Source organism: Podarcis filfolensis, assembly GCF_964270895.1.
Source record: "Podarcis filfolensis genome assembly, chromosome: 14".
In the NCBI taxonomy this organism is placed as follows: domain Eukaryota; kingdom Metazoa; phylum Chordata; class Lepidosauria; order Squamata; family Lacertidae; genus Podarcis; species Podarcis filfolensis.
In genome coordinates this window covers 11,057,559-11,201,737 of record NC_139616.1, presented here as the reverse complement: position 1 = coordinate 11,201,737, position 144,179 = coordinate 11,057,559, and the positions used below count along the sequence as shown (strand labels likewise).

Sequence of the window (144,179 nt, the reverse complement as noted above, 5' to 3'; positions counted from 1 at the left end):
GCAACACTACTGAGAAGGCCCTCTGCCTGGTTCCCTGTAACCTCACTTCTCGCAATGAGGGAACCGCCAGAAGGCCCTCAGAGCTGGACCTCAGTGTCTGGGCTGAACGGTGGGGGTGGAGACGCTCCTTCGGGTATACAGGACCGAGGCCATTTAGGGCTTTAAAGGTCAGCACCAACACTTTGAATTGTACTTGGAAACGTACTGGGAGCCAATGCAGATCTCTCAGGACCGGTGTTATGTGGTCCTGGCGGCCACTCCCAGGTTAGTTCCCCACCCAAACCTGCTATAAGACCCATGAAGGAAGCTTCCTTTGGGGCTAATCATTCACTCCCATAGGAGGCAGTGATTAGGGTTCCCACTTTTGTTCTGGCAAAATACAGGACAGGGCGGGGTGGGGCATATTGTTGCTGAAGTGATTTCAATCCATTACAATCTATTGCAGCCTAACAGGATGGCCCCTCTGGAATTTGTCACACGTGCCCAAACATACACATGGATTTGTAAACCTGTCTGTGCTTGGCTACCCAGAACTTAAATACATGACCTTTCACGCACGCTTTCAAACACATGCATCTGGAGAGAATCATCATCATCATAATTTTATTATTTATACCCCACCCACCTGGCTGCATTTCCCTAGCCACTCCAGCAAACTATAAAAACATAATAAAATGTCAAACATGAAAAACTACCTGGTACATCTGCCTTCAGATGTCTTCTAAAAGTTGTGGAGTTCTTTATCTCCTTGACATCCGAAGGGAGGGCATTCCACAGGGAGGGTGCCCCCACCGAGAAGGCCCTGTGCCTGGTTCACTTCTCTCAGTGAGGGAACTGCCAGATCCTTAACTTGGCAGAGATAGAGGGAGGGAGAGAGAGAGAAAAGACCTGAAATACGGGACAGAACTGTATCAATACAGGATGTAGTATTTTACACCGAAATACGGGACAATCCTGTATTATACAGGACAGGTGGCAACTCAAGCAGTGATGGCCACCAACACAGATGGCTTTCAAAGAAGATTAGACAAATTCAAGGTGTACAAGACTATCAGTGGCTACCAGCCATGATATCTACGTTCTACCTTCTCTGTAGAAGGCAGCATGCCTCAGAATACCTACTTGATGGGAATCACAGGTGAGCAGAGTGCTGACACACTCACGTGCTGGACTAGATGAGTCACTGGCCTCCCCCTGTAGGGCTCTCCTTAGGTTCTGAAGCAGGTCAGCTTGTCCTAGACTGCCATTAACTTTGGGTGGCCACTGATGTGGGCGGGATCCCCTTACATTCTGGCTGTTTTGGATATAAGCTTGTTTCCACTGAAAACACAGCCCTGGCACCAGGCAACGGGAGCCCCACATCACAACTCCCTCAAGCCGAGTGCTTTGTTTTGCAGCCCACGTCAGCTTAACGTGGGCTGCCAAGCTTTCGCAGAGAACACATATCCCCTCAGAGGCCAGGTGCCGACCTTGGTTTCCAATGGCAACCCATATTTTATTTTAACACATGCACACAATGGTGCGGATTGCGTCAAGCAACAGGTGGCTGGTGCTGGCAGTCAGGTGTTCAGATAATTCCAAACACCTGAACACCCCAGTGGTACCATGGAGGCATCCTGCACAGCAAGGCCTTTTTTTGACATGGGTTGCAGTGATTGTACACCTTCTGCTAGCCATGGAGAGAAGGTAGGCAAGTATCTACTTGGTGATATTCATCGGATCTGGAAGGATCTCTGATTCCAGCCACACAGGTGGGATGGGGCCTCCACATCTTACTGGAGCAAGAGCAGGGGTGCCAAAATTTCGAATCAAAGGGTCAGCCCCCCAAAGTTCTGTGACAGCCATGCATGCATGCCATGGGGCATCTGCACATCACATCCAGACACGTGTCAGGGGCTGGCCTGAGGAGGAACGGTGGGAGCCACTACCCCTTCTGCTGAACCTTCCCAAGGGCAAGAAGACAGTATTGATTTAGAACAGTGGTTTGCAGAGGGGCATAGTCTAGAGGGGGAAAGCTGGGAAATACTGGGTGAGGAACAGCTAGAAGAGGGAACAGAGAGCTGGCAGATTCACTGTCCTTGGACAGCATTCCTGACCCCTCTTCGCCTCGGACTAGACGGGCTCTGAGAGTGATAGAACAGAAAGCGTAGAGGCAACAAACTCAGATTACCCAATGTAGGAGTGACGTAGATTAATGGGGACGGAGGGGGTGAACCTTTACTGGGAGCAACGCCATTTCTACAAAGATATGCATTTCTTTGTCTCTCGCTGTGATTATTAAAGAACTAACTGGTAGGACTTCCGGTTTCCGTCACGAACAGACAGGGAGCGCGGAAAATCTCCGGAGGAGTTTTCCGAGTAATACAGGGGCTTGGGGGTGTCGCAAAGGCACTGCGCCCCCCCCAAAAATCTCAAGGGGGAGACCCTTGGGGGAGAGATACCCAGCCATGTGGAAGCGGTTCGCTGCTTTTTCGGGGGTTTTTTTCGGAAGATCTTGAGGCGGCGAAACTGCAAGCACAAAGGGAAAGCAACGACCCTGTATTACGATGCCTCTGGCTCCCACTGAAGAAGGCAACGAACCTCCAAAACTGTAAGAACGGAACCCTTAGTGTGAGTAGATCTATTTAATGTGAAAAAATCTGAAAATACACTAAGAGAACGTCGGATGTTAGAAGATTTAACTCAGGAATTCACCTCGGTAGAGGATTAAAATGGCGCAGGCTACAAAGTCGCAAGGTGGAGGAAGGAAGTATCCCTTTGCCTGACTGAGTGATTACAAAGTAAATGTCTTGGGCTTTATTGTGGGGAATTAAAGAATTTGAAACACTCCACTGTAATGAAACATTGTTCACTCCTTTTGGGGGAGGCAGACAAAAAAGAGTCATTTAAAATGGAGCTTCTTAGAACTGTTTAAAAGGACAGCTGGAAACACGATTTAAAGAAATTAAAGAAGTATTCGGAAAAAGAACTTTTCCTAACTTCCATAACTTTGGGACCTAACCGATGCTTCTGAGATCCATTTAACGCATGTTTATCTGGAACTTTAATCCGAAGAACCACAGGACCCTTTGAACCCTAGAACTTTCTGCAAAGGCTGTATTTATGCCTTCCCCATAAACCCTTGGTTCTTTTTTCTCTTTTCACTCTCTCTCTTCCCCTCCATGTTCCCTTATGGTATTCAGGATATTTACATCCCTGCTTTAAATTAGGAAATTATCTGGTCATTTTGCCCTATTTTTTTTCTCTTCTTTCGTTTCTATTTATCTGGGGTTTTTTCTGCCTTCTCTCCCCCCTTTTCTATTGCTTTCCACTATAATAACATAACTAACAACCTATCCCTCTTACCCTCAGTTCTGAGGAAAATCTAACCTGATCCCACCAACCTGAGCAGGACCAGCATTTAATCCAAGACGTCTTTCTATATTTCGAGATAAATAATCCAAATGAACTTAAACAATTGAAAGAAGTAAATGACAAGTTGAATAACTTCAGGTTCTGAAAAGTTGGATACTATTTGATTTAACCATTGAGAACTTTCTGAAATATCCATATCTTTCTTAGGACTACAAAGTGAACTAGTAAAAATTAGAACCTGAGGTAATAGAAAACAATGAAAGTCTGACATATTTCCCATGAAATGGATTAGGCCGACAAGTGGCTGAAAAATACAGAGATTGAACAATATTTTTTGGACGGTAAAAAGGAAATATTATTTTTGACTTTTGCATTTTGTTCTGTTTTTCTCTTCTTTTTGTGCTGAAACAATTATACTAACATATTAACATAACTTAAATCTATGATAACAAAAGGTTATTGGTAAAGCTAGTGGGATTGGATAATTTTGAATAAGTTATTGAAAAACCTCTCTTTCCTTTTGGGGGATATAAAGTGTTGTAAGAAAATGATATAAGAACATACAAATAAAGGTGTTGAAATTACAGAGAGGGTAGAAGAAAGATTGTGCGCCCCCTAGGGGGAGAGAGCAGTAAGTAAAGTCAACTATTGAGAATTAAACCATAAAATGTCAGGGAAAAACGGGAAAAAAGTAGGAGGGACACCAGGAGAGAGAAAGGTATCCCGAAAAGAGGAAATCAGAGATTTAGACATTCTATGGTTAAAGATTAAAGAGGAATTTAAGCAAAATGAATTACATATGGAAAGCAAATTAGGAGAAATACAGGAACAGATAGATAAGAAAATAGAAAGTGCTGTAGGAGAACTCTCCAGAAAGGTACAAGATTTGACAACCAAGTCAAAAATAATTGAAGAAAACAATAAAAGAACCCAAAAAGATCTGAGAGACCAAAAGAAAGAAACAGAAAAATTAAAGGAAGAAGTAAAAGATCTAAATAAAATGCAATATCAATTATGGGACAATTTAGCCATGACAGAAATGCGTCAGAAACAACTCAATTTAAAATTCTGAGGAGTTGTGGAAGAGGTAAATGAGGATATAAGAGGGAAAATGGTTAAAGAACTTGCAAAATGGTTGGAAATAAAAGAAGAACAAGTAGCATATACGATAGAAAGTGCGTTCAGAATAAGAGGGAAATCGCAACAAATCAAAAAAAATCCCTGGTGACTGTTTAGTAGTATTCAACTCATTGGAAATGAAGAACACTATACTGAGAACAAGCTACAAAAGAAAGTTAATGATTGGAGGCTGTCCAGTTATTATTTTTAAAGAAATTCCAATCAGGATTCTGCGCAAAAGGGAAGGATACAGACAACTTACAAGTGTCCTGAAGAGAAATACAATACAGTACAAATGGGAATTCCCAGAAGGGATTTCCTTTTTTTATAAGAATAAAAAGTTCAAATTGATACATACACAAGAAGCGGGAAAGTTTTTGAGAAGATATGAAAAGGACCTGGGTAAAGAAGAAGAAAACCTGGAGGAGGAGAAAAAAGTATAGGGGAGAGGAGGGGGAGAGGAGGGAAAGAGGCCGAGGGAGCAGAGGGGAGGGAGGAAGGAGCAGAGGAGGAAGCGGAGGGATCGGGGGAAGAAGAGGAGGGGGAAGAGGTGGAGACTATTGGAAACAGAAGCACTAGAATTTAAATCAGAAATTAGGATAAAGTGTAGTTTGTTGAAATGACCCTTAAGCTTTTGTCGTGGAATGTGAACAGTTTTAATGAAAAGTCCAAGAGAAATAAATTTGAGAAAATCATAAAGAAAAAAAATATTGATGTGATTTGTTGCCAAGAAACACATGTTGCCAAAAAACACAAACATATTTTAATAAATAAAAAGAATAGAATTTATTAATTCAGACTCAAAGAAAAAAAGAGGGGTAGTAATCTATGTGAAAGAGAAATTAGAACCTAAATTAATATGTAAGGACGAGGAAGGAAGAATCCTAGGAGTACAAATCAACTACCAGGGAGAAAAACTTAACGTGGTAACGGTCTACGCGCCAAATACAAATAAGATGGAGTTTTTTTAAAAAATTGGAACAAGTTTTATTAGATCTAGAGAATAACAAATTGATCCTACTTGGAGATTTAAATGGAGTGCCGAAACCAGAAATAGATAGAAGCCCGAAAAGGAAGAATTTAAATCAAGGGAAACTTCCGAGATCGTTTAATGACCTTGAGGAAAACTTAGATTTAATAGATATATGGAGATATAAAAACCCTATGATAAAACAATTCACACACTTCTCAGAGCCGCATCAGAGTTGGAGTAGGCTGGATCAGATATGGATATCAAGAGAATTAACAATAAGAGCGTCGAAATGTGAGATACTACCTAGAACACTATCTGATCACAATCCAATAATATTACATTTAAATTGGAAGACCCAGGGTATGTACAGATGGAGAATGAACGATTATTTATTTGAAAAAGAAGAAGTGATTGAAAAGGCTAAAACCACCTTAAAAGACTATTTTGATTTAAATATTAACAAGGAAACAAACATGGATATAGTTTGGGATGCCAGTAAGGCAGTACTAAGAGGTTTTCTGATACAACAAAATAGTCAAAGAAGAAAGGTGAGAGAACAAAAAAAAGGAAGAGTTAATCACTCAATTGAGAGAATGTGAAAAGAATTTGATAGAAAAACCAAGTGACGAAGGGAACAAGCAATTGTATAAGATGATACAAGCACAATATTCAACATTAATAAACCAAGAGGTAGAATGGGGAATTAAGTTAATGAAACAAAAAATTTTCGAATTGGCAAATAAAACTAGAAAGTTTCTGGTGTGTCAACTGAGAAAAAGAAGAAAACAAAATCTTATTAATAAAATAAAAGAAGAAGAACAAATCTTGGAAGACCCTAATGAAATAAAAAAGAGCTTTCTTAAATTCTATGAAAACCTATATAAAAGAGAAGAAGAAGATGAAATAGAAATAGGAAAATATCTAGAAGAAAACAGAATTAGCAGCATATCGGAAGAGGAAAGAAGTTTATTAAATAAACCCATAAAGGCAGAGGAAATTCAAGAGGCGATAAAGAGGATGAAACTGGGGAAAGCCCCAGGTCCAGATGGTTTGTCGGCCAAGTATTATAAAGTCCTAGAAGAACTTATAACACCAGTGCTATGTGAAGTAATGAATGAGATTTTAAGAGGAGGAAGAACAGAACCCTTTGAAATTTCGAAGGGTACAAGGCAGGGGTGCCCTCTGTCACCTCTTCTGTTTATTATGATGTTAGAGATAATTACAAATAAGATAAGGAAAACTTCAGAGATACGCGGAATAAAAATTGGAGCGAAAGAATATAAATTGAAAGCTTATGCTGACGATCTTATGTTGTCAGTGGCAATCCAAACTATTTGATTATCTAGAATTGGCAAAAATGACACAGAAAATAAGAAATCAAAAAGACATAAAGTTTAATAAAGATTGGAATAAATTTATGGCATACATGGAAACAGAGGTAAAAAATCCAAAAATTACAGTAGGTGCGATATAACACTTGTGATGTAAAGAGCTTTTTGAGGAAAAGAAACTGCAGATAGAAAAATCTTACAACACATTCCGAAACCGAGATGAAGGGAAGTCAGTCAGTGTTGTATGTTATGTAGTTAATGTAGTTTTCTTTTGTCCTTTTTATTATTATTTCTCTCTCTTACTTTTTTATATATTCTTTTTTGTGTGAATGTGTTATGTATGTCTCTTTTGTTTGTTTTAATGTACGATGTTATAAAATGAATTAAAATTAAAAAAAAACTAACTGGTAAGAATGGTCCTTTCATTTGGTTCTGCTTATTTACTGCCAGCCACCAGGGGAAGGATCCGATTCCTCGAAGCCTGACAACACCCCATGGCATGTGCACTGATGTTACGCATACACACCGTGGGTCATGCGTGCACAGCGCACTGACATCACACAGCGCCAATGTCAGCATCGCCCTTGAGCCAGTGCCACTAACTGGACTCATCCACTTCAACCCCGACTGGGCTAGGCGAGCTGGGCAGCACTTCCAGAGACCACCTTCTGCACAGGAACAGGTCAAAGTGCTGTGGACTCACAGCTTAGTGTTGTGAGCACCGGATTCTACAACTATAATATACAACTATATACAGAGCTAAATGAGGTCTAAACGAAAAAACTGAACTGCACTGAGTGTCTGCAGCTGCTCTTAGCAGCAACCTTATCTATACACACGATCTCTCTCTAACACTCAGTCTCTCTCTCTCCGACACACTGACTGACTGACTGATGTTAGGCTGGAGCGGAATAAGTAGAGAGCAGAACACCGCCCCTCCTCTCTGGAAAATCACCAGACTCATCAGCAGATTCTTGGATATGGGAGGGGTGAAATCTCCTCAGCCAGGCCCCCTCAATCATGGGGGCAAGGCGGCATGCATGAGAAGGAGTGTTGGAAGGGAGTTAAGCTATGTGGAGATTCACCCTAAAAACAGCAATGGCCGCCAACTTGGATGGCTTTAAAAGAGGATTAAGCAAATGCACAGGGGCTAAAAGGTCTCCATGGCTACTAGCTGTGATGGCCAGAGCTGGCCAACCCATGGGGCAAGGTGAGGTGACTGCCTCAGGCAGCAGGATCCACAGGGGCAGCAGATCTGGCCTCCAAGGGATGTATTGCCCACTGCGACTGCCATGGTAGCAGTGATGGCTGCGGTGCGCTCCTCAGAGACAGAAAATGTCCCCTCCTTGGCAACCCCCGCCTCCCCGTGCCACTGCTACAGCAGCCTCTCTATGACTAGGAGGCACTGCTGGTCTCTTCCCCACGTGCCCCACTTTCCCCACCTGCCCCCAAACTAGATCTTTCTTCCTCCCCTTGTTCCTGGCATAGATATTCACTCACCCCTTGCATGGAATCATTGTACGTTTTTTGCCATTGGTGCCCACCACAAGCCTCTGGGATGTGGCAGGCCACGAATCCATGTAAATATATTCCCATAGAAACTTTAAGCCATCTGGAAATAGGCACCACTCAACCGCCACATAAGTTCATTAAACCATTGTTTCACTCTCAGCTCTTCTCTCCTCCCCCCCCTCCCCGCTTTTTTTTTCTTTTCAGAATAAAAAGAAGTGACAAGATTTTCAGCACCAACACTCAATTTTCTCCAGGCATATTAATGTAGTCCTTGCCACGCAAGGCTTGATTTGCTTTATTTGGCGAGACCTGCATTTCTGAAGAAATATTGTCGTCGACGTAATGAATGCTGGTGTCACCTGCCTCGTGAAAATGCAAAACTTTCTCTTTGTTTCCAAGTGAGGGTGACAGATGGAATCCAAGCACTTGTCTGCACTTTGCACAGAACGAGGTGGAAGAAATTCTGGACTGCACCACTCAAGGTTGCAGGGGAGAAGCCCTTTTCCATCTGCTTCTCCACATTTAAAACATAAATGCACCTATCATTACTCTTCGTGCCAAAATAGGATACTGAAGTTTACCAACCTATGGAAATGAGTTATTTAACATTAATTTGTCAGTTGCACAACATTAAGCCTCCATGATTAAAATATGCAATATCACGAACCTATTAAACATAAAAAGGAGGCATCCATAATTAGCATATGCAATAAAATGATCCCATTGAAAGCAACCCAGCAATCAGAAGAGGAGGTGCTGGTTGAGAGATCAAGGAAATGTTTGTGCAAACAGGTGCTGATGGAATTTCAATACAGATGCAAACTCTCATATTTCAGCGGAGAGCACATTCCGTAACAGATCACAGGAGTGGGGAGAGCAAGAAGCAAGTGTGCTGACTCTTCCACCCCCCCATGTTACATTACCCTCCATGAATTGGAGGACAACCGTCTGCAGCAGGCAGCCTCCTGACACATGGGGGTTAGCGGGTGGCAATGTGGTCTAAACCACAGAGCCTAGGACTTGCCGATCAGAAGGTCAGCGGTTCGAATCCCTGCGACGGGGTGAGCTCCCATTGTTCGGTCCCAGCTCCTGCCCACCTAGCAGTTCAAAAGCATGTCAAGTGAAAGTAGATAAATAGGTACCGCTACAGCAGGAAAGTAAACGGCGTTTCCGTGAGCTGCTCTGGTTCGACAGAAAGCGGTTTAGTCATACTGGCCACATGACCCGGAAGCTGTCTGTAGAGCAAGATGAGCGTGCAACGCTGCTTCCAACAGTGAGGGTAAGGTAAAGGGTAAAGGGACCCCTGACCATTAGGTCCAGTCGTGACCGACTCTGGGGTTGCGGCGCTCATCTCGCTTTATTGGCTGAGGGAGCCGGCGTACAGCTTGTGGGTCATGTGGCCAGCATGACTAAGCCACTTCTGGCGAACCAGAGCAGCGCACGGAAACGCCGTTTACCTTCCCGTCGGAGCGGTGCCTATTTATCTACTTTCACACTGACGTGCTTTCGAACTGCTAGGTTGGCAGGAGCAGGGACCGAGCAACGGGAGCTCACCCCGTCGCGGGGATTTGAACCGCTGACCTTCTGATTGGCAAGTCCTAGGCTCTGTGGTTTAACCCACAGCACCACCCATGAGGGTAGAACATAGCTATTGAGTGTCAGGGACTGGGCAGAGGAGCAATGGTGGAGACTGCCTCCCCAGCCTGACCCTTCCAGAGAAGAAGACAGTTCCGAATTACAACAAGGGTTTGAGGGAGGTCATGGCTCAGAGGAAGATGAGGGGGGAAGTTGGGAAACAATGGGCAGCTGGCTGACACGTTGTCACTAGAAAGCATTCCAGACCCACCACATCCCAGAACCCGGCGAGCCTTAAAAGTAGGAGAGCAAAGAGCTCAGAGGCAGAGGGCCCTAAGCGGCAACCATAGAGGAGGTGGTGCTGTTGACGAATGAGGAAGTGGGAGAGAAGGGGCGTGGAGATTTACTCGGGACAACGCCACTATTCCAAGGCTGCATTCTCAAGCCTCTCTCTGTAAATATTGAAGAAAAAGCAGACGGTAAGGACTTTTCCCTGTCTTATCCGTTCCTGGCAACCTGCCGTGGGGGTTATTTGCTCTCCCACCTGACATTGAGGCTAGTAGGAAGGGCAAGAGAAAATGCCTCCATATAAGAAGACGAGGGTCTGTTGTTGGCGCAATGGGCCATCTGTAGCCCGGAGATGAAAGCAATATTGCTGCCCTCAAAATAGACTGTTCATTCTACAGTTGTTTCTGTAAGTCATCCAGAATCATAGAGGCTCTCTTATTACTCTTATACTGCACATCAATCCTCTCCATTGTGGCCCAATGACATCTCTTAAAGCCAAATCCCAGGCGTGAGCCTTCAAATCAACTTGATACCCCATTTGAGTTTTCTGCTTGTTTTGGTTTATGATTCTTGTCAAAGATCTTGAATGTTGGGTCCAGTTTAGACACACTTTGACTTTTGATTTATTAAAGGCTTCCAGCTACGCTGCGTCTCATTTATACTGAGTCACTGTTTTTCAAAGTTTACCCTGTCCTTTTTAGGCTTCGGGTTAAGGACACAGACACACACGACGTCTTATCAAACAGGGCATTCTCCCAGATGCGTCGTTCAGAGACAGGCCTCTGGGCAACTCTTGCTCCTGTTTTGGACAGGGAGCAGTGATGAAATCAAAGACAGAAAACCACTTTTTGTGATAATAATGATTGTGTTGAATATAAAATTGCAAAACTTAATAAAAAAAAAATTTTAAAAGACAGAAAACCGAAAAGGTGGAAAGATACGTGTGTGTGTGTGTGTGTGTGTGTGTGTGTGTAAAGTTGTTAGTTATAAAGAAATAAAGTGATACAAAGAAAAATAAAATAAAAATAAAGGCACAAAAATGTGTAGAGAAAAAAACAATCTATGACTATATACAAAAAATACCTTCACCCATACATTCTTTTATAAATTTGATATTACAGTGGTACCTCAGGTTAAGAACTTAATTTGTTCCGGAGGTCTGTTCTTAACCTGAAATTGTTCTTAACCTGAAGCACCACTTTAGCTAATGGGGCCTCCAGCTGCTGCCGCGCCGCCAGAGCACGATTTCTGTTCTCATCCTGAAGCATCCTGAGGTACTATTTCTGGGTTAGCGGAGTCTGTAACCTGAAGTGTCTGTAACATGAAGCGTATGTAACCCAGGGTACCACTGTATTATCCTAATACAGCTGTAAATATTAATAACCTGCTACATTTTGTATAAACTCATTCCAAACATTGTCATATTTATCCAAGCAAAGTCTAGGCGTGTAAGCAGTCCATTCATAAGTTGCATGTGCTATTATATTGTCGATCCATTTATTAAAGAGGACCATATCTTTATTATTCCAGTTCAGCAAGTAACATAAAGGGAAGCAATGCGCCAAGATCACATGCTGTGTTTCAAAGGGAGCGGATGTGGTACTCTGCATATTGTTGGACTTCCATCAACTCCCATCAGTCCCAGCCAGTGATCAAGTATGTATTGTCTACACTGACTGGCAACAGCTCTCCAGGGTTTCAGATAGGCTTCTCTACAAGCCCTACTTGGAGATGTCGGACTGAACCTGGGATCTTCTGCATGCAAAACAGACACTCTACCACTCAGCTACAATCCTTGTCTAAAAAAATTGGGGGGTGAGACATGCGCTGGGGAGAGGTGTGGCTTGCAGAGAGTCCCATGGGCCAGATAGAGAGGCTTGGAGGGCCACATTCAGCCCCTGGCCCTGAGGTATCCTTTCCAGTTTCAGGCTACAACTCCCTTCAGCGCTGGCTGGGCCTCATGGTGATTGTAGTCCAAAATATCAGAAAGGCTGCTATAAAGCACCACATCAGTGAGAGCCGCAAAGTACATGAAATATACTTGAAGTCGAGAGTGGATTTCATGATCTTTATTCAGCTCATAGTGGTGAGGAGGAATGGAAGTTCCCCCACAATATATACAGTGATATCTCAGGTTACATACACTTCAGGTTACATACACTTCAGGTTACATACGCTTCAGGTTACACACTCCGCTAACCCAGAAATAGTGCTTCAGGTTAAGAACTTTGCTTCAGGATGAGAACAGAAATCAATCAGCAGCGGTGCAGCAGCAACAGGAGGCCCTATTAGCTAAAGTGGTGCTTCAGGTTAAGAACAGTTTCAGGTTAAGAACGGACCTCCGGAGCAAATTAAGTACGTAACCCGAGGTACCACTGTACATTATTTACAAAATGGCCCCCACATGATTGGCTAATTCGGGGATTCTCCTGTAGGCCAATCAGGTTGTGGATTCACTTCCACCTGGAGCTGGATTGGGTGGCTCCTGCGGACCAATCATACTGCTGCATTGTTCTAGGACCAATCAGACTGCTGCATTTTGGATCCTATTCAACTCAGTACATAACAGTCCAGGTCTTTCTCTGTCATTGTGAGAATGCAATGGGTTTATATGCATGAAATGCCTTCAACTTGACCCCAGCTAAGCCCTGTCTCACCACCCATCAACCTTAAAGGCACCCAGCTGTATAGTCATAAACAACTGCCAAGGAGCAAGTCTGCAATTTGTCCGTCTCCACCACAATGGGTAAAAAAAAAAAGATAATCGCATTACAAAGACTTGGCCAGCTGCGGATCTAAAATACGATGGCAAGTGATGCTGAATGATAAATATTCACAGAACTCAAGCTGAGCCAAAGAACTTAGCAAGACACTATGCAGACACTTCAAGAGGCCTTTTCTTCAAGGGGCCTCAAGTTCCCAAGCGTTTCCTCTCAACCTGTTGCGGCAGAGCAGTCTCGGTAGCCCAAAACAGGCATGGAGAATCTGTGGTGTTAAGTTGTGGGTGAACATATCAGACGACACAGCGATTTTTCAAACAGCTCTTGTTTATTCACAGGCCAGAACAGAACTGAATTGAAGGGTTCAGTCAGCCTGCTTATATAGAGCTCCAGTACAACGTTACTGTAACAACTTTCTAAAACTATCCAATCACTGAATGTCACTTTCGATCCCTTATTTGCATAACTATCTACAGTATCCCCCTGCTGGCCCAGGGTGAGAACTTCAGTACATAACATGTGGCCCTCCTGATGTTGTTGGACTCCAACTCCCATCAGCCCCAGCCAGCATCACCACAGCAAAGGATGATGGGAGCTGTAGTCCAGCAACATGCCTACGGCCACAGGTTTCCCACCATTGTCATAATAAGGCATTGTCATTCATGGCTCTATGGTTTCCAACAATGCCCACTCCATTTTCAGAAGGATAATATAATGGAGACAGCTTTGAGCAATGTTTCTGCTAATGCACTGGGGATGAAACCGGAGGTGTCTGTCCCGGTTTCTTAGTTGGGGACCATCACCACCTCTTGTTAGAGTTCAAGAGACATTCCTTATCTACCATGAAAACTACCATGAAAACCCTTAATGCAATGACATCCTCCCAAGTGTTATAAGAATTCTAAGGTCTCAAATATAAATCAAATGTTCGTAAATGTACAAGGCAAACTCATACATAAGTAACCACGTGTCTGAAATAGTTGTTGTTGTTGTTTAGTCGTTTAGTCGTGACCGACTCTTCGTGACCCCATGGACCAGAGCACGCCAGGCACCTCTGTCCTCCACTGCCTCCCGCAGTTTGGTCAAACTAATGCTGGTAACCTCGAAAACACTATCCAACCATCTCGTCCTCTGTCGCCCCCTTCTCCTTGTGCCCTCCATCTTTCCCAACATCAGGATCTTCTCCAGGGAGTCTTCTCTTCTCATGAGGTGGCCAAAGTACTGGAGCCTCAGCTTCACGATCTGTCCTTCCAGTGAGCACTCAGGGCTGATTTCCTTAAGAATGTATAGGTTTGATCTTCTTGCAGTCCATGGGACTCTCAAGAGTCTCCTCCAGCACCATAATTCAAAAGCATCAATTCTTGGGCGATCAGCCTTCTTTATGGTCCAGCTCTCACTTCCATACATCACTACTGGGAAAACCATAGCTTTAACTATACGGACCTTTGTTGGCAAGGTGACGTCTCTACTTCTCAAGATGCTGTCTAGGCCTGTCATTGCCCTTCTCCCAAGAAGCAGGCGTCTTTTAATTTCGTGGCTGCTGTCACCATCTACAGTGATCATGGAGCCCAAGAAAGTAAAATCTCTCATTGTCTCCATTTCTTCCCCTTCTATTTGCCAGGAGGTGATGGGACCAGTGGCCATGATCTTCGTTTTTTTGATGTTGAGCTTCAGACCATATTTTGCACACTCCTCTTTCACCCTCATTAAAAGGTTCTTTAATTCCTCCTCACTTTCTGCCATCAAGGTTGTGTCATTTGCATATCTGAGGTTGTTGATATTTCTTCCGGCGATCTTAATTCCAGCTTGGGATTCATCCAGCCCAGCCTTTCGCATGATATAGTCTGAAATAGTAAAGGAGAGCAATCCTGAAGCCATTTTTATTCTCCCAAATTGACCTCAAATATTTCTCTGCAAGGAGGAAGGAAATGGGAAAGCCTCCCCGTTGTCTTTTTGCTTACAAATCCTGTCTTAAGGGTGAATGAATTTTATTATTTCGGTCACAGACCAGTTCCAGCCCACATACAATACCAAGGAAGTCATAAAACATGATAGGGATACATTTGAATTTGCAATTAGGTATATGCAGATATAGCAACAGTTAAAAAATATATAAATTGAAACTTAGTCACTAACATATAACCTAAAATTATCATTTAAGGCCTTAATCATTAGGATAGCACAGCTTGTTCCCTAAGTTTTATGGCAATCGCACAGAATTTGGCTACCCTTAACGTGATCTCAGGATCCTTGTCCTCTACCAGGGATTTTAGACATTGAAGTTCGGATTCATTTGGAGATGTATTGAGGGTGTATTTGTGTATGAATAGGGTGAGCTGTGACCTGGATTCAGGAGCTAAACTATTATCCATCACAAAAGAATGGCCATGCTGCCCAGGTAATGCAATCAATGACCATTATCAGGTATCCTGGCAGACAGGATTTCTGCTGTAGACCACCTCCTTCTGTGATGTATGTATGATGTTTCAGGGGGGCGGTCTTGGGCTACAGGGTGGGCAATTTCAAAAGTCTGTATAAGGCCTTGCACACCATTGTTCTAGGTGCCTCGCCTCCTTCCCTGCGTGGGGTGAGTGGGGGACCCTGTTGCAACAGTTTAATAAAGATCAGGCTTACTAGCTGCTTTGCTTCTCAATATTCTCTGGTTGGCCTCTGTTATTTTCTCCTACCAATAGGGAATCCACTTAAGTACACTATACGGGCTCTTGGATACCCCGTAAGGGAAAAGGAGCAGGTTTTTTTATTATAACACAAGTGAGAAATGAAATTGCCCTTTTGGCCACTCGGAAGATTTCCGTTGTTCCAAAAACAGAGCACAGGGTGCAGATTATTGCGCTGAAATCCTCATGAGTAACCAGTCTCCCTTTTGCAATGAATCACAGGACCTCTCAGATGACGAAAAGCCACTGTATTAGATAGCTCTTCAGAATCCCATTAGATCTAATCCTACCGGGGAAATAAAAGCTAGGCAAGACCTTTTCTATAAATCTATCTCCTTTTTATTAGCTCTGTTATTGTCCCAAACAGAACTGGGGGGACGGGGGACACACAAAAATGCCTCACCCATAAAAACGAGTTGCAGCTCCTAGAGTTACCTTGCATTTGAAGCCTGCTTAATATTAAGAAAGTAAGAGCAGAAATCAGAAATGATTCTATTGTGGATTTCTCTCTCTTTGGGGGAGGGCGGGGGGGCGGGGAGAAACAGAAGGGTTGCTGGATTTAGACACCAGCTGCATCTCTCAAATATGTAAACAGCCTGACCAGAAATAATTATACTGGGTTGCTGACCCATCTTTCTGCCAGATGAGTGAAGAAAAGTTACTTTGGGGGTTTATAAAGGTATTCTAATTGGTTTTGTTTAGGATGCAATCTTAACCTCCTTTGATCTGGGCTGGGTTGGATTGGGTGCCCCAATCCTGCTCACCTTCACCCAGGAAGTAATGCCAGCTTCAGAGTCTGTGACCAGAAGGAGGAATATCAGGAAGAATGGAATAAATTTAATGATTATTTAGTTAAATTTGTTAAGTTAAACTAACCGGAAATAGCTTGCAGATACTTACTGGGTTTAGGATTTTATTTATGTTAAGTGATTAATTAATATGTTTAATTATATAAGGTGAAGATTTAAGGATGTTAATGTTTAAGTTAAATTTCATAAAAATTGGGATTTGGAAAACCGTTAAAAGGACATGCAATGAAATTCAACCAAGGGGAAGCGAGGAAGTCACTTAACAAAGTTAATAACTGTAATTTTCAATAAGGCTATGATTTATGTTTGCTATGTTTGTTTGTCTTGTGTGTTTGTTTGTTTGTTTGTTTGTTTGTTTGTTTGTTTGTTTATAATATTGTGAAAACCAATAAAAAAATGGGGGGGAAGAAGTAATGCCAGCTTCACTCTGCTAGAGCAAAAGTCCCAATTCTGCCAGCTGACTAGGGAGGCAGGAGTGCCACTGTTGGGATTCCTAGTGGTGGAAGCCCAACGAAAACCCCAAAATGGCGCCTTCTCAAGGAAAAATTGGCCCAGGATCTGCTGCCAGCCTCACTGTGGTAACATCATTGTGCCACGTCTAGAAGGACTCACCAATTTGCCAGCTGCTTGCCTTCTGCCCTGGTGGTCATGAGTGGCAGGACTTCAGATGTCCCCAGGCGTGGTGGGGTTGATGGGCTAGTTGGGGTGCGCCCTGAATTACTAGGCAAATTGGGATCTTTCAGGGAAGATTCTCACAGTTCTGAGTTGGACTATGCCATTAACAAGGCATCTCAAGGCAGGCCAGGGGTGCCCCAAATTTCCAATTTTGGAAGTCAAAAAACCACATGGTCATCTCCAGGGTTGGGGGAGAATTTGAATTCAGGACCTAATCCACACTTTCCAAAGCAATATGAAACCCAGACCATAGTCATCCTTTCAAAGGTGCACTTCTCCAAATTTTGCAATGCTGTTTTCCAGCCACTATATATATGCGCACATGCGAGGGTGAAGTGTGCATAAAAAGGAATATGTTAGTGGGAAATGGCATATAAAGGACGATTGCTCTGCAATACTGCAATGTGTATAACAACAACAACAAACTTATTATGGTCCAGAGACCCAACAAATCGTTACAAAGCAATACACAATTCAGACAGCCTACCTCCAGGTTAAACAAGCATTTTGTTCAGAATATAGGGATCATTGGTTCTTGCAACCACAGATAAAAACTTTGCCACTGCTAATGTTCTAGCCTTTGTCCGGTCTTCCAATAGGAACCTGACATAGTGAGCCTCTGATTTTCCTGGGAAAGGTACCAGCAAGGGTAGTATCAGTTCAGCCCTGGCTTGCTCATATTTTGCAGAGTGCAACAAAATATGTTTCATGGAATCGATGTCTTGAGCACACGAGCAAAGTCTGTCCTGGTAGGGAACTCCTCTCAACCTGCCATCCAACACTGCAGAAGGAAAGACGTTTAGTCTGGCTTTGGTGAAAAGCCTTCAATAGTTTGGTACTGTCAGGTTTTTAATGTAAGATGTTAGCTTAAAGACATGCCCATATTGTACTCCGACTGCCAGCGGACTACAGACTGCATGTGATCGAGATCGCAAGTCACTGTGTGCATTATCCCATAATCTTTGCTTTAACGTCTTTAGGGCGCCTTCATAACCCATGTAATACAGTTGGGGGGGTGACAGACCAATAGAAGTGGCTTTTTTAGCCATGGTTTTCTAATATACTGTGTATATTAGGCAGAATTGCAAGCAAATAGGTGCAAACTGCACTAAAATGCTGGTGGATTTTCATAAGGACTTGTTTCTTTTTTAAAAAAAAATCACAAACTGATGTGGAAATATAGAAAAGTGAACTTAAAGAGTGGGAAAATGAGAAAGCAAAACTGATAGATTCATCCATACCTACTCAAAAGTGACTTTGCTCTGACTTGATCAATGTTCTTGTCAGATCTACTTGCTGAGTATCACACCCGCAACAAACAAATCCAATCTGTGGGGGTTGCAGAGGTGATGAGATATTTCATTTCGACAGACAGGTCTAGTTTTGCATCGCAGTGCTTTACTTTCCCAGGGTCCTCCAATCACAGCAATTTAGGGGAGGAGTTAAAAACTGTGTTTGCTTTTCGTGTTCATCTGTGGCTGCTGGTGGGAAGAAGTTCATTCTCCAATGACCCTTGCTGGAAGAGTAACATTTCCCCTGCCACAGTCATTCCTAGGAATCCATGGTCTCGTCTCCCTTCCACCTCTGCCAACCTCCTGTTCCTCTAGGAATCCTATAATACCCTATATAAATAGTAACATCTGCCTTTGCTACAGAAACAGCACAACTGTCATGCTGAGATTGGGCAGGTGTCATTGCCTCAGAAGGGGCTGATCCCACAGCTGCAAATGGCATCCGATTCTGTCAGAAAATGGAAAAAATTGTAGATTTTTTCTTGGTTGAAAATTCTGGGTGCATTGGCCTACAATTTTGAATTCCCTCAGGAGGTGCTCCTTTGCCTGTAAACTTCATTCACTTTGTCCAAAAGGAGGGAAAGCTATAGTCATTTTTTAGACTCCCCATTAGAGTCACAGAGGGAAGTCACAGAGCTTGATTTTGTACAGAGTGGCTCAATCACCTCATTACAATTTGAAGCAAAGGGATTATAGAGGAACTCAGCAACAGATTGGATTTTTTAAGAATTCATTGAGACAGGGTGATTCTAAGGGAGTCATGCTTACCCCTATTATTTAATACATTTATATCCCAACTTTTGCATATGAGAAAGAAAGAAAGAAAGAACGAAAGAAAGAAAGAAAGAGAAAGAAAGAGGAAGGAAGGAGATCGATTGAACATCAATTTAACATCGAGCAGGAACCTATACTATACAGTGGTACCTCAGGTTAAGAACTTAATTCATTCTCGAGGTCCGTTCTTAACCTGAAACTGTTCTTAACCTGAAGCATCACTTTAGCTAATGGGGCCTCCTGCTGCTGCCATGCCGCCGGAGCACGATTTCTGTTCTCATCCTGAAGAAAAGTTCTTAACCCGAGGTGCTATTTCTGGGTTAGTGGAGCCTGTAACCTGAAGCGTATGTAACCCGAGGTACCACTGTAGTGTCTGTTACAGTTTTTCATAACTGGATATAAACAGGATGTTTTGCCCAATTTCAATTCCCTGTTTAGAAATGGAAGTTTAAGGGACATTAGAAATGTACTTCACACAAATTCTCACCCAGCCCTTGTCCCCTGCTGAGCAACCCTTTCTCAGCTGGTTAAATCTCTCCTCCTCTGCAATTCCCACGATGACTGACCCCATTCCGCAACTTTTTCCTTAGCTGAATAGCAGCATTGGTGGGGCGGGTGCAATTTCCATAAGATTCATGGGAGGAAAGGTTTAACATTCGTCTTCCTGCAAAACCCCTTCCTTGTGCTGCTCAGCTCATGCAGTGTGAGAAGAAGAAGAAGAAGAAGAAGAAGAAGAAGAAGAAGAAGAAGAAGAATGTTATGTACAGTGCTACCTCGGGTTAAGTACTTAATTCGTTCCGGAGGTCCGTTCTTAACCTGAAACTGTTCTTAACCTGAAGCACCACTTTAGCTAATGGGGCCTCCTGCTGCCGCTGTGCCTCCGGAGCACGATTTCTGTTCTCATCCTGAAGCAAAGTTCTTAACCCGAGGTACTATTTCTGGGTTAGCGGAGTCTGTAACCTGAAGTGTATGTAACCTGAAGCGTATGTAACCCAAGGTACCACTGTACTGAGTTGAATAGGATCCAAAATGCAGTAGTCTGATTGGTCCTAGAACAATAGGATTCAGAATGCAGCAGTCTGATTGGTCCACAGGAGCCACCCAATCCAGCTCCAGGTGGAAGTGAATCCACAACCTGATTGGCCTACAGGAGAATCCCGGAATTAGCCAATCACATGGGGCCCATTGTGTAAATAATGTATATAAAGCAGACATCCTGGGGGAACTTTCATTCCTCCTCACCACTATGAGCCGAATAAAGAGCATGAAATCCCTCTCAACTCTGAGTATATTTCAAAGAAGAAGAAGGTATATTGACCCCTGGGCAATATGCACATTCTCTGGTCACTATGCATTCTGGCATCAGTCTGTCGTGAGAGACAATGGAGTGCACTTCTGGGGGTAAAGTCAAACCTCTGTGGAGTTGCTCCAGTGTCAATGAAGTTATTCATTGTTTCTGTTTCTGTTTTCATTATGTTTTATACATCACCTTGAGATCATCATCATCAAAATACTTTAACTGTCAGAGGCCAGGGATAAAAATGTGCATCTTCAGCATAGAGTGAAAGCTGTACAATGCTGTACAATGAAGCTACTAGACACCACCGTTTAGCTACTGTTAACAGATTGATGATACTCATCAACAGTTCCATCCTTCCAAGTCCCTTATTCATACTCTAACTAGCTCATTTGGGATGCTATATCATGCAATCATGTGATTCTTGGCTCAGGAAGGTCCCTTCTGCCATCTTTGGTAAGTTGTGACCCACCACAATCTGTGCTGTTGGAACAGTTTCTAAGGCTCAGTCAGTCATCACCATGATGCATGTCAAAGGCGTTACGAGGCAAGTTCAACGTGCCACATTGAGAAGGAGGAGAGAGAAAAAGGGTTGCATATGCAGATCTCAGTTTTCTGTGTAACACCCTAACCCCTTCCTCCTTTTTGCTCCTAGAAGGGATCCAAGAATAGCTTCTTGCAAAGGCGTGTCAAAGAATGAAGCAACGGTTCTCGTGTGCGATGGTGATTCTCTGAGCACATCGCTGCCTGCTTCCTCGCTAGGGTGGCCAATGATGTATCGCCAGAAAAAGAGGACAAAAGGCGGAGGCGATTTGCATAAATGAGGGAGGAGGTTAAACAATTTGCATACGTTGCAAATTCATAAATAATACCTACAGAAAAACTGTAGACATGATTTTTCTTTAAACTGGACTCTAACTAGGAATGCAGACCCTCCAAGTTTCCCTTTTTGAAGACATCTGAAGGCAGCCCTTTTTAGGGAAGCTTTTAATGTTTGACAGGCTATTGTATTTTAATATTTTGTTGGAAGCTGCCCAGAGTGGTTGGGTGAAACCCAGCCAGATGGGCGGGGTATAAATAATAAATTATTATTATGTTATTATTACTATTTCCAGAGAAAGTCCAAGATTTACAGAAGCCCTCCTGGTTTCTTTTTCTTTTTTTTAAAAAAAAGTATTTTTAATTAAAGATTTCTTGGTTTACAAAAGTATGTGCAATGTCTCTTTTTTCAAATTACATTTTCTACAGCTCAGTTTCATTTGTTGAGACATTAGTGTTACATTAGGAAGAAACGGGGGGAAGAGGTAGAGGGGGCCACGGTGGGTGGGAGTAGGGTGGGGTGGCAATGTTTCTATTTTAGTTAATATATGCCCCTCCTGGTTTCTGATTTGATCCCAGAAGGTCCTGCTTTTCCTTTGGCTGTCCCTATTTTTATCAGAGAAATGTCAAAGGGTATGGTAGGGTGTCCCTATTTTCATTGGGGAAATGTTGGAGGATATGGAGTTATCCGACCCCCGAGCCATCTGAAGGCAACCTTTTATAGGGAAGCTTTTTAATGTTTAATGTTTAATTATGTTTTTATATATGTTAGAAGCTGCCCAGAGTGGCTGGGGCAACCCAGTCAGATGGATGGAGTATAAAAATAAAATTATTCTTATTATCGAATAGGATGGCCCTATCTTCATCAAAGAAATGTTAGCAGGTATGGGAATGAGAATAATTATTATTATTTATTCATTCATTCATTCATTCATTCATTCATACCCCACCCATCTGGCTGGGTTTCCCTAGCCACTCTGGGCAGCTTCCAACAGAATATTAAAATACAATAACCTATTAAACTTTAAAAGCTTCCCTAAACAAGGCTGCCTTCAGATGTCTTCTAAAAGTCCGGTAGTTGTTTTTCTCTTTGACATCTGGTGAGAGGGCATGCCACAGGGCAGGTGCCACTGCCGAGAAGGCCCTCTGCCTGGTTCCCTGTAACTTGGCATTCTCCTGAATATTTGGGATGGGAGAATGGTAATTCTGCTGCAATTTGGATGGTGACAAAAAAGAAAAGAAAACTCAGAAAACTAATCGGAAAACTCCCTGGGAAAATTGCAGGCTCATGTAACACCCAGCATGATACTTGCAATGGTCAAATAACCAAGGTCCTTGGTCTGGTCTAAGGAGCATCTTTAAAAACGGGGAATGTGGTGGGGACACATATCTTCAGGATGTCTCCCCTCTTTCCCATGACTTTACCTTATGCGCAACCAGCGGCACATTGTTTCATGGGGGTACAAAACCGAAGATGTCCAGAAAGTCAGTCAATCCATCTGAACAGCTTTCAAGACAAGAACAGATGAAGGGATCTGAATGGCTGCTAACTGATCCAACTGACTGGGCTTTCAGCTTAGCCAGGGATCCTTTTAAGCAACTCACCTGGCCTCCTAGGAAACCAAACATTCCCCAGGATTCCACAGCTGGTTGTGAGGTCAGAGCCTGGCCAAGGACTGGAGCCAATGGGCTCTGGGCTCCAGGAACGCTCTCTCTGCCAGGCCCATGGCACCACTGGGCAACCTCAGGCAGCTGCCAAGCGTCTAGCCCACCTTCTTTCCCTCAGAGAATCCTGGGCAGTGAAGCTTACCTCTCACAGAGTTACAATTCGCAGCAACTGAACAAGAATAAGAATAAGAATAAGAATAAGAATAAGAATAAGAATAAGAATAATTTATTTATACCCTCCCCATCTGGCTAGGTTTCCCCAGCCACTCTGGGCAGCTCCCAACAGAAGATTAAAACAGAATAAAACATCAAACATTAACAACTTAACAACTTCCCTGTTATGTACTGAGTTGAATAGGATCCAAACTGCAGCAGTCTGATTGGTCCTAGAACAATAGGATCCAAAAGGCAGCAGTCTGATTGGTCCTAGAACAATAGGATCCAAAAGGCAGCAGTCTGATTGGTCCTAGAACAATGCAGCAGTATGATTGGTTGGCAGGAACCACCCAATCATGCTCCAGATAGAAGTGAATCCACAACCTGATTGGCTTACAGTAGAATTCCGGAATTAGCCAATCATGTGCAGCCCATTGTGTAAATAATGTATATAAAGCAGATACTTTGAGGGGACTTTCATTCATTCCTCTTCACCACTATGAGCTGAATAAAGAGCATGAAATCACTTTGCAACTCTGAGTATATTTCACTGGCGATGAAGGTGGGATCCTGCTGAGCTGACTGCCACACACAGCACCGCAGCACCACCACCTGCCGCACCGCTGCCACGCAACGTGTATCCAGGCTTCAACTCCGGGACACAAGGAACTCAGAATGGCAACCGACAGCAGCTTCTCGCCGTTCAACCCAGCATCTGGAGACTGGGAAGCGTACGCCTCCCGTTTCACCTTCCTCCTAGAAGCCAAAGGGGTCACCGATGAAGAAGACGCCAAGAAGAGGGCAATATTCTTCAGCGTCTGCGGAGAGGAGACGTTTGAAATCACCCGGGCTCTCCTTGCGCCTGAAGACGTTGCTACTGTTCCATACAAAACAATAATGGAACAGCTGAAGGGGCACTTTTCGCCACAGCCCTCAGTGGTGGCTCGTCGAAATGCCTTCTACGCAAAGCGCCAAGCTCCTGGGGAAACCATAACTGGGTTTGTGACCTCTCTCCGCCAAGCTGCCCGGTTCTGCAACTTCTCAGAGCTGGAGAACATGCTTCGTGACCGCCTCGTCAGTGGCCTGAAAGATGAGAAGCTGCAACGACGCCTCTACGCTAAGGAGAACCTAACGTTCCAAGTCGCTCTGGAGGAGGCCCTGGCAACGGAAGCTGCCGAGAGGTTGAGGCAAGAGGCACGGCCAAGCCAGCCGTCCCAACCGAGGGTCCACCACGAAAACCTCACCGACGACTCAGGATCCGACAGGGAGGAGGTGCACCAAGTACAGCAGCGCACTCAAGCAGCCCACATACCACAGCTGCCTCGACGAGAAGGAGGGAACTGCGCAAGCTGTGGAGAAAGTCACGAGAGGAGGACCTGCCGTTTCCGCAACGCAGAGTGCAGGCAGTGCAGAAAATTGGGACACATTGCCCGGGTGTGTCGGGCTCGGCCCACCCGACGCCAGGCATCAGATGACCAATCCAAGAGCCCCAGGTCCCGGGGCCCAACGCACCAAGGCAACTCGACGGAGCTCACGGACTTCCAGGTATACCAGTTGCCCCACCCCAATGTAGAGAAAATTTATGTAGAGGTACAGATAGAGGGGGCCCCATGCCGCATGGAGCTTGACACGGGTTCAACTCTATCCATAATCTCGGCAAGGACCTTAAGGAAACTGTCCTACTGGGGGTCCCAAACTCAGGCCGGCCCCATTCACCTTCCGGGACTTCCAGAAACGTAAGGTCCCCACAATGGGGGTGGGGACCTTCAGGGTGCAATACCGAGGGTGGACGCGGCAACTGGACTTGCTTGTGGTCAAGGGCCCCTACATTAGCTTGCTGGGATTGGCATGGTTTGGACCACTGGGGCTAGCCGTCACTGGGGTGAACCACACGAGCTTACAAGTGGACGTGGACGCCATATGCAAGGAATTTCCGGGGTTTTTGATGGGAAATTGGGACAGTATACGGCCCCCCCATTGCTCTACAGCTTGACCCCGCAGTACGACCGGTCAGGCTCAAGGCCCGCCGGGTCCCATTCGCCCTGAAACCCCGTATAGACGAGGAATTGGACCGACTCATGGAGCAAGGAGTGCTGGAGCCGGTGCCTAATGCCCCCTGGGAAACCCCAATCGTCACACCCGTCAAGCCTAATGGTTCGGTCCGCATCTGCGCAGACTACAAATGTACCATAAACGCTTCCGGGTTAGCGCCATCGGCAATGGCGGAGTTCCTCTGACCGAGAGGAACCCACTCCACGAAAATCGGGTCTTGCCGCCGCGGCAAAGGCGGAGACCCTTCAAAAATCCCAGGCGGAGGAAGCCTGGGAACGTGGGATTCGGCTGACACCAGGAGCGCCTCCCCTACTCGCAAGGAAACCCTTTTTTGGGGATCCGAAGCGACGTGGGGTGAGCGGCGCGGTGTTTTGAATCGACCACTATTTTTACGGAGTGAAGCCGCATAGCCGTTGCCGGAGAGCGCTGACTTTTTCCTGTGGACAATTGGACTCTAAACAAGTACCCGTGAGTAGAACGGAAAATTGGATTTTGAAATACTTTAATTTGGCACCAAAGCGGGAAGGTTCTAAACAGGAAGTCCGCCTTCCGCTTTTTGTAAATAGACTGAAGCAAAGACGCTATAAGCTAAAGTCTTTGAAAGCTTTTGACAAAGGATTAAATTTCCATCAGATAAAATCATATAACCCCCCTTGGAAGCAGGAGAAGAGGGGGGAAGTCTTGGATTTAGTGTGCCTGCAGGAGAGAGTGAAAATTAAATTGCTACTGCTCTGAGCCTGGAAAAGGGCTGCCAGTTGACGTTCGGGGAATGTTTTTTGACAGAACGGATTTGACAGTTAGCACAAGAAAGATACTGTTTCCATTGCTCTCCTTTGCGTTTAAAAAAAAGGAGGAAAAAGTAACCGAAAATTGAAGCTATTGTTATTTGCCTGAGTCGTGTTCAAAAAAAATTGTTACAAGTGAAACTGTTTCCCTCTAGAGGGAGCATGTGAAACTGTTGCAGGAAAGTAACAAGGAGAACCCCAGCTGCAAGATAAAGACTCTGAGAACCAGAGACTGACCTTGGACTTTTTCAAAATGTTGATAAGAGAAGCTATTGTGACTGTTTTATATAAGATAAATTCTACGCTGGAACAGCTCCATAAAAAGACAGAGGACACGATATTTAAAATTGACACTTGGAGCAGAAAGTGACTAATTTGAGCCAAAAAGTGAGTATCAATACAGAAACAATTCAGGAGTTGGCACAGGAACATATTGTGGCAGGACAAATGGTGGAGGAAAAGGAGAAAGGTGTTGTTGTGGAACTTAAAGTTGTACAAGCGGGTCCCTTAACTTCTCAGAAGCAAGTTGTGGATTACAAATCGAGGTCATTCATGATTGAACTTAGCAAAAGCCAATTTTTGAGGTTTGGATCCCGACTTGGATTGAAGAAGGAAAGTTGGAAAGATCCCTCTATCCAGGGATTGATTGACTTTGGGGACATGGGTTTGGAGGTGCCTGAAGTTTTGGGGACATCTAGAAGTGGAGGAATTCTGAAATACGTCCTGAAATTCTTTATAGACTTTACTTTTAACTATGGAAATTTGGTTGAATTCTTCAGAAGGAATAAAAGCATTGCTAGGTTGGAGTTTTCTCGAGATTTGCTCCTAAGTATTAAAGAATATGAAGAAGATCCGCAGAAGGGGCTTGGAAAAGATCTAAGAGCCTCGGATATAAGATCTCCAGGTTGATGGACTATATGGAACTGACGGAGAGGACTGGCAGAATCCGAAGCCAGGGAGAGGAGACAGTGGAAGATTATTGGATAATTTAAAATGTCTATTTAGAAATAATGTTAAAGTAATGACTCTTAGAAAAACGATGGAATTACATTTTATGGATTTAGCAGAAATGATATAAGGAGTTAAGTACATATAGGTAATTTACCCTTAATGGGAAACAAGGTTAAAGAATATGTTATTGATAAGATGACAGAAAACAGAGAAAGATGGAAAGGATTTGCTGAAACAAATATTAGAAGTGGGATACAAAAAGGGAGGTGTGAGGAAGTCGAGGAAACAAGGCCAATGAAAGATAAGTAATGGGATGTTTGATTTGCTTTTAATTGTTTTTATTTTGTTTGTTTGTTTGTTTGTTTTATTATTTTTTATTATTTTTGTAACTTTTTGAAACTTCAATAAATATTACTTTAAAAAAAAACAAGAAATGTACCATAAACAAGGCCCTCACGGCCCAAGCATACCCAGTGCCAGTGGTCAGCCATGTCCTTGCCACCCTGGCTGGGTCGAAAATTTTTGGCAAGCTGGACTTGGCCCAAGTATATCAACAGCTGCCAGTAGATGAGGCCACAGCAGAGGCACAGACGATTGTGACGCACAGAGGAGTGTTCAGGGTAAAGCGGCTGCAATTCGGTGTCAGCGTGGCACCAGGCATATTCCAGAATCTAATGGACTCTCTCCTTAAAGGGATTCCTGGTGTCACCCCCTTCTTCGATGATGTGTTGATTGCCGGGCCCACACCAGAGGAGTTTGAGGACCGCCTCCGCACCGTTCTGCACCGTTTCCAGACGGCGGGTCTCAAGGTGAAGCGGGAAAAATGTCTACTAGGAGTGCCTCAGGTGGACTTTCTGGGATTTATGGTGGACGCAGAAGGGGTCCACCCGACTGGGGACAAGGTACGGGCCATTTGTGATGCCCCAGCGCCCAAGAACAAGACTGAACTTCAGGCCTTCTTGGGACTATTGAACTTTTACCATTCCTTCCTTCCCCACAAGGCGGCGGTAGCGGAGCCCCTACACAGACTCCTGGACAAGCGGGCCCCTTGGGTGTGGGGCCAGCGCCAAGGACTTGCCAGTCAAGGACTTGCTTGTCTCAAACTCGGTCTTGGCACACTTCGACGAGAGGCTGCCGGTGGTGCTAGCATGCAACGCCTTGCCCTATGGCATTGGCGCTGTCCTGGGACACCAACTCCCGGATGGAAGAGAGGTACTGGTGGCATACTTTCCCCAGACACTCAACGCAACCGAGCGGAACTACTCGCAAATCGACAAGGAGGGTCTAGCAATCGTGAAGGAAGTAAAAAAAATTCCATGATTTCTTGTATGGGTGGCCCTTCACCGTGGTGACTGACCACAAGCCGTTGCTTGGCTTGTTTGCCCCCGAAAAGCAGACCCCCCAAGTGCTGTCTCCTCGCGTCCTCAGGTGGTCAATTTTCCTTGCCAGCTACCAGTATGCACTGATTCACTGCCCTGGGAAGGCGATGGGCCATGCGGACGTCCTCAGCAGGCTACCACTACCGGAAACAGGCCCCGACCCAGCACCTGCACAAGAGGTTATGAGCCTGGAGCTGCTTCCTGACCGCCCCATTCAGGCACAAGAAGTTGCACACCATTCCAAGAAAGATAGGGTCATCTCCCGGGTCCTGGACTGGGTGTGGAGGGGATGGCCCAGCAGCAGCCCCGAGCCAGAATTCGCCGGCTACACAACCCGCAAACATGAACTGTCGGCCCACAAGGGGTGCCTGTTATGGGGAAGCAGGGTCGTTGTTCCCCAGCCCCTCTGCAAAAGGGTCCTCACAGCCCTACACGAGACACACCCAGGGGTAGTAAGAATGAAGGCCCTTGCCAGGAGTTATGTGTGGTGGCCGGGGATCGACGGAGAGATAGAGGCCTGGGTCAAACACTGCCAGGCCTGCCAAGAATCCCGCCCAGATCCCCCAAGGGCCCCAGTCCAGTCCTGGGAGTCCGCCCGAGCACCATGGTCACGCCTGCATGTGGACTTCGCTGGCCCCTTTCAGGGGAAAACATTCTTCATAGTGGTGGACTCCTACACCAAATGGCTGGAAGTTGCACTGGTACCGTCCACTTCTACGTCCGCAGCCATCCGGGTACTACGCAGGCTGTTTGCAACCCACGGGCTCCCTGACACTCTCGTCTCAGACAACGGGACTGCATTTACGTCAGGAGAATTCCAAACCTTCACAGCGCAGAACGCCATCCGCCACATCCGTTCCGCGCCATTCCACCCTGCCACCAATGGCCAAGCAGAACGCATGGTGCGGACCACCAAGGACACCCTTCGCCGCATGATGCAAGGGGATTGGGAGTACCGCCTTGCCACATTCCTTCTAGCACAGCACAGCACCCCCAGCTCAACGACTGGCCGGAGCCCCACTGAACTACTAATGGGTCGGCGCCTTGCAATCAGATTGGACCGCCTTCACCCCGATAGAGCTCAGGATGAGGTAGTGGTGGGGGAAGGCAGGAACCCCCGGGCCTTCAAGGCCCAGGACCCAGTGTACGCAAAGAATTTTGGGGCAGGCCCTGCATGGGTACCCGCCACAGTCACCAGGGTCACTGGCCCCGTGTCGTACGAGGTGCTAACAGATGGGGGGCAATGCTGGCGCCGCCACTGCGACCAGATACGGCGACGATTCCCGGGAGAAAACCAGGAGGAGGAGGACAGGTCAGAGGAGTCCCAAGGGAACAGTGGGGCAGTGAGGCCCATAGAGCAGCAGGGGCAAGCAGGAGAGGCAGAATCAGTAAATACAGAGAGGACCCATGAGGCCGAAAGGACACCGGAACCAGAACCACGACTGAGCGAGCCGGTTGTGCCAGACCAAACAGCCCCATCACAGCCAGCATCCTTGGAACACGAGCCAGAACCTGAACCCCGGACCAGGGAACACCCCAGGCCACAACGCACACGTAGGCCGGCGGTGTACCTTGAGGACTATGAATGCGACCTCCCGGGCAGGACTGGAACTTAGAGGGGAGGGGTGTTATGTACTGAGTTGAATAGGATCCAAACTGCAGCAGTCTGATTGGTCCTAGAACAATAGGATCCAAAAGGCAGCAGTCTGATTGGTCCTAGAACAATAGGATTCAGAATGCAGCAGTCTGATTGGTCCTAGAACAATGCAGCAGTATGATTGGTTGGTTGGCAGGAACCACCCAATCATGCTCCAGATAGAAGTGAATCCACAACCTGATTGGCTTACAGTAGAATTCCGGAATTAGCCAATCATGTGCAGCCCATTGTGTAAATAATGTATATAAAGCAGATACTTTGAGGGGACTTTCATTCATTCCTCCTCACCACTATGAGCTGAATAAAGAGCATGAAATCACTTTGCGACTCTGAGTATATTTCATTCCCTAAACAGGGCTTCCATCAGATGTCTTCTAAAAGTCAGATAGTTGCTTATTTCCTTGACATCTGATGGGAGGGCATTCCACAGGGTGGGTGCCACCACCGAGCAGGCCTTCTGCATGGTTTCCTCTAACCTCACTTCTCGCAGTCAGGGAACCATCAGAAGGCCCTTGGAGCTGGACCTCAGAGTCCGGGCTGAACGATGGAGGTGGAGACGCTCCTTCAGGTATACTGGGCCGAGGCCATTTAGGGCTTTCAAGGTCAGCACCAACACCTTGAATTGTGCTCAGAAACGTACTGGGAGCCAGTGTAGATCCTTCAAGACCGGTGTTATATGGTCCTGGCAGCTGCTCCCACTCACCGGTCTTGCAGCCACATTCTGGATTAGCTGTAGTTTCTGAGTCACCTACAAAGGTAGCCCCACGTAGAGCGCATGGCAGTAGTCCAAACGGGAGATAACCAGAGCATGCACTACTCTGGTGAGACAGTCTGCGGGCAGGTAGGGTCTCAGCTCATTTCAGGGCTGTGGGTTTGAGTCCCTCATTGGGCAAAAGATTCCTGGTTGAACTAGATGACCCTTCCAACTCTACAATTCTGCGATTCGATGATTTTATGAGCAGCCTTTCAAACAGAGGACCACCTTCAAACAGAGGACCATCCTTCATCAAGGAGGGCCCAGGGTCGCCTGCTTTTCCCCCTCTGCAATCCTGGTCAAAATGACCAACCCCTGCAAATCAAGGGTGCTCCTTCCATGCTAGCTCCCAAAGAATCTGGGTGAAAGCTGGATCTCCAGAAGAATTAAACTGAGCTTTCAAAGGGACATAGAGCTGAAAGAGGAAGTGGGAAAGAGTGCCTCTCTTCCCACTTCCTCTTTCAGCTCTATGTGTTTTTCAAGGGAGAAAACAGCAACCACCCTCTCCACCTCATGACCGAGGAGACAGGTCCCATGTTGGAGACATGTGTGCCTTTTGTGGGGATCTGTGTGCCTCCTCCCTTGTCACCTGCAGGAATTTAAATGCTAATGGCAGCACATAGATGGCAACTGGCTGGAGGCTACATTAGAACCCTGGCAGCAAACTGCAGGGTTCAAGGCACCACAGCAGTAAAATACAGAATCGCATTGGAATAAAATCAAGTATTTGCTCTGGTGAGCAAGATCTCTGCAGACCTCTTGGGTATTGTGGGATGCCGCCAGATTTATGCATTGCTCAAGGTTCTCTGACTCATTTTGGTGAGGGCAGAGTTAGGTCTCATCAACATTCCCATGGAAGGGAAATATTGAGAAGGTACAGGAAGTAAGAGGAACTTGACAGAGGGATGTTCCTTGTTCATATATGGAACAAGCTAGCATTGCCTGAAGCTCTTGCCAGCAGTGATTTTTGTCAAAGAAGCAGAAAGGTTACTGTGCTGATGGCTGTACCTGAACCATAATTAAAGAATTCCCTGCTGCACTCGTTCCTAGGCTGAATGGAAAATGCCTCTCAAAATTCTCCGCTTAATTGGTAGGTGCCATTAACAGGTAGAAGCAGAATTCTCTGACAGACTGCTCTTTGTTAAACAGAGATTCTGAGAGAATACAAATGGAGCGAGCAATCTCTGAACAAAACATAAAATAAAATTACTTCATTTTTTTAGTATAGCAAATTCTGCTTAGATAACTGTAGGTTGCATCTATGCCCATTTTTTTTATTGCCTCCAGAGAGAAAGTCTTTGTCCAGTTACCTGAAATTTTGCAAGGCTGAGCCATTGAAGGGGTAGCAGAATGCCTAAAAATGTTATATTACTGTATTTTTTGCTCTATAAGACTCACTTTTTCCCTCCTAAAAAGTAAGGGGAAATGTGTGTGCGTCTTATGGAGTGAACGCAGGCTGCGCAGCTATCCCAGAAGCCAGAACAGCAAGAGGGATTGCTGCTTTCACTGCGCAGTGATCCCTCTTGCTGTTCTGGCTTCTGAGATTCAGAATATTTTTTTTCTTGTTTTCCTCCTCCAAAAACTAGGTGTGTCTTGTGGTCTGGTGCGTCTTATAGAGCGAAAAATACAGTATAAACACAGAAATGGAGGGAGGGAACAGTATCAACAACAGAGGAATGGCAGACGAAATTGATGGAATATGCAGAAATGGCAAGTTTAACCAGCAGAATAAGAGATCCGAAAGAAAGACTGTTTAAAGAAGAGTGAAAATATTTGCAGAGTATCTGAAGAATCATCGTAAGCAAATTAAAACGCTAGCAGGATTAGAGTAAATTAATTAAGCTGGGATAAAGTGAGAAAAAAACTAATATGGAGTAATTAGAATATGTAGCAGCAGAGGATAATTAGAATGAACTGTGGAAGGTGAGGAGGGAAGTTGATGAATAAATGATTATTTTTCTTTTTGATTAATATAAATGTGAAATTTGTAAAAGTGAAAATTAGAAATAATTTTTCTTTAAAAAGAGAAAAGTCCCCCACTGAAATAAATGGGGGGGGATGAATGAACTAGTTACAATTTTAAGGGGGGAATGAAAGAAACATGAAATAAAGTTTAAGAATGAAAAAGAATAGAGAAATGAAAGAAAGGTCCTTACACATCCTTAAAGTGTGAAATGGACCTTAAATGGACCTCAGTCCCAAAGGGCAAACTGTGCCCAAATTTGCCACATCAGGGCAACCGTAATAAGTAATAGCGACCAGTGGCGTAGTGGGGGGAGGGCTGGGGGAAGTTGCCCTGGGATGCAAAAATTGTTGGGCTGCAAAATTTCAACTCCCGGTGCTGCCTCAATACAGCTACATGCTTCTGTCACTGGGCTCCTTTGAAAACAGCTTCTCTGTGTGAACCAGGAAGTGATCTCTCCAGACAATGGAGTGACTCTTCTTTTCTTATTTCTGCGGCTGCTATCTCCTGGGTGATGCGGACACCTTAGGCCATTGAATGTGCATACTTACTCTGTCCATTTCCCTCCCACCCACCCACCCACCTACTTCGCTCTGTGCCACAGTGGGAGCTGGCAACCCACGCTATGCCACTGATAGCGACGGAGTTTTTGAAATCCATCTCTTCTTCCCATTACCTTTCCAGGGATTGGGGTGTGTGCCATAGGCATAATTCAGCTGGCAAGGACCCAGACAGCAAATTTCTGTGTAATTTTATTTTCTATACTCGGAAGGTAGTAGAGGTACACATAATTTGATTCCCTTACGTTGCATGTTCCCAAGACTGCACATCAAACAGCTTTATGTCTGGCACGGGGGCACATTATTTATGAGAAAAAGACTACGTGATTTCTGTCTAGAGTGTGCATTGCAGTAAATCTGTACCTTTCTAGCCAACAATATATTTAATTCAGTTCGCAGACATTTTTGATGAATTGTGAGGCTTTTATGTATTTACTTCTTATCTTAACGCATCATGGCTATCAGGTTTTCATCATCAGTAAGTTTATTGTGCTAGCCAAAGGCCATGGCAAAAACATAAAAACACAATTTAAAATACAAAATATAGATACATTTTAAACTCAGTCTTCCTCTAAAAAGTTCAGGATAGAGTACAGTGGTACCTCGGGTTACAGGCGCTTCAGGTTACAGTAAGCAGTGAAAGCAAATGTGTGTCTACACACAAGCAAGCCCTACTGAACTCAATGGGGCTTACTCCCAGGAAAGTAGAGGTAAGTTTAGTTGAACTCAGTGGGGCTTATGCATGCACAGATTCCACTTAGACCTCTGAGTGGGGAAGCAGATGCAACTTGACTAGTAAATCACTTAAACTACTCATAAATTAGCTGAAAATATATTAAATCTAATATATGGAAGTTTATTTAATATTTTTATTAAATCTACTACTTCCTTACATTTTAAGGCTCTCCACCGCCCCAGGGAGCCTCATCAAGGCCCTCAGCTGCTGTGAGGAAGTGCAGTACACCCTCCGTCACTGTGGGGAGGTACGGCAGGACCCTCTGCCACCACAGGGAGACGTGGTAAGGGAGGGTTACCATACGTCCCCGGATCCCGGGGAGAGTCCCTAGATTTGCAAATCTGTCCCCGGGAAATGTGGCAGTGGCAGTGGCAGCCTCAGCAGCCCGGAGCCAGCCCCATGCACAACAAATCATATGGGAACTTCTGGCGAGGAAAATTGGCAGGCGCCATGGTAGCAAGCAGCTCCTGAAGCCAGCCAGAGCCAACTGCGCTACCAGGCTGGCTCCGGGCTGCCGATTGCCGCTGCTACCGCCACTGCCAAAGGGGAACCGGGGACGTCCGGTGGTACAGATCTCCTGCCCCCTTCCCCCTTTGTTTTGACTGATCAGGGGAGGCTCGGGAGTTGCAGGCAGCCGTTGCCCAGTTTTTTAAAAACTGAGCATTTATGTTTCACAGGGTGCGAAAGAAGGGCCTTGCACCTTTATACAATATGCATGTGTGCTTCAGCCCAGGGTCTTTTGCCTCACCATCCCCACTACTGACTCCCTGTTGCTACTCAGCTTCAAAAAAAAAAAAAAAGTGTCCCCAGCTGCATTGAAAAAAATCCGGTAACCATCTGGTAAGGCCCTCTGCCACTGCAGATATATATTGTGATAGGCCTGTTGTCTTTGTCCGTGGAGTTTTCTTGGCAGGGATACTGGAGTGGCTTGCCGGTTCCTGTTCCAGGTGGATCACGGTGTGCTCTGGTCCATGGGGTCACGAAGAGTCGGACACGACTAAACAACAACAAATATCATGATATATCATGATGTCGTGATATTTAGCTGGTGATATATCATGATGTTGAGAATCAGATATCAGCCAGCCCTACGTTGGAGCCCTGTCAGCTTCTTGAAGGTGCTGTGTGCTGGTGCTGAGATGAGTGAAAGAACGGAAGCAGCCCTGACTCCACGAAGCAAAGCATGAAAGCCAAGAAACTGTTCTTAAGAGAAAGTGAGGAACAGTACCTCCCCCGTCTCCTAGCAACCAGCATTCCTCTGCCTTTTGGAAAGAAGCCTTCCATCCCTCCCATAGATATCCTGATCTGAAGGCTGACCACAAGGATGACCTGTATCAAGACTCCGCACAGAAATTGGTTTCAGAGCCCAGTAAAAAATTGCTAAGTGTCAGGCAGCATCTGCTGAGGGCTTAATGGGATTTTTATTTGTACTTAGCCACAGCTATTTGGTTAACTCTTTGCAGTTCTCTAGGGTTCCCTTTATTTCATTTTATTTTAATCAAACTTTAAGAGATGAAAAAAGAGAGTGGACGAGGGAAGTAATTCTCCCTCTCATTCTTTCTCTGGAAACGCAAAACGCATCTGCTGAAACAGGTAACAAGTCACATATAAGCAGTGCCATTTTTCTAGAAAAAGAGGTGCTGGAACTCTCCATGAACGCCACTTATAATGGCAATGGCGCCCACCTGAAAGGTGCCGGAACTGAGATCTGGAGTGTTCCGGCTGAAAAAAATGCCCTGCATATTATAGACCATGGATGAGGAAAGTTTTCCAGACTGAGGTCCGCATTCCCTTCTCAGCAACCTTCCCAGGGCCACATGCCAGTGGCTGGCAGGACCAGAAGCAAAGATGGGTGGAACAACTGGTCTACATTTGACCTTTGAAGAGGACAACGGTTTCTGCACACTGTGGTCCAGCGGTTAGAGCAGGGATCAGTGTTAAGTTGTGGGTGAACATATCAGATGACACAGCGATTCTTCAACAGCTCTTGTTTATTCACAGGCCAGAACAGAACTGAACTGAAGGGTTCAGCCAGCCTGCTTATATAGAGCTCCACTACATCGCAACTGTAACAACTTTCTGTAACTATCCAATCACTGAATGTCACTTTCAATCCCTTATTTGTATATGTGGACCTGAGTGGAAACTATCTACAGTATCCCCCTGCTGGCCCAGGGTGAGAACTTCAGTACATAACAGTCAGCAAACTTTTTCAGCCGTGGCCCAGTCCACCGTCCCTCAAACCATGTGGTGGACCAGACTATATGTTGAAAAAATAATAATGAATGAATTCCTATGCCCCACAAATAACCCAGAGATGCATTTTAAATAAAAGCACACATTCTACTCATGTGAAAACACCAGGCAGGCCCCACAAATAACCCAGAGATGCATTTGAAATAAAAGGACACATTCTACTCATGTAAAAACACGCTGATTCCCAGACCATCCGCGGGCCGGATTTAGAAGGCGATTGGGCCAGATCCAGCCCCCGGGCCTTAGTTTGCCTACCCATGGGTTAGAGTGTTGGACTCCGACCTGGGAGACCAGGGTTATAATCCGCAGTTGAGCAGGAAACTCACTGGGTGACCTTAGGGCAGTCACTGCCTCTCAGCCTAAGCTACCTCTGACTTTTACATCACTTACATGTAACTTACTGTACAGAGGTAAGAACTGCCCACATTTATATCTGGCCCTGCTTAGAGGTTGTTTAATGTTTGGAGCATTCATGACTGTGAGGACTGGGAAGTATATTTGTCAGAATGTCAAATATAAGCACTAAAACACAATATATAAATATTAGGTAAAGTTTAAAGACCCCTGGATGGTTAAGTCCTGTCAAATTCAATTATAGGGTGTGGCGCTCATCCCGTTTTCAAGCTGATTCCCGCTTTTCAACCCTGCTTAACAAAAAATCAGACAACAGACTGAGAAGTAAGTTTAAAAATTGGTTTACTTACACATAGTCTTGTGTTAGTTCTCAGCAACAGTAGCAGTAAAAGCTATGCAGGTAAAGTACTTATATTTACAATATAAAGTAAAGGTAAAAGATAAATAATTTCTGGACAGTTAAGTCTGGTCAAAGGCAATTATGGGGTGCGGCGTTCATCTTGCTTCAGATAGAGGGAGTCAGCATTTGTGCACAGAAAGCTTTCTGGGTCATGTGGCCAGCATGACTAAACAGCTTCTGGTGCAATAGGACACCATGAATGAAACCAGACCGCATGGAAATGCCATTTACCTTCCCGCCGCAGCAGTACCTATTTATCTACTCATGCTGATATGCTTTCGAACTGCTAGGTTGGCAGGAGCTGGGACTGAGCAATGGGAACTCACTCCGTCGCGGGGATTCGAACCGCCAACCTTCTGATCGGCAAGCCCATGAGGCTCAGTGGTTTAGACCACAGTGCCACCCGTGTCCCTATATAAATATTATAAACACTGAAACCAATTACAAGAAACACAACCAATAAAAACTTTGAAATGCATCCATACAAATAGAAGACAGTCTTGCAGATCCTGCCCAACTAAAAGGAGCCACGAGCCCTTAAAACCCCCTCAAATCAAGGGTCAGAAAGGGAAAGGTTTTGCCCAGTGCCAAATGTAGATAAAAATGGCACCCAATGAGCCTATGTTGGGAGAGCATTCCACAAGCAGCTGTGCAGAGCTCACCTGACTCTTTAAGGTTGTGCTTTAACACAAGGCCTCCTACATCATTTCTCTGGCTTCCTCTCAAGAGAGAAGAGGCTTCTTTTCCTTTCAGACAAAAATAAAATAAAATTGGGCTACTGACCCGGATGCTTTTTTAAAAACAGCAGCGAGAAAACTGCTAGGTTTGTATTTTCTGGTTGGTTGGTTGAAAACTCTACAGAGAGAGAGAAACAGAAGCAGACAGATGATTGTGTGATATATTTATATATCTGTCTGGGAAAAGATTAAAACAATTCCACCAAATTTCATGGCTTTCCACTTCAACAAATCCATAATTATAGTAATTTCCCCCCTGAATGTGGGAACAGAAGGAAGGCAAGGAGATGGGAGACTGCAGATGAAACGAATCTGAGCTCCGCAAAATTCAGAGTAATAATGCTAGGTGCCCCTTGAGAGCAGAGGTGATGGTCTCATGGTCAAGCTCTGCAAAACCTCAATGGAGGCTCATCATCCATCTGCTTTCAATTCGGGGAATTATTCCCATTTCTCCCAAGCACGCTGCTGTTCACTTAAGACAAGATCAGAGCCCAGCTGAAACCCACCATGCCAACATGATAGCACAGAACTGAGGGGGGCTGTCAAATGGAACAGCTCAATGTGGGTGCATTATCAGCCATTGGCATAACAGAATGTGACACACAGGCAAATTTGTCAATAGTTCTCCCAGGCAGAAGCTATCCTTAAATTTGTGGAGAGATAACAGGAATTGCAGGTGGGAGGTGTGCTTAAAAAGCAAACACAACTGCAAGTACCAGTATTTTAGCCCAACTCATGGCCGTCCAAATGTGAACACAGTCCACACCATATAGAGATGTGAGCTATATTATCCCAAAAATGTTGGGGGGAAAAATGTTGAACTTCCTCCCTGTAGAAATGCGTAGGGATCATGAATCAGTTCATTTCAGTTTATCTGTTTCTCGTTTTTCCAAGCTTAATTTCAGTTCTCTGCACTCCCATATTAGTTTGCATTTCACTAATATTTGCATTTTAATGTACCTCTTACCTTAATATATGTATTTTTCTACACATTTCTTGACAGGAGAACTGCATTCCAAAATTTGTAGAAGAGCAAATTCTGAGGGTGGTTGAGTTTTGGTTTGTGTATTGTTTGGAAAAGCGCAAATTAGATAGCTTTGCCTTTAAATGTGACCTGAATCGAATTTCTCCTGTATCCCTAGTGGCAGGGCCACTGAAAGGTGGATAAAGGGGGCACAAATGTACTGGACCCCATAACTAGCAGGAGCTCCAAACTGCCAGCTTTCATTTTTTTTAAAAAAAAAACTTTATCTCAACTCTGCCTACGAAGAAATCTATGAAGCAAAGTATGAGCTCCACCCACCTACTGCTCTTCACCAGAACAAATGCTCAATACAGACTGGATGCCATCTAACGTCTGTGTAAGCAAATCAGGATATCTGCTCATTAAATAGGTCATCTGGAGTCACCCCTAGTCACTCTGCAGTCCTGATCCTTGGTTTGTTCTTCAGTCCTACCTCTGGACTCCCAACTGGTCCTGCATCTCAATTCCTGGCTTGTTTGTCAGTCTTACTTTCTGGTTCATTTTGACTTCTTGTCCACTTGAGCCTTCTGGCTTCCAGCTCCAGGCTAATTCTAGTCTGCTTGCATGGTCTATCCTTAATACCCAGCTAGGGATCAGATTTTTGTCCTTTGCAGCCCCCTGCCATCACTGTACCCTGACCCATGTTATTGTTGTAATATACCGTTACTGATTCACACTTGCGTGCATGAAAGGGTTAACCTGACCCCGGAGCTCAAGTATCCAGTGAGTGTGGCTTAGCAGCCTCCCGTCAGCCTTTTCTTTCCCTCTTTCTCTCCCTGCCTCTCCTGCTTCCTGGAATGAGTAAGAAGCCATGTGGAATGGTTCCCAGGTCATGTAGAAAAACCAAGTGAAATACCTCTCTAAAAAAAGATTTTTACAGCCCGCAGGTGGCATGATTCTTCTGTAAGGAAACCAAGTTATTTTTTAAAAAGTTGCTTGGAACCTTTACTTCTTTAATTTTACTGCCAATGGATGGAGACTTGTCTGCTGTAACTCCTGAAACTCTGTGTAGAATATTCCCTTATTTGCAAAAGTTACTGTCTGTGATTTATTCTAGCCTAGGTATTTTTGTGGGGAGCATTTGTTTAAAGATGGGTGAGGACAGGTGTGAATCTAACCAAGTTTTCATGTGCTTGCAGCAATCACCATTGGGAGAATAAAGAAGCTCTCTTCCAAACCTCTCTAACAGAGATCACTACTTCCTATTTAGGCATTGGGATACTGGAGAGCTGGCAAACCTACCCAGAAGTCCCTCTGAACAACACCACACTGGCTTGATTATATTGCCAGACTCACTTTTGTAAGGATTAGGGTCCAGCTCTACAACATGCTGCATTCTTAGGGGCAGCAGAACCCTGAGGAGAAATTTTAGGGCTCTCTCTATAATCCAAGATGTGCAGCGTATTTCTAGATCTGAGTCTTCAGACAGCTGATGTAGAACCCCATCTCCAGCTAAAGCTGGCCAGTCTCAGATATTTGGAACAGGCAAGGAGGAAGTCTGTGTGGGCTGCCTCATTTGCATTTAGCAACAGCTCCATCTCTTGCAGTACAGCAAGCCAAACCTTTTAATGAATGATGGATCACAAACAAATCACACCACACGCACAGAAGGAATTTTAAGAACCGGAGGGAGGTGTTTAGTACAAAGAGACTGATTTATATGAATAAATAACACCACAACATGCCAGGCTGTGATTCCTAGTTTGGAAAGTTGGGGAGTTTAAAAATACAGGCACAATATCGTTACATCTAAATATATCTCCTTTTACATACTACAGTCTGGAACAAGAGAGCATTGTACAAAGGCAATAAATCTGTCAGTAAGGAGCATTCCACTAGAAATGTGTTTTGTAAAGTTTTTTTTAAAAGATGAGAGAAACAGTGAAAAATATCAGCAGGTGCTTGTTTTTGGTTGTAGTGAGAATGGGGGGTGGAACACTAAATATAACTCAATTAAATTATTTTTCTCATTTTGATTCCCCAGCCCCAATTGTCGTTATCATGATCTGCTTCCCTTAAAATTATATACATTTTTATAATTGAGCTTTCTGTTGCTTAAATGGTAGCCTTTTCCTGATTGGCCTAAGACCCCGGTTGAAATCAAAATAGCTTTTTAAAATATAATTTCTTAATTGTAAATATTGATAAAACGAGAAACTGGCGCCACCATCTTCTCTACTGTTTGGTCATGTGACTTAAATACGCCTTCAATCAAGTAAAATTCTTTAAACTTTATCACATCACTTTCTTATAGCAGAAGTAGTTTGCCATGGCCCTCCCTTCTGTAAATACAAAATGATTAATTTCCTGAGCCAGCTAGGATACCCCTGGTGATTTCTCTACATATTTCCCAAACTTTGATAAAACACCACAGTCTTAAATGGGCTGGGACAACAAAGGAAGCCCAGATTGGCACTAAAACAGCAGCTATATGGACTTCAAGTGAGTCTGTAGGGAGATCCTTGCGCAGTTCGATGTGCATTAAATTGCATGGATCTACCCTCCGTTGGCACTGTTTGCCATTGGCGCTTGCTCTGCCTGTCTCTGCCTCCACCTACTGGTGACCTCCCTGCCCCTCCTAGTTCCAAAAGGCACTAGACCCCACTGCCCCACCTGTTAAGTAAAGGTAAAGGACCCCTGGACGGTTAAGTCCAGTCAAAGGTGACTATGGGGTTATGGCGCTCATCTTGCTTTCAGGCCTAGGGAGCTGGCGTTTGTCCACAGACAGCTTTCTGGGTCATGTGGCCAGCAGGACTAAACTGCTTCTGGTGCAACAGAACACCGTGACAGAAACCAGAGCACACAGAAATGCCGTTTACCTTACTGCATGGTACCTATTTCTCTACTTGCACTGGCATGCTTTCGAACTGCTAGGTTGGCAGGAGCTGGGTCAGAGCAACGGGAGCTCACCCCGTCACAGGGATTTGACCCTCCAACCTTCTGATCGGCAGGCCCAAGAGGCTCAGTGGTTTAGACCACAGCGCCACCTGCGTCCCACGACGCATGACAAGTGGAGAGCAAGGGTGACCGTGTGTCTTGCTTTAGAGCCCTTGATCTTCCATAGAATGCTAGAATTGTAGAGTCAGAAAGGATCACACGGGTCCAACCGCTTGTAATTGACAAATCTTTTTGCGCAGCGTGGGGCTCAAACCCACGACCTGCGATTAAGAGCTTCATGCCGAAGGTGTCTTCTATATTCATGGCTGTGTAGCCCCAGGTTTCGTTTAGAGAAAACCATACGAGGAGAGAACAGGAGCTCTGAAGTTGCCCAGCAACCATTTGCAGCACCTAGGTAGCAGACTGAGGAGACAGATTGGTTACCTGGTCGCATTCTTCCCCATGATGGGGAGATGGATTAGTGCAGGCTTCCTCAACCTCGGCCCTCCAGATGTTTTGAGACTACAATTCCCATCATCCCTGACCACTGGTCCTGCTAGCTAGGGATCATGGGAGTTGTAGGCCAAAAACATCTGGAGGGCCGAGGTTGAGGAAGCCTGGATTAGTGAATGGATTGGTTAGAAAGATCCAAACACCAGAACAACTAACTCTTCAGATGCTTGCTGTGATACATTGGGAGAGCAACTTTATCTTCAAATAAAGATGAAAGCACTATACACTGAAAGCAATATCAGGGCACTTTAAACAGCCATGGCTTCCCCCAAAGAATCATGGGAACTGTAGTTTGTTAAGGCTGCTGAGAGTTGCTGAGAGTTCATGAAACCACTCTGGGAATTGTAGTCTTGGAAGGGGAAGAGGGGTCTCCTAGCAACTCTCTGCACCCTTTACCCTCACCATTCACAGGATCCCCAGTTGACTCAGGATCAGATTCAGTTGTTGCAACCTGAGGATGTGGACAGGGCACCTACAAGTGTGTAGCCAATTGTTGTTCTATTGACCTTTGCCCATCTTGACTTATAAGAGCAAGCCATCCCATGTCTGGGCAAAGTGATGGAGAAACTGGTTGCCAGGCAACTTCAGGGATACCTGGATGAAGCTGATTATCTATCCAAACCCATTTCAGTCTGGCATAAGGCCCCGTTTTGGCATTGAAATGGCCTGATTGCCCTGACTGATGTCCTTTAACACAGCGGTTCTCAACCTGTGGGTCCCCAGATGTTGTTGGACTACAACTCCCATCATCCCTAGCTAGCAAGGCCAGAGCTCAGGGATGATGGGAGTTGTAGTCCAACAACATCTGGTGACCAAGCTGAGAACCGCTGCTTTAACAGGACAGGAGTAGGAAGGAGCACACGCCTCTTGGTTCTCCTGGATCTTTGAGCAGCTTCTGAGGTCACCAACTGTGACATCCTTCTGGATCACAGTAGTGAGCGGGGCTGTGTAGGACGGTGGTTCTGCTCCTACCTGACCAAATAACCCCCTTCCCTGGACTATACTTGGGCCTTCCATAGTAATTCAGGATGGTATAAACTAAGAAGGGAAACTTTTCCCAGCATGGCAGTTGTGTAGTGTGTGCACAGGGGCACAGGGGTGGTTGCCCCAGGTGAAAAAGTATTAGGGGCACAAAATTTCAAAATAAAAAAATAGCATGCCATCCCCCTCAGTCTGTGCCTCTCTCAAGAGGCAGGGAATGCCTCAAATCCCACCCACCGCGGTCTCACAATTGCACTGCCGTGCTTTATTTCCTTCGCTTCTTCCATCAGGTGAAAGGCACATATTTTGCTGGGCTGTTTATATGGGGGGGGAGCGCTGGGGGGGATAGTTGCTGTGATCTGCATTTAATGGAAGGTGAACAGGAAGAAATGGGTGGGGAGGTGATCCAGGAGGTGGGTGGGCTGCAATTGCCACACCAGTGCTGTCATATGTTACAGGGCACAATACTTGTCTTGCCCCGGGTGCTTGCAACCCATGTTACACCACTGCGGAATGGAGATAAGTATCTCCCATCATCACCAGCTAAGGTCTGCAAATTAAGCTCCTGTTAAAAGTCCCAACACAGGAGGTGGTTTTTTAAAACACTGGCCACTCTTGTCGTGAATCACCTTGAATTGTGAAGTCATTCTGGTTAAAAAGCACAGAGAGAGAGAGAGAGAGAGAGAGAGAGAGAATAATCATCATCATCATGAAGTTAAATCAATGGTGTTAATTGTCATTAGCAGCTGTTAACACTTGCTTTGGTTCATGTGGAGAGCTTGGTCTGGACCAGAAATCTCCGTGCACCAGCATCAGGACAGCAAATCAAAAGCACTTATGGAACCAGCAAGTCCTAATTATTAGCATTTGGTTTACAGTATGTTTTCCTCTTTAGCCCCAGCGCAGTCATTAAAGTCTTAACAAATTGAGATCAGCACTTTGTTCCCTGCAAATCATTGAACTGCTATGGTGACTAATATCCTGCTCTGCTCACTTGCCTTTGGACATGCGGAGCTATGCTTTGAAAAGAAGGAAGAAGAACTATGGTGTCCCTGGCAGTGGCAGCTGACCATCGAGACTGGAAGGCTAAGATGCCAACAGCAGGTGGAGCCAAAGCCAACAACAGGCAGAACCAACTGATTCTAATTTGCACACACACCCCATTCTCCTCCCTACCAGGTTCTAGGCTGCTCCTCACTGTTGAGTGTGCAGGTGGTACCATTTTGGCTGCTTAAGCAACTGACACAAAGCAGAGGTCAGTTCTTAACCTGAAACTGTTCTTAACCTGAAGCACCACTTTAGCTAATGGGGCCTCCCGCTGCTACCGTGCTGCCGGAGCACGATTTCTGTTCTCATCCTGAAGCAAAGTTCTTAACCCGAGGTACTATATCTGGGTTAGCGGAATCTATAACCTGAAGTGTATTTAACCCCAGGTACCACTGTACAGGGAAGGTTTTTAAAAAGTTTTATTATGTTTTTATATATGTTGGAAGCTGCCCAGAGTGGCTGGGGCAATCTCCCTGTTTTCATTGGAGAAATGTTGGAGGGTGCTTGAATCCTGCTTGCAGGTTTCCCAGTGAGGAATCTGCTTGGCCACTGTGAGAAAAAGGATGCTGCACTAGATGGGGCTGATCCAGCAAGCTCCTTACTTGGACCATTGACCCCAGACCACACACCCCACTTGCCTTTGCTCCGCGCTCTCAAGTCCCCTGCACGGCTGATTCTGCTTCTTACTCGCTTTTAAGTTCTGTCCGGCAAGAAAATGCCCTCAATTGCACACCTATGGCCCCTCCATCCATCCACTGGCATCTCTCTTCTCCCCACCCCCCACCGCCCCACAAAGGTTGCCCACGAGGGAGCGCGATCCTAGGGTTCTCCCAATCCTTTGAGTTACGCGCTCGGTATAAGGGAAGGCACGAGGAAATAATGTGGAGACGCCTAAAGATAGGAGGAGGGAGTTGCTGGAAAGCGATCCAGCTGGATCTCACATCAAGGGGCAGCGAGGAGAACCAGGGAGAAAATACTGTTCCTGCTTCTTGAGCTCTTCCCCCAGCCCCTCTTCCTTCTCCCCACCCCAGGCTGCCCCTCAAAAAAAAAAAAAAAAAAGAGCCAACGCCGCCGGCCGGCCAGCCTCTTGGCTCCGCCTGTGCCAGCAGCCCGACGCGTTTCGCTGCTAGGAAAAGGAGGAGGAGGAGGCGGCGGTTTGCTACTGCATGTGGCGGAGCTGACCCGGCACTGGGCTGGGAGGAGGAGGAGGAGGAGGAGGAGGCGGACCGGACCGGACCGCCCTCCTTGTCCCTCCCTCCTTCTCCAAGTAATCTGGGCGCCCGACTTCTCGCAAGCGGCCGAGACGAGGCGTTTGCGCTCTTGGAGACGCGGAACCCGGGCAGCTGCTCCGCCGCGCCACCATGGATTCGGATTCCGGAGAGCTGAGCGAGGGGGAGCTGGTTTCTTCAGCAGGTAAAAAAGAGAGAGAAAGAGGCCGGCACTTTTTTGGGAAGAGGGGAAGGCTCTTGCCTAGCCCGGGCTGCTGCCACGAGGGAGGACCAGGGAGGAAAAGGGCAGGCAGTTGATTTGGCGCTGGGGCGCGCGCGTTTCCTTGCCCGCTTCCAAGCCACCGCAAACTGGGAAGATCTAGGGAGGGGGGGTCGGGTTATTGCTAGAAAGAAGAGGGGCTTGGAAGCGGCACTCGTACCTTTACCCCCGGCTCTTTTGCACCCTGAATGAATCATATCCATCACCACCGCGTTGGACGTGGGCAGGTCTTCTGTGGAAGGTTGCATCTCTTCAGAGTTCCTGCATGGTCTTTGGCGGCTGGATCGGGAGGAGGAACGTACTCTGTGCATGCTCAGAGAGGCACGGTGTTGTTATTAGTGGCGCGGTGACAGAGGGTTTTGAAAGGACGGGGTGGAGGCTGTGTTAACAGGAGGATATATTCTGATATGTGAGCAACCCGTTGCCTCCAGAATGAATTTCTGCCGGATATGCAATTAGTTGTCTCTGGTGGAACAGCAGCAATTTCAACATAACAACTTATCAAAACATATCATATTCATTATTTTCCCCCTTTTTCCATCCCCAAAACCTCCCCCCTCCCCCAGAGACTTCCCTCAGCTCCTCTCTCTGATTTCTCAACACATATTAGTCTATGCATGTTATAAAATTATGCAACTCCTAGATTATCTATCTGCCATGTTATCAATCAATAAATGTGTGTATGTTTATTCAAAACCTGCCAAGGAGTCCAATTCATTTTGTTGTCTTTTTAAGTAATTTGTAAAAAGTTCCCATTCTTGTTTAAAGTCACAGTTGTCCTTATCTTGTAGTTTGTATGTCAGTTTAGCCAGTCCTGCATAGTTCATCAATTTCTCTTGCCACTGTTCTTTTGTCGGGGTTTCCTCATTCTTCCATCCTTGTGCTATCAAGACTCTTGCCGATGTTGTTGCATACATAAATAAATTCTTAATTTTCCTTGGCAGGTCTTGTCCTACAATCCCTAACAAAAATGCTTCTGGTTTTTTAACAGATGTCATTTTAAACATTTTCTTCAGTTCATTATATATCATTTCCCAATATTTTTTAACTTCTTTACATTCCCACCACATATGATAAAAAGTCCCTTCTACAGAGGCATAGAGCCAGTGTGGTGTAGTGGTTAAGAGCGGGAGACTCATAATCTGGTGAACTGGGTTCGCGTCTCTGCTCCTCCACATGCAGCTGCTGGGTGACCTTGGGCTAGTCACACTTCTCTGAAGTCTCTCAGCCCCACTCACCTCACAGAGTGTTTGTTGTGGAGAAGGAAGGGAAAGGAGAATGTTAGCCACTTTGAGACTCCTTCGGGTAGTGATAAAACGGGTAATCAAATTAAAACTCTTCTTCTTCTACTACTAATAATGGAGGGGGAACATAGCCTTCATGACCGTAGCAGCCATTGAAGCCTCCTCTTCCATGACGTGTCTGTTCCCCTTTTAAAGCCATTCAGGTCGGTGACCATCACTGCATGGCAATCTCATAGAATCACACAATTGTAGAGTTGGAAGGGACCCTGAAGATCCTCTAGTCCAACCCCTCGCAAGGCAGGAATATGTCCCATCCAGCTTGGCGTTATCAGCACCGTGCTGTAACCAGCCGAGCTATCCAGGCTGAGCTACCTACTTTGTACCTAATATGGAACCCTGGATTCAAATCCCCACTCAGTTATGAAGCTTAGTGGGTGAGCCTCGGCTTGTCACAATGTCTCTGCCTGGCCTACTTTGCAGGGCTGTTGTGATGTGGAAAATGTGTGCTGCCCTGGACTGTTTGGAAAGAAGATGGGTGGTAGTGGGGTTTTTTAAGAACAGCAACAACAACACCACAAATATGTTCCCTGGCTGGAAGTTGCTGCTTCGTGTTGTACCTCACAACTTAGGCACAAGCAACAAAGGGAGAAGAAGCCTTAAACAGACTCAGACCATTGTTCCATCTAACTGAGTATTGTCTTGCACTGACCGGCATCAGGCAAGGAGACATCCAAACCATCTGCTCTATCCCTGAGCAGTGTCAACATTTGTTTGAGATGTGCCTAGAAGCCCCACTTCCTGTGCCAAAGTTTTTACCTGTGGTTCCTGGCCCTGTAGGGGTTGGACTAGATGACTTGTAGGGTCCCATCCAACTCTACAATTCTATGATTCCAGATGTGGGAGGATGTTGGCGGTTACTTGGCAGTTTGAGATAGACTCCCTACAACCACCTGCTTTCATGTAACCTGCTCTAAATCTGACCACTTAGGCAGTTGGGGAACCTACAGTCCTTCAGATCTCACTGAACTGCAGCTTCCCTCATGCCTGAGCCTTGCTGGCTGTGGCTGATGACCTTTGGAGTCCTGCAACACCTGGAGAGCCGCAAGTTAGCCACCCTTGCCCTCAAAACCTCTCCATGCTTACTCCATGACGGGTGCCTTGCAGCCTGACTGAGGTAGTCTTCCCCCACTCCCAGTTGGTCATGTGGATCATCCAGGTGCCAGTGTGGTATAGTGGTTAGAGGGCTAGACTAGGACCTGACAGACTAGGGTTTGAATCCCCCCTCTGCCCCAAAGCTCAGTCAAATCTGTGTCCAGGGCAGCTGTTTACCAGCTCCATCTGGTACGTAGGCTGAGACCCTATCTGCCTGCAGATTGCCTCGCCAGAGTGGTGCATGCTCTGGTTATCTCCCACTAGGACTACTGCAATGCGCTCTACGTGGGGCTACCTTTGAAGGTGACCCAGAAATTACAACTAATCCAGAATGCGGCAGCTAGACTGGTGACTGGGAGTGGCCACCAAGACCATATAACACTGGTCTTGAAAGACCTACATTGGCTCCCAGTATGTTTCCAAGCACAATTCAAAGTGTTGGTGCTGACCTTTAAAGCCCTCAACAGTCTCGGCCCAGTATACCTGAAGGAGCGTCTCCACCCGCATCGTTCTGCCCAGACACTGAGATCCAGTGCCGAGAGCCTTCTGGTGGTTCCCTCACTGCGAGAAGCCAAGTTACAGGGAACCAGGCAGAGGGCCTTCTCGGTAGTGGCGCCCTCCCTGTGGCACGCCCCCCACCAGATGTCAAAGAGAACAACAACTACCAGACTTTTAGAAGACATCTGAAGGCAGCCCTGTTTAGGGAAGCTTTTAATGTTTGATGTATTATAGTATTTTATTATTTTTTTTGGAAGCCGCCCAGAGTGGCTGGGGAAGCCCAGCCAGATGGGCGGGGTATAAATAATAAATTATTATTATTATTATTATTATTATTATTATTATTATTATTACCTCGCAGGGTTGTTGTGGGGATTAAATGAGGAGGGCGAGATAACTATGTACACCACCTCCAACTCCTTGGAGAAAAAAGGTGGGATAGAAATGTAATAATAAACATGTGAGATTTAGAAAGCTGCCTTTCTAGAGAGTCAGACCATTGGTCCATCTAGCTCAGGAGTACCTGCACTGGCTGGCAGTGGCCCTTCAGGGTTTCAGATGGAGGTCTGTCCCAGGCCTACCTGGAGATGCCAGGAATGGAACCTGAGACCTTATGCATGCAAAGCTGATGTTGCCACTCAGCTATGGCCTTGTGGCAGTGCTAGAAACTCAGATATATAAGCTAGGTGTCAAATGGCTCCTTAAACCAGGGTTGCAGTCACCAACATGGAATGTCTAGTTGCCATTTGGGGGCCAGTGGCCCAAAAGCCGTATTTTTCTTTTTTAAAAAATACATTTTTATTAATTTTAACATACAAATTATAAAATGTACCACACAAATTATTACAAATACACTTTTTTTTTGGACTTCCATCAGCACCTCCAATGATTTTCCGTCTTAACCTCTTTTTATGCATTACTTAATTTTATATTGTCTTTACCTCTCTTAACTTATCATCTCCCCTTTTCCATTTTTACAATATTTCCAACAATACTCCTCACAGAACATCTTGCAAACCTACAAACGTTGTCTGATCATCACAAATACTTTTCATATAGTTCGTAAATTTACTCCAGTCTTCGGTAAATCTCTGGTCCCGCAGGTTTCGAATCCTTCCTGTTAATTTGTCTGATTCTGCATAGTCCATCAACTTCATCCTCCATTCTTCAGTCGTTGGCAATTCTTCTTGCTTCCATTTCTGGGCTAATAGTATTCTAGCTGCTGTTACTGCATATAAAAAAAGCTTCCATTCTTTTCTATTTATATCACTTTTTCAATGCAACTTTTTTTGTTTCTGAAATTCAGTCTGATTGGGCAGATAAAATATAATGGGTGGAATTCTACAGGATGTGTTGCCAGTGTGTGAAAACAGTCAGGGTTCCAAGGATCCCCAGGCATGGACTTCCAGATGGTGGAGACGTCAGACACCATTCTGGCACCCGGGCATCTTCACTTGGTTGCAAGCAGGGGCAAAATGCGCCTGACGCCTGGTGAATATTGAACGCTGAGGACGATGCTATAACAAAGGAATAAAGCAAGGTGTAAGTCAGCCAAGGTGGGGATGCAGGCGGCGCTGTGGGTTAAACCACAGAGCCTAGGGCTTGCCGATCAGAAGGTCGGTGATTCAAATCCCCGCAATGGGGTGAGCTCCCATTGTTCGGTCCCTGCTCCTGCCCACCTAGCAGTTCGAAAGCACGTCAAAGTGCAAGTAGATAAATAGGAACTGTTCCAGTGGGAAGGTAAACGGCGTTTCCGTGCGCTGCTCTGGTTCGCCAGAAGCGGCTTAGTCATGCTGGCCCCATGACCCAGAAGCTGTACGCTGGCTCCCTCGGCCAGTAAAGCGAGATGAGCGCCGCAACCCCAGAGTCGTCCATGACTGGACCTAATGGTCAAGGGTCCCTTTACCTTTAAGTCAGCCAAGAGTTTGAAATGATCAATTCTAGGGCAGACAGACTCTAAAGGAAGGTTGCCTACTACAAAAGCTGCTCATAGAATCATAGAATTGTAAAGTTGGAAGGGACTAGGACACTCATCTAGTCCAACTCCCTGAAATTTCGGAAGCTTTTGCCCAAAGTTGGGCTTGAACCCGCAGCCCTGAGATCAAGATTCTCTTGCTGTACAAACTGAGCTATAATGTTGGGGATTTGGCTCATTGGCACTTGAAAGAGTGTCTTGCAGTTGGGTGTGATGTGCAAGTGCCCCCAGAGATGTTGTGAAGGTGGTTTGGCGAAGGTTTGTGTTTAACAAGAGCATAGCTGACTTGGGGCGGTTTTGTCTTCTACGAGGCTTCAACCAGCCTGAGTGTCGGTCCATGTCACTACAGTGGTACCTTGGGTTACGAACGCTTTGGGTTATGAACGCTTTGGGTTACGAACTCCACAAACCTGCAAGTAGGTGTCCCGGGTTGCGAACTTTGCCCCGAGATACAAATGCAATTCCTCTTCCGGGGCTGCAGGAGGCCTAGGTAGGGAACGCACGTCTCGGGTTAAGAACGCTTCGAGAAGAACGGACTTCCGGAATGCATTAAGTTCGTAACCCGAGGTACCACTGTATAACAGACAGCCAATGCAGATCTTTCAATGCTGGTGTAGAACTGGGTGCCCCACTAAACACCCTAGCAGATGCATTTTGCCCAAGCTGCAGCTTCCAAACCAGGACCAAGGATAGCCCCCACCACAGCATATTGCAGTAGTCTAATTCTAAGATTACCAATGCATTGACCACCATTTAAAGCGGGGTAGTCAACCTTTTTATACCTACCGCCCACTAATGCATCTTTATTGATGGTAAAATTTCCTTACCGCCCACCAGTGCTCGATGGAAGGAGGATTCAGCTTGTGCCATAGAACCCTCTACCGCCCACCTAGAATCTTGAAACTCCCACTAGTGGGCGGTTGGGACCAGGTTGACAACCCCTGATTTAAAGGCTCTCTGTGTGCTTGCCATTTGTTAGATGTTGACAGCCCAGAATAAAAGACAGGGTTATAGACTGCAGTGGAATCTGGTCCGGAAAATGCAACTAGTGTGGAAGCCAGCGGCCAGGATCTTCAAAGGATCAGGTCACCAGCAACATGTCACTCCTTTTGCTGGGAGAGCCTCACTGGTTGCAGACTTTAACACAAAGTTCTTGTGTCAAGTCACAAAGCCCTAAACAATTTAGGCACATTGGTTCCTCATGTTCCATCTTCATCACTGAGATCTTCTGGCAGAAGACTTTTGGTGGTCCCCTATGCTCCTGAGGTTCAGTCATCCTTTACCAGGGTCTGAGCCTTCAGCATGGCAAACCCTGCCCTGTGGAACTCCTTGCCAATAGACATTCAGCAGGAGTAATCCCTATTTACTTTTTAAAAATGTATTGTTCAGACAGGCGTTTGGAATGCTTCCTTTTTTAAAAACCAGTGGGTTTAATCCAGTGCAAGTCCTACTCAAAGTAGACCCATTGAAATTAATGGGCATGACTATCTCGGGTCTATTCATTTCAGTGGCTCTACTCCAAGTTTGGATACTTGTTTTTATTGTTACAGTGGATGCTCGGGTTACGAACGTCATCTGTGCAGGAGACACGTTCGCAACCTGCAGCGTTCGCAACCCGCAGTGCCCTGTCTGCACACACACGGGTTGCGATTCAGCGCTTCTGTGCATGCGCAAAGCGCAATTTAGGCTTCTGCGCATGCGCAAGCACCAAAACCCAGATGGAACCCGTTCTGGTACTTCCGGGTTTGGCGCGGTGCGCAACCCAAAAACCTGAAGCATCTGTAACCCGAGGTATGACTGTACTAATGTTTTTACCAATGTTGTTATTGTTGTGTTATTGTTATGTTGCACACCACCTTGTTATAGTTCCTACTAGTGAGGGGTGTTTAACACTGCCCAGGAATTTGTTGAATATTGTGAGTTTTAAAAGGGTAGTACAATTTGTGAGTTTTGACCCATCACCTCAAAATTTAGGCAAAGTAAGCCGGAACCATGTTTTGGTCCTCCATATTGATTAAGAATGGAACTCAGCACCCAGACATCAACTAAAACAGCCATTCCACCTCAAAACCCTTGTGCTGAGTTTGGCGATAATATCTCAAGAGGCAGCCGGAACTTTGCGAAAAATGGACAAATTCACACCAAAGTCACATTTGGGTCCACCAACTTGATTCAAAATGGCGCCCAGCACCCAAACATTGATAAAATCTGCAGCTCCACCTCAGGAACTCTCATGCTGAGTTTGGCAATGAGAGGCAGCTGAACCTATGCCAAAAAATGGGCAAAATTGCACCAAAGTGACATTTTGGCCCTCCATCTCAATTCAGTGTTGACACTTTTGGGTTATATGAATCGGTGTGTAGTTTCTCATATTGCAGATATTGCAGTTTTTCTTTTATTTTCAGGACCCAGAAAAGAAATGTTGAAAGTTAACAACAAAACAAAAACCGACTTCCACTTAGACTCTTTTTCTTCACCTTCTCAAAAGACGTAGGATAGAAAGGATGTCTTCACCTTCTTTGCCTCCTCCCTGAGAGTGATTCTTACTCACCATAGGTGACCAAAGAAGGGACTCTTTACACTTACATATAAATGTTGAGAACTCCCTTGTAGGGTAAAAAAACATCTTGCATATGGCACCCTAAGACACTGTCAATTGCAAGGATTCAGATTTAGAAAGGCGGTTTCTTGTTAGCTAAATAAACATTTGCGCCAATAAATGGACTCATCTAAACAACAAGAAAAAGAAACATGCCTTAAATAAATAAGAAATGAAAGCCTAATACTCTCTCTCTCTCTTAGGATTGTGACCTGCTAAGTCCTACTTAGAGTATCCCCATTGACATGAATGGGCCCCTGTTAGTTGTGTCCATGAATTTAAACATTGGATGCAATCCTAAGGCTGCAATCCTAACCCTACTTGCCTGGGAGTAAACCCCATTTAATTCAATAGTGGAATCGCACTAATTGTACTCTGGTGTTTCCCTAAGCTAAAATGGGATATAGCTCCCTTTGTTCAGTCTTGTGGTAAACGTCCCCAAGGAAGAACAAATTCCACTGGTGCTAAATCCTTTATCATGGGTGGTATTCTGACTCTTCCAGCTAATTTGGAACAAATGAAAAGTGGGCATGGGCTTTTACGACAGAACTCTGTTTCACAGAGAGACTATAAACCATGGATGGAAAACAGATAAGGTTGGGGGGAAAGCCAGCGGATGGAGAAATGTGTTTTTCCTCCCAAGTCAGTTCCCTGTGTAGTGAACAAATCAAATGAGTCACTGTTAACACATTGGCAGTGGGATAGAATTTCTCATAAAATCTCCCTGTTGGGTCTGTCATGGTACCTCGGCATGCGTAGCAGGCTTTCTGACATTTCAAAGATGAAAATAGGTACTCGTGACACTACAATTTCCATAGCAAGCATTCAAACACATAGACGTACACACACTGCTATTGTACTTTAGTGTTGGCTCTGTCCCACAATTGGGCCTTCACTCTGCCATTACCGGCTGCCCACCAGCTGCATAACCAAAAGCGAGTGTGTTCTTCCAGTTAAAGATATACTTTATGTGATCCGCCCTGAAACCTTTGGGTATAGGGCAGTATAGAAATAAAATTAATACTATTACTACTACAGTAGTACCTCAGGTTACATACGCTTCAGGTTACATACGCTTCAAGTTACAAACTCCGCTAACCCAGAAATAGTGCTTCAGGTTAATAACTTTGCTTCAGGTTAAGAACTTTGCTTCAGGATAAGAACAGAAATCATGCTCCGGTGGTGTGGCGGCAGCGGGAGGCCCCATTAGCTAAAGTGGTGCTTCAGGTTAAGAACAGTTTCAGGTTAAGAACGGACCTCCAGAATGAATTAAGTACGTAACCTGAGGTACCACTGTACTACTACTACTACTACTACTAATAATAATAATAATAATAATACTAGAGGGGGAAATATATTCATCCTGTCACACAGTCTTATTGTTTGAACCACACAATGAAGATTCAGAGAGCTTTGGGGCTGGAGCCTGGAGCTGTAAAGCCCCATTGACACTGTAGATTTAATGAAGTAGCACCCCACTTTAAACAGTTGTGGCTTATTGCAAAGGATCCTGGGAACTGTGATTGGATAAGGATGCTGAGGCTTCTTAGTAGAGCACTTGTTCCCCTCAGAGAAAATTCCTAGGGTTTCCCAGGAAGGATGACTGAAGAAGGAAGGAAGAGGTAGCTCTTTCTGAAGGGCTGAACTCCTCACTTGCAGAGAGCTTTTCTCCCCTTCCTCCTCTTCAGATTTCAGTCCGTCCCACACTCATGCCATTTTCCCCTCCCATTTTTGCCACCCACCAGCATGGTGCCAGGGACACGGGTGGCGCTGTGGGTTAAACCGCAGAGCCTAGGACTTGCCGATCAGAAGGTTGGCGGTTCGAATCCCCGCGACGGGGTGAGCTCCCGTTGCTCAGTCCCAGCTCCTGCCAACCTAGCAGTTCAAAAGCACATCAAAGTGCAAGTAGATAAATAGGTACTGCTCCGGCGGGAAGGTAAATGGCGTTTCCGTGCGCTGCTCTGGTTCGCCAGAAGCGGCTTGGTCATGCTGGCCACATGACCTGGAAGCTTTACGCCGGCTTCCTTGGCCAATAAAGTGAGATGAGCGCCGCAACCCCAGAGTCAGCCACGACTGGACCTAATGGTCAGGGTCCCTAGCATGGTGCCAATGGGAGATTGCCTCCCAATGCAACTACCAGGCACAGTTTTCCTTAGGACCTCAGCAGGACCTCTGCCTGCGACAACCCCATTTAATAATTGATATTTGCATATCTTAAATCTTGCCTGTTAAATGCGCAAGAATGTGGACAAGGGGCTTGGATCGGTCAAGGCAACTGCTTGCACCCTGGATCCTTGCCCTCTTGGCTGATAAAAACCATCAGGGAGGGAACATCTGGCTGGGTCAGGGGGGGTGTTCAATGCCTCTTTATGAGAGGGGGTGGTCCCTGACTGTTTGACGGAGGCAGTGGTAAAACCACTCCTTAAGAAACCTTCCCTGGATTCAGAAAATCAAACTAACTACTGGCCAGTTGCTAATCTCCCTTTCCTGGGCAAGGTTCTGGAGTGAGTGGTTGCAGACCAGATCCAGGCGCCTTTGGAAGAAACTGATTTTCTGGATCCATTTCAGTCTGGGTTTAGGCTCGGTTTTGGCACAGAAACTGCTTTGCTTGCCCTGTGTGATGACCTCTGTCGAGAGAGAGACAAGGGAAACGTGTCCCTGTTAATTCTCCTCAACCTCTCAGAGGCTTTCAATACCATCAACCATGGTGTCCTTCTGAAGCGGCTATCTGAACTATGGGTGGGTGACACCGCTTTGCGGTGGTTCCAGTCCTACTTGGATGGTGGTTCCCAGAGGGTGTTGCTTGGGGAATGCTTTTCAGCCCTGTCAGACCTTCAAAGTGGGGTTCCAAAGGGCTCAATCCTATCCCCCACATTGCTTAACATCTACATGAAAGCGATGGGTGGGGTTATCCGGAGGTTCGGAGTACGTTGTCAGCAGTATGTTGTTGACACTCAACTCTATTTCTTCTTTACGTATGCAGATGAGGCAGTGGAAGTGCTGGACCAGTGTCTTGCCTCGGTAATGGACTGGATGAGAGCCAACAGACTGAAACTCAATCCAGATAGAGGCAGTTAGTGGGTGGTTCCCTAGACTAGATGGGTGGGCGGTTGCCTCCATTTGATGGGGCTACAGTTCCTCTGAAGGAGCCGGTTCGTAGCTTGGGGGTCCTCTTGGATCCTTTGCTGTTGCGCGAGGCTCAGGTGGCCTCAGTGCCCCGAGTGCCTCCCATAAGCTTCAGCTGGTGGCCCAGCTACACCCCTATCTGGACAGGAATAGCCTAACTACTGTTGTCTATGCTCTGGTAACCTCAAGGCTAGATTATTGCAATGCGTTATATGTAAGGCTGCCTCTGAAAACGGTTCAGAAACATCAGCTAGTGCAGAATTCAGCGGCCAGGTTGCTCACTGGAGCAAGACGGTTTGAGCATATTACTCTGATCCTGGTCCGACTGCACTGGCTACCAATTAGTTTCCGGGCCCAATTCAAAGTGCTGGTTTAGACCTATAAAACCTTAAATGTCTCTGAAGCCCTTCATGTGCCTCCTCCTCGAGAGGGCCAGAGGGTGGCAACACAAGAACGGGGCCTTCTCTGCAGTGGCTCCCTATCTGTGGAATGCTCTCCCCTGGGAAGTTTGCCAGATGCCTTCATTATACACCTTTAGGCGCCAGGCAAAATTCCTTTTTAACTAGGCCTTTGGTTGATCCGATTGACATCCTATGCCCTTTTAAAATAGGGTTTTTTGGGGGAGGGAATTATTGGGTTGGTGGTTACATTTTGATTATATATTTTGTGGTTTTATATTTTGATTTTGTTCCGTGAACCACCCTGAGACCTCCGGGGATAGTACGGTATATAAATTCAATAAATAATAATAATAACTTAACGTCATGTCCGGTTTGACCCTTAAGTGTTTATTTAGTCTGGAGCAGCGCATGTCGTTGAATCATTTTACTCTTCCTTCATCGAAATAAAATAAAGTAATGGTTTTGCTAACTGCTTGTTATTCGTTTGCCACCACACAGCAGGTTTCTCTGAGAGCAGGTTTTTTACTCTGCTCTCCGCTCGCCCACGTCTTTACTATACTCAGTACAATACGCGGGTTTCTGGGAACGTTTGATTGTTATGCTGTCAGTCACTGCTTGAAGGCAAAAACAGAAAAAAGGGACAAAAAGATCCTTGGGAGCTGGAGTTTCTGGAGTAAGAGCCAGAACTACCGTGGCAGAGTCACTAGGAGAGAGGGGTTCAGGAACACAGGATGGAGAGCTAAAGTGGATTCAAGCGTTACGTCATCAAATCTGAGCAATAAAACTTTTTGTGGTTTGGAAAGTGGCAAGGAAAGTGCACCAAAAATTGTTGGGATGAATGAAACATTAATGGGAAGTTCTGTAAGCACCCTTCAAACGAGTTGGGGTGAATGATACTTTTCCATGGGTGGATTTAGGTTTGATGAGGCCCTCAGCTACTGAAGGTAATGGGGCCCTTTATATGTCCAGCTGTCCTTTGTCAACAGCAAATTGTCACTGTTTTTTGTGTTGAATGTATGCTATATGCGGGACTTGACATCTTTCCGCAAGGCCTGCAAGACAGAGCTGTTCCGCCTGGCCTTTGGTTTGGACTCAGTCTGACCTTTATGTTTCTCTCCCCTTATGGTTTTGATCTATGGGCTACTTTTAAAATGAGGCTGCATTTTAAATTGCATTTTAACCTGTATTTTAAATTGGTTATTATTATTGTTATTGTTGTTGATGTTGTTGTTGCTGCTATTATTATTATTATTATTATTATTATTATTATTATTATGTTTTTACTGTAATTTTAATGGTGCTAGCCGCCCTGAGCCCGGCTCTGGCCAGCGAGTGCGGGATATAAATAAAATTTATAATTATTATTATTATTAGGTAATTTATGGACCTAACAGGTATCTAAAGCCATTTGCACATAACAAATAGGAGCCTACACAACACAAAACACTGTTGCTGTATGTAGGTTTTATTTTATTTTTATTTTATTTGTTTTTTATCTTATATTTTGGCACTGTACATCCAGTTTTTTTCCCTTTAATTTTTTGGTGGCCCCCAAGAGAGTGGGGCCCTAAGCTATAGCTTGTTTAGGTTATATGTAAATCCGCCACTGTGCTTGTCGTCCAACTGCCCTGTAAGCAGGTCAGAAATAAATGCTCAAGGAAGACTGGATATCATGCAACTTCCGCAGAAACTTTGTGCAAGCAAATCCAGAGGAATGCTCAATATGTAGGAGCCCGTAGGCTGAGAGACTGAGAGCAGCATTCCTCTGTCAGATGCTGGAGGCTTTTAGCCTGTGAGGTCAGAGGTGGATTAACCTAAGAGCCTCCCAAGTGACTTGAGGATACAAGTGACTTGAGGATACAAGACCCGCACGTGCAGGCTTCTCATGAACATAGCTCCTTTTGTGCATCTTAAGTCTTCTTTGGTGTCAGGCTGAAGTACAGTGGTACCTCAGGTTACATACGCTTCAGGTTACATACGCTTCAGGTTACAGACTCCACTAACCCAGAAATAGTACCTCGGGTTAAGAACTTTGCTTCAGGATAAGAACAGAAATTGTGCTCCGGCAGCAGGAGGCCCCAATTAGCTAAAGTGGTGCTTCAGGTTAGGAACAGTTTCAGGTTAAGAACGGACCTCCGGATCGAATTAAGTACCGTATTTTTTGCTCTATGACTCACTTTCCCCCTCCTAAAAAGTAAGGGGAAATGTGTGTGCGTCTTATGGAGCGAATGCAGGCTGCGCAGCTATCCCAGAAGCCAGAAAAGCAAGAGGGATTGCTGCTTTCGCTGCGCAGCGATCCCTCTTGCTATTCTGGCTTCTGAGATTCAGAATATTTTTTTTTCTTGTTTTCCTCCTCCAAAAACTAGGTGCGTCTTGTGGTCTGGTGCATCTTACGGAGCGAAAAATACGGTACTTAACCCGAGGTACCACTGTATTCAGCTGTGCCGGATTTCGTAAGGTTTTGGGTGTGGCAAAAATGCCCCCTCCCCCGGAAAATTGTCTGCACTCTGTGGAGAAAGTGGATAAGGGAGGTCCTTTTCTCCTACAGTCATACCTTGGTTTTTGAAAAGCTCAGTTCTCAAACATTTTGGCTCGTGAATGCCTGAAACTCTGAAGTGACTGTTCTGGTTTGAGAACTATTTTTGGAAGCCGAACGTCCGAAGTGGCTTCTGCGGCTTCCAATTGAGTGCAGGAAGCTCCTGCAGCCAATCAGAAGCTGTGCCTTGGTTTCCGAATGTTTTCGGAAGTCGAACGGACTTCTGGAACAGATTCCGTTTGAGAACCAAGGTATGACTGTACTCTCCTAATAGGAGAACTAGGAGCGTACCAACGAATCTGGATATTGGAAGATTCGGGACAGATAAAAAAAGGACTTATTCGCACATTGCATGGAATTCACTCCCACAAGAACTAGTGATGGCTCCCAACTCAGATGGCTTTAAAAGAGTTTTAGGCAAATTCATGGAGGCTAATGCTATCAACAGCTACTACCTGCGGTGGCTATGCTGCGCTGTCAGAATGCCTCTGAATACCAGTTGTTGAGAATTCGTGTTGCTTCACGACATGTTTGTGAGCTTCCAGGAGTCATCAGGTTGGCTACCGTGTGAATAGGATGCTGGACTAGATGGGCTGGATCCAGCGGGGCTTTTCTGACCCATTAATGCCCAGAGTGGACAAATTTTAAGGACCTCTGGTTTTGGGACGGCCTCCAAAAGGACTTTTCTTCTTTTCCTTCAACGAAAAGCCTTGCCACCGCTTCATGATGGCTAAGCCGCATTGCGTTCCTGGCACAGGATGCCCCTGGGAACAGGGCAGTATCATGACCCAGCATTGTTTTCAAGGGCATCCTTGAGGAAAATGTGACTATCCATATTGTGGCTCTTTAGCAGCTTCCCAGGCACAAGCTAGTGCTCTCTCTCTCTCTCTCTCTCTCTCTCATATTTCTTTTCAACAACAACAAATCGTCCTTTCCCCTAAGCACTCCATGGCAACCAAAACTCCAAAACAAATGGCAGGACAAACCTGGTTGAGCCCACCTGCCATTTGACTCTTCCTGCCCTAGAATTGACTCCCAGCGCTGAACGTTACTCCTGACCACGACATGCTTTTCTTATGTAAGCGCATGAAAGATGTGACACCCACCTTTCGCTTAATTTCCTCTTCTCTTCCCGTTCCTTCCCAGCCACCCACACTTTTACATCGTGTCTCTCAGACTAGAAGCCATTATCTGAAATTGCACACGGCCTTGAGTGCTTTGGCAGAAAGGCAGCATGGATTGCAGTTTGTTCATTTACAGAGGAGCCCAAAGCAGGGAGATAGATCCGTCAGTGCAAAATCCACAGCATCCAAGGAGCTACAAGTGCTGCAGAACTTGCACCCAAGTCCAGCAATTCTGCCGCACCGCACAATCCACACACACGGCTCCCAGCAGGCCCACCGGCCCCGCCCACCTCAGGGCAGCCAATCAGGGACCCAAGCACACAGCACATGCTCCAAGACGACAGCCAGAACAAACACGTGTGGTGCCAGCAACACCCAATCACACAGATATTGAAACCCCTCATCCCCATCATGCATCACTCTGTGGCCCGGAGCAAGGAGTGTGAGTTGGCCCACCCTTGGAAGCCGTGATGCCTCTGCAGGGTCATCCACCAAGGCGGCAGCATGTGAAACACAAGTGGCGTAGCGTGGGTTGCTGGAGCCCGGGGCAGACAACCCGCCGATGCCACCTAAACACCCCTGCACCTGAGCCAAGTGGGACCAAGCTGCACTGCCTGCCTGCCTGTGGGCAGGGGGGAGCCTGGCTGGCCGATGTGGCCCTTGGCAAGCAAATCTCCCTGACGCCCAGGGAGAAGAGCATGGGCCAGGCCACGCTGGGGTTGCCCCTCGCCTGTGTCCCTCTGTCTGCACCCTCTCACCGTTTGCCAGGGAAGGATGAGGATACTCATGGAAGCCGGCACCTGTGTGGGGGCACCTGGTTGTGCCCCATCAGAAGTTTGTGCCCTGAGCCACGGCCCCCTTGCTCCCCCCTCCACTATGCTACTACGAAACACCACTACCCCAGCAGCGAATGCAGAGGCGGCAGCTAAACAGTCTCCCAGCTAGATGCCTTGGCAGGTAGTTCCACCAACTGGAGCCAGTGTGGTGTAGTGGTTAAGAGCGGTGGACTCGTAATCTGGTGAACTGGGTTCGCTTCCCCGGTCCTCCACATGCAGCTGCTGGGTGACCTTGGGCTAATCACACTTCTCTGAAGTCTCTCAGCCCCACTCACCTCACAGGGTGTTTGTTGTGGGGGAGGAAGGGAAAGGAGAATGTTAGCCGCTTTGAGACTCCTTCGGGTAGTGATAAAGCAGGATATCAAATCCAAACTCTTCTTCTGATGGAGTGGCTTGAGACCTCGACCTCAAAAGCTCGTGGCTTGTGGAGTTTGCTTGCCTGAGCCTAAGGAAGCTGTTGCCCCATATCAAACCTCCGGAAAGGCACCCACCACGTAAAACTGCGTCACCACATACCCGACACTTTCGTGGGAGTGCCAGCTTCAAGGCGGCGTCTGTCTCCTGCCAGAAACACCTGAGCTCCTGCTTCTCCTAGCTCACCTGCGTCACCTGCAATATTCCTTGCCAGCAGCTATGCAGGGGGGTGGATGACTTTGTACGGGAGGCTGCATTCCAGTCACGCAAAAGACAGCTTTTTACACACACACCTCCTCATTCTTCTAGGCAAGCAAGAGGCGTTATTTCTCTCCCAGAACAGTTTGTGGAGCAGGATCAGTGAGGGGTTCTGACCTGGCGGGAATGGGCTGAGGAGAGTGCCAGGGAACAGACAGAGAATCCCGAACCCTCCAACATTTTCTCCGATGAAAATAGAGACATGCTCTTTAAGAATAATAATTCTATTATTTATACCCCACCCATCTGACTGGGTTGCCCCAGCCACTCTGGGCAGCTTCGAACAAAATATTAAAATACAATAATGCATCAAACATTAAAAGCTTCCCTAAACAGGGCTGCATTCAGTCTGGTAGTTGTTGTTCTCTTTGACATCTGGTGGGAGGGTGTTCCACAGGGCGGGTGCCACTATTGAGAAGGCCCTCTGCCTGGTTTCCTGTAGCTTTGCTTCTCGCAGTGAGGGAACTGCCAGAAGGCCCTTGGCGCTGGACCTCAGTGTCCGGGTAGAACGATGGGGGATAGTTACTTATCACCTTGGCTTGGGGGGTCACGTAACTCCATACCCTCCAACAGTTCTCCAATGCAGATAGAGACGTCCTAAGGAAAAGCGGGACATTCCGGGATCAAATCAGAAACTGGGACAGCTTCTGTAAATCTGGGACTGTTCCTGGAAGATAGGGACATTTGGAGAGTCTGCTATCCCATATAGCTACTTTTCCCAGGGGAAGGGTGCCCTTAAGCACCCTTTTAAATGCAAGCACTTACTGTGTAGCTTGGCTCTACCTAATGCAGATTTTGCACGTGGGGGTTCTTGATTGCCACCCAGGAAAATGACAGCAAAGTGTTTCAAGGGTGGAGAGCCAGGCCTGACCCCATCCAGCTCTGCTTTCGATTGGCATGTGTCTCTTGTTTTAAAATTGCCTCTTGCCTCTGCTAAAGCGTGGCTAAGAGATGCTTAGGCAACCGTTGCATATATCATGATACGCTTTGCGTATTTGCTAACCCGGCGACACCCACGCTGTCCCGGCAAAGTGTGAAGCGTGGTATCTGAAAAGAGCTTACGGTTTTTGTGTGTGCGCGCGCGCGCACAGGCACAAGAGAGGGAGGAGAAGCCTTATGTTACGGCGCTTCTCCTGCCCTTACGAAACCCGGTGCTCAAATTACAAAATTGCTGTGTAAGTCGGGGAGAGCTTGCATGTAATTAGCGTTTCAGCTGCATTGCATCTCGGAGCTGGAATGGCTTCATCCTGGCCCCGTGCCCTGCCACCCACCGCCGCCACCCCTTACCCACACACACACACACACGGGTTTGGGAGAACTTCAGCCAAAGTCCATGGGCATGAAGCCTGTGACAGCCTGACAGCTGGAAGCCTAGACAGAGTCTGCACACAGCAGCAGAGTTGTCTCAACCCATTATCTGCCTTGTCCCAGGATTCTGTCCATTGTCAGCCTCAGCCTTCCGAGCAATTTTTGTCTCTTTCCTTCTGGCACGAAAAACGGCGATGTTGATGATGACGGTGATTAAATTACATGATGGATCATCTCATCTTGATCAGAGGGCGGGGGGGGGCGAGGGGGAAGGGAAGAAAAACGTTGCCAGTAAACACAGTATCGGATTTATAGGTTATTTATTATCATAACTAAGGCTCTAAAGCCACGGCATAATTTATTTGTTTTGTCCAGTGCTTTTTATTATCTAATTTGCAATGCCTAAGAAATCATTTTTCTTTAAACCGTTTAACATGCTTTATGACCAGCATTCTCATCGTCCCTTTTTTTTTGCGGGGGGGGGTGTTGTAATTGAAACCAGTTTCGAATTATGTCTTTCTCTTACGCAGAACAGACACTTGCGGCTTTTCTTTACCGAATTTCCCTCCCCACGTGTAAGAATTTCCTTTCCTGGGATGGCGTGTCCCTCTAGAGAGCTATGTTTAAGTTATTGGGATAAATTTAAAAAGTGCTTAGTTAAATTCCACTCGACTTTGGCATCTTGTTTGCCAGCTGCAAAGGGGTTTTTTTTTGGGGGGGGTGACAATCCAGTTGGGGGCAGTGGCGTAGCGTGGGGGGTGCAGGGGGGGCCGGCCGCACCGGGTGCAACATCTGGGGGTTAGGGCAAACCCATGGGTTAGGGGGCGCAAATCCACGGATTAGGGGGCGCAAATTACTTGCCTTGCCCCGGGTGCTGACAACCCACGCTACGCCACTGGTTGGGGGAAGCTCAGTTGGTAGAGCATTCCACTCTTCAACGCAGGGCTGTGGATTCGAGTCCCACGTTTTGACCAAAGACTCCTTCATTGCAGGGGGTTGGACTAGATGACCAGAATCACTCTACAATTCTGTGATTATGTAAATCCAGCGATTCTAGTAGAGGGGTGGCGAACCCCTGTCCTTCCAACACCCATCCTAGCTAAAAACTGGCCGTGCTGGGTCTTAATGGGAGCTGGTGTTCAGGAACATCGGCAGAGCCAGTGGTTTACCACCCTCTTCTGTATGAATCGTAGAATCATAGAATTATAGAGCTGGAAGGGTGATAAGCCTTGGTGGGCTTGAACCACCAACCTTCTGGTTAGGAGCCAGACACATTGACCTGATACCTTCACTCGCCCTTTTACAGGTGCCACAAAATAGGTAAAGGTAAAGGGATGCCTGATCATTAGGTCCAGTCGTGGCCGACTCTGGGGTTGCGGCGCTCATCTCGCTTTATTGGCCGAGGGAGCCGGCGTACAGCTTCCGGGTCATGTGGCCAGCATGACTAAGCCGCTTCTGGCGAACCAGAGCAGCGCACGGAAACGCCGTTTACCTTCCTGCCGGAGCGGTACCTATTTATCTACTTGCACTTTGACGTGCTTTCGAACTGCTAGGTTGGCAGGAGCAGGGACTGAGCAACGGGAGCTCACCCCGTCGCGGGGATTCAAACTGCCGACCTTCTGATTGGCAAGTCCTAGGCTCTGTGGTTTAACCCACAGCGCCACCCACCCATCCTGTATTTTTTGTGTGTTATTATTCTCCCCAACTTATCTATTTTTTGATAAGCCTGGGTGGGCTTGAACCACCAACCTTCTGGTTAGCAGCCAGACGCACTGACCTGATCCCTTCTCTTGCCCTTTTACAGGTGCCACAGAATATCCATCCTGTATTTTTGTATATTATTCTCCCCAACTTATCTATTTTTTCCTACACCTTCCCCCTCCCAACACACATATATGCACATTACTTGGCTGGAGAACGGCCCTGTAAAATTCAGAGATGTGCAACTTGGAAAGGCTGAGTTCAAGTTTGTGTGTTCTTCTAGGAAAGTGCAAATTAGGTTGGTTTGCCTTCAAAAATACAATCTGAATTTGACCTCGTCCCCTCCCATCCCTGCATATCAGTGGTCCTAGCAATGTTTGCGATTGTTCTCCCAGACATTTCTGGAGAAATGTGTTGCTCAGTCCACAGTAGGCTGTTTTGAAGATCCTACCCTCCACAGAGTATTTTCCTCACCAGAGTTTCTTTTGTACAGATACCTTTCTCTTGTATGTGAGAAATATAGAGGGTGATGTGTGTATTTGTATGTTTGCATTTAATGTATCAGCCTCTGAAGATGGTTCGGAAACTTCAGCTGGTGCAGAATTCAGTGGCCAGGTTGCTCACCAGAGCAAGACGGTTTGAGCATATTATATCCATCCTGGTCCGACTGCACTGGCTACCAATTAGTTTCCGGGCCCAATTCAAAGTGCTGGTTTTGACCTATAAAGCCTTAAATGGCTCAGGACAGCAATACCCCAAGGACCGCCTCTTTCCATAGGAACCCTGAGATCATCTTCTGAGGCCTTTCTTCGTGTGACTCCTCCTTGAGAGGTCCAGAGGGTGGCAACACGAGAACGGGGCCTTCTCTGCAGTGGCTCCCTGTCTATGGAATGCTCTCCCCAGGGAAGTTCACCTGGCACCTTCATTACACACCTTTAGGCACCAGGCAAAAACGTTCCTTTTTAATGAAGCCTTTTGTTGATCCGATTGACATCCTATGCCCTTTTAAAATGTGTTTTTTTGTGTGAGGGAGGTGTGCTATTGGGCTGTTGTTTTTATTTTTATTAGGTATTTTGTGGTTTTACAACCTCAGATATGCAGATGACACAACCTTGATGGCAGAAAGTGAGGAGGAATTAAAGAACCTTTTATTGAGGGTGAAAGAGGAGAGTGCAAAATATGGTCTGAAGCTCAACATCAAAAAAACGAAGATCATGGCCACTGGTCCCATCACCTCCTGGCAAATAGAAGGGGAAGAAATGGAGGCAGTGAGAGATTTTACTTTCTTAGGCTCCATGATCACTGCAGATGGAGACAGCAGTCACGAAATTATGGACCGAGAACTCCCAGAAGTGCAAGCTGGATTTCAAAGGGGCAGAGGAACCAGAGACCAAATTGCAAACATGCGCTGGATTATGGAGAAAGCTAGAGAGTTCCAGAAAGACATCTACTTCTGCTTCATTGACTATGCAAAAGCCTATGACTGTATCGACCACAGTAAACTATGGCAAGTTCTTAAAGAAATGGGAGTGCCTGATCACCTCATCTGTCTCCTGAGAAATCTCTATGTGGGACAAGAAGCTACAGTTAGAACTGGATATGGAACAACTGATTGGTTCAAAATTGGGAAAGGAATACTACAAGGCTGTATATTGTCTCCCTGCTTATTTAACTTATATGCAGAATTCATCATGCGAAAGGCTGGGCTGGATGAATCCCAAGCTGGAATTAAGATTGCCAGAAGAAATATCAACAACCTCAGATATGCAGATGACACAACCTTGATGGCAGAAAGTGAGGAGGAATTAAAGAACCTTTTATTGAGGGTGAAAGAGGAGAGCGCAGAATATGGTCTGCAGCTCAACATCAAAAAAACTAAGATCATGGCCACTGGGCCCATCACCTCCTGGCAAATAGAAGGGGAAGAAATGGAGGCAGTGAGAGATTTTACTTTCTTGGGCTCCATGATCACTGCAGAGGGTGACAGCAGTCATGAAATTAAAAGACGCCTGCTTCTTGGGAGAAAAGCAATGACAAACCTAGACAGCATCTTAAAAAGCAGAGACATCACCTTGCCAACAAAGGTCCGTATAGTAAAAGCTATGGTTTTCCCAGTAGTGATGTATGGAAGTGAGAGCTGGACCATAAAGAAGGCTGATCGCCAAAGAGTTGATGCTTTTGAATTATGGTGCTGGAGGAGACTCTTGAGAGTCCCATGGACTGCAAGAAGATCAAACCTATCCATTCTGAAGGAAATCAGCCCTGAGTGCTCGCTGGAAGGACAGATCGTGAAGCTGAGGCTCCAATACTTTGGCCACCTCATGAGAAGAGAAGACTCCCTGGAAAAGACCCTGATGTTGGGAAAGATGGAGGGCACAAGGAGAAGGGGATGACAGAGGATGAGATGGTTGGATGGTGTTCTTGAAGCTACCAGCATGAGTTTGACCAAACTGTGGGAGGCAGTGGAGGACAGAAGTGCCTGGCGTGCTCTGGTCCATGGGGTCACGAAGAGTCGGACACGACTAAATGACTAAACAACAACAACAATATCTTGATTTTATTCTGTGAACCACCCTGAGAACCCTGTGTATAGTGCGGTATATAAATTCAATTAATAATAATAATAATAATAATATTTTTCATTACTAGGGCATTTAATCAGGACTGCAGCCTACAGAGGAGGGGGGGATTAATGCTCTCCCTCTAAACCCCGTCACACAAACTGTGTTGCCATTGGAAATCTCTCTGAAGTCAGTTGTTAGTCCTGGGAGGGAAGCGAAGAGTCTAGACCAGGGGTCAGCAAATTTTTTCAGCAGGGGGCTGGTACACTGTCCCTCAGACCTTGTTGGGGGCCGGACTATATTTTGAAGGGGAAAAAATGAATGAATTCCTATGCCTCACAAATAACCTAGAGATGCATTTAAAATAAAAGCACACATTCTACTCATGTAAAAACACGCTGATTCCTGGACCGTCCGCGGGCCGGATTTAGAAGGCTATTGGGCCGGATCCTGCCCCCAGGCCTTAGTTTGCCTACCCATGGTCTAGACTCTAGACCAAGTCAAAGGCTCATCAGCCAGCATCTATTCTCACAGGGTGCAACCCAGCCTATGGGAAGCCTGCAAGCAGGAAACCAGTGCAACAGTATTCCCCCCACATGGGATACTTGCCTTTTCTCTCAACAAACAAAAAAGCCTCAAATTTGTAACCTTTCTTCAAAAGGGAGCCACTCCAAGCTTTATGGGAGGTTTACGGTTGTTTATTCATGTTTCATGGTGGCAATTTAACAAAGGGGGGGTGCCTCCGCATGTTTGCATTTTGATCACTCTCTTATTTATTTTTCTACACTTATTTTGTGTTAACATTCAGCCACATGAGTCAGCAAAGCAGTTAGGAGGGAGGGGAAGCCTGGCTGAAAGGAATTGACTTAGCGCCGCACAACAATTCAAAAGTGTTTTGTAAAATATGTGGGCAGCATATTGAGGAAAAAATTTCATAAGCCACCGCAGGCTGTTCTACAGCAAATAGATTCTGCCGAGCAGTTGAATAACCGCAGAAGACCCTTTTGCTCTCGGAGGTTCGTAATCCTCACAATCCATTTTAAAGAAACAAATGCATTCCTGGGGGTAGTTTGCCTCTCTGTGCTGTGTTACCATTAAGGACTCCTCCAGCTGACATGAGCATTCATCCAGATTTGCTTGTACAACGCTTGCAGGGCAATTGGACCACATCCGGTCTTTCCTGAACATTCATTCCGATCTGTTTAGAGGCAAATTATATGACAAGGAGCATCCATCCTGATTTGCCCTCAGGTCATACCATCAATCATTCATTCAGCTCAATGCTTTTCAGTGGATTTCCCCATCACTTTCCTAACTGCAAATGTCCCATTTTGTTCTATAAAAGTGGATTTGTTGTACAAAGGTGACAGACTGCTTTCATCTGCTATTTTACATTTGTATTTTATTGTGGAAATTCTAGGTTCCTCCTCCTTCTAACTTTTGATCTTTTCTTTTTGCCTGTCCATTCATTCTCTTTTCTTCTACTGTGATCCTAGTTTAAGATTTCTTTCCCACCTTGTCCCACATTTTCTCCATATGTCCACATATCACTTAAAAGGTAAAGGGACCCCTGACCATTAGGTCCAGTCACGGACGACTCTGGGGTTGCGGCACTCATCTCACTTTGTTGGCCAAGGGAGCTGGCGTACAGCTTCCAGGTCATGTGGCCAGCATGACTAAGCCGCTTCTGGCGAACTAGAGCAGCGCACGGAAACGCCGTTTACCTTCCCGCCGGAGCGGTACCTATTGATCTACTTGCACTTTGACATGCTTTCGAACTGCTAGGTGGGCAGGAGCAGGGACCGAACAACGGGAGCTCACCCCATCACAGGGATTCGAACCGCCGACCTTCTGATTGGCAAGTCCTAGGCTCTGTGGTTTAACCCACAGTGCCACCCGCGTCCCCCACATATCTCTTAAAGCTCTGCAATTCCTGAAGACTACAGGTGCAGGGAACCTCAGACCCAGGGCCCAAAGGTGGCCCCCAAGGCACTGTCTGGCCCTGGAATTCTCCCCAGCCACTGCCTTCACTGACCCTTCATTGTCCCCCAAGTGCTTTTGGCTGGCTGAAATGTGTATTTGAACTCTGAGAATGCTTCTTTCCTTGTGGCCCTCAGGCTGAAACATATTCCCTATCCCTGTTTTACCATGTAAGATTCATATTCCTAGATTTCCCCATCTTTTCCCCTTCTAGTTAGGACTCAGTTTCCTTAATCTGTTTATGGGGGCCCAAAATGTGTTGTTTTTTGTGTGCGTTTCCTTTCAGAGAACTAGTTTTGCTCACTCACTTAAAGGGGATTGAAACAAAACTGTAAATTAAATAGTTAAATAAGTACTTGGTACGTATAAGCTAATATACTGTAGGAGCATAAAATTAATCATCACACCACCATCTGCAAGTAAGGAAATTCATCAGCCATCTGACAGTGAAAATTCATTAGCACATTAGAGAATAAAGATTCATTAGCAAGAGCAATGGAGAGAAGGGAAAGAAGGAGGAAAGGGGGGACGACAAAAAAAATGTTTATTTTATTATTTACATGGTTCTCTCCCCCTCCCCCCCCCCCCCCGCGGATGACGCGGGTGGCGCTGTGGGTTAAACCACAGAGCCTAGGACTTGCCGATCAGAAGGTCGGCGGTTCGAATCCCCGCGATAGGGTGAGCTTCAGTTGCTCGGTCCCTGCTCCTGCCAACCTAGCAGTTCGAAAGCACATCAGAGTGCAAGTAGATAAATAGGTACCGCTCCGGCGGGAAGGTAAACGCCGTTTTTGTGCGCTGCTCTGGTTTGCCAGAAGCAGCTTAGTCATGCTGGCCACATGACCCAGAAGCTGTACGCCGGCTCCCTCGGCCAATAAAGCGAGATGAGCGCCGCAACCCCAGAGTCGGCCACGACTGGACCTAATGGTCAGGGGTCCCTTTACCTTTACCTCGCCCCCTCCTCATTTTGATTCCCGCAACTAGCCCGTGAGGTAGGCTGTGCTTAGAGGCAATGACTGGTGTGCTTTGTGGCTGAGTGGGGATTTGAACCCTGATCCCAGTCCAAAACCCTCAACACTATACCCACTATACACTGGGAACCCTGATCCCAGTCCAAAACCCTCAACACCAGCTGTTATTGTTATATTAGTCCAAATAGTCGTATTGTTAGGAAATATCCAGTTAATTCTGTTACCACCTATAATACTGCAAATTTCAGGTCTCTCCTTTAACCAGTATGAACCCTTATAATCTTGTTCGTTTTGGTGGCGCCTGTAACAAAAAAAGAAAGAACAGAAGATTATCTTCTTGAAGAGAAAGTTATAAATAGATGTCAGCGACACAATTCTTCTATTCCTTCTCCCTGTTAGTACTCAGTAGGGCAAGAGGTGATCATCCACAGATCAGATTTTGCCCAGTCACTGATCACAGGCGGTACCCAATTAAGTTGTTCTCGAAGTAGACGCACTGAAGTTAATGGGGCTAAGTGAGTCGTGCCCATGCATTTCATTGGGTCTACTCTGAGCAAAAGTTGTTTATTCATTTAACAGATGTGTAAGCTGCTGCACAGTTTGGGGCAACGGCGATGTGGGTTAAACCACAGAGCCTAGGACTTGCTGATCAGAAGGTCGGCGGTTTGAATCCCCACGACGGGGTGAGCTCCCGTTGCTCGGTCCCTGCTCCTGCCAACCTAGCAGTTCAAAAGCACGAAGTGCAAGTAGATAAATAGGTACCACTCCAGCGGGAAGGTAAGCGGCGTTTCCGCGCGCTGCTCTGGTTCGCCGGAAGTGGCTTATTCATGCTGGCCACATGACCTGGAAGCTGTACGCCGGCTCCCTCGGCCAATAAAGCGATATGAGCGCAGCAACCCCAGTCGGCCACGACTGGACCTAATGGACCTTTATGAGATAAAAAAAAAATAGAAGGCAATCTCTTTAAAAAGAGCAGAACCATTTCTAAAGATGTACTGCTAATATCTCATAAATGGAGGGGTCACACTGCGGGGGGGGGGTGTGCCAATGTGGTACCCCCCCAGGGGTCAGTGCACTAGCCACAACCCCCTGGCACTGTAGGCATTTGATACTAGAGAAACCCCTTTGAGAAGGACATTGCAGGATTAAAAGCTACCTTAATCACTGTTGACATCTTTTCACGAACTGTGCTGAAGACAATTTAGATGAGTTCTGACACCGTGAATTGTGCCGCGTTGGATGGGGAGCGGCGAAAGGAACAAGAAGGAATTCCTGTTTCCCCTTTGAACAATGCAGCTAAAGAGGAATGAGTAATGTTTTTCCAGCCCTCTCATTTGCTTCTGATTCAGGCTGTTTAGCTCTTTGGCACTAACTGCAACTCTGGCATAAAAATAGAAGCCATAATTCAAAACTTCAACAATTCCCCCCCTTTTTTAAAAAAAAGAAGAAGAAGTGCTCATTTGTCTATTGTAAAGAGATATATTTTTTCATTCCGCAGTAAGCGTCCCAGAAACAGATATTAAACAATTTGCTCGTGATTGTTTAATAACACGCAGCATTTATAGATCCTCTTTTCTTCTTTTACTCTTTGAAGCGCTTTATGTACATCGTTGCAATTGTCCTTTCCAATTCCCAGTAGTGATGTACGGAAGTAAGAGCTGGACCATAAAGAAGGCTGATTGCCGAAGAATTGATGCTTTTGAGTTATGGTGCTGGAGGAGACTCTTGACGGTCCCATGGACTGCAAGAAGATCAAACCTCTCCATTCTGAAGGAAATCAGCCCTGCGTGCTCACTGGAAGGACAGATCGTGAAGCTGAGGCTCCAATACTTTGGCCACCTCATGAGAAGAGAAGACTTACTGGAAAAGACCCTGATGTTGGGAAAGATGGAGGGCACAAGGAGAAGGGGACGACAGAGGACGAGATGGTTGGACAGTGTTCTCGAAGCTACAAACATGAGTCTGACCAAACTGCGGGAGGCAGTGGATGACAGGAGTGCCTGGCATGCTCTAGTCCATGGGGTCATGAAGAGTCGGACACAACTAAACGACTAAACAACAACAACAATTCCCTGGAAATTGGTTCCCTGGGGATATGGACTGGGTGCTTAACAGCTCAGGGAATTGTAGCTCCAAGAGGGAAATAGGGGTCTCCTAACGACTCTCAGCTCCCTGAGCAAATTATAGCTCCCAGAATGCTTTGCGGGGAGCCATCATTGTTTAAAGTGTTGTGTTAATGTTTTAGATATAGGTGCAGATGTGGCCTTGATAGCGCTTGGCAGCTGCAGTTTTTATATGTGTTAGCAATATGGGGGGTGGTTGCTGCCCTCTTCCTTGGCAGCCCCTCTTTATTCCAACACATACATGTGCAGAATTGAATCTGTGGTGGTACTGTTATTGCAGAAGCCATGGGGAATGTTCACTGCCTTTTGAATTAACTTATGCACTATTACCTTCTAAAGAAGGTAAAGGCGGTAAGACTGTTGAGCGCAAAGTCAAGAGTAGTGGTTCTCAGGGAGTGGCCTGCCACACTGGTGTGGCAGGAGAGGATGGCAAGTGTGGCAGGAAGATTCAAGGACAATCAAAAAAACATTTAAACCAGGGTTAGGCAACCTAAGGCCCGGGGGCCGGATGCAGTCCAATCGCCTTCTCAATCCAGCCCGCGGATGGTCCAGAAATCAGCGTGTCTTTACATGAGTAGAATGTGTCCTTTTATCTCTGGGTTATTTGTGGGGCATATGTGTTAAGTTAAAAAAAAAAAAAGTAGAGACATCACCTTGCCAACAAAGGTCCGTATAGTTCAAGCTATGATTTTCCCAGTAGTGATGTATGGAAGTGAGAGCTGGACCATAAAGAAGGCTGATCGCCGAAGAATTGATGCTTTTGAATTATGGTGCTGGAGGAGACTCTTGAGAGTCCCATGGACTGCATCCATTCTTAAGGAAATCAGCCCTGAGTGCTCACTGGAAGGACAGATCGTGAAGCTGAGGCTCCAATACTTTGGCCACCTCATGAGAAGAGAAGACTCCCTGGAAAAGACCCTGATGAGAAAGATTGAGGGCACAAGGAGAAGGGGAAAACAGAGATGGCTGGATAGTGTTTTCGAAGCTACTAGCATGAGATTGACCAAACTGCGGGAGGCAGTGGAAGACAGGAGTGCCTGGCGTGCGCTGGTCCATGGGGTCACGAAGAGTCGGACACGATAAATGACCAAACAACAACAGCAACAACATGTGTTAAGTTGTGGGTGGACATATCAGACGACACAGCAATTCTTCAAACAGCTCTTGTTTATTCACAGGCCCAGAACAGAACTGGGCTGAAGAGTTCAGCCAACCTGCTTATAGAGAGCTCAACAACTACAAAGTAACAGTAACAACCTTCTGTAACTATCCAATCACTGAACGTCACTTTCAATTCCTTATTTGCATATGTGGACCTGAGTGAAAACTACCTACAGTATCCCCCTGCTGGCCCAGGGTGAGAACCTCAGTACATAACAATAGGAATTTGTTCATTATTATTTTTTCAAAATATAGTCCGGCCCACCACATGGTCTGAGGGACGGTGGACTGGCCCACGGCTTGAAAAGGTTGCTGACCCCTGATTTAAACATTTCAGTATAATATAGTACAGTACGGTATAGTATAGGGCTGTGTGATATATTGATGCATCGTCCAAAATTGGTTTGAAGTCCGTAATGTGATATCAGTTTCATAATTTTTTGACCTGGCAATATATCACCAATCATGATGTGTGTGTTTGTGTGCTATGCAAAAATCGCAATGTGAGGGGGAAACAGTGAAGCCAGCCCATGCTTCTACAGAACTCCATCCTTCTTTCAGACATCGTGATATATCAGTTTGTCGTGATGTTTAGCTGGTGATATATCGTGATGCTGAAAGCCAAATATTGCCCAGCCCTAGTATTGTATTGTATAATATGTGGTGCTGTGGTCTAAACCACTGAGCCTCTTGGGCTTGCCGATCAGAAGGTCGGCGGTTCAAATCTGTGCTATGGGGTAAGCTCCTGTTGCTTTTCCCAGCTCCTGCCAACCTAGCAGTTCGAAAGCACACCAGTGCAAGTAGATAAATAGGTACCGCTGCGGCAGGAAGTTTCCGTGTGCTCTGGTTTCCGTCATGGTGTTCCGTTGTGCCAGAAGCGGTTCAGTCCTGTTGGCCACATGACCCGGAAAGCTGTCTGTGGACAAACACCGGCTCCCTCGGCCTGAAAGCGAGATGTGTGCCGCAACCCCATAGTCATCTTTAACTGGACTTAACCATCAAGGGGTCCTTTACCTGTATCATATATATATATATATATATATATATATATATATATATGCAGAATATGGATAGATATCTTTTCAAAATGAAAGCAAGACCATGGCTTCTTTACGTTGATGAGGAAATGAGAGTTCATTTGTCTCAAATTAGACCGAATATAACTTTTCGTTGAGTTTGTACACATACTTAAGGTACATCTATAAGAGGCTCATTTATAATTATTATAAAGTAGGCAACCTCTGCCCTCCAGATGTTTTGGGACTACAATTCCCATCATCCCTGACCACTGGTCCTGTTAGCTAGGGATCATGGGAGTTGCAGTCCCAAAACATTTGGAGGGCTGAGGTTGCCTATGCCTGTCTTAGAGATTCCCTAACTGCACAATTGTTAACTTATTCATCTGACTTAATTAGTCAACTAAACCTTGCAGGCTTAATATTAACTATTTGTGGATTTCACCCCAAAGTCAGCTTCAGCAGATGGATTCAGGACTTTTGCAAAGGAAGGGAGGTTTAAATCCCCCCTCAACCCCAACCCAAGCCTGTTCTGATCCCATTAATTATCACCCCCTTCCACCTTTGAGCTGATAGAATTTGCATTTTAAAAGTACAGCTCTCTGCGCATTTGATGCAGATACACATTCAAAGTCAGGTGCACTTTCGTCCTGACGTCAGAGACGGTTGTGCGGGAAGAGCTTTTGATGGAGCGCACCCAGTCAACACATTTCTTCCCTGCGTAGGTGGACTGAAATAATTTAGATCGAAAGTGGGAAGGAGGAATGATGGCAGCAAAGAAAAAGGCCACAGATCAGGCGTGTGGTGCAGTGGGGAGAGGCGATGTATGAAAAAAGCGTTTCATCTTCTTCCTTTATTCTGAGCTATTAAGCCTTAGATTGAGTCAGATCTCTGGTCCATCTAGTTTGGTGCTGTCTCCACCAACTTGGCGGAGGTGACTGTAAATTCTGGGTTCTCTCTGTTTCTCATTTTTCCAGTTTCCAGTTCAGTTTTCCATGTTTCCACAGCAGTGTGCATTCAAAAAGAAAAAGAAAAAAAACAGTCTTCATGAAAATTCACCAGCATTTTAGTATGAATTTCTTCTACTGTGTACATGTTTGAATGCATTTGGGCCTTTCTCATGTGAACATTTCAGAAGACCAATTTGCAGTGCTATGCATTCCGCCAGGCGTCGATCCATTGACACCTTCCGAAGCAGATACCCATTTTTGCAAAGCAATTGCCTCTCATTTAATTTTTGCTTTTTGCTTGTTGTTGCATACATTGGTCTGCACACTTTACCCCACAATGTGCCTCTTCGTACACATTACTTGACTAGAGAAGTGCATTGCTAAATTCGAGGAACCACAGATTTTGCAGGATGCCTGTGTTTCTGTTATCACTCTGTTTCTGAAACTGTGGTTTTGGTAAGGTAAAGGAACCCCTGACCGTTAGGTCCAGTCGTGGACGACTCTGGGGTTGCAGCGCTCATCTCACTTTACTGGCCGAGGGAGCCGGCGTACAGCTTCCGGGTCATGTGGCCGGCATGACTAAGCCGCTTTTGGCAAACCAGAGCAGCGCACGGAAACACCATTTACCTTCCCGCCTGAGTGGTACCTATTTATCTACTTGCACTTGACGTGCTTTTGAACTGCTAGGTGGCCAGGAGCAGGGACCAAGCAACAGGAGCTCACCCCGTCACGGGGATTCGAACCTCCGACCTTCTGATCTGCAAGCCCTAGGCTTTGGTAGGTCTGGCTTTAAATGCAGTGAATCTGCTTTCTCTCCTCCCCTGTGGTCAAAGTGTCCCTCCAGGATTTCTAACAGGGGACAGCACGGGTTGAACCTGTGATGTTCTGCATGCCAAGCAGTTGCCCTGTCACTGAGGTGGGGCCATTTCATGTATTACTGTTCCCACAACGTTTACCTGGGGAAAGTGAACTGGTGTATTTCTAGTCAGAGAATAAAATACAGCCAGATTGATTCGCCCGAGGGAATCTCTGTAGTTTGATTTGTGCGCATGAGAGTGTGGGCAGAGAAGCATCGAGAGCAAAAAGATGGGGTGTTTGGTTTGATTGCCAAGTGTGTGGGGGAAGCCTGATACTCTGTTAGCCAGGGGGGTGGAATTGAATCTACTTCAAATGCTTCACATTTTATGACAGACATTATTAGCGTTCGTCAATATCTTTCCAGAAGGTCATTTGAAAGAGCCATTAAAGTAAGTTCGAGTGGGTCTGTTCATATTTTCCTGCTTTCCTGCTTTTTTTGTTTTTTAACGCAGCCTGTTCTGTAGGGAAAGGAACAATTGGCAGTTGCATGGCGTTTCTGCAAACTTGTCGTTTTGAAAAAGCCTCTTCTGCAAATGATGGTAGCTATTGTTATTATAATTATCTATTAAAGTTGTATATTGCTTTTCATCCAAAGCTCTTGGGGTGGTTCGCAGCATAAAATACAGAATAAAACCACAAAGTACATAATACAAACAAGAACCAACCAATAACCGCCCCCCCCCCACTCCCACAAACACATTTAAAAAGACTACTTTCTTTTCTTTCTTTTCGGAAAAAAGAAGAGAACGGAGCCAAAAGGCCAAACAGGTTCAGAGAGCAGCAGTCCCACTGTTCATTACATGAAACCAGAACTCATCACATCTGGTGACTTTTTCAGATGAGGCTATTGAATGCGCAGAACTGCACAAGGCAGGAAGGGAATCATGGATGGTAGCCAACTCACATGTCCCGACAGTCTAAGAATTTCCATGGGACGTCCCTCCCAACTTTCCTGCCTGTATGTGCCTCTACTTCTCACCAATTCTGCTCCAGGGTTTTTTTTTCGGGGTCCCCTTAGAATATCTTGCAGGGGTTGGCTAGGAGAGAGGGAGAAGGCCCATTGCACAAGCTGGAAATGGGGTGTTACACTTGGGGCTACTTTGCACATAACCCTGTGCCTTTCTGCCTTGTCCATTAGCTGCAGCTGGCATGGTCAGAAGGTCTCAGGTTCAATCTTCACAATCTCCAAGTGTCAGGATGCTGTCAGTGGCTCCTGGCTGGTTGCCCAGGAAAGTATAAAGAAAAGGAAGAGTTTCCTACCGTCCTTTTTCATTTCAATCTTTACAGAGAAAGGCTATAGAATGCAGCCTGTTGGATAATGGTGGTGTCCCGTGTGAATCTCCACACACACCCCGTCTCTCCCACTTCCTCATTCTTCTTCATCATCGTCTCTTCGGGTGCTGCTACGTGTCCTCTGTCTTTGAGCTCTTTGCTCTCCTACTTTCAAGGCTCGCCGGTTTCTGGGAGATGGAGGGTCTGGAATGCTTTCTAGTGACAACGTGTCAACCAGCTACTGCTTTGGTTCTCCCATTATTTCCCAACTTTTCCCCTCATCTGCCTCTGAGCTGCAACCCCCCACAAGCCCCTGTTGTAAATCTATGCTGTCTTCCTCTTCCTCCTGCCTGGAAGGGTCAGGGTGGGGAGGAGGTCTCCACCACTCCTCCTTCTCCTCTGCCCAGTCCCAGATACCAAGTAGGCTTGGGAATATCACCTGTTCTCACGGACTGGTTGGACTCCGAGGAATGGTGGGAGGAAACAGCTAGAGAACCCCCAGGGAAGAAGGCTAAGAGCCCTGCGAGTGGTGGTGGGACAAAAGGTAAAAGGTAAAGGACCCCTGGATGGTTAACTCCACTCAAAGGTGAGTATGGGGTGTGGCACTTATCTCGCTTTCAGGCCAAGAGAGCCGGCATTTGTCCACAGACAGCTTTTCGGGTCATGTGGCCAGCAGGACTAAACTGCTTCTGGCGCAATGGGACACCGTGACAGAAACCAGAGCGCACAGAAACGCCGTTTACCTTCCCACCTCAGCAGTACCTATTTATCTACTTGCACTGGTGGGCTTTCGAACTGCTAGGTTGGCCGGAGCTGGGACAGAGCAACGGGAGCTCACCCCGTCGCAGGGATTCGAACCGCTAACCTTCTGACTGGCAAGCCCAGGAGAATTGCACGGGGGAAGTCAAGCTACAGTTGTGCCTTCCCCCTGTGCTGCATTCTTCTCCAGAGCCTTAAGGACAACAACTTTCCACTTTCTCATGGCCTGTAGGAAGCTGTCTCATATCAGGTTGGCTCACTGGTCCATCTGGCTTAGTATCATTTATGCTGGTTGCAGGAAACCCTTGCGGCCGCCACCAAGCTAAACTACAACTCCCACCATCCCCAGCCATTGGCCATGCTGACTGGGGCTATTGGGAGTTGTAGTTCAGCCATATCTGGAGAGCCAAAGGTCCTCCACCCCTGTTCTATGCTGATTGGTATTGACACTATAGCAGTGGCGTAGCGTGGGGGGTGCAGGGGGGGCCGGCCGCACCGGGCGCAACATCTGGGGTTTGGGCAAATCCACGGGTTAGGGGGCGCAAATTACTTGCCTTGCCCCGGGTACTGACAACCCACGCTACGCCACTGCACTCTAGTGTTTCAGAAGTGAATCTTTCCCAATTCTACTAAAGGGGATAGAATTTGGGTGCTTATGCATGCCCAACATGTGTTCTGAAAGCTGTCCCAAGCGGTTACTTATCTGCTTCTAATATTTCTTGCAAACTCTTCCTTTTTGGGCCATAGCCAACGAAAACGACTTCGGGCGGCTTCGTTGCACAGCGCCTAAAAGCTATTTGACATTATAATCAGATGCAGAATGGAATAGTCATTGATTTTCTTTAAGATTCTCCTGCTTTTACATCGTTAAGCGGAGGAAGGAAAACAGACCTGACGGGGAATCAAAACCGTAACGTGGAAATCTATTAATACCCTTTCAATAAAAGCCGTGTCCCGCTTCTTGCTCTCTTCCGTCTCTGACCTCAAACCCTCGGCAGTTGTTAGCAAACTGGCTGCGAGTGAGAGAGACAGAATGATTTTGCTCATCCAAGATGGCTACCTCGTTGTCTCCTGTGACACTAGGACAGGAGTGGGCCTGTCTGGGCCTCTCTGTGTGGCCATGGAGACTCTACCTGGGCCGCCTTGATCGACACGCTCCTAGAGTGTTCGGTCTGGGAGGAATGTATTCTTGGATCGGGACCATGCCTCTTCGTTGCCTAGATAGAAAAGGGTGTGTGTATGTATGGAGCCCTCTGAAGTTCGGTGGTTGAAATGTAATCTAGGATAAGAGAGACATGCATTTATCCCTCTCACTTTAAGCCTCATTAATCGTACATGCCTAAGTTTGTGGTATGTGCATCAATCATTCCAGCAAATGCTGGCCTTAAAGGTAACCCACCAACATTTCTTCAATGAAAATAGGTATGTCTAATAATAATAATAATAATAATATCCTGTCCACTCTGGGCGGCTTCCAACATATAAAAAAACAAAATAAAACATAAAGAAACCCCACCTTCCCTATACAAGGCTGCTTTCTGACGTCTTCCAAAGAATGTACAGTGGTACCTCGGGTTAAGAACTTAATTCGTTCTGGAGGTCCGTTCTTAACCTGAAACTGTTCTTAACCTGAAGCACCACTTTAGCTAATGGGGCCTCCCGCTGCCGCCACACCGCCACTGTGCGATTTCTGTTCTCATCCTGAAGCAAAGTTCTTAACCCGAGGTACTATTTCTGAGCTAGCGGAGTCTGTAACCTGAAGCGTCTGTAACCCGAGGTACCACTGGACAGTCATACCTTGGTTTTCGAACAGGTTCTTGAACGTTTTGGCTCCCAAATGGCACAAACCCAGAAGTGACTGTTCTCGTTTGTGAACTACTTTTGGAAGCCGAACATCCGATGGGGCTTCCATGGCTTCCGATTGGCTGCAGGAGCTTCCTGCAGCCAATCAGAAGCCGTGTTTTGGTTTCCGAACGTTTTGGAAGTTGAACGGACTTCTGGAACAGATTCTGTTTGACTTCCAAGGTACAACTGTATAGTTATTTATCTCCTTAGCTTGGGGGTCGCATAACTTCATACCCTCCAACATTTCCCCAGTGAAAATAGGGACGTCCAAAGGAAAAGCAGGACATTCTTTGATCAAATCAGAAACCGGGATGGTTTCTGTAAATCCAGGACTGTCCCTGGAAAACAGGAAAACCTGGAGGGTCTGCACTGTTATTTATTTATTTTTACTTTTATTTTGGCTACCTTGGCCATGAGTCCAAAACCCTGGCTTCAAATCTAGAGGGACCCAATGCAGATATTTTTGTATATTTCAATAGCCTTGCAGGAGATAATATCTCAGCCTTCCCAGCTGCACCCATTAAAATTCTGTCTTCAGCATAAATACTTTAAAATGTGCAGGAGCTTTTGATTGCATCTGTTTACCCTCATTTTCTGCTTTGGCTTCTCTGCTTGGTCATCCTGTAGGGAAAGACCACCACTTCTCTGAAACAGATGCTGCTTCTTAAACACAAGCAAACAGCCCACCATGCAGGAAATCCAGATTTGCCCCATCGCTGGGTTGGGGAAGCTGGTCCTGTTGGATTTCTGCCTGGTAGGCAGCTGCTACAAGCAAAGAGCCTCTGTCGGCCAAAAAGGTGGCTATAGTGTAGGGAAATGGGCTGGCAGCTTGCCTTCAAAAACAATCCAAGTCTTATTCCAACGCACATGCCCAGTCACTAAGAAAACCCGAAACCTGATCTATCTTGGGGGGTCTAGGGAGCAACTTAGCAACTGCCTGTGCCTTTGTAGGAAAGGCTGCTTCTCTCTTTAGAACCGCAGGTCAGGATTTTTTGTTTTCTCTTGGCATTTGGGTAGTCTCAAAATACTGCAAGAGAGATGAAGGTGAAATAGACCCACTGGCTTCGAGAAGATGGAAACAGATTTTTGGTCATCGTTATGCAGCGGCCGAGCCGAGGCCCTATTCTGCCCTCCGCTTCCCCTGCCAAATCTTCTGAATGGCAGGGCAAGTTCATGAATGAACCACTGAATAGCCATTTCTTTTTTCAAATGCCAGTTACCCATACAACGTTTTCAAAGCACCCACCCCATTTCTCTCCCCCCTCCCCACCGCTTTCTCTGCTTTGGCTAGCTGGCGCTCCCAATTCTGGACGTCTCTCGCCTCCCTCCCCGTCAACGTTTATTTGTGTCCTACCTCTGAATTGCAAGAAGCTAATCGGAAAGCGTTTGTGGAGCAATGATTCACAGGAGGAAGGGTGCTGAGCCAAGCCCTGTTTTTCGCTAGCCTGCTTCTATCATGGGAAATCAGAGGTGGTGGAGAACTAGATTTGACCTGCCTCTCCCCCCACCCACCCAACTGTTGTTGTCGTTAATATTTCATTTATAAAAAGATAGTGACAAAATAAGAAAATAAGGGAGTGAGGATGGGGAAAAAAGAAAATAAAATGCAGGTGTTTGTGTTCTTATTATCCTAATCTTCTTCTTCTCACTCATAGCCGAGTAAGATTGTCTTCCATAAACACGGTTTTAAACATGAATCCGTAAGTGACTGTGGAGGCCAATTCTGGATCCACACATCCTTCCACAGTGAGGACATAGGTTTCCGGGCAGGAGTTGATCAAGGTGAGGGTTTGCCAAATGTGCCTTTGTCTTAGCACATTTCTCCCTTTCGTCCTGAGTTCGAGTGTCTTCAAAGCTCACGACACCTTTGGTAAAGGCTGTTCTCCAATTGGAGCACTCGCAGGCCAGTGTTACCCAGTTGTCGGTGTTTATACTACATTTTTTGAGATTTGCCTTGAGAGAATATTTAAACCTCTTTTGTTGACCACCAGCATTACGCTTTCCATTTTAAAGTTTGGAATAGAGTAGTTGCTTTGGAAGACGATAATCAGGCATCTGAACAACAAGACCAGTCCAACGAATTTGATGTTGAAGAATCATCGCTTCAACACTGGGGATCTTTGCCTCTTCCAGTACTCTGGCATTAATTTGCCTGTCTTCCCAGGTATTACCCTAATACACAAGTTTGGCAAGTGGATAGGGTCACCCACCTGTCAATCACCTGACATCACAATGGCATCAGGTGACACATTTAACTAGGGAACTCCCTCCCATCTTGTACTCACAATGGCCAGCCAGATGCCTTTGAGAAACCTGCAAACAGGACCCGACGCAAGAGCACTTTCTCCCCTCCTCTGGTTTCCAGCATTGAGAAGCCTTGCTGCCTCTGAATGTGGAGGTAGAGCATAGCCATTCTGATAAAGTAAAGGTAAAGGGACCCCTGACCATTAGGTCCAGTCGTGGCTGACTCTCATCTCGCTTTACTGGCCGAGGAAGCCAGTGCACAGCTTCCGGGTCATGTGGCCAGCATGACTAAGCCACTTCTGGCAAACCAGAGCAGTGCACGGAAATGCTGTTTACCTTCCCACCGGAGCGGTACCTATTTATCTCCTTGCACTTTGACGTGCTTTCAAAGTGCTAGGTTGGCACGAGCAGGGACCAAGCAACGGGAGCTCACCCCATCACAGGGATTCGAACCGCCGACCTTCTGATCGGCAAGTCCTAGGCTCTGTGGTTTAACCCAGAGCGCCACCCACGTCCCTTGCCATTCTGATAGTCTTGTCCTAAATGATTCTGTCTAAACACCTTTCAAATCCATCCGAGTTGGTGGCCATCACTACAGTTTCTGGGGGGGACCCCAGAGTTCCACCATGAACCGTGTCAAGAAATGCTTCTGTACTGTATTACTAGCTCGGCCTGGCTGGGGGCAGGAAGGGGCACACAGGGCGGGGGGGAGGGGGAGGCGGGAGAGAGAGCAGCACAACCCTCCCCTGCACTCACTAAACACACACACACACACACAGCGGCGGCAGTGCTTGTCAATCACTACGGCACCGGGGCGGGGCTAAACTAAATTTGGGGGCGCTGGGCGGATCTTTGCATCCTGGCATCACATATGCTAAAGATGGCCCTGTGAGTGGGTGGAGGCGGAGGGCACATAATAAAATTTACTGGGGCAGGATCTCCTGCTGCCCCTCCCCACCCTGTAAGTGAGGATCTGCAGAGACCTCAGTCCCTTTTCCATCTCGCCTCCTTTTGAGTAGGCCTTCCTGATTCCGTTCACGATGCTTGAATTGTCCTTGTGTTTCTCAACTTCAAGTGTTCCTCGATATCTTTTATGGTACTATAATTTCTGCCCCCATCGCTTGGGGCTTTTCCTCTTCCTCCTCCTGCTTTCATCTTGCAATCTTTAACGTTAAATAGAATTTGTTTTTTCCCCGTCCTGTTTTGCAAATTGGCTTTGCACCATATCTCGCCTTGTAACAGGCGCATCCTGCACGGAAACAAAAAGGGAAAGGAAAGCCAATAAAACTTTCAATTAGATCGTAAAGATGTAATGGTCACAAATCTGAGCACACCTCACGAGCCCAAAGCTTGCCTGTTTCTTGCACAAGGGCCAATCTGCAGGTGGGTTAAGGTGGAAATCATTCCCACAAGGTGGACAATAACCAAAATATTATGATTATTAATGCATTCAACAGACCTGCCTCGATCAACTAAAACAGCATTCAAAAGAACATGAGATACATTTAAAAACAATACAGGGAATGTCAGAGACCCATATATTCATTCATCGGGAAAAACTTGTTGTCTTCAGTGATGTCTTCAGTTGTTTCCAGAAAATGCAAATAGAGGATATGTTAGTATTAAAACTTTGAACTTGGCCGTAGTTCTTTTAAATGGGATGGGGTTTTTTCCCTCTTCTCCCTTTCAGATGTCTCTGTTTAGCTTCTTGATCACGGAAACAAGACATAGATTGAGGCAAATGAAAACGGCATAGCGTCTTCTAGAGGGTGTTTGGTATAAACATGGCCTAATAAGGTTCGGTTTAGGAAAAAACCAAGCATAGCTGTTTAGCCAAATATGTACAATTATCATTGAGGCTTAATGAAACCAAAGAGAATGTAAATATCAGGGGACCAGGTGAATAATGTCATAAGACATGGAGACTGTTCTGAGGGAAAACTTTCTGGGTAGGAATTGGGGGGGGGCAGGTTCCCTGAAAGTTGGATTCTGGATTTGAGCTTTCCTGTGCTCTTTTTTAAAAACCTTTGCAGTATTCTACATATATTATCCCTACAATCTGGGGATTTGTTTAGGGAAGCTTTTAATGTTTGATGTATCACAGTATTTTAATATTCTTTTGGAAGCGGCCCAGAGTGGCTGGGTAAACCCAGCCAGATGGGCGGGGTATAAATAATAAATTATTATTATTATTATTATTATTATTATTATTATTATTATTTGTTGGAAAGGGATGAAAAATAAAACCTGAATGAGTTTGGGTTTTAGAATTTCTGCTACTGGTATAGGGCCCCTCCAAAACTGGTGTTCTGGGTTGTTTTGCAGATGTATATACTGGAACATATCATTGATACAATAATGGTGCTTTAGGGACAGATTTATACTGGGGACACACCCTGCCGTTCTGCTTTAATTCCCCCCAAAGTTACCACATGATTGTCATCTGGAGGGGCGCTCTGGTGTCGCAGCACAATGAAAGCGGGACAGGAAAATAAAGAAACCAGAACATTTGCGGAACATTGTGGCACTGTGGGTTAAACCACAGAGCCTAGGGCTTGAATCGGCGGTTTGAATCCCCGTGATGGGGTGAGCTCCTGTTGCTCGGTCCCAGTTCCTGTCCACCTAGCAATATTTTGAGCAAGCTATGTGTGGTCTAGATGCTTCACACACAGCATAAGAATCAGAGTCCCTCTCCGCAGGGCCATGTGCATCCCATCTTTCAGGAGTTTTTTCAAGTTTGAAAACAGGAATTGAAACAAGGGTGTGGGATCTGTGGCCCTCCAGAGGTTGCTGGGCTGCAACTCCCATCACCCATGGTCATTGGGAATTGGAGTCCCGAATTGGAGTCTTCTGAATATCTCCCGCAAGGCAGCGGGAGTTTAGGAGGATCAGATAATTACATTTCACATTAAAAGGGATGCAGGTGGCGCTGTGGGTTAAACCACAGAGCCCAGGACTTGCCGATCAGAAGGTCGGTGGTTCAAATCACCACAACGGGGTGAGCTCCCATTGCTCAGTCCCTGCTCCTGGCAACCTAGCAGTTTGAAAGCACGTCAAAGTACACGTAGATAAATAGGTACCACTCTGGCGGGAAGGTAAACGGCGTTTCTGTGCTCTGCTCTGGTTTGCCAGAAGCAGCTTAGTCATGCTGGCCACATGAGCCGGAAGCTGTACGCTGGCTCCCTTGGCCAATAAAGCGAGATGAGCACCACAACCCCAGAGTCGGTCACAACTGGACCTAATGGTCAGGGGTCCCTTTACCTTTACCTTCACATTGAAAGCAATCCGTTTCCCAAAGCCTTATGGAACAGGCAGATTCAGTGGGAAAGGACAGGGCATGCACTGATAGAATCAGAGCAGTACAACTGCCTGCAAACCTTTGCAGGCTAGCAATGAAAGTGGGATTGTGTCTAACCCAATACTAGAGGAGAAGAGGAGCTGGAGTTTGGATTTGATATCCCACTTTATCACTACCCAAAAGAGTCTCAAAGCGGCTAACATTCTCCTTTCCCTTCCTCCCCCACAACAAACACTCTGTGAGGTAAGTGGGGCTTAGAGATGTGTTACCAAGTTGCTCTGGTCGTCCCTTCCTCCTCTCCTTGCCAAACTCTAGGAGCTGTTTGGTTCTTGGCTTTTGCTGCCCTATTCAGCGAGTTCCCTTTGAAGCTGATCCTGTAAAGAACCTGGTGACTTTTATTTGGGGGAGAGAAGAGGCCGAGCCTCTCTCTGGCTTGCAGGGTGGAAAACTGACGCTCAGCGTTGCTGCCCAGGCTGCTGACAGCACCAGAGACGCCCTTTTTTCAATGCCTGCTCCTTTCAAAGTTTGTTTTGGAAGCGATGGGCTGCCACCTCCTTTCTGTCAGCTTGCCTGTCGCTGCTTTGTTCAAGCTCCAGGCCTAAGGAAAATTCGCTATTTTTGCTACTTTTCAAAGTTTCCTTCCAGACTCCAAATAGGACAGAACAGCTCCCCTGAAAGGGAGGGGGGAGAAAAGCCCAAGAGCATCCCAGTCTGCCCAAATTTCCTCATGTGCTTTGCACTTGTCCTCACTGCTAAACACTTGTAAAACATCTCTGAGCACTGTTCGTATATTAAAAGATAAGCAGTTCTCGGCTGCCTACAGGCAAGCCGTCTAATAGACATGATGCAATGGATGGGGTCGTGCAGTGATAAAAAAATAAATAAAAGCATCTTAGGGCAAACTGACACAGTGCGTGTTCTTCTGTTCTTTGTTATTTGTGTATTTATTTAAGGCATTTTGCAAAAGGTCCCACAGTCCCTGGATAATCCAGTTAAAACAAGGAAGAGGGGCTGGTGACAGGGGTGGAGACATTCTTTTAGGTATACAGGGCCGAGGGCTTTACAGGTCAACACCATCACTTTGAATTGTGCTTGGAAACGTACTGGGAGCCAATGAAGGTCTTTCAGGACTGGTGTTATGTGGTCCTGGCGGCCGCTCCCAATCGCCAATCCAGCAGCCACATTCTGGATTAGTTGTAGTTCTAGCTGTATGAACTTCCGCCCATTAAGCCTTGTTAAAAACTGAAGGTCTTTGCCCACAGAATGTGGCAGTTTTACTGCTTGCAAAGCCTTAGAAAACTGCCGCCTGCTGACTTATTACTTGGCTGAAATGTATTTAAATTAGATTTGTAAAAAGGCTTATTGCTTATATTAGGGGTGGGGGGGATGTTGTAATACTTTTGCAGATCCGGATATATTTTCTGAGCCTTGGAGAAATATTCCACTTTCCAACATTACTAAGATTGTCTTAAGATTCTTTCCGGGGTTTGGATTCCAACTGATAAATGATACCCTTGCTGGTGCCATTGCAAGACCAATTTTTTCTTTAAAAAAAAAAAAAGATTCGTTTCCACTCCTTAAAAGGCAACGGAACTTTTAAGAGCACTTACAGTATGTGTGGGCAGAAAGCAGCGTCCGTTCTTGCCCATTCTACAGGAGAGGGTTGAGATCTGATTCCTAGCCGCACATTTGGGCGACATCTTCACAGAGCTGTCCAAGGTCTCGTTCCTGCCCAGGCACTACCAGTTTAGACCCTTATAAGCGTGTACAGTGGTACCTCGGGTTACATACGCTTCAGGTTACAGACTCCGCTAACCCAGAAATAGTGCTTCAGGTTAAGAACTTTGCTTCAGGGTGAGAACAGAAATCGCGCAGTAGCGGCGTGGCGGCAGCGGTAGGCCCCATTAGCTAAAGTGGTGCTTCAGGTTAAGAACAGTTTCAGGTTAAGAACGGACCTCTGGAACGAATTAAGTACTTAACCTGAGGTACCACTGTGAAATTAAGTTGTTTTTGTCCCGACATGCATCACTTTTCACCTGTTTGCATTGAATTGCATTTGATACTTTATCTCCCATTCTCACCATTTGGAGACATCCTTTCAGAGGTCTTCACAATCGCTAAAAGATACGTTTTTCTCTGTGGTTTTGACTAGGGTGTGCATTTTTGCAAGCGGCTTCTAATGTAATGCATTTCTTGTACATTATTTTCACAAATGCATTCATTTTCATACACATTTCCCACTAATATGTGCAGTTCTGTAAGCCTTGGTTGGAGAACTGCACATAAAAAATCAGATAGGTGTGAGTTTTGAAGTATCTTGGGTGTCATATTGTTCATATTGGGGTTTTTAAAAAATAAATTTATTTGGTTTTTCAGATTAAAATGTTACAGCCACATATACAACATACAACATAGAAACAAGATTCCAAAGAATCTCTTAGACTTCCCTTCTCCCCTTTGTGGGTCCTATTGTTAATTATTTCCTCCTGCATCTTTTATAATAATCCAAATCTTTTACCTCTCCATTGTGTCCAAAATTCACCATTAAACTACAAGTGCTATTACAATCCTGCTAACAATTTCAACTTAAAAACAATGATTTTTAAGATGAATTATAAATTTCCCCCATTCCTTATTGAAAATTTGGTCTTCCTGATTTCTGATTCTTCTGGTCATTTTAGCCCAGGCATAGGTAAACTCGGCCCTCCAGATGTTTTGAGACTACAATTCCCATCATCCCCACTGGTCCTGCTAGCTAGGGATGATGGGAGTTGTAGTCCCAAAACATCCGGAGGGCCAAGTTTGCCTATGCCTGTTTTAGCCATTTCGGCATAATCCATCAACTTGATTTGCCGTTCTTCTCTGGCAAGGACTTTTATCTTCTTTCCATCCTCATATTGTGTTTCAGTGCTTATGTTGTTTTGGAAATTGCAAATCTTAGAAATTAGTTTGCCAAGGTGGCCCTCTACAGAGATGATGGCGTGCATCTTTCGGATGCTGGAAATGATATTTGGCTGAATGATATTATGTCAGGGATTAGGGATTGGTTACAGGCTTGAGGGTATTGGCGGCGAGCTTGGGCTCGATTGGCGGTTAGGCATTGCGGGGGGCGTGGCCTTGTCCTAAGCCTATGGAGGTGTGGGCCCACGGCACACCCCCACGCGGTGACCCTGGGGGAGATCCCAGCTGACGAGCATCAGCGGGACTCCCTCTACTGGTGGTTAACCCTTACCGGTCTTCAAGCAAGCAGGCTGAAGCCGGTTAGTTGTTAGGACCAATGCCTAAGCCAATACCTCTCAATTCCTGTAATCAATAAAGTTGTGGCCTAATTTGACCCATTAACTCAAATTCTTGTGTCTCGTGTCTTTATTTCTGAGGGGGGAGGCGGGAACTCGCCACGCAATTGCAAATCTTAGAAATTACCCTGCTTTAAATGTGAACTGAACTGAATGTCTCCCCCATCCCTAGGTATAAGTCGGGCGGTGAGGGAAGGACCATAATGCATTGGTACTGCATTGCATGAAAAAGGTTCCAAGCCCAGTCTGTAGCATCTCCAGCTAGGGGCAGGAAACAGCCCTGTCTGAAAACCAGGCATTGTAGGCAACACTGAGCAATGGCCTGACTCACTATAAGGCAGCTTTTTATATCCTACGAAAAATACACTACCAGCCTAGCAACATAATGTTGGCAGGTGCTGCTGCTCCATCTTTGATATCCTGCCAGTACGTATCACCCTAGACACTGACGTCAAACACATCTTTTAATCCCATGTTTGGGAATCTGGGGGGGGGGGGAGAAGGGTTATTGCTTTCCTCCTGCACCATTTACCCCCTGAGAATCATCCTTCTGAAGGGACAGTAAAAATCAACTTCAGAGGTACAGTTTTCAGCCAGAAAAAAAGGCAAGGGCATTTAACTCCTCTGCAGACCCACCCCCTGAATGGGATGGGTTGAAGTCGGTGGATAATAATAATAATAATAATAATAATAATAATAATAATAATAATAATTTATTTACACCCCACCCATCTGGCTGGGTTTCCCCAGCCACTCTGGGCAGCTCCCAACAGAATATTAAAACAAGGTAAAACATTAAAAACTTCCCTAAACAGGGCTGCCATCTAAAATGTCTTCTAAAAGTCAGATAATTGTTTATTTCCTTGACATCTGATGAGAGGGCGTTCCACAGGGCGGGCGCCACTACCGAGAAGGCCCTCTGTCTGGTTCCCTGCAACCTCACTTTTTGCAGTGAGGGAACCGCCAGAAGGCCCTCGGAGCTGGACATCAGTGTCCAGGCTGGACGGTGGGGGTAGAGACATTCCTTCAGTTATACTGGGCCGAGGCCGTTTAGTTCTTTCAGGACCGGTCTTATATGGTCTCGGCAGCCACTCCCAGTCACCAGTCTAGCTGCCACATTCTGGATTAGTTGTAGTTTCCGAGTCACCTTCAAAGGTAGCCCCACGTAGAGCGCATTGTAGTAGTCCAAGTGGGAGATAACCAGAGCATGCTCCACTCTGGTGAAGCAGTCTGTGAGCAGGTCGGGTCTCAGCCTGCGTACCAGATGGAGCTGGTAGACAGTTGCCCGGGACACAGAATTGGCCTGCGCCTCCATGGACAGCTATGAGTCCCAGGCTGCGCACCTGGTCCTTCAGGGACACAGTTACCCCATTCAGGACTAGGGAGTCATCCACACCTGCCCGCTCCATTCCCCCAAAACCGTACTTCTGTCTTATTCTATCTTTCTTTCTATAACCCAGTTGAAGATTTAAGTTGTAAGATTTGCAGAGCAGAAGGCATCAGCTCTGATGATATGGAATAGTTCAAGGTTATTGAATGAGGGGCCCTTGCTCTTGGAGTTCCTTCACTGGCCCTGACAGAGAACCGGGGGGGGGGGGAGAGAGATACACAGGAGGGGAGGGTGAGAAAGGCAATGGGAGTGGGGGGAATAAAGAATAAAGCCTGCTCTTTTTTTAGAGCCACTTTCTCAGTGTGTCTCCTTTACAGCCATACCTCGGGTTGAATGTGCTTCAAGATGAGCGCGTTCGAGTTGTGCTCCGTGGCAACCCAGAAGTAACAGAGCGCGTTACTTCTGGGTTTCACCACTTGCGCATGCGCAGACGCTCAAAATGACATCACGTGCATGCGCAGAAGCGTCGAAATGTGACCCACAGATGCGCAGACACGGGTTACATTTGGTTATAGATGTGAACGGGCTCCAGAACGGATCCCGTTCGCATCTAGAGGTACCACTGTATTACGGTATGTCATTTACACCCTACTCCAAGGAGCTTAGGAGAGTGTCCATGGATTCCCTCCTCATTTAACCCTCACAACAGCCCTGTGAGGTAGCTTAGGCTGAGAGGCAGCAACTGGCCACCACCTCCATCCTCCAACAAGCAAGACAGTGGATGCCTCTGAACAATCCCTGTTCCTGGGGGGCGTTTCTCTTGCATTCCTGCCCTGCTGCTTGTGGGCCCCCCTGAGAACAGGCTGCAGGTCTGGCTGGGGCCCTTGGCCCTGATCCTGCTGCAGAGCTCTTGGGAGGCTGTGCTCCGACTGTCGACCCTTCCCTGAGTGGGGGCACTGGGGGCGAGGCAAGGGATGTCTCCCTCTGCTCCTGAACTACCCAGGAAGAAGCAGAGGCCAGCGCCAGTGACAGAATGGGGGCCAGCTGTAGAGGATGCAGCCTTACTGTGGATCTTAAGATGTTCTGTTTGGTTGGGGAAGGTGGGAGCCAGCTCCTCCTGTGAAAGGAGTTTCTCTTTATGCATTCACTGGTAAAATATTACAGTAAGAACATGCAGCGATCTCAGGTGGGAGGCCTCCATCATAAGCAGCTCTGTGCAAAGAGGGCAGAAGGGGAGGAACGTCAGGTAGCAGCCGAATCCCAGCGGAGTCTGGAAAACATGCAGCTAAAGCGAGTTGTTCTTTCTTGGGCTCTGTAGATTAGAGCGCAAGCGGCACAGGGCCACTGAAATTTGAGAGCCCAAAGTCCCTCACTGCTATTCTGGGTCTTGTTTGGAGAGAAATTCTCTCCTGGCCATTTTCGAGAACTCAAAAGTTCCAGGCTGCCCTTGGGAGGGAGGGACCCACTTCCTTGCTGTTCTCCCAGACACTCTCTCCCTCCCCCTGCTTTAAGAAAGTGTAGATCCCACTGGACTCCCTTGCCCAATCTTTCTGAGGGAGATCCGAGGTAAGAGCCACAGAAAAACCCTCCCCACTATGGATGGCTTCCTAGTGGAGGACCTCACGTGGCGGAAGAAAAGAGGCGATATTCTGGCCGACTGTGTCTCTCCACTGCTGAGAGGCCTGGCCGTCAGAATAGACAAGGTCGTCTTCCAGCTGGGAGGGGAGGGAGGGGTCTGTCTTCGGTGTCAAATCTGAGATTCTGGCTCTTCTGCACAAAGCTTTAATGCTGCCTTTCAGCCCCTCTGAGGCTGCATGAATGACCTCAGCCAGCGGTGGACATTGTAGATGTGGGAGAGAGAAACAAACAAATGAGAGGAAGATCTCCAAGTGCAAGGGCCTCCTCCTTCTCCATCCTCCTTGCAGATTAAGGGCCCATCAGTCACACATTTCAGGGGATTTTGCCACTCCTCAAGCAAAAACTCACCTAACTAACTCTGTGCCAAGTCACGACAACTTTTTAAACAGACAAAAGGCACCGCCAGTTACTTCTCATTTTGCAAAGAGTGCAGAGCTGATCCCCAGGACTGCTCTCCTGCAGATGACTAGCAAGACCATTTGCTCCATTTTCCACATTGGACAGCAAGTGGCTAATTCTGGCTTCACCTGATCAGGGCCAAAATAAACTCCTGGCCAGTCACCCAGTGTTTTGATGCTAAATTACCCTGATGTTTTCTATATCATGCTAAATTACCCTGATGTCTTCTGCATCAAGCCTCCCCAAACCTGGCGCCCTCCATATGTTGCTGCGGGACTCCAACTCCCCTCCTCCCCCTCTCCCTGCCCCCCTGGACCTGCTGTCTGGAGCTGATAGGACTTGGGGAACTAATTCAAGACCCTGGAAATGTAGCTGATGAAGAGAGCACCCAAGGGTGCAGGTAGGATCCCTACAGAGGTGGGGTGTTTATTTTAGGGTTGAGTGAAAAATGATCTCCCAGAATTCCCCATCCTATTTGTGGGCGGTGAAATTGGGGGTGGGGAAATATTCTTCTGAATATTTGGGATGGGAGGTGGTAATTCTGCTGCAATTTGGATGGTGACAAAAAAAAGGAAACTCAGAAAACTCATCAGAAAACTCCCTGGGAAAATTGCTGGCTCACGTAACACCCATCATGGGATTTAGAATGGTCAAATAACCAAGGTCCTTGGTCGAAGGAGCATCTTTAAAAACTGGGAATGTGGTGGGGACACGAATCTTCAGAATGTCTCCCCTCTTTCCCATGACTTTACCTTCTGCGCAACCAGCAGCACATTGTTCCATGGCGGTACAAAACCAAAGATGTCCAGAAAGTCAGTCAATCCATCTGAACCGCTTTCAACACAAGAACAGAAGAATGGCTGCTTTCTGGCTTCTAACTGCTCCAACTGACTGGGCTTTCAGCTTAGCCAGGGATCTTTTCAAGCAACTCACCTGGCCTCCTAGGAAACAAAACATTCCCCAGGATTCCACAGCTGGTTGTGAGGTCAGAGCCTGGCCAAGGGCGGGAGCCAATGGGCTCTGGGCTCCAGGAACGCTCTCTCTGCCAGGCCCATGGCACCTGGGCAACCTCAGGTAGCTGCCAAGCGTCTGACCCTCCTTCTTTCCCTCAGAGAATCCCAGGCACTGAAGTTTGCCTCTCACAGAGTTACAATTCCCAGCAACTAAACAAGAATAATAATAAGAATAGTTTATACCCCGCCCTAGACTGCTCTGCTTCCTTTATTTTAGCAAATGTTTTGTGCCACTGGGGAAGTGGTAATTCTGTATTGATTTGTTTTGGATGTTTGGATGTGATGCCAATAAAAGGTTTGATGATGATGATGATACCCCGCCCATCTGGCTGGGTTTCCCCAGCCACTCTGGGCAGCTCCCAACAGAATATTAAAAGCAGAATAAAACCTCAAACATTAAAAACTTCCCTAAACAAGGCTGCCTTCAGATGACTTCTAAAAGTCAGATAGTTGTTTGTTTCCTCTGGTCATAAGTTCCATTTCCTCATTAATCTATATTGAGAGGAAAATCTGCATGAAAAATTGTATTTAAATAGATATATAAATGCCAGGTTTTTTCCATGTATGTATTTCACCTTTAATGCATCTTGGTATGCTCCTTGAGCCAAGAACTGCATCAGAAAATCTGGGGATGTATGACATCTGAAGGATAATTAATTAGCCGGGAAAGTGCAGATCAAGTCAGTTCACACCAGGAATTGCAGGAATTACCGTACATTTCTAACTCCACACCAAGGTCCCGATCTGGATCAGAGCCCCCCTTTGCATCTGAAATATACTTTGTCAAAGCCAACTGTGCAGTTGGTCACAGGCATCTCATGCAGTTTGGCCCTGAGATGATATAACAGATGGAGGGATGGAGGAGAATTCGGCTCAGCACTTTCCAAAACAATGCGCAAATCAAACCGCAGCCATCCTTTGAAATTAGTCCTTCTTTGAATTTTGTGATGCGGTTCCAAATAGACGTCTATAAAAATCCACACAGCAGAGAAAAGTGTGCAGGGAAAAGCATTTATCAGTGAAATTAACATGCAAATAATGCATTTCATTAAGGAAATCTGCTTGCCAAAATGCATTAGAGAGAATTGCATTCAAAAATGTGCATATAGCGGAAAGATTATGCTAAAATGCTGACCAATTTTCATGAGGTTTTTTGTTTTTTTGCAAACTGATGCAGAAATGTGAAGAACTGGACATAAGACTGGAAAAATCAGAAATTGAGAGAAACCAAAATGGGCAAATCTGTGTATCTCTAGACAAGCCCAAGAGCACCAATTAAGCTACATGACAGTCATTTGAACCCTGTTTTTTCCCCATAGGTCACTGCCCAACCTTCTAATGACAACACCCTGCTCCCAGTTTGCACAAAGGCTTGTGGGTGGTGTGTTTAGTCTACTGCAAGCCATTGCCCGGGCCTTTCCCCCCAGTGCACCGAGAAAGGTTTCATCAACATTATTTACTCTAGTTAAAATTATTGCACTCTGTTCTTTTGAGGGACATATTTCTTCCGGACGTTTGTTTACTCTCCAAATCAACATCGAGTTACAGCAATGTTAAAAGCATTTAAATATTTTCACAAAGAGCAGGATTCAGCTATTAAAACAGGTTATTTTCAGCCAAGGGTGGGTTGTTTTAGTCAACTAACAGACTAGGCGGCGATCGCCAATTGTCGCCATGACAGTAATTGTATATTTCCAGCCAAAGAGGAGAGCATAAAACATCTCTGTTTATCTTATGTGTTCTCTGTAAATACCCAATGATGGGTAAAGGCCAAGAATGAGCTGGATGTACCCTTTGTTGCCTCAACATTTGGGCAGTTCCAGGCTGTTGCAATTTTCAGGTGGGATTCAACCACATAACAGCAAAATCAGGTTGGACAGTTAGGGTTGATTTAGCAGTCTTGTGCAACGAAACCATTTCCCTCCGAGATCAGACTTTCTGCAACAAGGAATGTAATGGGGAAACGCTCTGGAAGTTGTGAGATAATATTTTCTCGGCTCAGTGTTGTCTAACCCCCCTGCAACCAAATCAGGATGAATATCCAATAAACAGGTCAGGCAGAAATGGTCGGAATCCGCCACACGTACACCTTTTGCATTTTTCCATTTAATGCAAAGGAAAGCATGGTCAAAATGGCAAGTACCTGGAATGCAGAGAAATGAGCCCTTATTAATAAAAAAACAGCCATGTTCACGTCTCATAAACTCATCCAGCAGCCAAGACACTGAGGTCCAGCTCTAAGGATGAGAAGTAAGGATACAGGGAACCAGGCAGGGGGCCTTCTCAGTAGTGGCACCCACCTTGTGGAAAGCCCTCCCATCAGTTGTCAGATATAATAATAATAATAATAATAATAATAATAATAATAATAATAATAATTTTATTATTTATACCCCACCCATCTGTCTAGGTTTCCCCAGCCACTCTGGGCGGCTCCCAACAGAAAATTAAAAACATGATAAAACATCAAACTTTAAAAACTTCCCTAAACAGGGCTGCCAGAATGGAGGTGAAGAGACAGAACCACTCATATAAGCCTGTTGACTATTACACATGTACCAACTTGCTTGTCTTTTCAGCCTCTGCTGAAGACTTTCCTCTTTCAGCAAGCCTTCTGAGATCTTTCTCAGTTGGCATCACTATTGTTGTCACTAGAATTGTTGTTACGATGTTTTACTTTTTTTATCACTCCGATGAGAGGATGAGCAGGATATACATAAATAAGCACATGCAGGCAGTTTAGCACAATCAGTAATATCCAAAGCAACACGATGACCAAGTTCAACAGTACGATGTCAATGTAAACTCTTTATATAATCTATACAGAACATTGAACAGTATGAAATATGTGAAATGTACTCCCTGCAAAACCAAATAAACAAAAATCTATAAATCTCTGAAAGTCACAAAATATGCACTCTTGATGGATTCTCTTGAAAACATAGAACCAAATGAAAGTCTTATAAGTCTCTGAAAGTCTTTGTAGACTATGCAAGTCTCTGAAAGATTCTTATCTGGTGAAAACAAGGCGTTAAGTTTTTAATATCTGATATTTCATTATGTTTCTGTATATTATGTTGGAAGCCGCCCAGTGTGGCTTGGGCAACCCAGTCAGATGGGTGAGGTATAAGTAATAAAATATTATTATTATTATTATTATTATTATTATTATTATTATTATTATTATTCCCATTTATAATTTAACCTCTCTGCAAAACCCCAAGTGTTGGACGTTTTGTGGTTATTGAATGAGTGGACAAGGAGGTGACCCAGGGCTTATCTCGCATTCTCCTCTCTGCTATAAGCAATTTACATCTGCCAATAGCTTATGCCTAGCATCCAAAAATAATTCTAGAAACCATCTAGCCTAACAGATGTTCCAAATGCACATAGCTCACAGTACAAGGGTTCAATTCTTATTTTCCTATCTAGGAATAGAAACCCAGGACTTTCTTTGTGCATCACATTCTTCTGCATACGTGCAGGACCTGCATTTATTAAAAGCATATTTGCATGCAGATAATATAGTTGAGCCCCAATTGCCCCTCCCCAGATCGGCAACAATTTGGTACGTTCCCTTCTCGCCATCTGGAAGCAAAATATTTTGAGAATCTTGCAGATGCTCACAGAGTTTGCATTTACAATCCGAGGTGGGGGAGAGGAGGAAGACATTTTAAGAAGATTCCATTTCAAGATGAGAATTTTAAGAAGACTGCATATTATTTCTGGCCTTTCTATAATTATACAGGGACAGTAGCTCCTGTGTCCATGATAACTCTGAGCGTATCCGGCATGCATTTTCTGAGCTTTTGGGCTTCATTGCGGCTGGTGGAAGTCCAGGCCAAAATGTACACAGATGGGAAGGACGGGAGTATAGAAAAATATGCCTGTAGCTCTAGGATGAGGAAGCTGTGGTCCTCCAGGTGGTGCTAGACTTCAGATTCTATTACCATTGGCCTTGTCAATTTGGGCTGATGAGAGTCCAACAACATTGGCCATCTTCAAATATCTGAAGGGCCATCACATGGAAGAGGAGACAAGCTTGTTTTCTGCTGTTCCAGAGGGTACAACCCAAATCAATGGATTCAAATTACAGTATAAGAAAGGGGATTTCAACTAAACGTTAGGAAGAACTTTCTGATGGCAAGAGCTTTTCAACAGTAGAATGGACTGCTTCAGAATGTGGTGGAGAAAGGGACAAATGACAAATGACTGTTCTCCAGTCAGGAGAACAGGACAAATGACAACACAAATTCAATAAAGCAATCGCACAATAATAAAAGCATCATCAGGACCATAAAAATCAGACCACAACACAGGAAATGACATGTATCTGTGGAACTGGACCCAAAGCAATTTCCCTTTATGATCCAAATGCCTGGAGAAATAAAAAAAAAAATTGACTTTTGTTTAAAATGTCTGCTGTTGAGAACAGATCAAATACTCCCCAGCAGGGAGTTACGTCCAGGAGGTATCCTTACCAAGAATGCCCTGTCTTATGGACTACCACGCCCTTATGGACTGGACTCTCCTAGAAATAACTCTCCTGCTGACCATAATGAAAGTTGAACAGAATGGAAACTTGTAGCTATTGGGTTGTAGCCAATGCTAGTCCTACTCGGAGTAGACCCATTAGAATTAATGGGCATTATTGTTTGTTTGTTTGTTTGTTTGTTTGTTTGTTTGTTTATGCCTCACCCATCTGGCTGGGGTTTCCAGCCACTTTGGGCAGCTCCCAACAGAATATTAAAAACACAATAAAACATCAAACATTAAAAAAAAATATCCCCAAACAGGGCTGCCTTCAGATGTCTTCTAAAAGTCATATAGTTGTTTATTTCCTTGACATCTGATGGCGTTCCACAGGGCGGACACCACTACTGAGAAGGCCCTCTGCCTGGTTCCCTGTAACCTCACTTCTCACAGTGAGAGAACCACCAGAAGGCCCTTGGAGCTGGATCTCGGTGTCTGGGCTGAACCATGGGGGTGGAGACGCTCCTTCAGGTATACTGGGCCGAGGCCTTTGAGGGCTTTAAAGGTCAGCACCAACACTTTGAATTGTGCTCGGAACCATACTGGGAGCCAGTGTAGGTCTTTCAGGACCGGTGTTATATGGTCTCGGTGGCCACTCCCAGCCACCAGTTTAGCTGCCACATTCTGGATTAATTGTAGTTTCCAGGTCACCTTCAAAGGTAGCTCCACAAAGAGCACATTGCATGACTAACTTAGGCCCATTAATTTCAGTTATGTTTACTCTGAGTGCGATTTTTTGTTGTTTAGTCATCTTAGTTGTGTCCAACTCTCCGTGACCCCATGAACCAGAGCATGCCTTGGAGACTCTCACTTTCTTCTCAAAGCTTCTCCTTTTTTATGTCCATGGAGTTTTCTTGGCAAAATACTGGAGTGGTTTGCCAGTTCCTTCTCCAGGTGGATCACATTTAATCTAAACTCTCGGCTGTGACCTGTCCGTCTTGGGTGGTCCTGCACAGCATAGCTCATCGCTTCTTGGAGTTATTCAGGCCCTTTTGCCACGACAAGGCAGTGATCTATGAAGGACCTGGGTGCGATTAGCATTGGATAAAAACCATTAGCCATAGGCCTACCTTGACCCAACTACCCACGGAGTGGTTTAGTACATCCATTGCTGCCCTCTTAAGACATTTTTTCTTAGCAGACCTGCCCCTTCTCCCAAACAAAACAGAATTGCCGTTGCTAGTGCAGTGCTGAGAACGTGACAAAAAGTTGTAAGGTTAGGATTTTCTGATTGAAACTATTTTGCATTCATGGTTGGAGCACACCATTTATTAATGACAGCAGTTGTTTCTTAAAAAAAGAAAAGAATTTCCCTCATTGTTTTAAGATTGTCAAAGATGTGCTGAAGATGAATCATTTCAACCATAGCTGTGTCTGCATCCCACTCTACCCCCCAACCCCCTAGTCAAAAAGAAGATACTGGGCTATTTTAGAATTAACAGGCAGTAAACGCAAAATTGGCCTCTCCATTGGAATTCTCCAGGCAGAACTTTGCAGCTGCGTCGGAGAAGCAAAGCACAGCCGGTGTCTGAAGCTTATCGGCTTTCTTAAAGAAGTTGCAAGGGCACTTCCATGCATACTACAGTGGTACCTCGGGTTACAGACGCTTCAGGTTACAGACGTTTCAGGTTACAGACTCCGCTAACCCAGAAATATCACCTCAGGTTAAGAACTTTGCTTCAGGATGAGAACAGAAATCGTGCGGCAGCAGTGCAGCGGCAGCAGGAGGCCCCATTAGCTAAAGTGGTGCTTCAGGTTAAGAACAGTTTCAAGTTAAGAATGGACCTCCACAACAAATTAAGTTCTTAACCCAAGGTACCACTATATTCGCAAGAGGGATTTGCAAGGCAAGGGGGTGAGCTCTCCATCCCTGAGGGCAGGGATCAGCAAACTTTTTCAGCACGGGGCTGGTCCACTGTCCCTCAGACTTTGTGGGGGGCCGGACTATATTTTGAGGGGGGGGGAATGATTTAAGAGCACCACAAACCCTGTGGCTGCTTACCTGTGTCTTGCGAGCGAAAGGGGCTGGCGGCGGCAGCAGAGGGATGCTGAGCGATGCTCAAAAGGGCTCCAGAGAGGGGCTGCTTAAAATGGCGGCTGCCCGAGCACTGCTGCTGTACCAACAAAGCCCAGCCCCCTTCCTCCTCTAGGCTGGGCAGGGAGAAGCCAGGAGGAGGGAGGGAGGAGGAGGAGGCACTGCCGTGGAAGGGAGAGGGAGGGAGAGGGAAGGAATGCATGCGCACTGGCGATCCATGCAGCGATTCCCGGACCGTCCGCAGGCCAGATCCAAAAGGCAATTGGGCCTGATCTGGCCCACGGGCCTTAGTTTGCCTACCCATGCCTAAGGGGCATTGAAGCAGGGACTGCACAGCCATCGGACTGGGAGGCTCAAACTGCATTCTGAATTGCAGGTCCCACATTCCCAGCTGTTTTTAACATCTGATTTGATCAGCGCTCTATTAATATTGTTTTGTGGGAATTCAGGAACTCGCTCCTGACTTCGAAACATTTTAGGTGCTTCTGACAGAAGCAGTGCCGTATTGTGACTTCTTGGATAGCCTCACGAACACACTCCACCATGCTGCTCCCCAGACCCAACTCCTCCTAACAGACCCAACGCAGCTACCTGCCACTCAACAGTGACTCCCCGTGACCAAAACAGACTTCTCCTCTCAGCTAGCGGGGTCAGCATGCTGTCTGTGACAGCCTTTTGGCCCGTTCCGCTGCTTCTGAGCCAATTCTCACCGCCTACTGCAGCTTTTTTTATTTTTACTTCTCCAGAAGCTTTTGCTTCTCTTTGAAGAGGAGGGAGAGCATATGGCTCGAAGAGCCAATGTATTTCCTCCCCCCTTTATCCTTCTGCAACGCTAGCATAGTACAAACTAGGGGTGGATGGATGGATCTGTGAATTTCAGTTATCTCTCAATTTCTCACTTTTCCAGTCTTTTAAGTTCAGTTTTGCACATTTCCAGATCAGTTTTTTTTTAGTTCTCATGAAAACGTTAATGTGAATTTCTCATAGAATTGTAGAGTTGGAAGGGACCCCACAGCTCATCGAATCAAACCCTCCACATTGAGGGTATATTTCCCCAAAGGCGCATTTCCCCCTTTTGCACACATTTTTGCAAGCAGTTCCCCCTAATAAGAGTTACAGTTTTGTACATTACATTCACTTGTCTTATCTGTTCATGGCAACCTGCCATGGGGCTTGGATCTTGTACCACCTGACAAAATCTGCTCTAATAATAATTATAAATTACAAAACAATGTGGATATAAATACAGATACAGATACAGATACAGATACAGATACAGATACAGATACAGATACAGATAGATACCGTATTTTTCCCTCTATAACACGCAGATTTTTTCTCCTAAAAAGGAAGGGGAAATGTCTGTGCGTGTTATTGAGCGAATGTGTGGTCCCTGGAGCCAAATGGCAAAAAAAATCAGGCAAAAATCAAATCGCGCGTCTCAGAGAAGGGAAACCTGAAAAGAGGAAGTGGCTGCTTTCCTGCATTCTGCCTCAGGGTCTTACTGCCCACCCTCCTCTGTTTCCTTGCTGTGTTTGCTCAAACGGAACAAAGAGCAGGGAAAGCCCCTCCCCTCCAGGCAAGCAGAGGGGAAAGCAGAGTGTCGTCTCTGTGCTCCGGTGCTGCTGAAAAAAAACTTTTGCCTTCCTTTCCTCCCTCCCGTTATACCCCTCTCCTGCATTCTTAGCCAGCTGCTTCTCTGCACACCCCTCTCGTGCTCCTTGTCCATTCTGTATTTTTCCTTCCTTCCCCACTTAAAATGTGGTTAAAAAGCATGGATCCACATGGATCCTCAGGATCTTTGCATTGGGTCACCCCAAATTCACCATCAGATCACATAGCATGTCCATGGCTACAGCCTGCCCCCCCCCAAATCACGCACCCACTGTTGCCTGGGGCTGCAATGGTGCAAAAACGTGGTTACAAAACATGGATCCTCAGGATCTTTGCATTGGGTCACCCCAAATTCACCATCAGAGCACATAGCATGTCCATGGCTACAGCCTGCCCCCCCCAAAATCACACACCCACTGTTGCCTGGGGCTGCAATGGTGCAAAAACGTGGTTACAAAGCATGGATCCACAGGGATTCTCAGGATTTTTGCATTGGGTCACCCCAAATTCACCATCAGATCACATGTCTGTGGCCACAGCATGAAGCACAAAAATGATACATCCACTGTTTCATTCAGAATGTTTTTTCCCTTGTTTTCCTCCTCTAAAAACGATGTGCGTGTTATGGTCAGGTGCGTGTTATCGAGCGAAAAATACGGTAGATGATGATATATAGATAGATATAGATAGATGATTTAGTAAATGGCACTTTGAACTGTGAAATGTTCATTGCAAATTATTCAAAGATACCTTCCCCCCTTTCTTTCTCTCCTTTCTTCTCTCCCCCTTTTCCATCTCTCCCCATCCCTCCCCCCCCACTCACCCACCCTGCCCACTACCCTTAGGTCCCGAAAACTTCAGTTCAAAGAGCCTTGCGCTGCAAGCCCAGAAAAAGATCTTGAGTAAGATGGCCACCAAGACCATGGCTAACATGCTGATTGATGACACCAGCAGCGAAATCTTCGACGAGTTATACAAAGTGACCACGGAGCACATGAAGAACAAGAAGGAAGCGCACAAAATCATGAGGGACTTGATCAAAGTGGCCATCAAAATCGGGATCCTCTACCGAAACAATCAGTTCAATTCCGAAGAGCTGGAGATTGTCGAGAAGTTCCGCAAAAAGCTGAACCAAGCGGCCATGACGATTGTTAGCTTTTACGAGGTGGAGTACACTTTCGATAAAAATGTCCTCTCGGAACTCCTGAACGAGTGCAAAGACCTTGTTCACGAACTGGTGGAACGGCACCTGACAGCCAGGTCTCATGCGCGAATCAATCACGTCTTCGACCATTTCGCAAATGTGGAGTTCCTCACTGCCCTCTATAGCCTTGATGGGGAATGCCGACCACACCTCAAAAAGATCTGTGATGGAATCAACAAACTGCTAGATGAGAAAATCCTTTGAAACTTTGCCCTTTTTCAAAAAACAAAACAAAACAGCGACTATACAAGTTTCACTTAAGAAATGTAACCAGAGAGTTGGGACCAACTGTTAGCTTCCTGTGCATAATCCCAAAAGAGAATGGCCTGGTTTGCACACTAAACCATGGTTTGTTAAACTACAGTTTCTTTAACCATGGCTTAGTGTTATGGATGACCCCAGCAGCTTAACTATGGTTTATTAACTATGGTTAAAAGTTGTTTTTTAAGCAAGGTTTGTAGTTGGTTTATAAACCATGGTTACTGTAAACCATAGCTTAGTGTTACATGTGGACGCAGCCCAACACCTCTTCCTTAATGCTGCTTATGGAGTCATCACCGCTCAAAAGGTACACAGCTGTAACTAAATAGCAGCTCTTCTGGGCTTGTGTCTCTTTGATAGAGAGATGTAATAAGCTAAGGCTTAAGTGACCATCTGCCAGATGTTTCCACTTTAATGATGGTTTTATTAATGACGGTTAGTGTTAACCATGGTTTAACATTTAACATTAACCATGGTTTAGTGTTGTGTGTGAACCAGGCCATTCCAGAGCATTTGTAATGGAAAGCAAAGCAAGCCACACTTCAGACCACAAATAAACTGAGCATTTTATGATGCAAGGCCATTTGTGATGGGGAGGGAAATGATTACATACCATGATCTCATTATTGCTGTGTTGTGGTTACAGTTTGATGTGCCAAAAATGAAACCTGAAGTTCCATGACATTGAGCAAACATGCCCATGTTTATATTGTAGAAGAATGGAACCCATAAGGTGAAGTGGAAAGAATGGGCTCTGAATATCATTATTTTTAAAACTGAAAATCTCTTTTTAGCACATGATCCAAACAGAGAATAATTCCATATGCCAGGAATGAGGGCAAAGCACAACAAAAGCAGGAGTATTGCTTCTCTTAAGGTGTCAGCATTTTATACCAAGAAAGGAATGAAAAAGTTGTGCCAATCTCTTAAAGACTCTTAAATGGGGTGCCGCAGAAAGATTGTGCAAATTCTGCATTGTCGAAGCTATTATTCATAAGGGTGTGCATTGGCGGGGGGTGAAGAACATAGTGAATTGGGGTGATTTTGGGGCTTGTCCCTTCACTCCTGAATTTAAGCGTGATGTCAGTAACCTCCCCACAGTTGAATCAGAGTCCCCACAAAGCCTGGTGTCTCTCTGTTGTTTCTGTACCATATACAGCTCTGTGTTTTCCTATATATCTATGTTTCTCTAGGTCCTTGGGCTTTGCGAGGAATGAGGCTGTCCAAAATGTTGCCCGAAGAGCTCGTGATTGTTGCTTGTCAAAGCATAGAAATGGACACTCAGTTTCAAAAGCTTCATTTGAAAAAAACAAAACCCCAAAACCCCTACAATCCTCTGCCTTAAACTGGCAACCGATATCGTTGAAGGCCTGCACCCACTAGGAATGGACGGATCCGTCTATTTCTGATCATAGCTGTCAAGCGTCCCTTATTTGGCGGGACAGTCCCTTATCCCAGCGCTGTGTCCCACTGCTGTCCAGGATTGATGATGCCCCTTAAATTTTCCGGGTTTCAAAGGAAGCAGCTCCTCTCCCTCCCTCCCTGCCGGCCAGGGAGGAGGGAGGCTCCAACTGCGTTGCTTGGCTGCGTTGCTCACCCAATAAGGAGTCTAAGAATGACTGGGGGGTGGAGCTTGCATGCCTTGTGCTGATCAAATCGGCTGCATTGCCTGGGGACTTGCCTTTTCTCAGCGCTTCTCAGCGGAGAGGTGACGGTGGTTTCCCTTGCTGCATCCCCTTTGCCGGGTTGCTGCGCTGTGGGAACCACCGCTTGAGGCTTCGTTTGGCTGCTGGCTGGGCTTTCGGCCTTTGGCTCGGAGAGGCTCAGAAGTTGAACATACCCGTGCCCGGAAAATCCCTTATTTTGGCTGCTGGTCCCTTATTTTCAAATCTGTAAGTTGACAGCTATGTTTCTGATCCTTAGTCAGTTTGCACGGTTTGGCTTATCTGTTCCATCCCATTTCCATATTAATCTGCAAAAAGTATAAGCGCCCTGGTGGATCAGGCCCAAGGCCCATCTGGTCCAGCATCCTGTTCTCACGGCAGCCAACCAAACGCTTACAGGAAGAAAGCCCGCTAGCAACAGCACCCTCCCCACTGGCCCCCAGAAACTGCCATTCAGAGCTGTGCTGTCTCTCACCGTGCTGAGTGAACATAGCAGTTGTGGCCAGTAGCCAAATTCCTCCAAGAATTTGTCCAATCCTCTCTGCAAGCGGTCTGAACTGGTGACCTTCGCTACATCTTGTGGAAACAAATTTCGTAATTTTAACTATGCAGTCTCTTTCTTTCGTCAGTCCCAAATCTTCCAGAAATTGTTGGACGGCCCCAAGTTCTGTTATCCACTTTCTATATGCATAATCTTCTATACCACTATCTTGCCTTCCTTTTTACTCATCATTTTTTCTAAGCTAGAGAGTCCCTAACATTTCACTCTTTCCTCATAGTGGAGCTGCTTCAGCCATTTTGGGTTGCCCCGTTCTAGCTCTCTAATATCCTTTTTGAGGCGCAGACAGCAGCCAAAGCTGTATACATCAGGCCACATATTTGACAATGTGTATTTTGATATTGACCATTTGATTTCTAACCCTAATGATTCCCCAACACGAAATTCACCTTTGTCATAGCAGCTGCACACTGGGCTGACATCTTTGTCGAGCAATCCACTGTTGTCTTGTTCCTGGTCATTGGGACATCTGCCTGAAAACAGCGAGGGAAAGGAACTCCAGGTGTGGCTTCCTCCATTTCCACCTTCTTACAGCCATCTCCTTGCTTGCTTGGAGGGCTGGCAGGTGAACAAGAGGAGGCTACACCAGTGAGAGGAGCAACAGCGTATGCCTGGTGTGATAACAGAGGACCTTCTAAGGGGATGGGATCTTGATAGCTGCCTATCGAATCCAACAAAACACTTTCCACCCTTGACATAATCATAACCAGCTACTTGTCATTCATTTGTGGCCCTAGTTCAGGAGTGAGGAATCATGGGACTCTCCCCAAGCTATACCCCCCTGTCAGCCACACCCCCATTTCCACAGGCCACACCCCTTGCCATCCTTCTTCGTATCACCGGCGAGTGGTTTTTGCCTGTGCCCTTGAGCTCTGATGATGCTTGTCTGGCTGGATGATAGCAAGTGGTGTGTAGACGCAGGTGGCACTGTGGTCTAAACAACTGAGCCTCTTGGGCTTGCCGATCAGAAGGTTGGCAGTTTGAACCCCCATGATGGAGTGAGCTCCCATTGCTCTGTCCCAGCTCCTGCCAACCTAGCAGTTCGAAAGCACACCAGCGCAAGTAGATAAATAGGTACCACTCTGGCGGGAAGGTAAACGGTGTTTCCATGCGCTCTGGTTTCTGTCACAGTGTTCCGTTGAGCCAGAAGTGGTTTAGAAAGAAAGAAAAGAGGAGGGGGAAATGAAAGGAAGCAACACCACCAGGAGCTAGCTTTCCTCACCCAAGCCCTGCTAATCTGTTAGACCCTTCATGCCTGTGTACTGCTTAAATCTTTAGTCTGACAAGAGATGTCCTCACAGTGCTGTTCTTTCCTTTCAGGAAATCACTGTAGGGTCACAATGAACACTCTGGTCCAAATGTTGATCATGTATTACTGAAAAGATATTTAAAAATTGTGTTCCATCCTAGAAATTCCAGTACAGGAGAGTTCATAGGAGAAATGAAAAACACCTTACTGTACAAAACCTATAAATGGCTACTCAGAAGTAGGGGTGCAAGAAGCAATTCTGATTTCTTCTGCCCTGTATTTCTTGCATGTAGCAGTGTTTCTGCTCTGCTGCAATTTGCCATCCACCAAAAACGACATTATCCGCCTCACACGCTGCTTTGGCAAAATTGCGTAAGTTATGTAATTGCCTAAGTTACGTTGTCCTTACATTATTCCAGCCCATTCGTTGCAGAGTAAAGCAGGGAAGGGCACTATCAGTTATGCACGGTTCACAAACTGAAAGCGAAATCAGCAGCAAAGGTCAATGGCATTCGCTAGATTGTTTCCAATTTTGGATAGGGAGCAAAAAGTGAGATTTTGCAATTTCTGCTCCCATTTTTGTTTTCGTCGGAATTCTCTGACATCCCTACACACGTATAAGTTTCACTGGGTTCAGCTGGGCTTACTCCCAGGTAAGTGGGTGTAGAATGGCTGCTTAAGAAACTACAAAGGCTTGAGAGCCAGTGTGGTGTAGTGGTTAAGAGCAGTGGACTCGTAATCTGGTGAACCGGGTTCGATTCCCTGCTCCTCCACATGCAGTTGCTGGGTGCCCTTGGGCTAGTAACACCTCTCTGAAGTCTCTCAGCCCCACTCACCTCACAGAGTGTTTGTTGTGGGGGAGGAAGGGAAAAGAGAATGTGAGCCGCTTTGAGACTCCTTCAGGTAGTGATAAAGCGGGGTATCAAATCCAAACTCTTCTTCTAAAAAAAAAAAGAAACTACAAAGGCGTATTGCCACATAGCAGCAAATACACAACAATTGTTTTCTAAGATTAAACACAGGATCTATTCTGGCAACCAGAAGAGTAAAATCCACAATGACGTACCCTCCTGCTGGCTTTGATGAGATTGTCCACGAGTCACTTGTCTCTGGTAGCTTCATTGGGCAGTTTCCATTTTGCATCCGTGTCCATTCACTGGATAATGTAATTTGGGGAAGAAGATCACCTCTTTTTCAAATCAGAGAAATACAAAGAGGAATTGGCTTGTTTTGCACGTAACACTAAACCATGGTTTAACATTAGGGGAATGAGCAGGTGTGAGCCTCAGGCTGTACACCTGCGAAAAGATTTAAAACCTGTGGTTTCTGCTGTTCACTTATCATAGTTAACATTACATCTAAACAGGACAAATTCTGGTTAGTTAAGAGTATGGTTTATTTTTATTTTATTAATTTACAATAGATTTTTATTAAACCAGGACAGAAATTATACATCCAAGGTAATCACACATCAAACTAATTTTTAAAAGGAAAGACAGGTTAAAATATCACATTGAAAACTGTTGTTTCACAGGTGTGTCGAAATAAATTTGGCTCAGTGACCCACTGCAAAACTGTCCTTAAAAACTAGAGAGTACCAGTTGGCCTGTTGTCTACATACCAAAGCATAATATGCAGGACCATAATTCATTTTAAGAAACCATAGCTTAAACTAAGCAGAGTTCTCCCTTTTTGAAGGCAACAGGAAACTGCACTTAGCGAAAAATAGAAGTGGATGCTGCTTCATGTGGCTACGCTGGAGGAGGAAGAGGGGTGTGCAAGACTTAGGCATTTTCGTGTAACACAACTACGGTTTGGTATTGTGTGCAAAATGGGTCATTATCAGTTACTCAATCTGGCCAATCCTATACACTGTGATCAGCAACCTGCGGCCCTCCAAATGGTGATGGACTCCCGTTATCCCTGACCATTGGTCATGATGGCTGGGGCTGATGCAAATGGGCTCCACCAATAGCTAGAGAGCTATAGACACCATTACTTCCAATAAGCCAATTTCCCCAGCAGTGATGCAGGGAGGCTGCTCCAGGGAGGAAGCACAAAAAGGAGAGATGTTTATATTTTGCACACATTGAGCTTCAAATCTGGTTATTTTTTTAAGGAAACAGCCAAATGTCTTGTTATTTATATGTATAAAAGACTTGAGTAGCCTTTAAAAGGGAGGCAAAAATATTACGCGTGTCTCATGCTGGCATATGCTATATATTCATCGTTTACTTTTATATTGGTGGGTTAACATGCAAAACAATCATTTCAGTAGTGTTTGAGTCAGACTCAAAAAGTGTGCCATGTGTTTATCAGAATTTATGCATTAAATGATTTGTGATTAAACTATATGTCCTTTGGATTTTTTTTAATCTGCTGCAGTTATTTCCTCTAACCTTCTTTGAAGAGTTTCTTATTTTTTAAGTACAGTAGTACCTTGGTTCTTGGACTTAATCTGTTCCGGGAGCCCATTCGACTCCCAGAACTGTTTGAAACCCAAGGAGCAGCTTCCGATTGGCTGTAGGAGCTTCCTGCACTCAAGTAGAAGCCGTGTCGGACGTTCAGCTTCCAAAGTATGTTTGCAAACCACAACACTTACTTCTGGGTTTGCAACGTTTGGGAGCTGATTTGTCTGAGAACTAAGCCATTCGAGAACCAAGGCATAGTGAAAATCAGAACTGTAGGCAAAATCTTCTTCTCTAAAAGCTTGTTTCTATCCAAAGAACCATCTTCTCCAACATGAGCTGCCAAAAACTTCACCACTGCACACATAGACCCTGTTGTAAATCCTTCTACCGACTGAAGCTCAACTGGCCATGACTACAAACAGGGCCTTTTCAACTGTGACTCCCAATCTGTGCAGTATTTCTTCTAAGGAGGGTCAGCTGGTGCCAACCATGATGTTGTCTTGTTACCTGGTGAATTGTTACCTTGTTACTTTTTCCTTTTCGCCAGACGCTCCAGCATGGTTTTATTATTTTACCCACTCCTACAGGGATTATTGCTATGCTACATTGACTGCCTTAAGGCAGCTGCCTTCTAATGAGTCAGACCACTGATCTATATTGTCTACACCAACCAGCAGTGGATCTCCAAGGTTTTAGACTAAAGCCTTTTCACTTTTTGATCCCTACCTGGAGATACCATGGAGTGAACCTGGGGCTACCTGTATGCAAATGTGCATTGGCTCCAAGCTTGAGACTAGTGGGGTGCCACAGGGTTCTGTCTTGGGCCCGGTCTTATTCAACATCTTTATCAACGACTTGGAGGATGGACTCAAGGGCATCCTGATCAAATTTGCAGATGACACCAAACTGGAAGGGGTTGCTAACACCCCAGAGGACAGGATCACACTTCAAAACGACCTTGACAGATTAGAGAACTGGGCCAAAACAAACAAGATGAATTTTAACAGGGAGAAATGTAAAGTATTGCACTTGGGCAAAAAAAAGAGAGAGGCACAAATACAAGATGGGTGACACCTGGCTTGAGAGCAGTACATGTGAAAAGGATCTAGGAGTCTTGGTTGACCACAAACTTGACATGAGCCAACAGTGTGACGCAGCAGCTAAAAAAGCCAATGCAATTCTGGGCTGCATCAATAGGAGTATAGCATCTAGATCAAGGGAATAGTGCCACTGTATTCTGCTCTGGTCAGACCTCACCTGGAGTACTGTGTCCAGTTCTGGGCACCACAGTTCAAGAAGGACACTGACAAACTGGAACGTGTCCAGAGGAGGGCAACCAAAATGGTCAAAGGCCTGGAAACGATACCTTATGAGGAACGGCTAAGGGAGCTGGGCATGTTTAGCCTGGAGAAGAAGAGGTTAAGGGGTGATATGATAGCCATGTTCAAATATATAAAAGGATGTCACATAGAGAAGGGAGAAAGGTTGTTTTCTGCTGCTCCAGAGAAGCGGACACGGAGCAATGGATCCAAACTACAAGAAGATTCCACCTAAACATTAGGAAGAACTTCCTGGCAGTAAGAGCTGTTCGACAGTGGAATTTGCTGCCAAGGAGTGTGGTGGAGTCTCCTTCTTTGGAGGTCTTTAAGCAGAGGCTTGACAACCATATGTCAGGAGTGCTCTGATGGTGTTTCCTGCTTGACAGGGGGTTGGACTCGATGGCCCTTGTGGCCTCTTCCAACTCTATGATTCTATGATCCCCGATTCTTAAGTAAGAGGTAAAGGTAAAAAGGTAAAGGGACCCCTGACCATTAGGTCCAGTCGTAGCCGACTCTGGGGTCGCAGCGCTCATCTTGCTTTATTGGGCGAGGGAGCCGGCGTACAGCTTCCGGGTCATGTGGCCAGCATGACTAAGCCACTTCTGGCGAACCAGAGCAGTGCACGGAAATGCCGTTTACCTTCCCGCCAGAGCGGTACCTATTTATCTACTTGCACTTTAACGTGCTTTCGAACTGCTAGGTTGGCAGGAGCAGGGACCGAGCAACGGGAGCTCACCCCGTCACGGGGATTCGAACCACCGACCTTCTGATTGGCAAGTCCTAGGCTCTGTGGTTTAACCCGCAGCGCCACTCGTGTCCCTAAGTAAGAGGTAGTGCAAGTATTAAAGGAGCCCTCCCTTGGCACATTGCTTATGGCAATTGTCACCTGGTCTCAATCACCCTCTTTTGGGGAAGGTATTTAAGAGGGTCGTGGCCACCCAACTGCTGCTTTTCACGAAGAATATTGGTTAACCAGAACAAAAATAAACCACTTTTGGAGGGAACCTAAAAATAAAGAGATCACACCACAGGTAAAAGTAAGCAAATCCATTTATTTTCAACCAAGTTTGATTGTTCTCTTAAATTCTGCATACTGACAGATAAATAGTAGAAGAGTTTAAGATTTCAAACAAAACGTTTAAAAAAATGAACTCAGCACATGTACATGTGTGAAAGCCATAGCTATTATTTAACATCATGCCAACACCACCTGATGGACATGGTAGAAAACTGCATAGGAGAGAAATGGTAGCTTTGCTAGATGTTGTAGCATCCTTGGTTTTGCTCAGTTCTAGCCTTTAAATCTGATGCACGCTGTTAACAGTCACATGGAAGGAAAGTTCCCAGAGTTATTTATTCATTTCTCCAAAATATAGGCTTCCATTTACATCCATGAGGCATAAAGTAAACATGAGTATACATTAATATTGTTTTAAGAGTTATATTTTAGTGCACTTTAGTGAATCCCTCCATTTAGACATCATTGGAAGAAAGGAGAGAAATACCTGTCTCTCAGCTTTTGCTAACTGGTCACTCTGTGCTTCTGCATCCTGTATTCTCATGTCCTCCAGAAAGTACATATTGCAGCTTTGCTTCATGCAAGGAAAAGGCAACCTGTGGACATCCAGATGTTGCTGGACTAACTCACATCATCCCTGACCATTGGCCCTGCTGGGTGCGGTTACGGGAGTTGGAGTCTAATAAAATCTGAAGGTGTTGGAGGCTGGTGACCTCTGGATTGGGTGAAGCTAGAATTAATGATGGGCAAAGCCACCCTAGATATAAGAAGGTGGACCGATGGGGTGGAGGGGGAGACTGAGGTTGGTGGGGCAGTGCCCCCACTTGCCCTAGTGGACCAGCCATCAATGTGAAGAGGGCCTCAAAGTGCCCACCCCTGCTGTACGCCATAGAAGGGAATGGAGAGGGGCTGTAGTTGGACACTGCTGAGTCAGCAGACGAAATCGGCCCTTCCCTTCTCTGCTTTCCCCGGTCACTGGATGGGATCTCATGGGCTGTGTGATGCTGTACTTACTTAACAATACTTACGGGCCACCTTTCAACGGAAAACTCACAAGGCACATTACAAGTGAAAAGAATCCATACCAAATAGAAAAACAGCGCAACAGAACTTACGTTAACACATGTTTAAGACAACCTAAGGACAGCGAGAGTCTCTAATAAGTCTCAAATGACAGATGTGGGGAGTTCATGTGTCTACAAAAGGGGGCCATGTAAGAACACTACAGGAGAGCATTCCATAGTCTGGAGGAGGCTGCAGAAAACCTCTCTTCTCCTCTCCCCAGCTGTCTCCTGCCACCCACAGAGCAACAGTCTTCTCCTACTGTTTTACATTTCATGCAATACAGAGCTCATTTACAAAGTCTCCAAAACACAGTGCAACCCTTTGCATTTCCTCTGATGTGACAAAAGTTACACTATTCACGCGCATTCAGCATTTTCCCCAAACATGGCCCTCGCATGGTACACTTTCTTGCATTACGCAGAACGTCAATACTCCCGAGGCTCTGGAAGGAAGGAGTCTAATCATTCCAAAAGGGAGCTTTTAACTAGTCAAAGGTGACTTTTAACCCGGATATTTGGGGGTTATTTGGTGACTTGTCCTATCGTATTTTTAATCTAACCTTAACTTTTATAAATCACACATTTTAAAAGCATACATTGAAGGGCAGTATAAAAATTGAATTATTTAATTAAAGCTGTTGTGCACCAAGGCTTGTGGTGGCCAACTGCTCACCACTGTTATATATTGATGACAGCAGCACAGCACACTATTATAGAATCTACCTTTCTCCAGATGTAGAGAAGTACAATGTTTGGTAGGCCAGTAGAGTGTCAACCCTTGCTCTCATTGTCATGTTCACAGTGATGGGTACCATTTTGCGAGTTTCTTACTCGTTATACCAGCCAAACAAGAACTGTGACCTTAACTTAGCGCTAGTGGATACAAGCCATTATCTATTAATTATTGACTGATTTTTAAACAAGCTGAGAGCAACTCTGAGCAGCATTTTAAGATGGGAGATAGAATATTTAAATGCATATAAAAACAGCACTCTTTTCAACCTAATCAATAATTATCGTATCAGAAAGCAGATGGGGCACGCCCATGAGTTCAATGCAAATCACACACCAGTGTTTCGTTGGGTTGAAGAGCATTACATTGGCACTGCAGACAAGTGGAAATGTTGAATGTTAATGTTTTCCTTAACTACATATCTGAAAATACACATGGATTTGAAATTCTTCCCTAACATTTTCCTGTATCCATTTCCTTCTACTGGAATCATTCCAAAGGATTTCTATGAAGCAAGACATTAAAATAGAGTGTCAAAGCACTCATGCTTATGCAATCTCAGAATGGGAATTTAGCCTTTGGAAAATCAAAAATTGTAATTTTACAACTCAGAAAGTCCAAATCATGCCTGCTTGTCACCAATTATAAAAATAGTGGTGATCTAAATCAGGCAAGCTTTGTTTTGAAGAGAAAAATCACTTTTTCACTTTACAGATTAATGACTGTGTGGGGAATATCATTGCTTATTTAAAACTGCCCAATTTAAAATGAAGAGCAACACTTTGACACGACTAGGACTGTGGTCAATCTTTTCTTAATAAGTCTATCAAAATTTTGGTTTCCTGGTTGAATTTTCTGATGAAAATTACTCTCCTTCAAAAATGTTATAAAACCACCCAGGATCAAACGCACTGAAATGCTGGTTCAACTGTGTCAATTCTCACACTCGAGCTATAAGAGCTAGAAACCTGGGCTACAAATCAAAAAAGCTTCATAACTAATATCACTTTTTTTCTAAGAGGAGGTGCCCTGTGCTGCACCTTTGAAAGGTCCTACAGTGGTGCCCCGCAAGACGAATGCCTCGCAAGACGGAAAACCCGCTAGACGAAAGGGTTTTCCGTTTTGGAGGTGCTTCACAAAACGAATTTCCTATGGGCTTGCTTCGCAAGACGAAAATGTCTTGCGAGTTCCTGCGGGGTTTCCCCCCCCCCTTTTTCCCAAGCCGCTAAGCCGCTTATCAGCTGATCCGCTAAGCCGCTTAACAGCTGATCGCTAAGCCGCTTATCAGCTGATCCGCTAAGCCGCTTATCAGCCGATCCGCTAAGCCGCTAATAGCGCTAATCCGCTAAGCCGCTAATGGGCTTGCTTCGCAAGACGAAAAAACCGCAAGACGAAGAGACTCGCGGAACGGATTCTTTTCGTCTTGCGAGGCACCACTGTATTTCTCTCATTCACTGAACAGCAAAAAGTATCACAACAAATGAATGGGAAAATGTCAGTCACTTGCAATGTTTCTGTTCTGCTGCAACAGCAACTAGTATTTAAAATACAGCAGAGATAAGTAGTCAGGAGATGCTACGTATGTCTAAACTTTCCTGAAAACAAAGCCATTTTATTGCTGTATACATGTGCAGATTCACTCTGGTTACCCAGGGGAAAAATGGGTCCAATGCTAGTCCTACTCTAGACTTTGGAGCCACCAGAAACAGCAAGCCGATATCCATCTTTACTCTAGTGGTATCTTTGAATTCAACAGACAACGGCTACCATTCATGCCTATGGATAAAAACAAAGTGCTATTCAAACATAATCCTTCAATGGTGCAAAACCTCCATAACGAATCTGCCCCTGAGCATTTTTCCTGTTCTGGTTTCGATTTTGTCTTTTTGCTGCTTTTCTAATCTAGCTTTAATAACTGGATTTGATGGCACAGCATTATGTTTTATATGTGCTGCTTTGACAATTCATCACAGAATTGAAAAGCAGGATATCGATTTCATAGAATAAATAAATACATAAAGTGTGCCCACTAAAATCAAGGAACTTAAGTTAGTCGCACCCATTAATTTCAATGAGCTAAGTAGGACTATCAAAGGATACAATCCACCATCTTTTTTTAAAAGCTGCTGCAAATATACAAAAGATGGCTATGGGTGGTTTTGTACTTTTGTCTGCCCATTAAGGGCAACCTCTGTGGGAACTATGACACACACACACCTGGTTTAAATAGCAGAACAACCATGATACGCCACAAAATGAATCTGGGAGGATATTCAAAAGCAGAATTAGCTTGTTAGATAGCACAAAGAGCTGCTCTTTAAGTAACACAAGCTCAGTGTCTTTGGCCATGTGGAATATGTCGTGTAGCTCTTTTGATTCCAGCTTGTATTATAATGCAAAAGTGCAAGCGTCAGATCTATGTGCCATGTGATCACCATGAGCAATAGTCAGTACAATTAAGGGATGCTACTGATGCAGTATGAGGAAGGACAGGTCAAAACTTCTGATGGATTCATGCATGAGCCTCTCGAGGTGGTCTCTGGAGCCTAGTGTTTTTAAACACTGAAAACTGAGATTCTTGGTACACAGATGGCGATAATTGCAGTCCTGTGCTAAACTACAGAGTCCTGCTCACAGCCTGAAGCTGCATTCTTCAGAAACCAGTATCCTATCCTCAGGATAAGACCCAGTCCTCCTATTAAAGGCAGGTATCAAACATGGCATCACATAAAACAGCAGTCCCAGTGCTGTTGCGAGGTGCAATGATATGACTTGTGCTTCCAAAGCTTGACATTTATGCGCTGGTTATTGCTGAGTCATAGATGATTCAGCCTACAACCATAGGACAATCGTGGAGATTTATCTTATAGCAGAGTGACTGCTTTTGCCACACTGGTGCGAAACTGGTATAAAAGATGCCAAAAAAACCCATCATGAACCACAGGAACAGTAGGCAAGGCTTAAGAAGTTCCTTTACACCATAAGCCACGTTAATGAAAGAATTCAAGTAGTAGCTGATCTTATGAATAAGCTGCTGTGACCTGTACAAGTACATAACAGAAAATAAATACCTTGCATAACACCTTGCATAAAAGTACCTATACTTTTACTTAGTCCCTTGTCAGTGACTGACTGACCCTGAGCATTTGGAGGCGGGAATCCTAGCAGAATCGCCTGTCATCCCTCCAGGGTGCATGCTTATGCAACTTCATTCCTGACAAGCAAGACGAGCGTTGCCTTTCTTTTGGTAACCCCCTGGCACAATCGCACACGTCCTTCTTTCCATTAGGTTAGAAGAGGAGGGTTTTGCTCCTTTTCTCCACGACGCTCAGGATTCTTCCATCACCTTTTGACACTGATAAAGTAAACAGTCTGGAAGAGCCGAACAATGGGATCTGAACCACAGCGATAACATCCCAGCATGGACACGGCAATGTAGTAAACAGGGGACGGATGGAAGCAGTCGACATGATGCTATTCCCTCACTACCTAAAGGGAGGAAAAAATGGGTTTTTTTCCCCTATTAATGTCATCGTAATTTCATCCACAATACATTCCTACAGTTCTGTACAAAGCAGGTTATCAATTTAAAAAACATCAGTCTGGGTCTGGCACAAGACAATGTGATCAATTAAGAACCACATTTTTGGGGGCACGCAGTTGGTGTGATCAAGTCCACTTTCCAAGAACGAAGTATCCTGCAGATCATCAAAATACACTGTGAAAAAGATAATAGGGTCATCATCTTGCAAATGTGAACTGGCTTCTGATGAACAAGGGTTGACCCTGGTTATAATTGGTCTGTTTCATTGCCTGCCTAGGATCATCCTTGCTACAAATCTAAAGAAATCCCAAGCTACTTACCTATGATATCAACTATATGTAGGTTCAGCTTTTGCTGCAAAATGCTTAGGACGGCTGACAAAGATCCCTGAGATGATGTCATCTTTAGGTTTTGTTTGACATCATTCGAAACGGAGAGCCACAGTTTTCCAAATTCATCAGTGCTCATTTTCATTGGCCTGAAAATGCAATATGAAATAGAAGCAGATTTTGCAATATGTACTTAGAAGAGAAAGCTGTTCCCAAGAAGACAATGAAAACAAAGCTTTCTGCCCCAACGTGAAGTACTTTCACGCTATCCTGCAGCCTGAAATTGTCAACCTAAACAAGAGTCCATTAAAATTGTCAGCTGAGCTGTTCCTTAAATGTACTGGACTGGCATCCTCTAGCACAGGTATGGGATCTAGTTGAGACAGCAAAAAGGCAGAAAGCCAGTCTACAAGTTGTCTTTTCACACTCCGAGGACATGCATATGGAGATCAGAAGGACCAGAGAAAAAGACATGGTTTCCCTTCCACTTTTAGAGTGGGGAAGACCCTTAAATGATTTTTTTCCCCTATGCCCTCTCCTCTCTACACTCATATGTTTCAAATTACCTAGGAAGCACCACAACTTTTCGATAATGAAGAGTCTGAGAAACAGAAGAGCCTGTATGTGTGTGTGTGTGTGTGTGTGTGTGCGCACGCGCGTGCACACACACACAGGCACATAAACATGAGATATGACAAAATATGATTACTGTACAAACAAGATAAAGCATAGCAAGCGAATTCAAATCAATATTTGCTTTAAAACACTTCGTTTGTTCCCAGCTATTTCGCGTAGGTACCTGATAAAATCCAACAGTTCTAAAGTTACAGAAAATCTGAGGAGTGCATCAGACTCTAGAAAGTAACTGATGGACCCAGAGAGCATCTCCGAAGAGCACAGCCCCTCCATCTCGACACACGTCTGGAAGCTTTCTATGCTCTGAGCTTCTACTGCAGCGAAGTGGCAACCAAGGCTTTCTGAAATCTACAATAAAACAGGAGGGGGGGGTCAAGAGGTTTACAAGTATTTTAATATCACCACTGCCAAGATTTCTTTTAAAGGAAAAGCAGTGGTAATAGAATCATAGAACTGTAGAGTCAGAAGGGACCCAAAGAGTTATGTGGTCCAACCTGTAGCTATTGCTCATGTTACCTTAAAATGTTCTGCGTGCTCAAATTCCAGATTCACAGCTTTAAGTACGCAAGTGCTTTTGTTGGCAAGAAACAAGAAGAGTAGGACAGAGTCATCTTTCCAGATTTTACAAGAGGACAAAACCAGTGTTTCGTTGCTGCAAAGCTCTACGATTTCCGAATGAGGGTGTTTGGCTGCTTCTTCTGGTAAGTAAGGCATCAAAGAGAGTTGCTGGGTGGCCGTAGCCTGAGCACTTGGAGAAGGCTGGAAAACTTCCATATTGCCATCCGCAAACAGAGAGGACAACGAAAGTCTGTGACCCAAAAGCTTCTCATTCAGTTCAGCTTCCGGCAGAGAATGAGACCTATCAAGTACCACCTTTGATTCAGAAGTTCCAGCGGAACTCAGTGAAGATTTCCTTAATCTTAGGTGTCCATTGTTTTGGAAGAGGTTCTTGTTCCTAGATATCACATCAGGAAAAGGGCAGAGGGAAGGGCCATCAGCACTTTCAATGCTGGATGATTCCTCACTATTTTTGGTTTTGCTTGTTTTTGATTTCCTTCGGAGCTTCTGAGCGGTGGAGTCTCGCTTGCCCATCTTAGTTTTAAAGGGACACAGAAAATATATGTTAATTCAGGGAAGGGGGGAAGACAAATTTGGGTAGAGCCTACTGTTTAAGGTAGTACATTGCAACTTTTTCAGACTCCAGAGCCACCTTCATGCACAGGGTAAGTTGCATCTTAGGGCTTCAGATTATGAGGGGGTTCTAAATACACGCACCTCCCCCCCCCCCACAAATTTCAAGTTTTACATAATTGGTTAAAAAAAATAAGTGGGACAGGCTAAAACAGACTGAATTAAACATTTTCACATATGCTAAGTAGGAAATCATAAAGTATTGCCATGTGAAGGTATTTCATATGCAAACTGTCTTATTGCAAAATATGTTTTAGACAGACTGTTAGTTGCTGCCTCGCCTCTGGACCTGTATGAATGGAAATATAAAACTTTACTATTTCTACTGTCATTGTCCTTTCTGTTAGAATACACACCAGAGGTGGTGAAGAGGTACTGCTACAGGGCCTCTTAAACCTAGCATAGCTCAGGGTCTCAGCATGTCTTAATTTGACCATGCGTGGGTTTTTTCCTTCACCTTCTTCTATGTGCTCTTCTCCTTCCACTCTGTTATTCCCCTCTCACTCCCCTTCTCTTTGGAACATTTTTTTTTTAAAAAAATGGTAGTGGTATCACCACCCACATTTTGATAGGGGCACAAGCCAGTTATGGGATCCCAGCCTATTAACTGAAAGACCAGTGTCTTACAAAAATAAGAAAATACAGTCATACCTTCGTATCCTTTCAACTTCCAAAACGTTTGGGAACCAAAGCGCGGCTTCTGATTGGCTGCAGGAAGCTCCTGCAGCCAATCGGAAGCCCCGTTGGATGTTCGGTTTCCAAAAAGAGTTCACAAACCGGGACACTCACTTCCGGGTTTGCAGTGTTCGGGAAACAGAATGTTTGAGAACTAAGCTGTTCAAAAATCAAGTTATGACTCTACAGGTGTTGCTTTCATAGTTTTGGAAGGATTTTCTGAGGACTCATGTCAGGGGAGGTCAAGCCAACTTACTCAGCAAAGGGGATGTTAACTCACATGCCATTTAGGGTCACTGGTTGTGCTGAAGGCAACATGGCAACAAGGAAATGCAATCTTACCCCTTTGGGATGCCACTCCTGCCTGTTAATATCCATGCTGTGGCTGTTAAACCGGTGGAGGATACAAAAGGCCACAGGGAAAAGGGAAACAGTAAGGCATGTACTTGGCTAATGTTTCCCTTCCGTGGAAAAAAGGGGGTTTCCAAACTGTAGAAAGCCAAGAGATGCAAATCATGGGACTTGCATGAACACACTTAGGAGGAGGGACTTTCAGGCATTCAGCCAGAATCCAAGCAGAATCTTTGAGGTACGCCCAGGGGGTTGCACGAACCCAACAGACTGCCTGGCCTTTTTCCTATTGAAGAGCTGGCTCCTGCAGCGGATTGCTACTTTCGCAACTCCCCTCAACTTCAAAATACTTTTGCAATGCAGGTCAGGGGACAGATTTCAAAAAGGAGGAGAACGCACTATTGAACACACCAAAGTAAAATAATGGATCTTCCAAACTTGGGCCCTGTTCACATGTCACAAAATGTGTAGTAAGCAGGGTGAGAGCTCAGAACACATGCTTGGAAGTTTGGGGACATATCCTTTAAAACGTGGCCCAGCCCCTCCTATGAAACTGCAATTAGCTGCCATACCAGACTGATGCTGCTTTGAGACCCTAAGCCAACAAAGAGTGTTGACGCCAGTTGACGCTTCTCTTCCTCTCCCTCCAAGGGACCAGTCATTTCTTGCTCAGGTTGGAATGGAAAGTTGCCAACAATATGCTCTGCAAACGCAGTGCCTTCCAGAACAGACTTGGCGTTGTCTTCTTTTTCTGATTGGCTTTCCTTCTTGGGGAGGTAGCCTTCTTTCCCCCATAGTTTCTTCACTCCTTCTAGCTTCAGACTGTTGGCCCTAAAGAATTTGCAATCAGGAAAAGTCAACACAGTGATCAGGAGGAGTCTCTCAAAGCGCTTCCGAAGAGTCAGTCTATTCTTGTAAAGTCTTTCAGAAACCCAATTTTCCTATGTTGAACAAGCTGAAGATGTAACCTAATCCAGGCTTTGCCAACCTGGTGCCCTCCAGGGGTTTTTTTGGACTACAACTCCCATCATCCAGTACTGGTTGGGGATGATGGGAGTTGTAGTCCAAAACATTTGGAAGGCATCAGGTCGGCAAAGCCTGACCTAATTGGTTGCCCCTTGTGATATCTGTGGGTTGCAGCCAAAGTTAATCCTGCTCAGAGTAGAGCCATCAAAATTAATAGGCATGACTAACTTAGGTATATTAATTTCAGTGGTCCTACTCTGAGTAGAACTCAGCTGGGTACAACCCTGTATTTTTTCCATTGGGGTGAATAAGAATAATGGCATGAGGAGAAGAGTCAGCTCCCAGCTCTATTAGCATGGCAGGTGCAATATGACTGAGAGCCCAACACAGCTACTTTTAAATAAAAAGTGTTGGGGGACGAAATCATAGACTTCCCATGAAGTTTGGATCTTACAGAACTAAAATTCTAAATGCAGTTTATAGTTCAGGTGTTAAACCCCAGGACTTTATGCATTTCATTTCCATATTAAATAAAATGCAGATGTGATGTGAATTAATACAATCTAGCTAATGCAGTATGGGGGGGAAAGATGGAGGCCAACCTAGCAATGAATTATTGTTGGTGAAATGGCATTTTTGCTTACTAGGCCAGAAAGGCAATTGCTTTTTTCCGCAGAGCCAGCATTTCCCTATACAAATAGCAAGATAAGAACAGACAGGGAACTCAACTACATATTAAGTCGTTGCTGAAGCGATAAGAGATACTCACTCCTTCTGTCCAGTCTCAGCACTATTAACAGAGATGTCAGACCCCAGAGAAAGTCCAGTTGGAGATTGTCTGCCAGTAAAACCAGACGCTGAGAAGCTCTGGGAAAGTGATAGCCCATAAGGTTCAAAATTCAGAGCTGAAAAGATGGAAAATTACTCATCAAAACAAAAGACCAGATTTAAAAATATTAGAGAACAGCCTGCCTCTCCTGTAATCTGCGTCACTGATGATGATGTTCTGACAAGAATATTCCACATTCAGCATCTTAATATTAAATACCAGTAATTAGTGAAACCCTTGTGCTTTTCAGAAATACAACACATTTTGAATTCAAGGCGGAATCTATTCTGAAAAGAGGCCTACAAAAGCGACAGTTCTAAAATACCAGTTTTAACAAAAAGCATCTTTATTAAATAGATGTGCATATCAAATATTGCAATAGGCTATACAATATAATCAAGCTATTCTTCACATTTAAAACCACTCAACTAAACATTAAAGAGCAACAAGCATTTAATGGGGAAGGCAAACTCCAATAGCTGCTTGTCATGGAGCAATTCATATAGCAATTCATGAAGTGGAGAGTGGCTTGGCCACTGTGAGAACAGGACCTGATAGACCATTGGCATGATCCAGAAGGCTGTTCTTATGAGTGTCTGCATTTTGCAATATTTGAGGTCTGGTAAAAGCATGTTTCATTGCAGGATCATAGGTTGGCTACTATGGAAATCTCACTGCCAACACCGTAAGCCCTGAAAAGCTTGAGACCAGCTTACTTGAAAGACCACCTATCCCTGTCTAGATCTGTAACTTAACATATTTGACAGAATCTGATCCCAATCCTAAAATGTTGGCCATGCAAGCTGATAACTGGGGGGGGGGGTGCGTATTTTTCGCTCCATAAGACACACCCGACCATAAGACACACCTAGTTTTTAGAGGAGGAAAACAAGAAAAAAAATTCTGAACGAAACAGTAGATGTATGATTTTTGTGGTTCATTCTGTGGCCACAGACATGTGATTTGACGGTGAGTTTGGGGTAGCCCAATGCAAAAATCCTGAGAATCCATGTGGATCCGTGCTTTGTAACCATGTTTTTGCGCCATTGTGGCCCCATGAAACAGTGGATGTGTGATGAATTTGATCTGATGGTGAATTTGGGGTGACCCAACGCTAAAATCCTGAGGATCCATGGGCTTTTACCTCCCCCCTCCCCTGGCAGCCTCCTTTACCAGCAACCTTATCTCCCTCCCGATCGCTTGCCGATCAGCTGCTTCCTTTCAACACCCCCTTCCCTCTTTCCCAAAAAAAAAAAGCAGCATGATCTGCTTTTCGCCCCTGGGCAATTCGGCTCCAGGGACCACACATTCGCTCCACAAGACTCACAGACATTTTCCCTTACTTTTTAGGAAGAAAAAAGTGCATCTTATGGAGCGAAAAATACAGTACCTCCCCGCCCCCCCCCAAAAAAGGCATTGTCTCTCTGAGGCATACTCATCATAGAACAAGGTGCAAAACCACTGGGGGAGTTCCCCCCCCCCTAAATTTTCCATGCAGTCACATTAAACATATGCTTGTCCTAGGACTATACTGGCTGGCATTTGCAGGCAAAGAAAACATGCAGTTACCTTTTTCCTGAGACAGCTTCTCCTCTTGTCTTTGGTGATGAGGTTTATATGGCGCTGCACCACGATCCAGTCCTTCTGCTACAAATCCATCTAAGAAAGATAAGGAAGCATCCACCTGCGATGAATGAGGGGGAGAGGTCAAAAGGTGATGATTATCCAGTTATCAGCCTCTTAAGAAAATACCATCCCACCATCTAAATTTGCTCTTAACAACTATAACAATTAAATACTCCAAGTGAGTGTTTTTTTCACCCCAGCCTCACTGGTGTAGTTAAGAAATCAGAGTGGAGCAATCCTCGCATGTTGCCTGACATAAAAGCAAAACATTATCTATTAGCTTCTACTCAAAAAGGCTATGAGATCTTGCTACTCACAGGGGAAGTGAGATGCCTCTATATAGGTTCAAACGGTCTGTATCTTTTGCACAAGATTTACAAACATGGTACTCTCCTCTCCAGTGTGTTCTGAAGAAACATTCAGCTCCCAAGGACGAAGCAACAACACAGAGAGAGATGTGATGTCATTAACTCACCACTACGTCCTTGCAACTAGCATCAACAGGGAACAGTTGCTTCATCAATTCTTTCTTTTCATATAGATGCTTTAATTCAAAGGCATACTGCCTCATGCAGGTATCCAAGGAGGTACTGAATTCCATGATAAGTTTTTCAACAGTTTTTGAACAGGTGGTATGAGAAGCTATTTTAGTGGCTGCAGCCACGATCCAGGCTTTGGTTTCAGGAGTGGCATTGTTCCTAAGTATCCTATGCAAACTCGCCAAGACAACTTCTGGATCCACGTTCTTCATAAGGTACGCATATTCCCCCAACACCTGTCGGAGGACAGTTATAAACACCATGATCAGCATATGAAGGCTATGAGCAATGAGGAAATGAAAATTTGTCTCCGTGTCTTGCATTTGTGCAAGAGCACAGAAAAAGTCAAGGGGCGTAGAAAAAGCCACTGAGGTGTGCAGAGGGAAATCTGAATTTCAGAACAAAACAAAAAACAAACAAAACAAAAAAACCAGAGTTTGCAGATAAATTAATAAGATGGTGCAATAAGCTGACACCTGAGCTGAAACACAAACTTTTATCCTCAAAACTTTCTTAAGCAACCCAGAATGGCAGAAGGAAATTTTACTGGACCCAGAGGAGGAAATGAGCAGGTTTCAGTGTCAAAATCCTAGGTCTGCAGAATTTAACACAGCTCAAAGTACATGACTGCAGTCCCACTGAGAACTTTCAGCAGCAAATATTTTCAAAACAAAGTTAAAAACAAGTCACAGTGTAGTTACAAAAGGCATAATGATTTCACACAATCCCCCTCTGAAGCTCTGCAGGGATGCTGCCAGTCAGTCTTGACAATTCTGAGCTAGATGGACCAATGATCTGATTTGGTATAAGGCAACTTCTTGTTTCTTATTGGTCATACAAGCTGACCTCAGAAATGTGGTTGTCTAGGAAAAACAAGGCAATCTACTGAAAAACCACAGGTTGCCAACCATACTGAAAACTGATCGTGGAACAGGTTACTAAAAATGGCGCATTTTATTGGGTGGCATATAATTATTATAATTGGTTTAAATAATAATAATTAAGCATGCAGATGCCAGACACAGAAACACTTGTCCCTAGGTGTGAAAGAACCGTCTCAGCCCTTGAAAAATCATGATCTATGAAACAAAGGATATTTTAAAAAATAGATTTTGGGGTTTTCCTCACAAACCTTCTTGTTCTTGGTCCTTAAAAAATAAAAACCACACAAATTTTTATCTTATCGGTGCAAAACAGAAGGACTTCCTTTTTTTGGAAACTCAAGATTCTTAGAAAAGCATGAAGACCGCTCCTCTAGAAAGGCAGCTGCCCTCTCAGTTTCAGTTTATCACTTTTCAGCCACTGGAAATTGGGCAATTTAATGCTGGAGGTGTGAGAAGCGGAAACACATGCTTAAGTCTCACAGTGAAATCAGTGGAATTGTGAAGCGCTTAACCTCGGCCCAATGATGCCCCCTGCCAACAGCTAAATAGAATAACAGCATCCTATCACTTCTCCTGCCCACCTAGCAGTTCGAAAGCACGCCAAAGTGCAAGTAGATAATTAGGTACCGCTCTGGCGGGAAGGTAAACGGCGTTTCCGTGCGCTGCTCTGGTTCGCCAGAAGTGGCTCAGTCATGTTGGCCACATGTACGCTGGCTCCCTCGGCCAGTAAAGCGAGATGAGCGCCGCAACCCCAGAGTCGTCCACGACTGGACCTAATGGTCAGGGGTCACCTTTACCTTTTATCCTATCACTTAAGAAAAACTCTGTGTGAAACAAATGACCATTTACGCATAGACAACCATGTCTCAACTTCCCTTAAAATATTATCACAACTCAAATTTCAGTTGCCTATGCTGTACCTAGAATTCCCATATTTCCTTTCTAATCTGTGTCGTTTCTTACCCAACTCATTACTTGAAGGAATTTCTGTGGATAAACTGCATTCTCATCCTCTAGCAGCACAAGATAGGACTGGACAGCATGAAGTCGCAGCTGGCTGTCTTCCTTTGCATCTTCAAAACCTAGAAAGGACATCACAATAGATTTCTCTTTCCCGATGTGTGTGTGTGTGTGTGTGTGTGTGTGTGTGTGTGTGTGTTTCTCCATTAAAGACAAATGACACTACTCCCTACTTCCGCTACTGAATTTTGTATATTATGCTCACCTTCAGCAAGGAGCTGCAAGAAGCTGTTTGGGATGTCAGGGTGCATTTTATCTCCTCCTACGGAAAATACTGCATTCATAGTCTGGATGAACCATTCATTGTCAGGAGCATATGTGTCAGGAAACATTAAGGAAAACTGAACATCCAAAACCATACAGCAATTCTCTGCAGTGTTTTCTTAAAGCTTACTGATGCACATTTAGGGGAAGCAATACACTCATGACGTAACCATTCCAGAGGCATTAAAAGGATATTTTTCAGCTAATTCTGCTATTTTGCCAACTATGTTGATGATGGTATACTCCTCCTTACTTTGAGTAAGGTAGTCAAGCATCTTCTCTACTATGACAGTGACATTCTGCCCGTTGGTGATTCTATACAGTAGTTCCAATGTCTGAAGAAAGAAAAACGTTAACCATGCCAATGTTTAGCTGTCTCCAAACAGAACAGCAGCATAATAAGCAACAAGCTTCAGGGTTGTTGCTCTAAATAAACAAGCACCATGCATCTTAACAGTTACAGAGCTTTAAGAATGGGTTAACATGAACCATAAAGGAAATGCATAAGCACGAACGTTTCCTGCATGAACTCCCTCATAGAAACAACAGAAATGGTTCCCGTTAGAGCTGCGGTTGAGGAAGCACAGGGAAGTAAGTATACTGAAAAATGCATACGCATCAGCAAGGGAACTTGCTGAGCTGTTTGCGTACTCCTACACAAGCTTGCAACTGCACGTGCTTGTGTCCACACAACACACATGGAATACAGTGGTACCTTGGTTTACAACCATAATCCGTTCTGGAGGTCCGTTTGTAAACCAAAACAGGCTGTAACCCAAGGTGCACTTTTGCCAATGGTGTCTCCAAAAATTTTTTGGTTCGTAATCCAAAAAAAAAAAAAAGGGTTGTAATCCCCCCCCAAAAAAGGTTGCAAACCGGACACGCACTTCCAGGTTTGACGTGTTTGTAATCCAAAACATATGCAAACTAAGGTACCACTGGACTGGACTGCAGGCGACAACCTCACCTAGAAATCTGCATGCACTCTGGTTCACAAGGGTTTTTTTCTTTTCAGCTAGAAACCCAATCTATACTAACAATTTTATTTCATTTTTATTTTGCATTCATGGATTGGCTACTGCAAATGGAAAGAACAGACCAGTACACTCCCAGATACAAAAGTAGTCATTAGTTCCAGATGGGTATCTTGCTATGCCGCCACTAGATCAGTCTAAAGGTAACATTTTTCATTTCGCCCAATATCTTTATGTCAGAGGTTAGAGAGGAATGATAACTTCTTTCAAAACCATCTAATATGCACATTATATCGCCCACAAACATGGGAAGCTGTCATTCTTACAGTAAATATCACAAATCCCCACAATGGGGGAGCAATATTAAGAGAATACCAATTTGAAATTTATTACTAAAGATTGTGCTTGTTAAAATTCCACTTACCTCTCTTTTAATAATGGGATCAGGATGATCCAAGCACTCAATTATTGTCATTTGGTGCTGCAGTGCTAGGGCAGGATCCTGCTGGACAACATATGTTAGGGCCTTTAATCCTAGAAAGAAAAGTTACTGCAAAGAATGCAAGCTGAAAACACGGGCATTCAGCATCAAACACACAGGGTTGTGACAATCAGGAGAACTTACCCAAATATTTCAAATTAATTTTAGGCGACAGGACAAATTTTCCAATGCATTTGGCGGCCTTCTCAAGTAGATCAGATTTAGGGTAAATTGTGTAAATTGTCTGGACACATTCAAACAAGATTGCTGCAGGAAGATCAATGAAAAAGAAAAAGGAAATTATAGTTTCTGTAAAAACAAATAGGCACATGAATATTAAACAAGTCCCATTAGTTTATAGAGACATCAGAACTTTGGTGTTGCGGCCTTTGTTGAAAGCACTCCTGAGCACGTGGATTTTTATATTTCTAGCAGTCCATGTTCCATTTCTACTGGATGCATTTGAAAGATAGGCTAGCTGCTTCAGGAATGCATTTCTTACATTCTGAAACACGCTTAGTTACCTTCCGATCTATGTATGGCTACCTTTAAAGGACCACATTAATCCATGTGTTAAGACCTTCTGAGGTTCTTCTCTGAGTTCCCCTGCTTGCTAATGCTCAACAGTGATAATCACCCAGAAAGTCTGCTTATGGAATGATCTCTCAGGTATTCTCATGTCTTTTGATGGCAAGCCTAGAATTTCATCTCTTGTCACCACTATCCGCCTTAGTTCCCCAGACTCGCTTCCTGCAAAGGTCAGTTCAGGCACTGAAATCTGCCCGATATCCTTTGTTTACAAAATGTGCTGTAACCTACCATACGTAATGTTATGGTTTAGCTCCGCTCTCCTTAAAGATTCATCCAGAACATCATACATTAATTCGCTGGTCCTGTTACAAAGAGAGAAGGAACAATGTTTTATAACACAAAATTAGTCTCACGATCTCAGTCCTAAGTAACTTTTCATGTAGTCCAACAACCCCTTATCATCGTTTTAAGGGGGCACCTTCATATCATTGGGACGCGGGTGGCGCTGTGGGTTAAACCACAGAGCCTAGGACCTGCCGATCGAAAGGTCGGCGGTTTCAATCCCCGCGGCGGGGTGAGCTCCCGTCGTTCGGTCCCAGCTCCTGCCAACCTAGCAGTTCGAAAGCACCCCAAAGTGCAAGTAGATAAATAGGGACCGCTATCCAGCGGGAAGGTAAACGGCATTTCCGTGTGCTGCGCTGGTCCGCCAGCTGCGGCTTAGTCACGCTGGCCACGTGACCCGGAAGCTGTCTCTGGACAAGCGCCGGCTCCCGGCTCCCGGCCTCGAGCGAGATGAGCGCGCAATCCTAGAGTCGGTCACGACTGGCCCTGATGGGCAGGGGTATCTTTACCTTTTTTTCATATCATTACTGGAGCAGCTCAAAGAATGAGCCGCGTCAACGGTTGAGGAACAGATGGCAAACCTGCCCCCTTGCAAAACGTATTGTTTTATTTTTTGTTTCATGGGAGTACGGTAACAAAGTGAGAGGGACCAACGTGAACTGTTGAAAAGTTCAAGCCAAGAAGAGAAAGTCTACCTTGGATCATCTTTTCCAAGCAGCCCCAATATTCTTAGAAGCTGGATTTGCAACCAAGGTGCTGGCACACTGTGATAATTGAAGTCTACAGGGAGTTTTCCTCCCACTACCTGCTTTAGAATAGCGACAAAGCTGCCAGTCAAGTCTTTGTATCCAGAGGAGTTTTCCTAGACAAAGAGACAAAACACACAGAGACCTTATAGAAACAGAAACAAAAGCTATTAATGTTTCACTTACTCATTTGTCTCTCCTTACCTTTTCATGCAAATGTTTTCTCCCCCGATTTTAAAAATCAAAATAAAATACAGCCAAGAAGCATAAAAATGTGCAAAAGAAACTCATTACGCCCATCAAAAGGTCCCGGGTTCAATCTCAAGCATCTCCTGCTAGGGTTGGGAGAGACCCTAGCTAAAACGCTGGACAGCTGCTGCAAGCCAGTGCAAGCGATACTGAATGAGATGGGCCAATGGTCTGACTCAGTAGAAGGCAGCTTTTTGTATAATAATATGTCAGAAGTGCACAAACACTGGCCTGAGCGGACAGAAATGCTGCAATGCTGATACGCAATTAAGATTTCTCTTGGTCACTTAACTGAAGGCATAAGCCCAAGTCATATTGTGCAGTGTCCAGCATTCTATGACTGCTAGCAAAATATATTGCACATTGATGAGTTGTAATGATGTCCACAAGTGGAATCCAAGTCAACATTTGCACTAGTGCAGGGGTGGTAAACCTCTGGCCAGGAGATCAGTCTTGGCCCATCAAGATGCCCTATTTGGCCAGTAATGCCATTTCTCCCAAACCACATTCATTTGCCCATCAGGCTGGTGGGAGGACAGAGTTTAATACTGCATTGGCTCCACACCGTCCCCAACAAGGACCAGGATTTAATCCCCATTCATGAGCTGAATGGTGAAAGCCCTTTGCAAAAGCACTCTGAAACAGCTCAAAGCTTCTCCTTTAAGCAGGCGGGTGGGCAAGAGGACCAAGGATCCCCGCCCCACACCCGACTTGAATAAATGCAGAGCGACTTCAAATAATTACTTAGTACTTTTTGCAGAGTTCTTTCAACAGCTCCAATGCTGCTGTTCCAGCCGCCAGGGGCTCAAACAGGAGCGGTAGGGGAGCTACCTGAAAACCCTTTGCAAAAAGTACTTTTGAAGCTGCTGCACCTCTTTTCGTTTAAACATCAATGTGCAGAGAAGGGGGACAGGTGTTTCAAAGAGCAATTTTGCAAAGGGCTTAAGGCCACTGACCCTGTAGAGGCTGAAACATGAGCAAAGGAGACTGTCAGAAAGTGCTTTGCAAAAAGGATTTGAAGCCGCTGCATGTTCCCAGCTGGCTGCCAGGCACTTGGGAATCCTGTGCAAGGGATTTTAAGAGGCAGGCGGGGGTCATCCATGTGTCCATCATGTGACATCATGTAACTGGCAGGTAGGCTGTCCCGTCCATCTGTAAAATTTGGCCCACAAGGCTGATCCTGAGCCAAATGCAGCTAAAAAGCTTTCCCGCCCCTGTGCTAGCGGAAACTTGTCGCATGGCACATTGTGGGGTCTCTTGCACAATAAAATTAGCAGCAGCTGTGTGTGCACTCTCTTGTGCAAAGAAATTCCACTGGTGCAAAACAATTTCCCAGTGGAACAAGTGTGCTGCTAGGTGTTTTTCGATGCAGCACATAGTTACCCAGTGCTGTTGCTGTTTAAGATCCTCACCTTCACCATTTGGAGATAGATGTGCAACGAAGCAGCCATAACTCCCACATCCCTGTCGCAAAGTGCCTTCCGGAACTTGTCGTGGATGTGCTGGACTTGGTTGGGAGCAATAAGGTAGAACTTGTACAAAGCTTGGACTGCTTTTCTTCTGATAATTTCCCTAGAAGAGACAAATCCGTGCACCTTATTGGCAGCCAACTATACTGTTGTTTCATCCAGATATATCTTAAGATCCATGCTTATATCACAGTTCAGGAATTGAACTCAGGTTCCCTAGAACTTTGTAAGCAAAGACATACTTTGAATGCTGAAGCTTATCTTCTATTAGCGGAAGGACAGCTGGAATCATTTCCCGCGGAAAGATTTGGCTTGCCACGGTCAGAGCCATACACACTTCCAGGAGGTTAGTACTCTGCAAATCCTGTCAAGAGACATGAAAATGAAGCCATTAATTTCCCCATCAAGTTAAGATCTCTCATAATGCACAATGGTACCTCTAGTTATGAACTTAATTCATTCCGGAGGTCTGTTCTTAACCTGAACCTGTTCTTAACTAGAGGCATGCTTTCGCTAATGGGGCCTCTTGCTGCTGCTGTACCGCCGGCACACGATTTCTGTTCTCATCCAGGGGCAAAGTTCTCAACTCAAGGTAACTCTTCCAGGTTAGCGGAGTTTGTAACCTGAAGCGTTTGTAACCCTGAGGCGTTTGTAACTCGAGGTACCACTGTACTTTCAAAACAAATGAACACAAACAAACAGAACCTGTTTACAATTTTTACTTCCATAAGCAACACTCTGTTAGGCCTCAAATTTGCCAGGTTTGAATCCAAGCTACAGCTTCACACTACAAAAGGTGGGCAGAGGCTCTGCTGCTTTGGGTATAAGACGGTAAACCAACCATGAGCCAATATTATGGCTCCTGCATGGGGTGATTAGCCTTTTTTGACTCACACTTCCTCTTTAGCAACCCATGTGACCACCTCCTTTTGTGGCTATTTGGAGGGCATGTCCAGGACCTGAGTAAGGGACGCGGGTGGCGCTGTGGGTTAAACCACAGAGCCTAGGACTTGCCGATCAGAAGGTCAGCACTTCGAATCCCCGCAACAGGGTGAGCTCCTGTTCCTCGGTTCCGGCTCCTGCCAACCTAGCAGTTCGAAAGCATGTCAAAGTGCAAGTAGATAAATAGGTACCGCTCCAGTGGGAAGGTAAACGGCGTTTCCGTGAGCTGCTCTGGTTTGCCAGAAGCGGCTTAGTCATGCTGGCCACATGACCCGGAAGCTGTACGCCGGCTCCCTCGGCCAATAAAACGAGATGAGCACCGCAACCCCAGAGTCGGTCACGACTGGACCTAATGGTCAGGGGTCCCTTTACCTTTACCAGGACCTGAAGGGGTACAGGATTTGGAAAGTCTGCTCCTCCTCCAACCAACTCACATCCCTGGTCCAGGCCTCTGTCCCATTTTGGCTGTTGTGCCATTACACCTGCACATCCCATAGGCCACAGTGAGAACAGGATGCTGCACTACACTGGCCTGATTCAGCAGACCTGTCTGACATCGTGTCGGTATTATCTCATGTGGCAATGGCATTGGGGCAGGGGGCGTTGCTATATATCCCATAGCCTCTCAGCAAGCGGATCAAGAATAGGATTGTTCCCTGGAACTGCAATTTCAAGTGGAAGAGCAGTGTGGCTAGAAAGGGACACCACCACTGACAACAGAGGACAACACCGTCGCGTCTCCTCCTGAGAGGACTCAACCATCAAGTCTGCTGCCTGGGGGAAGAACTGTGTGGCAAGAGCTGCCCTGTCCTCTTGGCCTGGACACTGTCACCTGCCCTCCTCTTGAACTTGGGGGACGGCGGAGAAGAGTGCTTCCAAGAAGAGATCACTCTTTATCAAGACAAAACCAACACTAACGTCAGCGAAAAGCTGCTGCTCTTCCAGACAGCAGAATCCCCATTGACAAAACTATGTAACTGCTTTGTGAAAACTGTTACTTGATGGAAGACACAAGATCTAGCCACCCTGGAAGAATGGCAGATGAAGGTGATAGACTATATGGAATTGGCGGAAATGACTGGCAAAATCCGAGACCAGGGAGAAGAGTCGGTGGAAGAAGATTGGAAAAAATTTAAAGATTATTTACAGAAACATTGTAAAATTAAAGAATGTTAAAATGATGTCGGAATGAAATTAAGCGGTTTTAGCAGCAATGTTAAAAAAGAGTATGTAAAAATGGATGGTTAACAGGTGAAAAGGTAAAGTTATAATATATTAAGATAAAGAATTAAGATAAAAACAAAGAGGGAAAGGATTTGCTGAAGTAAACATTTGAACTGGAATACAAAAAAGGGAGCTGTGAGGAGGTCAGGGAAATAAGTGAATGAAAGGCAAGATATTGAAAGATGGATTTACTTTTAACTGTTTTTATTTCTTTTTCTGTATTTTGTATCTTTTGTTTCGTTCTTCTATTTTTTTTTTACTTCTGTAATCTTTTTTGAAATTCTAATAAATATCATTTAAAAAGAAAAAAGAAAACTGTTACTTGATGAGCTTGCTTTTCCCTCCTTCTGCCCAATTCCTTTTTCCTTGCATGCCATGTCTTTTTAGATGACGAGCTAGAGCAAGGACTGTCTCAGTACTAGTTTTTGTAAGCCACTCCCAGAGTCATTTTGGCTGAAGGGTGGGGCATTGATAAACATCTTAAACGAATAATTACTAAACCTTTCTCTTTTTGGATTTATTTATTTTTTTGCAACAACAACAAAAAAGTCCCACAGCACTGGTTTGATTGTCACTGGGCTTAGAACAGATTTTTTTGAATGGGGAGGGGTTGCAGGAACCAACACAAATATTCTGTGTCTCAATAGCTGCATTGTACTCAAAAGAAAAGTCCCACAGACCCCAAAAATCTACCTGAAGATGATGAGGAAAGGTGCCAGAAACCATTTTGGTTTTTGTTTAACAATCACAAAAGAGCAATTAGAAGACACACAGACACAGACACACATGTTCATACAGAGAAGAATGAAGAATGGGGTGGGGGTAACCTATTTTATTCTCCAATGACAGCCCCTCATACTATGCAGAATGCCGCCATTGGAGAGCCGTTGGGATTCTCAGAAAGGAATTTCACCAAGGATCTTCAGGCCTTCCAGAAGGGGGGAACTGAGAAGGCCTAAGAACAAGCAGAAACAACCTTGCACATTGCCCTTGTGTTCTTCTTAAGGTCCTGGCTGGGAAACAAGGTTTTTTTACCACATTTTATTGATTTTCAGACATAACAGATTGAAGAAAGGAGAGTTTATTAATAAATACATCATATGAGGGTTTTGAATTAAAAGCTTTTCTTTTTTAAAAGGAGAACAACTCAGGCTTGAGGTCGGTGTGATGTTTACCTCCAAACCTGTTACCACAAAACTGTTACCTTCACAACTGTATTCACAAGCAGAAGCAGCAGTTCATGGTTCTCATGAAGAAATAGAGAAACTGCCAGATAACCTAAAAGAAAAGAAAGATTAACCTATATCAGGTGTTCCAACTTATTTGTATTCCATTTCTGTCATGCTCTGACTTGCAAGCTCAAAGCAGCTTATGGTTTTCCCAAAAGACAAAATGCTTATTTCCAAGGAAAATCTAAATAACTAACTGTATGAGAAACAAAAAGGCATAAATTATTTTTAAAAAACATTTTTTATTATACTATTCAATGATGACAACAACTATTATTATTATTGTTATTATTATTATTATTATTATTATTATTATTACTAATGCCCCAGCCACACTGGGCGGCTTCCAACACATAAAAAATATAATAAAACATCAAACATTTTAAAATTCCTGATACAAGGCTGCCTTGAGACGTCTTCTAAAAGTTGCATAGCTATTTATCGGCTTGACATCTGAAGGGAGGGTGTTCCACAGGGCTAAGAAGGCCCTCTGCCTGGTTCCCTGTAACTTCACCTCTCGCAGTGAGGGAACTGCCAGGCGGCCCTCAGAGCTAGACCTCAGTGTCTGGGCTGAACGATGGAGGTAGAGATGCTCCTTCAGGTATACAGGGCCGAGGCCAAGATAAATATTAGTTATTAGTCACTTGCCTATCTGGAATCTCCCAACAGTATGCCACAAAGGTAGCTATTGGAGAGTAACAGTGAAAAGCAAAACCTAGTCCATTAGAGCAGTGTTTCCCAAACTTGGGTGTCCAGTTGTTGTTGGACTACAACTCCCATCATCCCTAGCTAGCAAGACCAGTGGTCAGGAATGATGGGAATTGTAGTCCAAAAATAGCTGGAGACTCAAGTTTGGAAAACACTGCATCGGAGCAAAGGAAGTTTGCGGATTTGCAAGCTTTGTTTCAGCATTTTATACTATCATAAAACTGACTACTTAAAATTTGGCCCATGGGGATGTGGAGGGAGGTGCCTGCTTCTCCAGCTAGCAGGACAAGATTGATAGGCCAAGGGGTGGTTAATGTATCTCTGCAGGAAGAAACTACCCATAAATAAGTGGTGGTGCTCCACCCTCTGCTTAAGAAGCCTTCACTGAATCTGGAGGTACTGCCTAGTCCTTAAGATCTACCAAGTTGGGCTCCATCATCCATAATTAAATCATGGGTAAGTAAAGGCAAGGGGACCCCTGACCATTAGGTTCAGTCGTGACCGACTCTGGGGTTGCGGCGCTCATTTCGCTTTATTGGCCGAGGGAGTTGGCGTACAGCTTCCGGGTCATGTGGCCAGCATGACTAAGCCGCTTCTGGCGAACCAGAGCAACACACGGAAACGCCGTTTACCTTCCCGCCGGAGCGGTACCTATTTATCTACTTGCACTTTGACGTGCTTTCGAACTGCTAGGTTGGCAGGAGCAGGGACTGAGCAACGGGAGCTCACCCCGTCGCAGGGATTCGAACCGCCAACCTTCTGATCAGCAAGTCCTAGGCTCTGTGGTTTAACCCACAGCGCCACCCGCATCCTGCAAGTCATGGGTAGTAAAGGACTTATTATGGACCAACCTGCTCAGTTCTTGCTTTCCAGTGAAACTGCCACAGTCCTAAGACAACCAGAGCTATACATGAGTTTTGTTGAGCAGCATACTGCCACGTGATGCTTTGGAATACTTACCGACCCTTTTCTCAAAAAGGTTTCCTTGCTGTGCCAACTTGATGGCATGGATGTATCCGAAAGAGGCCTCATAGCCCAGCATCTCACAATAGATCAGCCTCACCATGCATTCCTTCATCAATCTCTGAAATGCAAGAAACAAATCACAAACTAAAATAAGTGGGCTTCTCAAATGCTAGTTCTACAAAGAGATGTACAGCACCAACATTAACAATGCTAATGAATTGCAGCAAACAATTAGCAAGCTGTATACAACACCCCCCAAAAAAGCAATTATTTGCTACAATCTGAATGTTGCATGGGAGCTATTACCCACATATGGCAAAGACCACTTCTTGTATCATGTTTTTAAAATCATGGGAGCACTTTCACCATTCAATCCTGCTCTGGTTAAGGCTGTGATTCCATTAAGCTTCGCCCGCCCCCTTTAACATTACAGTGAGTGCAATCCTATTCTGAAGATTCATCAATTGGAGAGCTATAGGATTCAAGGGAGGTTCCACTACACCACTATGATAAATAGTTTAGGGTAGGTCTAACTACAGTCAAACCTTGGGTTACAGGCCTTTGGCTTGGAGCCAATTTGATTCCCTCCCCCTCTTTCTTTTTTCTTTTCCTTTCTCCTCCTGTGATGAGGCTACATTTTAATATTTTAATGTTTCAATATTTTAATGTTGTATTTTAATTTTGTTTTTAAGTTGTATTCATTCAACTTATTTTTATTATTGCTTGTTAGGCGCCCTGACAAGCAATAATAAACCGGCCTTGGATGGGGAGGGCAGGGTATAAATAAAAATTATTATTATTATTATTATTATTATTATTATTATTATTATTATTATTACAGACGCTTCAGGTTGTGTTTTTTCGGGTTACGGACACGTCAAAACCCGGAAGTACCAGAATGGGTTACTTCCAGGTTTCAGCAGTTGTGCATGCGAAGAAGCGCCGAATCGCAACCCGTGCGTGCACACACGCAGCGCTGCAGGTTGCGAACGTGCTTCCCGCATGGATCACGTTCACAACCCGAGTGTCCACTGTAGATCTCATCCTAAACCTCTGGTCCTAAACTCTGATCCTAAACCTCTGCTGCCTTGCGGGAGAAGTAAAGGCTAAGGAGTAAGTCCTACACAAATTCAGTGTGTAGTCCCTAAGATGGATGGATGGAGCCTTTCGGCAACTCCTGCAGCCAAACTGGAGCCATACTGCTCTGCTTTCCATCAGCAAGGCCGAGAAGAGGTCCCAGGACCTCCATGCACACTGCCCAGGCTTGTGCCCCATGGAAGTCACTTTGGTGCAGCAGTTTGACTTCACCCCCGAGGCGCATTCCATTGTCTCTCAAGAAAGACGGGTGACAGCAACAACAGGCAAAGGGAACCATTGGCCCTCCAGATGTTGCTGGATTTCAGCTCCCTGCCAGCCCCAAACCACCAGACTCTATTGTTGTAGATGATGGCAGCTGCAATCCAGCAACATCGAGAGGGCCAAAGGTTCCCCCCATCCCTGCTCTAGTGGAATATCTCATGGAACATATACACCACTAGCAAAAATCGTTCAAACGCTAGGACAGGCAGAATTGGCATTTCTCTTTTACAACTTACCAGTGTTGTAGTGGGTGCAGAAACTGTTGCTTTTAAATTATTTAATTCCTGTTGGATTAGTTTTTCTTCCTCCTAGTAAAGAAAAAAATTAAAGCATTTTGTAAATACTTATTACTTTACTATACATAAAACTATAATACAAAGGCACCTTGTCACATATGTCAGTCAAAAAATATTCCAATTTTCTTGACGTCTAAACATCAATAGTCTATACAATTACATTAGACTTCCGCATTCAATTGGGTCTGTTTTTTTAAGCACACCATCTAGATGTCAAAAAGCTGTTCATAATGCAACACAATATTTCATTTAAAAAAAATTATAATACTCATATTGCATATCTGTTGATGCACCCTACCATAATGTCCTTAACAATTTTCTGCTGTCAATGGGAAGTTAAACACATGCTTAAATCCAGTGCTTTTTTCCTAAAAAAATGTTTAGGGGTACTCTCATTTTCCTACTCATATTGAAATACTGCTCCTCAATGAGGCCGAACTTCGATTCACCAAATGTTTATGGGTATGCGTACCCCTGTGTCCCCCCCCAGAAAAAAGCACTGCTTAAATCTCCCGCTGAAATCAAGGCTCATGAAAGAATGCCTACGGTAACTTTGCCTGAATCATGGCTAAACTTCGAAGAACCAAACTTTTTAAATAACCAGTTTTGACAGTATGAAATGATGAAACAGAGCGTCCTGGTCACGTTTGCAAATTTGCAATGTTCATTCCAACCTTGTTAGGCTTTTTAAGAAACTTGCTTTTCTGGGAGCTATCTAACAGGTCATATTCTTCCTTCTTATGCCCCAAACCTGCAGCCCTTCCAAGAACTTAAGTGCCCCACATCTGATTCTCAGGACGACTTGCCCTTGCTGCCCTGATAAACTAGGGATTCCCTTTTCAGATTCCTCCTAACCTAGAATCATATTCTCCATCTGCACACACCCTGGGTACCTCCTCCCCTTCATTTTTGTTTTTGTTGGGGGGTTTTTGGTCTCAAATTCTTTATTTTGCGCCAGTTAGGGGCAGAAAGAAGCACTCCCTGAAAACAAAAAAATTACCACCCCACTACTGATAACAGTGGATGAGATGTGCTTGTTTTACCGCACTAAACTCTCTTTCTAATCCACATAACACAAAACCTAATCCAACCATTCCCCACCTCAAAAGTTGCCAGCATCTTATTTTTTAAAAAAATTCCCCAAGATTGGCAAATCACTCCATAAACTTCCACAATATGATGCGTAAACGATAAAAAATCTGTTTGACATCCTATACACCCTTTTAAAATGTGGCTCTTTTCTGGGTGGGGGTGTTACTGGGTTGTTGTTTTTTTATTCTGATTATATACGCTGCCATCTTTTCTGTGAACCGCCCTGAGACCGACAGAGCGGTATATAAACTCAATTAATAAATGAATGAATGAATAAAAATTAAAAAGCCACTTAAAACACCATGATATTGCCACACAAACGCTACCAAAACAAAGCCGTTTCATATATGCAAACTCTCGAGGACGCTGCTGAAGAAGGCTCGCCCTCGGCCGCGTCCTGAGGCGAGGAGCACCGCGGGGCACTCTGTGCATGCCCAGAGGCACTCTCGCCGCACCCTACCCATTCCCCAGATTTCCTCCGCGCTGCCAAGGGACCCGAGCCCGGCTGCGGGTGGAAGCCGAGCAAAGGCCTCGGAAGCAAAGCCCCGCCGGTTCCCAAGGAGGCAAGCCAGGCCCCGTAGCCCCAACCACCGCGTACGTGCTTGGAGGCGAGCGCGGTGATGCTCCGGATGAGGCCGCCGAGGCGAGAGGTGGCCGAGCTCCGGCCGGGTCCCCCGCCGCCGCCGCCCAGCCCAGCCCCCGGCTCGTGCTGCCCCAGCAAGCCGGGCAAGGCGCTCAGCGTCCGCTCCACCACGTCGCTCATGCCCGGGCCGGCGCCACGGCTGCCCGGGGCCGCTGTCGCAGCCCGGAAGAGGAGGCCCCGAGCCCGACGCCCCGGCCGAGCCAGAAGAGACGCCGGCCTGCCAGCCGCCGCTGCCGCCTCAGCGCGCACTTCCGGGCCGCCTCGGTCGGCGGAGAAGGCCGCTCGCCGCCCCCGGGAGGGCTTCCTCTCCAGGAAGGCGCCGGGCAGGGAGGCGGAGGCCGGGCTGGGATCTGGAGGGAGAGCCAGGCGCTGCCAGGAGAAGTCATTTTTATTATTTTTATTCTTACATTTTTATTATTTATTAGGTTTCCCCCCACACCCCGAAAGCGAAACTCAGAGCGGCTTACAAAAACCGGGCGTTAAAGAGGAGGATAGAACGGCCTAAAACACACGTGCTATTTTTATTTTTATCTATTATTATTATTATTATTATTATTTTTTTTTTTTCCGCATCCCAAAAATGAAACTCAGAGCGGCTTACAAAAACCGGGCATTAAAGAGGAGGATAGAACAGCCTAAAACACATAAGTGCTATTTTTATTTTTATCTATTATTATTATTATTATTATTATTATTATTATTATTATTATGTTTTTCCGCATCCCAAAAATGAAACTCAGAGCGGCTTACAAAAACCGGGCGTTAAAGAGGAGGATAGAACGGCCTAAAACACACGTGCTACTTTTATTTTTATCTATTATTATTATTATTATTATTATTATTATTATTATTATGTTTTTCCGCATCCCAAAAATGAAACTCAGAGCGGCTTACAAAAACCGGGCATTAAAGAGGAGGATAGAACAGCCTAAAACACATAAGTGCTATTTTTATTTTTATCTATTATTATTACAGTATTATTATTATTACTACTATTATTATTATTATTTAGGTTTTTCCCCATCCCAAAAATGAAACTCAGATCAGCTTACAAAAACTGGGCATTAAGGAGAAGGATAGAACAGCCAAAAACACATGTGCTGCTATTATTATTATTATTATTATTATTATTTATTTATTTATTTTTGGTCATATGAATTTTTATTAATTTACTTCAAGTAAAGAAATAACAAAGAATATATATAAATAATAGAATACAAATAAGAAAAAAAGCAAAAAACCCACATTAAATACTTCACATCAAAGATTTTACATTACTTTCTCTTTTGGGACTTCCTTCAGCTTATCCGAAAATCATTCGTAATTATAATTGAAATTACGCATTTCCTAGCTTATATTGACATTGTATATCTCTCTTTCTTCTATTTCCTTTAGACAATAACTCTTAGTGCTTCACAGTGCTTCTTTAAATCCCACTAACGTTGTTTGTCCCTCACTTACATGATCCAGGTAATCTACATATTTCTCCCAATCCTTAATGAACTTTTGGTCTCTTAGATATCTAATCTTTCCTGTCAATTTATCCAACTCCGCGTAGTCTAATAACTTCAATCTCCACTCGTCCACCGTTGGTATATCCTGCTGTTTCCATTTCTGGGCTAGTATTACCCTTGCTGCTGTAACCGCATAGTACACAAATTTGCAATCCTTCTTTTTTATCTCATTCCCTAATATCCCTAGCAGGAAGATTTCTGGTTTTTTTGTAAACGTATATTTTAAAATCTTCTTAAGTTCAATATATATTTTCTCCCAAAATCCTTTCACTTTCCTGCACTCCCACCACATGTGGTAAAAGGAGCCCTCCTGAGCTTTACACTTCCAGCATTTATTACAAACCTTATACATTTTCGAAAGTTTTAAAGGTGTCATATACCACCTATAAAACATCTTCATGACATTTTCCCTTATTGTCATAGATGCCGAAAAGTTTATACCCTCTTTCCACAGTTTTTCCCAATCTTCAAATTGTATACTGTGTCCCACATCTCTAGCCCAGTGGATCATTACTGCCTTGACTTCCTCATCACCTAGATTCCACTCTAACAGGATCTTGTACATTTTAGATAGTGTTCTCACATCATTGTTTATAATTTCGATCTGAAATTTCGAATCTTTATCCGCATATCCTCTTTCTTTACTGTCCCTTTTAAACAATTCATTTATTTGGAAATACTGTAGCCAATCATATACAAGTTCCTTAACCTGTTCGTACGGTTTTAATTTCCATTTCCCGCCTTCCTTGATTACTAATTGACTGTATGTTGGCCAACTACTTCTCATATTAATTTTCTTCACACTTAACACTTCGAGAGGTGATAGCCAGTGTGGAACTTTAGCTTCTAGCAGGTTTTTGCACCTTTCCCATATTTCAATTAGTGGACCTCGAAAGATATGGTTTTCGAATCCCTTATGTACTTTTCTTTTCTCGCACCATAGGTAGGCATGCCAGCCGAACCTGTTGTCGAAACCCTCTAAGTCAAGCAATTCATTATTCACTAGTTTGACCCAGTCTTTCAGCCAGCAGAGGCATGATGCCTCATAATATAATTTCAGGTCCGGTAGTGCATAACCTCCTCTTTCCCTTAAATCTGTCAGCAATTTGAATTGAATTCTAGGTTTTTTGCCCTGCCAGATGTATCTTGAGAGCAGTCTTTGCCACTCTTTAAAAACTCCACTCCCCTTAATTATCGGGATGGTCTGAAATAGGAACAACAACCTTGGTAATACATTCATCTTAATTGTATTGATCCTTCCCCAGAATGACAATTTCAATCTACCCCAGATTTCCAAGTCCTTTTTTATTTCCTTCCACACCAGTTCATAGTTATTTTTATATAAATCTATATTTTTGGGAGTCACCCAAATTCCCAGATATTTAACTTTTTTGACCACCTCTATCTGTGATTGTTGTTGGATTATTTCTATTGCTTTTTGGTCCACATTTTTAGCAATCATTTTCGTTTTCCTCTTGTTCAATTTAAAACCTGCCACCTCTCCGAACTGGTCGATTTCCTTTAGGACTTCTTCAATTGCCATTGTTGGTTCTTCAGTCATTATAACCACGTCATCTGCGTACGCTTTGATCTTATATTCATTTTGTCCGATCTTCACTCCTTTTATTCTTTTATTTTGCCTAATTGAATTCAAAAGGACTTCTAGCACCGATATAAATAGTAGCGGGGAAAGTGGGCAACCCTGTCTTGTTCCTTTCTGTATCTTTATTTCTTCCGTTACTACATTATTTATAATCAATTTAGCTTTCTGTTCTGTATAAATTGCTTTTATCCCATTTAGAAAGTCATTACCCACTTCCATATGTTCCAAATTTTTAAGCATAAAGTCCCAAACCACGTTGTCGAATGCTTTTTCTGCATCCACAAACATCATTATAGCTTGTTTGTCGTACCTGGCAGACAGATATTCTAACATATTAATTATGTTTCTTGTATTATCCCTCATCTGCCTGCCTGGGAGAAAACCCGCTTGGTCTTTGTGGATAAATTCTAGTAGTAGAGTCTTCATCCTTCTCGCCAGAATTCCTGCAAAGATTTTGTAATCTATGTTCAGCAGTGAGATCGGTCTATAATTTTTAACTTGGGTTAGATCTGCATCTTGTTTTGGGATGAACGTAACATATGCCTCTTTCCATGTTTCCGGAATTTCTTCTTCTTTTAAAATGTTATTCATAACCTCCTTCAATGGATTCACCAGAATAGATTTCATCTCTTTATAATAGCCTGCAGTAAAGCCATCGGGTCCTGGAGCCTTTCCCCTCTTTAAATCTTTAATTGCTTCCTCTATCTCCTCTGTTTCAATTGGGGTATTTAGGTATTGTTTTTTATCAGTTGGAATTTTCTGTACCTTTTTGTCCTCCAAAAATCTCTCTATTCTCCTCAAGTTGTTCCTATCCTTATTTTTATAAAGGCTTCTATAGTAGTCCAGAAACTCCTTCCTAATTCCTTTTGGATCCGTTATATCTTCTCCCTCTACTGTTATTCTATTTATTGTCCCTTGTTCTTTTCTTTTTTTAATCTGCCACGCAAGCCATTTGCCTGATTTGTTTGAGAATTCAAAATTCCTTTGTCTTAGTCTTTTAATATTCCATTCCACCTCTCTGTTTATTATTGTGGCAAACTGAGTTTGTAAAATTTTGATCTTTTCTTTTGTTTTCCGGCAGTCAGGTTTCTTAATTAATTTTTGTTCGTTGTCCATTATCTGCTTTAAAATTTCCTCTTTCCCTCTCTCTCTATTCTTATTTTTAATTGCATTCTGCTGAATGAAGTATCCTCTTATTACTGCCTTACTTGCGTCCCATACCACTTTGACCTTTGTTCCTTTATCACAATTGTCCATGAAATAATCCTTTAACTTCTTTTGTGCATTTTCTACAATTTTCTGATCGTCTAAAAGATATTCTTTTAGTCTCCATCTAAAAGTTCTTTTCTCAAAACTCTCCAGTTCAAATTCGATCGGGCTGTGGTCAGAGATTACTCTCGGTCTAATTTCTATTTGTTTAATCCTTGGACACAGTTCCCTTGAAATCCAGGCCTGATCTATCCGTGACATCGACTGATTCGGTTCGGAGTGAAAAGTAAATTGTTTTTCTAACGGGTGTCTAAAGCGCCAAATATCAATCAAATTGCAGTTTTCTACCAAAGAGAAAAAAGATTTTGGCAGTTTCCCATCTTTGCTTACTCCTTCTCTCCGTCTATCCATCTCTAAGGAAACCACCCCGTTCATATCGCCCATTAAAATAATTTTCTGATCCATATACTCGAGTAGTTTCCCTTCTAAAACTTTAAAAAATTCAGTCTTGTTACCATTTGGGGCATAGACCCCCACTACAACCAAATTTTCTCCTTGCCAATTAAGTCGAACCGCGATCATCCTTCCCTCATCATCTTTAAAGATCTGTTTGGCTTCAATCTTGTTTTTGACATACAGTACCACCC

General features: G+C 45.1%; 2 protein-coding genes and 1 long non-coding RNA gene across 6 annotated transcripts; 1 reads left to right on the top strand and 2 right to left on the bottom strand.

Annotated features, from left to right (window-relative positions):
- Window positions 1-13,181: 13,181 nt before the first annotated feature.
- Window positions 13,182-13,390, bottom strand: LOC310748704. Its single transcript, XR_014541344.1, has 2 exons — window positions 13,269-13,390; window positions 13,182-13,222 (listed from the first exon to the last, which is right to left on the bottom strand). It is a non-coding gene; the product is annotated as an uncharacterized lncRNA (long non-coding RNA).
- A 31,595-nt stretch (window positions 13,391-44,985) lies between these two features.
- TNFAIP8L3 (TNF alpha induced protein 8 like 3) lies at window positions 44,986-108,905 on the top strand. 3 transcript variants are annotated; one of them, XM_083587075.1, is made up of 4 exons: window positions 78,972-82,647; window positions 84,154-84,260; window positions 102,465-107,248; window positions 107,523-108,905. In XM_083587075.1, the coding sequence occupies exon 3, from the start codon at window positions 102,527-102,529 to the stop codon at window positions 103,025-103,027; it is 501 nt and encodes a 166-aa protein (XP_083443201.1). In that variant the 5' UTR covers window positions 78,972-82,647; window positions 84,154-84,260; window positions 102,465-102,526; the 3' UTR covers window positions 103,028-107,248; window positions 107,523-108,905. The 3 variants fall into 3 exon arrangements, with proteins under 3 accessions (XP_083443199.1, XP_083443201.1, XP_083443200.1); XM_083587074.1 differs by having other exon boundaries at window positions 82,057-82,617; XM_083587073.1 differs by lacking the exons at window positions 78,972-82,647; window positions 84,154-84,260 and adding an exon at window positions 44,986-45,479.
- Window positions 108,906-111,318: 2,413 nt separating this feature from the next.
- AP4E1 (adaptor related protein complex 4 subunit epsilon 1) lies at window positions 111,319-139,600 on the bottom strand. 2 transcript variants are annotated; one of them, XM_083586285.1, is made up of 22 exons: window positions 139,162-139,600; window positions 137,412-137,483; window positions 135,811-135,934; window positions 134,118-134,191; window positions 130,990-131,111; window positions 130,691-130,850; window positions 128,979-129,145; window positions 128,230-128,303; window positions 127,555-127,677; window positions 127,354-127,463; window positions 126,151-126,290; window positions 125,897-126,009; window positions 125,635-125,753; window positions 123,724-124,023; window positions 123,192-123,306; window positions 121,563-121,698; window positions 120,400-120,658; window positions 118,127-118,702; window positions 117,774-117,958; window positions 116,966-117,123; window positions 114,536-116,590; window positions 111,319-114,153 (listed from the first exon to the last, which is right to left on the bottom strand). In XM_083586285.1, the coding sequence occupies exons 1-21, from the start codon at window positions 139,324-139,326 to the stop codon at window positions 116,430-116,432; spliced, it is 3,453 nt and encodes a 1,150-aa protein (XP_083442411.1). In that variant the 5' UTR covers window positions 139,327-139,600; the 3' UTR covers window positions 111,319-114,153; window positions 114,536-116,429. The 2 variants fall into 2 exon arrangements, with proteins under 2 accessions (XP_083442411.1, XP_083442412.1); XM_083586286.1 differs by having other exon boundaries at window positions 111,319-116,590; window positions 139,162-139,477.
- Window positions 139,601-144,179: the final 4,579 nt, after the last annotated feature.

What these genes read in the sequence shown, in the direction of transcription:
- TNFAIP8L3 (XM_083587073.1), top strand. Translation starts at nt 45,428, where the DNA reads ATGGATTCGGATTCCGGAGAGCTGAGCGAGGGGGAGCTGGTTTCTTCA. An exon ending in GGAGCTGGTTTCTTCAGCAG is followed by an intron (nt 45,480 to 102,464) that starts GTAAAAAAGAGA and finishes CACTACCCTTAG; the next exon opens with GTCCCGAAAACTTCAGTTCA.
- AP4E1 (XM_083586285.1), bottom strand. Translation starts at nt 139,326, where the DNA reads ATGAGCGACGTGGTGGAGCGGACGCTGAGCGCCTTGCCCGGCTTGCTG. An exon ending in ATAGCAGAATTAGCTGAAAA is followed by an intron (nt 126,010 to 126,150) that starts ATATCCTTTTAA and finishes GTTTCCTGACAC; the next exon opens with ATATGCTCCTGACAATGAAT. An exon ending in CTCAAAGCAGCATCAGTCTG is followed by an intron (nt 118,703 to 120,399) that starts GTATGGCAGCTA and finishes TTTAAAACTAAG; the next exon opens with ATGGGCAAGCGAGACTCCAC.